The 122077-nt window shown below is 45.9% G+C and overlaps 2 protein-coding genes, 1 long non-coding RNA gene and 1 pseudogene across 5 annotated transcripts; 3 read left to right on the top strand and 1 right to left on the bottom strand.

Moving 5' to 3' along the window:
* The first annotated feature begins 30024 nt into the window (after positions 1-30024).
* LOC309648813 (capZ-interacting protein pseudogene) lies at positions 30025-34793 on the top strand (annotated as a pseudogene). The gene is made up of 2 exons (XR_014268683.1): positions 30025-33176; positions 34715-34793. The product of XR_014268683.1 is annotated as a capZ-interacting protein pseudogene (transcript).
* Positions 34794-35494: 701 nt separating this feature from the next.
* On the top strand, positions 35495-85601 carry GARRE1 (granule associated Rac and RHOG effector 1). The gene is made up of 13 exons (XM_082437866.1): positions 35495-35999; positions 56245-56454; positions 61602-61742; positions 61959-62054; positions 62179-62340; positions 64587-64745; positions 67621-67718; positions 73198-73323; positions 74433-75466; positions 79167-79332; positions 80053-80190; positions 82400-82478; positions 83015-85601. The coding sequence occupies exons 1-13, from the start codon at positions 35505-35507 to the stop codon at positions 83321-83323; spliced, it is 3213 nt and encodes a 1070-aa protein (XP_082293992.1). The 5' UTR covers positions 35495-35504; the 3' UTR covers positions 83324-85601.
* Positions 84192-92409, bottom strand: LOC309648825. 2 transcript variants are annotated; one of them, XR_014256825.1, is made up of 2 exons: positions 88633-92409; positions 84192-87699 (listed from the first exon to the last, which is right to left on the bottom strand). It is a non-coding gene; the product is annotated as an uncharacterized lncRNA (long non-coding RNA). The 2 variants fall into 2 exon arrangements; XR_014256826.1 differs by lacking the exon at positions 88633-92409 and adding an exon at positions 88270-88609.
* Positions 92410-92507: 98 nt separating this feature from the next.
* GPI (glucose-6-phosphate isomerase) lies at positions 92508-119967 on the top strand. The gene is made up of 18 exons (XM_082437881.1): positions 92508-92714; positions 93692-93782; positions 94126-94194; positions 95626-95745; positions 101177-101260; positions 101397-101543; positions 102368-102439; positions 103114-103158; positions 104458-104511; positions 115687-115747; positions 116172-116215; positions 116350-116502; positions 117341-117470; positions 117625-117701; positions 118877-119005; positions 119230-119305; positions 119382-119448; positions 119559-119967. The coding sequence occupies exons 1-18, from the start codon at positions 92593-92595 to the stop codon at positions 119692-119694; spliced, it is 1677 nt and encodes a 558-aa protein (XP_082294007.1). The 5' UTR covers positions 92508-92592; the 3' UTR covers positions 119695-119967.
* Positions 119968-122077: the final 2110 nt, after the last annotated feature.

Genomic DNA, 122077 nt, shown 5'->3' with positions numbered 1-122077 from the left:
GTTTATCAGGTACCTCTAGGCATGGCCACTGGAGGCTTGGAGGGGCCTGTATTAGGAGCTAGGAGAACCTCCGAACAAGAGATAGGCTTGTCCTGGGACTTCCCTGGTGGTCCAGTGGCTAAGACTCAGTGCTTCCACTGCAGGGGGGGGTGGGTTCGATCCCTGGTCAGGGACCCAAGATCCCGCATGCCAAAAAAAAAAAAAGAGATGGGCTTGTCCTGAGACTGCAGGAGCCACAGTTGGCCCACTCAGAAGCCGGGCACCATCATCTCTGATCCCTTTTCCAGCCTACATAGGTACGATGACACCAGTACCCGGGGACACTTCCTCCAAGCCAGCTGTCCTCTTCCATGTCACATCCCTTCTCCTGTAGCTTGGGTTCCACAGCCTGTTATGTCAGTAACACTCACCCCTCTCTCTGTTATTCAACCCTCAGGTGAAGCCTTTCTCCATCTTCTTACTTTTACCTGAAAGCTGCTGGGGCAAGGCACTTAATATGAGAAAAGGCTCTATCAACCTGAAACAGATCCTCAGTACAATTTGGAAATTCTACCACATTTTTCCTTTCCGCATTCAGACCTTTCTCACTCTCCTCACACCTCTGTCCGCAAGCTCCCCTCACTCTTTACTGCAGCCTCAGGTAAACCCATGGCCAAGCATTTTAGACCCCCTCCAGCCTTTTCAGAACCTCACAAGATGAATCACATCATCTTTCTCCTGTATATTCAGTCTCTTTTTGTCAACTGGATCTTCCTCTCTGACATTGAAACATGTTTACGTTTCTTCCACCTTAAAAAACCAACCACAAAAAAGTCTTCCCCCAATCTACACCCACCTTCAGCTCCTACCCACAGCTTCAACAGCCCCCTAAGCCCCAGCGGCATCTCCATCTCTCTCCCAAGCTCCAGACCTCCAGCCCCAACTGCCTACTTGGTGCCTCCTCTTTGATGTCATGTTCACAACGGCACTCATGGCCTTCTTCCTGTCTTCCTCCCTTCCAAATGTGGTTTTCAGGAGCTTCCCAGCACTGAGTGTCACCACTCCAATGGCTCATCCCAGAGACCCAGGAGAGATTTAGGATTCCCTCCTCTTTCCAACCCTCCATGTCTAGTTCAACCACTGACTTTATTCCCCACTGCCACTACCATAGTCTGTGAATGGCTTTCAAAATGAGATTCACACAGCCACTAATGTAAGAAGGCAATCTATTGGGGTAGAGGAAGAAAATATTAGAACTTAAGACTTATCTTTTAAAATTCTTTTTATGTATGTTCCATTATGTAAATAGTATATTAGTAGTGTAGTGCATATAATATAATTTATAAGTAAAATAAATCTGGATGATATTCAAACATTTTTCCTGATAGATGTTCAAGAACAAAAAATGTGGAGGTCCTGGTTTACATCGGGATCATCTTTTGCTTGGACAACTGAAATAGACTACTAACCGATCTCTACATCCATCTATCTATCTATCTATCTATCTATCTATCTATCTATCTATCTATCTATCATGGTAAAATATGCACAAAATTTACCATTTTAACCAATTTCTTTTTTTGGCTGCATTGGGTCCTCGTTGCTGCGCAGGGGCTTTCTCTAGTTGCAGCAAGCAGGGGCTACCCTTCGTTGCGGTGCACGGGCTTCTCATTGCAGTGGCTTCCCTTGTTGCGGAGCACAGGCTCTAGACGCACGGGCTTCAGTAGTTGTGGCGCGCGGGCTCAATAGTTGTGGCTCACGGGCTATAGAGCGCAGTCTCAGTAGTCGTGGCCCACGGGCTTAGTTGCTCCACGGCATGTGGGATCTTCCCAGACCAGGGCTCAAACCCGTGTCCCCTGCATTGGCAGGCGGATTCTTAACCACTGCGCCACCAGGGAAGTCCTCCATTTTAACCATTTTTAAGTGTACAGTTTTGTGGCATTAAGTACATTCACATTGTTGTGCAATCATCACCACATCCATCTCCAGAACTTTTTCATCTTTCCACCCCAAAATTCTGTACCCATTAATTACAAACTCCCCATGCGCCCCTCCTCCCAGTCCCTGGAAACTACCATTCTACTTTCTGTCTCTCTGAACTTGACTACTCTAGGTACTTCATATAAGTGGAATTATAGAATATATCTTTCTGTGACTGGCTTCTTTCACTTAGCGTAATGTCTTCACGGTTCATCCATTTGTAGCATGTGTCAGAATTCCCTTCCTTTTTAAGGCTGAATATATTCCTTTGTATGGATATACCACATTTTGTTTATCCATTCATACATCCATGGACACTTGGGTTGCTTCCACCTTTTTGACTTTTATGTATAATGCTGCTATGAACATGGGCATTTAAGTCTACATCCACTCTTGCCTCTCTAGTCCTTCTCCACAACGTAGCCCAAGTAATCCCTTTAAACCCACAAGTATGGTAAAATCACCCCTTGCTCTCAGGTAAGACTTTCTCACTACCTTCGTTTCTTGAACACAAAGCCACCAAAGACACCTGCTGTTACTTCTGCCATAATGTCCTTTCCTCCCTGTTTCTTCAACTTTTTCTTTTCCCCACTCCTCTCCCTCTTAGGACCTCAACTCCTGCTCTTTTCCTGAGCGAAGAATTCCCTGATAACCCTCCTTCACTAGGTCAAGGGACACTCTCCCTCCCTTTTCCACTTTCCCCTCCTACCGCTTGTCGCAATTGGCACTATATCATCAAGCGCATTTATAACAATGATTGTTTCCACCACTAGAGAATAAACGTATGAGGGAGAGGGCATTATCCAGTTCCTACAGCTCCTGCGAGGACCTGGCATCTAGTAAGTGCTCAGTTCTTCAGTAATTAATTTTCATAATAAGTCTGTGAGGACGCAGCTGACCCCTCCTGCCCGGAGGCCAAGTCACAGTGGAGAACCAGGGTGACCCTGCGGGCTCTGGCCGCCGGTCCTCAACCCCCACCCTGGCTGTCCCATTTGGAGGTCCTCCGTCCCTAGACAAGGGGGTGCAGGGCCGTCCCCGCCCCGCTCGCGCAGGGAATGGCTGGGGTCCGCTCCCAGCCGCTGGGTCTGCAGCCACCCGGCGTCCGCCTGGGGCGGGGGCGGGGCCGGCCCGGAGACGTCACTTCCGGTGTACACAGCCGGTTCGGGCGGTGAGCTGGGGGCCGGGGCGCGTCGCAGGTGAGGAGCGGGCGCGAGCGGGCGCTACCTGGCGCAGGCGGGCGGGCTCAGGGGTTAGTGGGTGGGCGGTGGGCCGCGGCCGGGGCTGGCGACTGGACGGGCTCGCGGGGCGCCGCTCCGCGTGGGGCCGCAGAGCTCAGGGCCGTCGGCTCCCGCCCCTTGCCCGTCCGCTGTGGAGGACGCCGGGCTCTGGGAGCGCTGGCTGACCGGACGGAAGCCTGGAGGGGCCTCCTGGCTCGTGCCTGAGACCCGGGGCGCGGCGGGGACCCCGCGGACGCGGGGCAGGAAGGGCGGGGGGCGCTCCCTTGGGCCGCCGGAGCCGGGGAGGTCGGGCTGGCGCCGGGACCCGCTCCCGGAAGCCCGCGGAGCAGTCATCGGAGGGACGGCGGCCTGTGGGTCCCGGGGTCCACCGGGACTGTCTAGGGACGCGGCCCTCACGCCGCCCCGCGGCTGCCGGTCGGCTGCGCGCACCTTCCCCGCCGGGCCGGGCCCCGAGGAACACGATTTTCCGGCCCCGCTGAGTCCGCTGGCGCAGTCAGACCAGGGGAGGTTCCGCGGGGACCGCCGGAGGGCCGGGGCTGAGGATGAAGGACCCACGGCTGAGGGGCGAGCGTAGGGTCAGGGGTGTGTCTTCCTGCTCCGCGCGGTGCGAGGAAAGAAGCATGCCTGGTTGGCATGATAAGAATTTTGTTTATTCTTCTCACAAATTTTGCCAGATAAATACTCAGCTTGGGGGGGGGGCGGTTAATTTGAAAATAGCTTGTTTCCGCCTTTCACCCCCATTATAAAAGCAATTCGTTCTCCTTCACATTCAAGACAGCACAAAAAGTGTTGTGACAATACTTTTTAAAGTGACAGTCATCCACCAGCCTACCGCTCAGTGACAGCCATTGCTAACATTTTGGTGATATCAATAAATACAGATATTATCACTTTTATGGACTTCATAATGTACCATTGTATATCATAAGTTAACCAAGCCAACATATACCAAGTTAACATGTAGATTGTTTCTAATTCGTCACAAGATAGACAATTCTGCCAAAAGGATTTGTTTGGTTGTTGTTTTGGGTTAAATTTACAAATGAGGTCATAGGTAACATTCATTTAAAAAATACATAGTATTATTTTTCCTTTGTTGACACTTCAAAAATTATTCTCCATCCCAATATTCATAACATCCATCCATATTTGTTTCTCATTTCATGGTTTTATTTTTACTTTTAGCTGTTTTTAATTTACTTAAAATTTGGTTTTGGTTGAAGATATGAAGTTATTTTCCAAATAGGTTAATTTTCCCAACTTTACTGAATAAACTATAATTGCTGTTTTATCATATTTTAGATCTAAAGTTCTGAGTTTGTGTTTGTAAAGGACTACTTACAGATTTGATATTTAGATTTTGTGTATGCTGTTTCATAATTCCATTCACAGTATCTTTTTTAAAAATCATTTTCCTTTGCAAGTCCAGGATGTATTTCATGTTTGAGGCTTTTTTCTTTTGAAGTAAAAAAAAGTTTAGTTATTGCTGTTTCATTTGCTATCTTGCTGACAAGATAACAAACTCCATATGAAGAGTTCAGGTTTGTTGTGGCAACTTTTCAGTCTGGCATTTGAGATTCTAATCTTCCTCTATTTTTGCACACGAATACGTAGGTTAGCATTGGAGACCAAGATAGAAAAGTTCTCAGATTCCCTTGGCAAGCCTAGATTTTTCAATCTAAAATTATCTCTGGATTTTTGGAAGACAACATGTTTTAAGCATCCTCTTTAAAAATTTTTAAACAAGTTGCACATGATTCTGCTGAAAATTTTACTAAGTGTTTATTCTGTTGAAAACCCGAAGCCTAATACACCAGAAGCTTTTTGTCAAGCGGGTCTAACAAGTCTATAGGAAAATGATTGTTTCTGAGAGCTAGTGGACTGGGGCATCACATGAGTTGAGTGTCCAGTCTCTCCTTTTCCCTCCTGTGACTTTCTGCTTAGTGGAAAATGATGACCTTCCAAGGTGGAGAGAGAATGTTGGTTTGAATAAGGAATTGCTTTTTTGGAGTTACAGAAAAAGCAGGATGCCATTTTCTCTTAGTATAAGTTCACCAAGAGCCTGAATGTTTCAGGGGTTGTGCTTCAAATGTCTTTATCCAGAATGAAACTGTCCTCCTGAGGGTCCTGTAATTGATGGATGCAGTGGCTGCTGCTTTCTCATTTCCCTTGACCTAGACCATAAGTATTTGGCATGGTGAGCCACACTTTCTTGCTGTTGTGCATCTCCTCTTGGTTGGCCTTCTTGACTTAAGCTATTGAGATCATTTGCTTAACTTTGTGACTGTGCTTTTTCACTTGTCTTTGTTGCTTCTTTTCTTCCCACATCTGCCTGGAAGCATTTTCTAAGGCCTAGCTTAATATCTCTACCTCTTTCTCCCAGTGCATGCTCCTTCCCACTTGTCCAGCATGTGACTTCTAGGTAGAGACCCATTTCACCCCCTCATCCTGTTTCCAGTCGGTGACCCCAACTCAGACTTTGCTGCAAGTAATTTCTTTCTCTTCCTCTAACTGACCTCTGGACATGTTTCTGAGGCCATACTTTCTCCAGGTGATGAAGCCCTTCATTGCTTCCCAAGGTGGCCTGTCCTTCATGACTCTAAAGTTCTTACCAGCTGACTTACCACAACTCTTCTTCCTTCTTTTTGTTTTTTTTGGCTGTGCCATGCGGCATACAGGATCTTAGTTCCCCAACCAGGGATTGAACCCCCGCCCCCTGCAGTGGAAGCAAGGAGTCTTAACCACTGGACCGCCAGGGAATTCCCTCTTCTTCCTTCTTGATTTGGGTTCTATTGCCATTTGCTTTCTATTCCTACAATTTGATTTAAACTTGTACCTTTGCTCTGAGGGACTTCAGACATAATCTGATCCCACCCTGGATTAGAAAAATGAGACCCAATGAATTTAGTCATGAATTTAGTTATCTCACATTTATGGAGTATTTACAGTATAGGCCAGTTACTGTACTGGAGGATTGGAATACAGAGCTGGAAGGCACAGCCTAGGAAAGAAAACCAAATAAGCAGCTGCCATCAAGTATCGTAAGTGCCTAGAAGCAGGAGACAGGTTTTAGAGATCTTGCCTGTCTTGTTCACTGCTGCTATCTCCAGGGCCTAGAACACAGTGTTTGGGGAACAATTAAGTATTTGTTGAATGAATCAATGATCATCTGAGAATGAAATCAGAATAAATGTTAAATCAGCTATCTGTAGAAAAGATGCAAGCCAAGAGACATTTTGTAAATGTAGTTTTGAGAATTTCAGGGAAAACTTTTAAGTTCAACCAAAATGACCCAGCTATAACCCTAGGAAGGCATGATTGGAATGTGTTTGTGGCCAGATGCTTAAATTTAATTTTATATCCTCAGAAGAAAGATTTTGATTCTGGAAGGAGAGGGTTGGGATGATGTCTATGGAAATTGGGGTGGTGGGTCCAAGAGAAGAATTGGGTGATGTGTCTGTAGTACCGTCTGGGGACCCGGGCCAGAGGAGCTCTGTGCAGTCCTCCACTGGGCCTTTGCTCTTCCAAACAGATGGGTGCATCTCTGTTGATGCCTCTAGTGGAGAGAATCTTTCCTTTGCTTTGCTTCCATGATCCTAATGCCCTTTGATTAGAACATGGCTTCACATGGAGATTTCCTGTTGAGAGTGGTCTGCATCCAGACTCCTGGGTCAGATCCTGGACTTGGGATGCTGGCTAACCTCTCTGGTTCCCCATCCGAGGAATGGGGAAAATAGTAGCACTTTCCTCTTTGCTGCCTGGCCCCCGGTAAGTGCTCAATAGGTGTTAGCTCTCATCATTATTTATAAACTTTGTGACTGGCCTTCTGGTTAATACATCAGTCACCTTTTGAGCTTAGATAGCCTGAATCAGTCCCCCTGAACCTACTTGCTCCTGGGTGCACTGAGAACCAGAAGGTGGGAAGTCATGACAGATAGGCTCTTCCCAAACTGCTTGTTCAGAGAATCCAGCTGCAGTTGTTAGGGAAGACTGCCAGGTGAAGGCTGTGCTTGAGCTGAGTACTGTGGGAAATAGTGAGTCTAGAACCACAGGAAGGGGAGAGGACTTTTAGGCAGGGCCACGATGGCTGTAAAGGTATAGAGCTGAGCAAGTTTGAGGTATGTGAGTTGCAGGAGATTTAGGGTGAAGGGTGGATAGATATGAATAGGGGAGTAGAGGGAAATGAGATTGGAAAGTGGGGCCAGCTTTTGAAGATACAATTAATAACAGTCTCTAACTTATTGGGCATAACAGGGTGTCAGGTGCTATGTTCATCCCTGAGACTCACTGTGCTAGCCAGGTTTGGTGTGAAGTGCTTTGTGTATAATACCTTGTTTGGTCCTCATAGTAACCCTCTGACGTAGGTATTTACTATTATAAGAGAAATGACATGTTGGATGTCCCCTCGATTCAGCCTGCACATTGCTACAGGGCTAACCCTTGATATCTGCTGTATGTTTAAAAGCCTTTTGTGACTTCTGTTTCCTGATGAAGTCCAAGCCCACCAAGATTCTCTGACTTCATGAAATCATCTTTATTTAAAGTGTGAAAATATGTGTCTTACAATTGAATAAAAGCAGCATAGGTGCAGGTATGCATCAAACTCAGAGAAATATCATTTCAGTGAAAAAGGCAAGATGCAAGACAATGTGTGTATGCACCCATTTGTGTAAAAAAAAAAGAGAGGGGGGGATACACATGAAATAGGTTTCTAAGTGCAGAAAAACAATTCTCGAATGATAGAAGAGAAATAGTGATTGCCTTTGGGATGAGTCCCCAGAAATCTAGGCTGTTAGACTGACCTAGGTTTTTCTTGCATAGTCTTTTGTACACTATGAATTTTTTCCACTGTGTATGTGTATTTTCTTTTTTTTTTTATTTTTGAACATCTTTATTGGAGTATAATTGCTTTACAATGGTGTGTTAGAGTCTGCTTTATAACAGAGTGAATCAGTTATACATATACATATGTTCCCATATGTATGTGTATTTTCAATTAAAAAGTAATAGGAATTAAAATCTAAATGTCTGCTATATACATAGCAGTCACTTAGAGAGGGAATGTAGCGTAGAGTTTAAGGGCAAGGACTATATCCAGACTGCTTGGGTTCAAGTCCTGCCTCTACCACTTAACTAGTCACTAACCTCTAAATCATATAGGCTCTCTTTACCTCAATTTACCCTGTCTGAAAATGGGTGAAGTAATAGTACCTACCTCCTGGGGTTATAGTGAGGCTTAAAGGAGTTAATATTTGTGAAGTCCCTAGAACAGTTCCTGACAGGTGTGGGTTTTTGTTGTTGGTGGTAGTGTTATGGCCCTGTGTTTTACACCAAAGTGAATGTGAAGATGTGTCCAGTCTCTCTCTCTGTGTGCTTACAATTCATCTGGAAAGGGAAGACACACAGAACTAATGATGAGCAATGGCAGTGGAGGCTGCAGTAGCTCAGGAAAGGCTCCATAGGAACAAAAGGGACCTAAGATGGTGTCATCGAAACAGTGGATCTTAAATATGGGTAACTTCTAGAAAAAGTGAAAGGAGAGAAAAGATGCAAAGAGGCTTGTTCCAGGTGTGATGTGTGTCCCAGATGGACTGAGGCAGAGAAATGAGACGGGAAAGAGCCTTGAGGGAGCCTGAAACTGGGATATGTCGTGCCATGGCAGGTCAGCGTTAGCTGGCAGAGTTTTTCTTAGCATATATAAAATAATGATGGGATTTATAGCGACGAGAGTTTAGGCTTGATGAAATGTGGTAGCTCTACCTTGAACTTTCAAGTGGTTGTGAGATGTTCCTGTGTAATTTTTTTAATGAACCCCTTCATGCAGGACATGTGGGTTACTTCCAGGTTGGTGCTTATAGTCAGTGCTGCCAGTGGGCATCCTGGATGCAGGCCTCTACATTTACTGAGTCTGTTTCTAGGGTTCATTCCTAGATGGTATCGCTTTTTCTTTTTTTTAAGCCATTTTGACTCTATTCCTTGTGTCTAGGCCACTGTCAGATACGTGCTTTTCCAAATTGGTAGCTGCAAAGAATCATAATGTGAAAGTTTTTGAGTGTGGAATTAGAGCTAGATATTACCTGAAAAAAAAAAATAGAATTTTCTTATTGAAAATGATTTTGGGATTAGGTGCTAGTGAGATGGTCGTATGACTGGGGAACCTGGGAACACCTGAGTCTTCCCTTACCCCACTCCCAGGTCCCAGAGGGGGATGTATGTACCTGAGAACAGGTAGAGGAAGGCTGGCTCCCAGACTTGAGTGCCGTAGGCTGGTAACCTAGGCAGGGAGAGGTGAAAGTGGTTCCTCTCACCAGCTCACAAGGACCTATCTTGTCTCTGGGTCTCCAGGTAGGAAAGGATGTACTGTGCCTGTCCTTGTGCTTAAGCCACTTTGTAATGTGCTTTGTAAAGCGAGGTGATTCATTCCTTAGCACTGTCCGTGTTCTTTTTCTAGTTTGGGGCTGCAAGAGGGAGTGGTAGGCAGGGAAATGGGAGGAGCCATGACCTCCTTCCCGTCTGGAGAACACAGGGCAGCACTCCTTTTAGTTTGTTGCCAGGACTTTGGGAGTTGGGGCCAGAGCTGCAAGAAGGTAAGAAATACTTTTGAAAGTTGTTGTAACTGTGTGGTATTTGGGGTGGGGGTGGGGAGAGGGAGTTTGTATTTTTACTGATAGTAGGCCAGAATGAAGAATTTTAAAAAAAGATAAAATGCCGCCTTCTGACTGGTTCCTGGCCTGTTTCAGAGCAGTAGTTCCATTTATTGAGTGCTGTCCTTTATGGATTTAATCCTCACCGCAGTACTGAAGAAACTGAGGCACAAGAGTTCAGGCTACTTGCCTGAGGTCATAGAGTTAGTAAGTGCCATTCATTCAACTGATGGTTACTGAGAGCAGGATTTCATATCTAGGGTCAATCTGTCTCCCAAACCCATACCCATAACTACTGCATAACCTCTCAACGTTGAGAGATTTCATCTTACCCACAAGGTAGGAACATGAGCCACTGCAGGCCTGCTCTCTAGGGCTGTCTTCCCTGCCTCAGGAAGCGGTGGGGGTGGGGGTGAGATGGGCAGGAGGCTCCTTGAATATCCTCATTGCTAAATATTTGACCTGCTGACATGTTTGTGGAGAAGAATGAGCTCCCTAGCTGTAACTCTGATTTGCTGTTCTTTTTGAGAGATGGAAAGGCTTGCTGGGTGTGCAAAATTGGAGTCAATGTTCCCAGCCTGGAGGAGGGAGCGTCTATAATTAATCCATTGATGAAATTTTTCATGGGTACCTTAAATTTTCAGAAATGGTCCTGAATCTGAAGTGTATTTGTCTAAAGTTTATATAGTTCCTCTCTGTAGTAAGAGAAATAACTTCCATATTACGGTTTGATTTACCTGTTTGTATATAAGCTTCTTGATAAATACTTGTTTTTCCCCATTTGAGGTTTGTTTTGGATAGGTTCCACAGTGCAAGTTGTTAAGAATGAGTAACACTATACAACTTTGGGTTCTTAAATAACTTTCTAATGGATACATTAGTTTTAACTAGTTCAACATGCTTTTTTTTTTTTTTTTTTTTTTTAACCAGTTTGGAAACTTTTTGGATAACTGAGCTAAAACCAGACTTTAACAGAGCTGAGTAGATCAAGGCCTTTTCATGCTGTAACACACTGGAACAAAAATAAACTGCACGTTTTTAATAGGTGTAGATTAAAAAAAATTTTTTTTAACAAATTGGATTTGAAAAATTAATCAATGTTTTGTGATTTTTACTTTAAAGTAATGATTTACTTTAAAGTAAGTTATTCTCACTCCTTGATTTATACTCAGATTTCCTTCAGCAGCACAGTTTGTTGTCACAAACGTTTTCATAGTGCTTGGGTGCATTTTGATATGCAATTTTTTTATTATCATTATTTTTTTTTTGGCTGCGCCACTCGCATGTGGGGTCTTAGTTCCCTGATCAGAAATCCAACTCACGTCCCCTGCATTGGAAGCACGGAGTCTTAACCCCTGGACCGCCAGGGAAGGTGCCGATGTGCAAATTTTTATTGGTCCGAGACCATTTCAATTTACAGATGAAAACTTTGTTTCACCTGAGTAAACTTTTTCAGATGTTTAGGAGCCAACTTTGTTCACCTTTTGGTGGTGTATGGTAGTTGCTTGTAGATAAACCTTTTCTTGGCAAGGCTCTGACCACCACCCTCCCCCCCTTTTTCCTTTTCTTTTGAAGATTTCTGTTTAACAAAGATTTTTTTTGGCTTAGGGTGTTTCTCAAATAAAATTCAGAAGTTCTAATTTTTAATTTGTTGTTGTTTTTTGTTTTGTTTTTGTTGTTGTTCTTTTTTTTTGGCCACACTGCTCAGCTTGCAGGATCTTAGTTCCCTGACCAGGAATCGAACCCGCACCCTTGGCAGTGAAAGCGCAGAGTCCTAACCACTGGACCGCCAGGGAATTCCCTGGCCTATTTTGTTTTTAACCTGTGTTATTTTGAAACTAAATTTCAACTCTGTTGACTTTGTGGTTAGCAAATTTATTTCTTCAGCTTAACTGAAATTATCAGTTATTTGTAGATTACCAAATATAAAAGCTCTTCAAATCTGCTGATGACAACTTGCTTTGTTTTTATAGAGGGGTGTCCTATTTTGTGATGATAAATTGTTTTAGAGCAAGTGTCAGTACAAGGGGCAGTCAGGTGTCACCACGTGGAAGCACTTGGTTCCTCCATTAGACCAGAAGCTCCTTGACATCAGCACTGTTAACCTCTACATCCTGGGTGCCTGGAGCATTCAGGCACGACTTACAGGGTTGAGCCATGCTTGTGGGCACAGGTGTAGAAGCATCTTTATTTTAACTATGATAGATTCTAGCTATGATTAGAATTTTTTAGAATTCTATGAATAGAATTTTTATTTAGTAGGGTTTTTTCTATCTACTTGAGTTTTCATACCTCAGTATAGGAAAGCATGGGCTTCAGATTTTGTCAACCAGTCAGTTATTTAGTAATTTTCCTTTTGTTTTGTTTTATTTGGAGTTTTAGCAGCCACTTCTTGACTAGGAAAAATGTAGTTTAATCTTGACTTCCTTAAAACTTTCTCATTGACATTTTTTTACTCGGATAGAACTTTAATGTTTCAGGAATTGTGCATGATTCTTTAAATTAAAATGCGTTAGTGTTCCTTGAAAACCTTCTATATAAACTAGTGTCCAGTTTTGCACATAGTTTTCTTTGGGAGCAGTCTCCTGGGCACAGAAGTAGTCTGGGCTTGGTGGACCCAGAAGTGTCACTTCCTTTCCTCTGGCCTTGGCTCTCCATGCCTCCCTTCCGTTTTGATGTTTTAATGATACCCTCCCTGCTCAGTGATTTGTGTTCAGGAAGCTAGGCAGTGATTACTTTTGTTTCTGCTTTGTGAATTTCTTCCCCCACTTCCTATTTTTACTGAGCAACTACGGGAAGTGAGGCGGCTCCTGGCTGGCTGCTGCTGAGCTCTGGTGTTAGGCGGCAGAGGACAAGGCCTTAGGGCCGAAGCCATTCAAAGCATTTTACACCTTTGTCTTTGCACTGCCTCCTTCTTCAGGAACCGTAGGAACATGCTCTTATGGTTGGGTGATTGGGTTGAGATGACAACATGTCCTTGTCAGCCTGGGGTTGGGGGGAATTGGGTGCCTCTCAGCTGGAGGGCAGAGCTTTTGTGAAGTAGGTGAGAGGTTGTTCCAGCAGTAACAATAGAACATAGTGGCGCTGTGGAGAAGTAGCTGTTGTGGGTGGACAGTGTGGCAGGAACGAAAGGTGGGTTGAAGGGACCTGTTGCAAGTAAGGCTGGAGAGGTGATTCTGGATTTGGGCGGGCCTTGACTGTCAGGCTTGGCATGTGAAGTGAGCAGCCCATCTGCTCTCTGAGATCTTTGACAAGGACTCAGCCCCTATGGTGCTCTTCTTCCTCCCAACTCACGGCATTTGTTTTTTCAACCAGGTATTTAGCATTTACCTGCCTCTTTTCCAGTGATACCTCAAATGGACCTGTTGTAGCTTAACTTATGGGGAAAGTTTGTATCATCTTCCCAGAAAGAAGTAACTTTTTTATGTATTAGGTACTTGAATATAGAAGGAACTTGTTTAGCAGAGTTGCTCAATAGCGCTACTATCGACCTTTTGGGTGGATAATTCTTTGTCTTTAGGTGGACAGGGGGGTTGTCCTGTGCATTGCAGGATATTTAGCAACATTCCTGGCCTTACCCACTAGCACTCTCCCAGTTGTGACAACCAAAAAATGTTTCCAGACATTGCTAAATGTCCCCTGGGCAGATGTCTGTGTGTGTGTGTGTGTGTGTGTGTGTGTGTGTGTGTGTGTGTGTCTGTGTGTGTGTGTGTGTGGCATCATCTTCACTTGTTGAGAGCCACTGTGTTAAAAGATTGAATGCTGACTTACTAATTTTGTGAAATGGAATAAAATAGAATGGTTCCTTGGGATTGGAGCTATTTGTTTCTATTCCAGTATCTGACATTCTCATACATTTTTAGCATGCTACTTAGATTTTGCTATTGTCTATCTATTGTGCTTTCATTGAAAGATCTGGGACCTGAGCATCTGGAAGCTTGGCTTTTGGTCCTCATAGAAGATATTCTCTCTTGGACTTACATGCTTGCTCCTGAAGCCTAGTTCTTTGGAAGCTGAACAGTGCTGGCATAAAGGAGAGAGCGAGAGGCATTTAGGATGTAACAGTAACAATAGCCAACATTTATGCAGCAGTTGCGATAGACCAGGTGAGACTAGGTGAACAGGATTGAACCATGAACTGTTGTGAACAGGATTGGCAGGACTGAATGTAAGGGATTGTAAGGAAAGGGAACAAGATAGGGACCATCTGGGATAATACATTACGTTTAGGTGCAGGGTTGGTAGTGCCTTTAACCAAGGCAGTAAATGCAGGAGGAAGACTGGGGAATGGAAGGAGGACTAACATTTGAAGTCCCAGGAGAGAGGGGTCTTGACTGGAGAGGTGAATTTGGGTCATTAGCAATGCATATGGCTATGATCTCCTAAAGAGAGACCACTTTCCTTTCTTTTCATTGCTTCAGCTCAACTTCCTGCCAATTCCTGCCAAAAATCCTACAGCTTGAAACCATCTTCTAAGGGTAATAAACAGAATGTCCTGGTCTAGATCATTGACGGAGGTGGAATAATGCAGTGATGGAGACCTCTGCTGCTAGTGGCAGACTCCCAGGCCCCAAACCCAGCTCTGTTGGGGACTGCTACCTTACCCATGTGGCAGGAACTTGAAGAACTCACTCAAGCTCTTTAACTGCCTCACAGGGTCCTTGTGAGCATTAAATTAGGTAACAAATGTAAGGTGCATAGCACAGTGCCTGGCACTCAGTACCCATTCAGTTAATGTCAGTTGTTTTTATTTTACAGTTCTAGTGAGCATTAAATGAGATTATGTATCCAAAGCTCCAGGTATAATGCTTGACACATTGTAGTCACTTAATGAATGGTAGTTTTGTTGAGGAGTACTTGCATGAACATGGCATGTCATCAGCTTTTTTTTTTTTTTCAAAGCAGAACCTTTTATCTGGCACTTAGCTACTGCCTCTGTGGATAGCAAGGCTGACCGTGTGAATGTTGTATAGAAATAACCATTAAATAAATACTGAGGATGAACTAATCATTCAGCAGACATCTGTGCTTGGCACCCTCTAATATCTTGAATGAGCTTGGTGATCTTGGTGGTTGGAGGTGGCAGAGAAACACAGGGGAAACTGGCAGTTGTGATGCAGTACGTTACAATACAGCAAAGACAGTGCTAAGACAGGGCTAAAGACAGGCTGTTATGGTTGCACACAGAGGAGCTTCTACCTCAGTCTTTGTCAAGGTGGCTTCCCAGAGGAGGTGACATCTCAGTTAGACATCCAGGAGGAGTGAGAGTAAGCCGGGAGAGCTTTCCATGCAGAGGGAGCTGAATGTATAGATGGTGAGAGGAAAGATGGCACAAGCAAGAACTAGGCAGAAATGGGGTGAGGGAGGTGGGGGGAAGTTGGGAGAAAGTTGGGAAGGTAATGGAGAACCATAATCGATTTTAAGCAGGAGAGTGGCGTGATGAATCACACAGCAACCAGAGAGGAGCAGTCCAGGCATTTAGAAGATCACTCAGGAGGCTCCTCTGTAATTCAGGCAGGAGGTAAAGAAGGTTTGAACTTTGGATTGGCAGTGAAAATAGAAGGAAAAAGACTTGCAAGATGTTAAGGAGGCAGAAAGGATATGACTAAATGATTAATTGGATATAAAGGAGAGTAAGGAGTAGAGGATAACTCCAGGTTTTTGGCTTGTTCAAGTAGGTTAATGGTGATGCCATTCACCAAGACAGGGAAGGAATATGGAAAGACTGGGGAGAGTTGGTTTTGGACATTTGATTTGGGGGCCTGTCCATTAGGCAGTTGAATATTTGGGATCTGGAGTACAAGAGAAAGATCTGGGCTAGAGAAATGGATTTGGGGATCATCCCAGTGAGAATATGTTGATCTTAGAAACAGGGCACAGCACAGAGCTCTGAGGAGCCACAGCACTTCAGGTCTGTCAGATGGGGAGTGGCTCAAAGAGACAACTAAGAATGGCCAGAGGGACAGGAGGAAAGGAAGGAGAACTAGCATCTTTTCATGTCACTCTTTTTAATGTGGTAACACAAGGGGAGCCAAAAAAGTAGAGCCCTAACGAGAGAGAGAACTAAGAACTGAATCTTACAGGCATTTTCTCTTGTCTGGATAGATACTTTAAATTCGTGAATGTTGAGAATAAAAATCTTCAAAGCATTTTTTTGGAGTGCATTTCTAAATATGGCTGTGTCATTCTGAACTGACCAAAAAAACACCATGGAAGTGGTTGGGCTTTGAACTTCATGGGCAATAACTTCCCTAACCTCCCTAATTTCCTGTAGTGTCCCCAGATTATAAAGGGTGGATATTTAGATTTACATTGTTGTTGTCTAGAGAGGACAGAGAATTTTCTGTATTTTTTTCCTCTGAAGAAGGAGTTGTTTATGGAGTGGTTCACTTTTTTTTTTTAAATAACAGCTTTATTAAAATGTAAGCCACACACCATACAGTTCACCCATTTAAAGTGTATAATTCAATGATTTTTAATGTATTCGTAGAGTTATGTAACTACCACCAGAATTTCAGAACGTTTTCATCACTCCAAAAAGAAACCCTGTACCCATTAGCAGTCATTCCTCATTCTTCCCATTTGCCCCAGCCATAGGCAACCATTAATCTTTCTGTTTCAGTGGATTTGCCTATTCTGGACATTGCATGTTAATGGGATCATACAATATGTGAACTTTGTGTCTGGCTTCTTTCACTTGGCATAATGTTTTCAAGGCTCATCCATGTTGTTGTGTGTATCAGTACTTCATCCGTTGTTTTGGCCCTGCAGCATGGCTTGCAGGATCTTAGTTACACAACCAGGTGTTGAATCCAGGCCCTGGCAGTGAAAGTGCCGAGTTCTAACCACTGGACCGCCAGGGAATTCCTGTACTTCATTCCTTTTATGATTGAAGAATATTATTCCATTGTATGGCTATACCACTAAGTTGTTAGACATTTGGGTTGTTTCCACTTTTTTACTATTATGAATAGTATTGCCCTGGACTTTCATATACAGGTTTTTGTGTAGACATGTCTTTTATTTTTCTTGGATATATACATAGTTGTGGAATTGTTTGGTCATATGGTAATTCTACTTTTAACCTTTTGAGGTACTGCCAGACTGTTTTCCAAAGTATTTGCACCCTTTTACATTCCCACAGATTCTAATTTCTCCACATTCTTGCCAACACTTGTTATTGTTTGTCTTTTTATTATAGTCATCCTAGTAGTTGTGAAGTGGTATCTCATGGCTTTGGTTTGCATTTCCTTGATAGCTAATGATGTTGAGCATCTTTTCATGTGCTTATTGGTCATTTGTGTATCTTCTTCAAAGGGTTCAACTATATTTGATCATCAGTTTGGGCAAGGTAGATTAACTTGTAAAACCTGACACTGTAAAAGAACAGATGAACATATTTGACTAGAGAAATGAGGGAAAAGTGTGTGTGTGTGTGTGTATGTGTGTTGAAAGATGCTGTAAACAGATGGTAAAAGATAAAGGACAGGCTCCCCAGAAAAATAACCAGCACTCTTCACCCATATCAGGCCTGAGCTTGAGAAACAGGGTGCTTGATGATCCTGTTATTCAGCTGTGACTTTGGAAGTAGAGACCATGGTCTCCACCTTCTTCCCCACAGCACCTGTCTTAAGGCCACAGATATTGCAGCCACTGCCAGGTTTCTGCAGATCTATGGCCTGACAAGTAGAGAGGTCACTTGCCACATGGATAAACATGGTTTCATCTATATTGAAGCATATATCAGAATTTCCGTCCTTTTAAGGCTGGATAATACTCCATTATATGGTTATACCACATTTTGTTTATCCATTCATCCGTTGATGGATATTTGGCTTGTTTCGGCCTTCTTGGTATTATGAATAATGCTGCTATGAACATAGGTGTACAAATATCTGTTTGAATCCCTGCTTTCAGTTCTTTTGTGTATATACCCAGGAGTGGAATTGCTGGATCATATGGTAATTAACTACATGTTTAATTTTTTGAGGAACTGCCATGCTGTTTTTCCATAGTGACCGTACCATTTTACATTTCCACCAGCAATGAGCAGGGTTTCAATTTCTCCACATCCTTGCCAACATGTTGTTTTCTGTGTGTTGTTTTTTTCTTTTTATAATAGTCATATATGCATATGAAGTGGTATCTCATTGTGGTTTTGCTTTGCATTTCCCTAATGATTGGTGATGTTGAGCATTCTTTCATGTGTTTTTTGGCCATTTGTCTATTTCTTAGGACAAATGTCTATTCAAGTCCTTTGCCCATTTGATAATTGGATTGTTTGGTTATATGTTTTTGAGTTATATGAGTTCTTTATATATTCTGGATATTAATTCCTTTTCAGATATATGGCTTACAGATATTTACTCCCATTCTTTGGGTTGTCTTTTCACTCTATCGGTTGTGTCCTTTGATGTACAGAAGTTTTAATTTTCATGAAGTAAAATTTGTCTGTTTTTTCTTTTGTTGCCTTTGCTTTTGGTATCATATACAAGAAATCATTGCCAAGTCCAAACTCATTAATTTTTATATACTTAATGAATTTTGCTCCAGAAGAGTTATTCTTTTGATTCTGAAATTCTACCATTATTGGCCATTAATATAAGAGCTTATTCTTCAGGTTGACTCTGGGTCCTATGACATGGGCTGGGTAGTATTAGATGGGTTCCCTGATTTCCGGCCTGATAAGAATTCCTGGGCTTATCTTTTTGTTTCTGACCCCAGATCTAGAATCAGCCATTTCTATAAGGAATTCTCATCCTATTTGGTGGGAGGAAGTAGTATTAAGGGCATTAATTGCAACTGGGATGTGAATTTAGATCTTTTCAGTAAAGTAAATGTGTACTTTTTAGAAAGAAAAAGATAACTCATGATTCAAATTCAATAGAAGGATTACAAGATTTTTATTTCTTTGATTTTATATTTGTGTCTCTTCTCCTTTATTGACAATAACACCAGAGAGGTACAGTCAAGACACTGTTTTAACTTGAAAAATCCTTCTCTTTATGGTTATGCCACCAATTTGATCAATAGTTTAGGTTCACTTGTCTGTTTTTTATTTTTAGGGATTGTTTTATTTTTTATTTACTTTTGTTTTATAATTATATAATATATTTACATGGTTCTAAAGATAAAACTATATAAAGCAAGGTAGACTGAGAGAAGTATGGCTTCCTTCCTTGCCTTTGTTCTTCTCTGTACCTCATAGGTAAACATTTTTATTGGTTTATTCTTCCATTGCTTATTTTAAAAAATATAAGGAAGTGTGGGGTGTGTGTGTGTGTGTGTGTGTATCCCCTACATGTTATTCCACTCCTATTTTATTTATTCCCTTGTTTTTCATCTTGGCAATCATATTTCTTATTTCCAAGAGTTCTTCCTTGATTTCTGGTTCATTTATTATTTGCTTGTTTTTGTTCTAAGGATGCGTTATCTTCTCATATCTCTCTGAGGATACCAGTTAGAATTTCTTTCCAGGTGTTTTTCTGGGACCTAAAATATATGTTTCTTCTGGAGTCTGATCTGCTTTTCATCTTAGTTTTCCTTTATGTCCTCTTGGTTTTCTTTCACTATCTGGTGATGCTTATCAATGAAGAACCAGGTTGATTATATAGGTTATTGACAAGATGTTCCTGTTTTTCCAACAGTCCTCTTGCCTTAATAGGAGTTGGCTGATTCAGTGACCAGAAGTGAGAAGTATGGAGGAGATCAGGTAGATGAACCTATTTCCCACTCCTGACTGTACCTGCTGACTCAAAGCTGGGCATTTATCCAGCTCCTCCAGGAAAAGGGCTCTGCTTCTCTGCCCGCCTTTGGCTTTACATGTTCTGAGAAGTGTCTAGCTCTGCTCTGGTCTATCTTGTCATACAGTTTCCTCCACTTCCTTTCTGTCTTCTAGAAAGTGGCGAGTATTCAAATAGACTATATCCCTCGGCCGTTTTAATTACTGTTATGTTGTGATTCCCTTGTGAATATCTTTATGTTATGTCTTTGGGATTTGAGGAAGGTGGGGAGGTAAGTATATGTGCCTGTTTATTTAGCCTGTCGTCTTGAAATGAAGCTACTTTGTGCCATACCATTTCTGACAACAGGACTGCTTTTCACTCCTTTTTCTCTATTGGCTTAATGACTGAAATGGATTTAAAATTGTTCTCTGTGTTCACAAATAATAACTATCACATCACTGAAACATGTGATGCCACCCACCCTAGAATACATAGATTTCTACTCAGTTTAGGGATTGGGTGACTTTACAAGACGTTTCTTGTTTGTCAGTAACTTTTTTCCAGACAAGCAAGATAATAAGGCCTGGTTACTTTCACTTACTGGAATGATAATAATAATAAGATCATCAAACAATTAGTGCTTAATATGTGCCAGACATTATTCTACATGCCTTGTATGTATAAACTCATTTAACTCAATAACAGTAGTTACTGTTATTATCCCTATTTTACAGACGATGAAACTGAGGCACACAGAGGTTAAAGAACTTGCCCAAGTCACATAGCTGGTAAGTGGCAGAGCCAGGATCTCACCCAGTTAGTCAGCCACCAGGGCCACTCTCTTTTCCACTGAATCTCTAAAGGGAAGCTCTTCAAATTTTCTCAGGATGACCACTTTTTAAAACTTTTATCTGTTATGGGTATAAGAAAACCCTTTTATACTTAACTTTTGTCTAGTTTCAAGCATGTTCTTTGTTATCGTTTGAAATACAAATTCCTGTTGACTTTGATGCAGAAAGGAATGCTTTAAATGATGTAATCAGGTCTGAGTTCAATTTTAATCTATTGAGAATTTTTGCAAATTATTGTAGTGTTGAAAAGATGTGATATCTACTAAAATGTCCTTTTCTGCCATGTGTTTGAGAATGTTAGGCAGGATTAAAACTTATGAATACCGTACTTAAATCTTACAAGTCTTGGCTACAACTAACTTCTGAGATCTTTCACAATGCATACTTATTTCCATGTAGCATGAATAGTGGATTCATAAATGGTGAATATTTTCCCAGTGAAAATTCTTTTTAAGAAAATACACAGCAGAAATGTCCTTAAATGGATTGAACATATTTTAGCCCTTCAGGGAGATAAATATGGGGGAAAAACTTTCAAAAAACAATAAGACAAGTATTGAGAATAATTTTATTAAAAAAAATAAAAGGGATATATCCAGGTGCTTATATACTTGTTTGTGTGCATTTTAAACTTTTCATTACAGAACTGTTTGATCATATACAACAGTAGAGCAGATAATATGATGAATCTCACGTGTACCCATCACCGAGCTTCCATCAGTATTTTGTCAGGGGATATTATGATCACTGCCATGAAGATGACTCCTTAGACGGATGTCACCACCTTCTTTGCATATTGTTTCTTGGCAAAATCCTATTTGAAAATGATAGAACTTGAATGGTATTTCAATTCCATGATATTTCCTTGAATTCAACACTGTCTAGTTTTGATTACAGCAAAGGTCAGCACAGGAACACCAGATCTGTTAAGAATAAGTAAAAACCAATTTTTGTTTTCTTCAGGGGCTTGTTTGTTCTTTCTGCCTGGAGAAGAACCTCAGGCTTGACTGTTGGACCTGAGTGGTCTTGTTAGAAGCAATTATGATACAAACAGAAGTTTTCATTGAATTTTCCAACCAGCCCCTTGGTTCTAAGAAATAGAGTCATTTATCACATGGAGGTGGAAGTCCCTTTCTGGATTCTTGATAAATAGGAATATTGGTGAAATACCTGAGTTGCCTTAAGTGGTGTTTATATAGTCAGCAACTTCAGATGTCCATGCTCAGGTGTCCTCATCCTTGTAGCTTTTAGCAGGTTTTTAGCTGACCAGTTTGATTCTCAAATTATAGCATGCATCTGGAATCACCTGAGGATCTTGTAAAAAATGCATATTCTCTGCTCCTACCTCCAAAGATTGATTCGTTGGATTTGGATTGTATTCCAGGAATCAGCATTTTAATAGTCATTCCATTAAAAGGGATGTTCTGATTCTAATGTCAGGAAAGGAAGTCCTTAAGCTTTGGTTGGCTTCTGTCTTTTCATCCTAGTCTTAACAAAGTTAATGTTAATATGACATCTCATAAAAAATTGCTTAAAAATTTTCCATTCTTAATAACATGTTCAGTGGGCATTATAACCACACCCTGTACACTGATATGGCCTATAGACAGACATCCTAATACAGGTGCACCTTTGGTGTTTAGCAATTCAATTCTGATGCTCACGGCCAGAGGACCGCACCTCGAGGATACAGGTGCACAGGTAATAAGTGATATGGATACAAAGGGTTCAATGTGGGAATTCCCTGGGAGTCCAGTGGTTAGGACTGTGTGCTTCCACTTCAGGGGGCATGGGTTCGATCCCTGGTCGGGGAACTAAGATCCCACAAGTAACGTGGCGCAGCCAAAAAACAAACAAACAAAACACAAATAAACAAAAAATTAAGCTAAAAAATAAAGCAAAAAAGCAAAAAAACCCCACAGAGGGTCCAATATATATTTCTCTTTGGTGCCCCCTGACTGCGTTAGCTTGAGCCTTTGGCCTCCCCTATTTGGTTATTGCTGGACCAACACTAAGTGCAGGAACAGAGGCTCAGTTTTGTGTTTTGTGTCAGCAGTCACCTGCTGCCTCCAGCTCTTGTGTAGCGTTCCTCTGTAGGGAAGGGAAGCACAAGCACGGGGAGTGTGGACGGCAGGTGGTTCTTCACCTGGGGCTCTAAATCCAAAACTGAATGAAAACTTTGGTGTTTTGGATATGTGTTAAGACTATGGAGTATTTTGTCAACAGTTTCTCAAAGGAATCTGTGACCTTTCCCTCCCTACCTCCTTCCACTCCCCCACCCTGCATACATACACACAGCAAAGAACCATGTCCTGGAGCAGCCTATGTAAGCATCACCTGGCCTCTGGAAAGCAACTGTAGGGACTCCACATTGCAAAACAGCCTCTCCTGTGTGGAATCAGAATTGCTTTCACCATCTTGTAAAAACTGCAACCCACAGCTGGGCTGGATGGGCAGCTGTGACCGACTGTATTGCTTACCCAATATTCCATGTGTCCCCCTACATTTCCTAGTTTATCTTGTGGTTACATTAGCACATGTGACTAATTCTGGCAAGGGGCTGTGATGGGAAGTGATGTGCGTCACTTAGAGTGGGAAGCAGTAAAGAGTCGATATGAGTTTCTTTTCTTGTGCTAAGGTGACTGTGGAAAACACAAGTTCCAATGATGTCCCTACAAGTTGAAGGGCTGCCTTGAACTTCATGTGAGCAAAAAATAAATCTTAGGTTAGGCCACTCCTTTCAGGATTTATTCCTGTAGCGTAGCTTAATGTGTCAGTCTGGATAGTGCCGAACAGAATATTTACGTATACATTTAGAGTTCTGAGAGTCAAGATACGGGCGCTATGCGGTCTAGTGCAAGACATTTAGTATCCTGAGATTTTTCTTCCCTCATCTGTAAATTGAAGGGCTTAAATTAGATGATCTTTAAGGGCCTTTTCAGTACTCACATTCCCAGATTTGGGATAGCAGCATTTAAATCCAGATTTCTAATTGAAGTGTGAAAAGGAAACTAAGTCTGGCATTAAAGGTATCTCTGGAAAACTAATTATTTTTAAATTAATTATTTTATTTATTTATTTATTTTTGGCTGCGTTGGGTCTTCATTGCTGCGCATGGGCTTGCTCTAGTTGCGGCGAGTGGGTGCTACTCTTTGTTGCTATGAGCGGGCTTCTCCTTGCGGTGGCTTCTCTTGTTGCGGAGCATGGGCTCCAGGTGCACGGGCTTCAGTAGTTGTGGCTCGCGGGCTCTAGAGTGCAGGCTCAGTAGTTGTGGCACACGGACTTAGTTGCTCCGTGGCATGTGGGATCTTCCCAGACCAGAGCTCAAACCCGTGTCCCCTGCATCGGCAGGCGGATTCTTAACCACTGTGCCACCAGGGAAGTCCCGAAAACTTATTTTTTATTATGTACCTTTTGGTGTTAAATGAGAAGTTACATAAGGAAAATGGCAATGAAGTTACATAGGGAAAATAACAGCTTTATTGAGATATAATTCACATACCATATGTGTTTTAGTATATTTAGAGTTGTGCAACAGTCACCATTATCTAACTTCAGAACCTTGTCATTGCCGCAAAAAGAAACCCTGTACCCATTAGCAGTGATTCTCCATGCCACAAATCTACTTTCTTTTCCTATGGATCTGCCTATTCTGGGTATTACATATCAGTGGGAGCATATAATATGTGGCTTCTTGTGTCTGGCTTCTTTCACACTTAGCACAATGTTTTCAAAGTTCATCCATGTTTTAGCATGTATCAGTACTTCATTCCTTTATATGTACATAATATATATATTTAATGTTCCATTGTATAGCAATACCACATTTTGTTTATTCATTCATCAGTTGATAGACATTTGGGTTGTTTCTATTTTTTGACTGTTTTGAATAATGCTGCTGTGAATGTTGATGTATAGAGTTTTGTGTGGATTTATATTTTTCATTTCTCTTGAATATATACATTGGAGTGGAATTGCTGGGTCATGTGCTAACACTATACTTATTTTAAGGAGCTGCCAAACTGTTTTCCAAAGTGCTGTACTATTTTACAATCCTACTAGCAATGTATGAGGGTTCCAATTTTTCCACATTCTCACCAACACTTGTTATTGTTTGTCTTTTCGATTGAAGGAATCATCTTTGATGAAGCAGCTATATGCAAGCTAGTCAGTGAAGAGATATTAATATATATTTTACCTTGTTAAGTTGTTCTTTAAGCATTTGTAATATCCATTGGCATTTTTATAAAAAAATTTCACCATGAGCTTAGCACTAAAATAAAAAGTTTAATGAATAATAACTCCTCAACTTGTTTAGCTTTTACAAATGTTATTTTTTATTTTTAAAATAATGCGTTCTAGAAGGGGAAAAAAAGGAGTGAATGTGATTCACCAAATGTAATTGTTCTCTTAAAGCATAAATTTGTCTTTATAAATTATATACTTCTAAATTGGCACATAGAGTGTACCTTAAGTATATAGGCTTGAGCCTTTAAAAATCACAATGAAATCCTGAAAGGTTGTACATTATGGAATTGCTGAATTGTTACATTAAATATACCGTGGGTTCAGTACTTAAAGGAACCTCTGTATCTTGTAAGATGGTCAGTAACCCTCTGATTATTTGTTTCATAGATTGATGTTTTTTTATATTATATTTTTAAAAAGAGGAGTATCCCATTATGTTGGGAACACAAGTGTTTCAAGTAGTGTTATATATAGTTGATCCTCACGATTCTCAGATCCTGTATTTGTAGGTTAGCTTACTGGCTAAAATTTATTTGCAACACAAAATCAATACTTGTAGAGCTCTTGTGGTCAGTTGTAGACATGTGCAGAGTGGCAAAAAATTTGAATTGCACAACATGCACACCCCCAGCTGGGGATGAACAGGGTGACGCTCTGCCTTCTCATTTCAGCTCTCAGACTATAAACAAGTATTCTTTTCATAGTCTATTTAGTGCCACATTTTTTGCATTTTTATACTTTTTGTTGGCAGTTTCACTGTTTAAAATGGCCCCTAAGTGTATTGCTGAAGTGCTCTCTAGTGTTCCTAAGCCCAAGAAGGCCGTGAGGTACCTAACAGAGAAAAGACATGTTAGATGAGTGTCATTCAGGCATGAGTTATAGTGCCATTACCTGTGAGTTCACTGTTAATGAATCAACAGTAAATATTAACTAAGGTGTCTTTAAACAGAAACACACATAAAACAAGGTTATATATTGATTGGTGAAAATGTTTTGACTAGAGGCTCACAGGATCTAGGAGTACTGATTCAGTATTTGCTAATTCAGTGTACATGGCAACTTTTTATAACTGCCTGTAAGTAATGAGAATCAACTATACATGATGAATTGCTTTTCTCTTGTTGCTTTCAAGATTCTTGCTTTGGCTTTAGGCAATTTGATAATAATATGCCTAGGTTGATTTTTTTGAGTTTATCCTACTTGGAGTTTGTTGAGCTTCATAGATGTGTAGATTCATGTGCTTTTTATCAAATTTGAGAAATTTGGGGCCTTTATTTCTTCAAATATTTTTTTTCTGTGCCTTCCTCTCTCTCCTCTTCTGAAAATCCCATTATATGTTGCTGGTATGCTTGATGGTGTCCCACGGGTCTCTGAGACTCTTTTGTTTTTTCTTCCTGTTCCCCAGACTGGATAATCTCAATTGGTTAATCTTCAGTGTCACTGATTCCTGTTCAAATCTGCTGTTGAGCCTTTAGTTAATTTTTTTATGTTAGCTGTATTTTTCAACCCCAGAATTTCTATTTGGTTCTGTTTTAAAAATATTTCTCTCTTTTAGTAGTATTCTGGATTTGCTGAGACATCATTCTCATATGTTCCTTTAGTTCTTTTTTTTTTCTTTTTAATGATTTTACTTTTTAAAAAAAATAGAAGTATAGTTGACTTCCTTTAGTTCTTTAGATATGGTTTCCTTTAGTTCTTTGAACATATTGAAAATAGCTGATTTTAGTCTCTGTCTAGTAAGTCCAACATCTGGGCTTCCTCATCAGTTGTTTCTCTTGTTTGTTTGTTTGTTTGCTTTCCTGTGTAAGGGCCATACTTTCTTGTTTCTTTGCATGTCTTGTTAAGTTTTAATTGAAAACTGAACATTTTTTATGATATAATGTGGCAACTGGAAATCAGATTCTCTTCCCTCTCCAAGTGAGTTCCAAGTCAGATCAAATAGAGATCCTGGCAAGTGGGATCTTCCAGGGAACCTGCAGATAAGTCAGATAATGATAATTTTCTAGGAATGAGACTCTGAAGGAGCTCTAACCTAGTTCTGCTCCCTCCAGTTCTGCTGCCTGCCTTCTGGTTTTCACTGCAAATGCAGCTGTGATTTTTCAAGGTTACCATAGAGTTAGAGAGCAGGGAATGGAACTAGATCAAGTTAAAATGCTACAAAGCTGACTATAGTAGTCCCCCCCTTATCCACAGTTTCATTTTCAGCCGTTTCAGTTACTTGCAGTTAAGTGCAGCCTGAAAACATTAAGTGGAAAATTCCAGAAATAAGTTTTAAATTGCACGCCATTCCGAGTTGCATGATAAAATATTATGCTGTCCTGTTCCATCCCGCCTGGAACATGTATCATCCCTTTGTCCAGTGTATCCACGCTGTATATGCTACCCGAGGTTTCAGGCATCCACTGGGGGTCTTGGAACATATCCTGCATGGATGGGGGTACTACTACTGTATTCTTACTGAGATTCAGCCATTTCTCTTGAATAAATGCTCCCCAGTTTGCTTCAATCCTGTTAATTTCTAGAGTCTTTAAAAAGTTGATTCTGAGTCATGTACCACAATGTTCATTGCAGCACTATTTACAATAGCCAGGACATGGAGGCAACCTAAGTGTCCATCGACAGATGAATGGATAAAGAAGATGTGGCACATATATACAATGGAATATTACTCAGCCATAAAAAGAAACGAAATTGAGTTATTTGTAGTGAGGTGGATGGACCTAGAGTCTGTCATACAGAGTGAAGTAAGTCAGAAAGAGAAAAACAAATACCGTATGCTAACACATATATATGGAATCTAAAAAAAAAAAAAAGGTCATGAAGAACCTAGGGGCAGGATGGGAATAAAGACACAGACCTACTAGAGAATGGACTTGAGGACACGGGGAGGGAGAAGGGTAAGCTGGGACAAAGTGAGAGAGTGGCATGGACATATATACACTACCAAATGTAAAATCGATAGCTAGTGGGAAGCAGCCGCATAGCACAGGGAGATCAGCTCAGTGCTTTGTGACCACCTAGAGGGGTCGGATAGGGAGGGTGCGAGGGAGGGAGACGCAAGAGGGAAGAGATATGGGGATGTATGTATATGTATAGCTGATTCACTTTGTTATAAAGCAGAAACTAACACACCATTGTAAAGCAATTATACTCCAATAAAGATGTTAAAAAAAAAAAAGTTGATTCTGACCAATTTGGCCAGTTTTCTCACTGTTTTTATGGAGGAGAGAATTTTTGGAGGTCCTTACTCTGCCATTTTTTATGACATTACTTCCCTCCCCTTTCTTTTTAGGTTTTTATTTTCATGAATCTGCTGCTTTCTTCTTAGTACTGAAATTATAATTTGGATTCAATCTGAATCTTAAAGTTTGCCAAGGCTTTTCATCTAGAACTTTTTATTATACTCCAGTTAGTCATGTAAGCATGTACATTTCAGAGTAGTGCGGTGCACATATTCTTGGCCCCGCTGGCTTATTGTAAAGGAGGAAGGAGATTTGATTGAAACCAGCCATCTGGTAGTCTCTGCAGTACTGCCTTCTGGGTTTCCCCTCCCTCATGCTGTTCCACTTGGAATGAAACTTTCCTTACTCAAGCTTCCCTCCTTTTTGTTCTAGTTAATCCTTTGTTTCTTCCTTAAACTTTCACTGAAGAATAACACATAGGAAAGTACACAAATTATAGTAACTATGCTTGATTTTATTATCTCCAAGTAAACACCCAGATAATCACCACCCTGGTTAGTGGGTAGCCACCCACAGAGCTGACCATCTACCCAGTAAATCATTTTTTAGATGTAGCAGATGTTCATCTATTCTAAATAGACATTTCTGGAGGCCAGTAGTATATATTTTTCCCTATTTCTCTCCTTTTTAATTGATATATAATTCTCATACCATAAAATTCACCATTTTAAAGTGTGAAATTCAGTGAGTCTTAGTACATTAACAAAATTGTGCAACCATCACCACCATCTAATTCTAGAATGTCTTCATCACCTCAGAAAGAAACTCTGTATTAATTAATAGTCACTCCCCATTCCCTTCCTCTCCTCAACTCCTGGCAACCACTGATCTACTTTTATTTGTCTCTACGGATTTGCTTTATCTGGATGTTTCATATCAATGGAATCTCACAGTATATGACCTTCTGTTTCTGGCTTCTTTCTCTTACCATAATGTCTTCAAGGTTCAGCCACACTGTAGCATTTATCAATACTTCATTCTTTTTTTTTTTTAATAAATTTATTTATTTGTTTATTTATTTTTGGCTGCATTGGGTATTTGTTGCTGTGCGCGGGCTTTCTCTAGTTGCGGCGAGCAGGGGCCACTCTTTGTTGCGGTGCATGGGCCTCTCGTTGCGGTGGCCTCTCCCATTGCAGAGCACGGGCTCTAGGTGCACGGGCTTCAGTAGTTGTGGCACACGGCCTTAGTTGCTCTGCGGCATGTGGGATCCTCCTGGACTAGGGCTCGAACCCGTGTCCCCTGCATTGGCAGGCGGATTCTTAACCACTGAGCCACCAGGGAAGTCCCACTTCATTCTTTTTTATGGCTGAATAATATGCCATTGTATGGCTATACCACATTTTGTTTATTCATTCATCAGTTGATAGACTTGGGTTTTTCCACTTTGGGGCTATTATGAATAATGATGCTATGGACATTCATGTGCAAGTTTTTATATAAATATATGTTTTCAGTTTTCTTGGGTATATGCTTAAGAGTGGAATTGCTTGGTCTTAATGGCAACTCTCTGTTTAACATTTTTCGGAACTGCCAAACTGCTTTTCACAGTAGCAGCATCATTTCACATTCTCACCAGCAATTTATGAGAGTTCCAGTTTCTCCACATTCTCACCCACACTTATTTTCTGTTTTGTTTTTTGTTTGTTTTTACTGTAGCCATGCCAGCGTGTATGAAGTGGTATCTTACTGTGGTTTATTTGTGTTTCCCTAGTGACTATCCATGTTGAGCATCCTTTCATTTGCTTATTGGCCAGTTGTATATCTTTCAAGAAATGTCTTTTAGTATCATTTGCCCACCTTTTAATAGGTTATTTGTCATTTTATTGTTGAATTTTAAGAGTTCTTTTTGTATTCTGGATACTAGACCCTTAACAAGATATATGATTTTCCAGTATTTTTGCCCATACTGTGGGTTTTCTTTTCACCTTTATAGTGACCTTTGATGCACAAACGTTTTTAGTTTTGATGAAGTCCAGTTTATCTATTTCTTCTTTTGTTGTTTGTGCTTTAAGATGTCATATCCAGCTCCCCCTCCCCCTCCCTCCCCCTCCCCCTTCCCCCCTCTCCTCCCCTCCCTCCTCCCTCCTCCCTCCTCCCTCCTCCCTCCTCCCCTAGCACAGGGCCCGGGCGGCCGGGGCATTCTGCAGCCAGCAAGCCGGGCATGCAGCCGCCCACTTGCGCTGTGCCTGCTGCAGCCAAACCCAGCCCGATGGGAGCCGAGCAGAGAGCAGGGATCACGAGCCCTGGCCAGAGTGAGCGCGTGCAGCCACTGCTGAGTTGGCACCTGGAGGACATGGAGGAAAGGCCGGCAGAGACCAACGCCAGTGTGGACGACTCGGCGCCCCCCCTCGGTGGCCCAGCTGGCCGAGCGATTCAGGGAGCAGGCAGCCGCTGCAAAGGAGACACCAGCCAGTCAACCAACAAGAAGGAAACTGCCCTGCTCCCTCTCTCTGTTCCTCCCCAGGGTAGAACTGGGCCAGAATGGTGAAGAGAAGTCACCGCCCAATGCAAACCACCCTCCTAAAGTCAAGGTGAAGAGCTCGCCTCTGATCGAGAAGCTCCAGGCCAGTTTAACCTTTGATCCAGCGGCCCTGCTGCCTGGGGCCTCACCCAAGAGTCCCGGACTCAAGGCCATGGTATCACCATTTCACAGCCAGCTTTCTACCCCCAGCAGCCTTGGCGTGTGGTCTCAGGCCAGCGAGCCAGACGAGGTGCCCGTCAGCTTTGACCAGCCTCCTGAAGGCAGTCATCTGCCCTCTTACAGTAAGGTGCAGACGAGGGGCTCCATAAAAAGGTGCCCTCCCTCCAGGCGATTCAGAAGGCCCCAGTCGGACTGTGGGGACCTGGGGGAGCTCAGGGCCGTGGAGTCCTCCCAGGAGGATGGTGCCAAGAAAGAGGATGGGGACGAGGTGTTCCCAGCCAAGAGCAAGACTCCAGGATCCCCTCCTCTGAGGAGGACGCCCAGCAGGACAGAGAAGCAGGAGGAGAAGGGAAGGGCCTCGGGGGTAGCCCAGCAGCACGAAACGGCCATGGGGAACTCCGAGGAGGGGGCCAGCCAGCGTCCAGCCCAAGCCTCCAGCCTAGAGGCAGAGGATGGGTGTGGGAGCCCCACGGAGGAGAAACCGGCTGAAGAGCAGACGGAAGAGCCTACAGAGGTGAAGGAGAGGGTGGCCAGTGAAGAGGAGGAGCCCGGACAGAGGAGCCAAGACACAGAGGGGCTGGAGGAGGGAGCTGTGGGGGAGGAGACCCCCCCACAGCCCATCCTGGAGGAGGGGAGGGCGACCACAGTCCTGAGCAGGGGACCGGCAAGGAAAAGCAAGATGGAGGGAGCCGTCCTCAAGCCAGGCTGTGACCCTGGCACTGGCCATGCCCAGCCAGACACTAGCAGTGAGGTCCCCAAGACAGAGGATAACACCCCTGTCCAGGGCACTAAAAGGTGAAGAAGATCTCATTGTGCCTAGTGATGAAGCTGCTGGAGCCGTGTCCTTGAAGTAGCAGGAGTGATCGTAGTGACAGCAAAGGAAGCCATCGCAGGAGCAGGATGGCGTGAGGGTCTGGAGTCAGCCTGAGGACACAGGGTGCAATTTCCCGACCTCTGCACCATCGGAGACAGAGATTGGATCTGAGGGCAGCAGACTTTTATCAACTTGATCAAAGTTGTGTCACTTGATGAACTTGGTTTAAAAAAAAAAAAAAAGTATTTAAAATAATTTACTATGGTAACAACTCCCCAGGGATACTGGTCAAACTGTGGGGCCCAGATACTGTCCACACCCACCTAACCCTATAGCTGACCTCAGAACTGGACTGGGATTTACCTAATCAGATTGTGTTTATGTAAGGTGATAGCCTTTTTATTGTTCTTAAGTTCTCAAATGTAAGTAAAAACTCATTTCAGGTAGCTAGAAACAAAGTAGTATCACTGGAAATATAAATCCTGTAAGTTACAGAAGACCTTAAATTGTATAGAGACCCTGAGACAACCTTTCAGCTTGGTCCAAATTTGACTGGCCAACCAATTTTGAAAACACTGGACAAGAAGAGATAATTATTGAAACATTAAAAAATATGTGTCTGTTGCAGCAAAAAAAAAAGAGATGTGTCCAAGAAACCATTGCCTAATCTAAGATCACAAAGATTTACACCTATATTTTCTTTCTTTTTTTTTTAAGTTTATTTATTTTATTTATTTACTTTTGGTTGTGTTGGGTCTTTGTTGCTGTGCGCCGGCTTTCTCTAGTTGCGGCGAGCAGGGGCTGCTCTTCGTTGCCGTGTGCATGCTTCTCATTGCAGTGGCTTCTCTTGTTGTGGAGCACAGGTTCTGGTTGCGTGGGCTTTAGTAGTTGTGGCACAAGGTCTCAGTAGTTGTGGCTCACGAGCTCTAGAACACAGGCTCAGTAGTTGTGGCACACGGGCTTAGTTGCTCCATGGCATGTGGGACCTTCCAGGACCAGGGCTTGAACCTGTGTCCCCTGCATTGGCAGGCGGATTCTTAACCACTGCGCCACCAGGGAAGTCCCTGTATTTTCTTATAAAAGCTTTATAGTTTTAGCTCTTACATTGAGGTCTTTGATCCATTTTGAGTTAATTTTTGTTTATGATATAAGATAGGGGTTCATATTCTTTTTTTTTTTTTTTTTTTTTTTTGCATGTGGATATCTAGTTGTCCCATCACCATTTACTGAAAAGACTGTTCTTTCCCAACTGAATGGTTTTGGCACCCTTGTCTAAAATCAGTTGACCATAGAGGTATGGGTTTATTCTAAACTCTCAACTGCGTTCCACTGATACATATATGTCATTTCTTACGCCAGTGCTCTGCTGTCTTTATTACTATAGCTTTACAGTACGTTTTCAAATTAGGAAGTGTGAGTCCTCCAACATATTTTTTTCAATATTCGTTTGGTCGTCTTGGGTCCCTTGCATTTCCATATGCCTTTTAGGATCAGCTTGCCTATTACCGTAAAAAAGGTAGTTCAAGTTTTGATAGAGATTGCATTGAATTTGTAGATGAATTTGGTGAAGTATATTTTTAAGTATTACAAGTTTCATTTACATAAACTTTGGAAGCATGTAAAGCAGAAAAAAGTTTAATGTTTATGGTGACTTTTAAAAAATTAGTAAGTATATGGGTCTTACTTGACCTTCTAGGATCATCTGGCAGAGGAATGAGGGTGAACTCTCAGAGCCAGGGGCACCAGTGTACAACACAGAACAAAGGAAGGTTCTCCTCAAGGTTGCTCAAGACACTCACTATGGCCAGTTCAAGGTGATGGTTTTCCTTCACAGACCACACAGTTTCTGTGTGAGCAGCCTTCCGTCCTTCAGCACTCCTGCTGGGTGCTTCTTTTGTACGTTGGAATTTGTACAGCCACATTGATAACAATGGAGCACTTGGGTAGGAATAGATATGATTGCCTTATTGTAATGAATTTTAAAAATGAACATTTGGGAACAGATTTCTTACATATAGCTGTTTGATATCTTGTTTCTTGAAAAGGTTATGAGAGTTTTTAAGAGTCAAGATTCTCTTGAACACAGAGCTACAAATGGTGGCTGGTTTAGTTGGATTTATATGCTAGCTGGGTTAGGATTGCTATACTTTTAGAGTATGTGTTTGTATCCATAGCACTTTTCTCATCTCTTGCTCTTATAACCTGCCTGCCTTCCTGTGTTCCTAATGCAATTGTAGAACCGTAAAGGAGGCATGGTATTTGGCCATGATGAGTGATAAGGTATGACATATTTATTTTTATCTATCAAAAAAGGAAAATGGAAAGAAAGCCTAGTTATCAATAAGTAGACCAAACTATATACAGACATCATGTATATTGAAGTTTAATATAGACTACATGTATCATTCAATAAAACATATTTGAACTGTTGTTATGTTTGGAAGAATAGATAGTTTAGGCAAGTGTAAACCTAGTTGTAGCTGTGTAGGAAGAATCACATTACTCTACTATTGTAGGTTCAGAAACTGCAACCAGAGGTGTTCAGACCTTGCTGTTTGCACCTATCCAGAGCCAGGGGTTCTATAGAAGCTTCCCCAGGGTGTAAGAACCTGCACACCCTCCGAGGCTTCCTTTCAAACATCTGGAGGGGAAATTGGTACCTGGGTGAGGATGAGAAGCATCCTGTCTACAAACCTGCCAGCCACTTACCTCTCCAGGCTCTGTCTTTCTGTATGCTGCATTTCAGCCCAGATGGGTATCCTGAACAGACTTTAAGCCATCCTGCTTCAGGGCCTTTGCTGTGGTGGTCCTTTCATCTGGTGAGCCCCAGCCATCCCTTTTGCACTTATCAAAACCTATCCTACAATCAAGGCCTAGCTCCGAGTAACATTTTCTTCATAACAACCTTCCTGATTTCTCTCAATCTTTGTTCATTGCTCCATTTCCAAATCCCCCTTAAGGTTTTGTGAGTGCTCTACTTGTCAACAGCCCTCACCTAATCTGTGTACTCTTCTAATCCTCTTGTGGATGTGTGAGCTCTTTGAGGAGGAAACACAAACATGAGTCCAGGCCCTGCTTGATGTGTCACTTGTCAGCCTGAGTTTTGGAGTGGTTAGTGGGGAATCAAACTTTTTGTTGCATTATTTTTGTACTACAACTTGAGGAATTTTCTAACAGTCGTCATATCATAGTTCCACTCTCACTATTGTACCTGCTTTTATAAGGTTTTTATATAGTTTCTTATTCATTTGGAGCCCACCTTTGTGGATAATAGCATTTCAGGAGTTAATGTTCCAGAATTACTCACTGTCTTGTAACTTTCCTAACTCTGTCTTATTTTTCCCCCTTACAGGAAATGACTTAGAAGCCTTACAAATACATCTGTGCATTCTTGCTTCAGACTTTACAATTGAGGGCCAACCCAGTCTGGAAGCACCTCTTATTAATGTTATAAGGAAACTGCTACCTCAGCAAACAAAAGAAAAGAAGGAGAGGACTTACAATAAATGCCATTTTTTTTAAAAAAAAACCCTTGTTTTCAGAAAATATTAAAGGAAATTTTTCGCATTGAGAAGACACTTTACAGGTAAATGGATTTGGCAGGCAGGCTCTGTCAAAATTCTGCAGAGATTTGATCTTCCTTACTGAGGACTTAGTGTGAAGTAATTCTGTACTGCTTTTTAAATTGCTGTTGATCAGCTTGTGGGTTTTGGGGTTCTAACTTTTCTGGTATATTGAAGATACATTATATTACATTTTTTAAAGTTAAGTTATTTTTCTGCCATTGTAAATACAAGTATCAAAATATTCTTGCAAAGCAATTCTAGGTAAACATTTTTCTCAGCAAGCATATCTTTTTATTAAGAGAGTGGAATGCTAACATTTCTTGTATAGCATTTTGGACACACTTTTATTTTTTGTCAGAGGTCCTGCCTACACTGAAAATATTAATTATATAAACCTGTTGTCTTTTTCACAACTACATTGGATCACATGGTCACCTGCCTCATGGAAATGCCTTTTTTAAAACTTAGATTTGCAGAACTCCACTATTTTTATACCTAGCTACAGTTTTAGGGGGGAAAAAAAAGGAATCAGGACCCTGACCCTCTCGCAGTCACTGGGACAGTTGCCCTTCCCGCATGTATTGCTGCAGTGCCCAGGACAGTAAAATGGACTACAAGCGGCGCTTCCTGCTTGGCGGGTCCAAGCAGAAGGTGCAGCAGCACCAGCAGTACCCAATGCCTGAGCTCGGCCGAGCACTGAGTGCTCCCCTGGCATCTACGGCCACCACTGCCCCCCTGGGCAGTCTGACTGCTGCAGGCAGCTGCCACCATGCCATGCCCCACTCCACTCCCATTGCTGACATCCAGCAGGGCATCTCCAAATACCTGGACGCCCTCAACGTCTTCTGCCGTGCCAGTACTTTCCTCACAGATCTCTTCAGCACTGTGTTCAGGAACTCTCACTATTCCAAGGCAGCCATGCAACTCAAAGATGTGCAGGAGCACGTCATGGAAGCAGCCAGTCGGCTGACTTCAGCCATAAAGCCTGAGATCGCCAAGATGCTGATGGAACTTAGTGCCGGGGCTGCAAACTTTACAGATCAGAAGGAATTCAGTCTCCAGGACATTGAGGTAGAGTATCTTCTGTGTCATACTTGGGTAGGAAAATGTATTCCAGAGGTAAGTGAGAATGTTTGTCTTAGTTTTTTCTCAAATCACTGAAATGATGGTCTTCGTCCTCTTTCCATTGATACCCTGTCCTTGTAAAAAATTTTTGCATGCCATGTTCTGAATTGCTTTCATTTCAAATTAAGTAAAATAGAAGATTATTAAACAAACAAATCAGCCTATGTTTTATATTCTGTACATTTTCAAGTTGGAACTTAATTTCCAAATAACATTACTGTTAAAGTACATAGTAGGGACTGAGAATTCTAAATATGATTATGAAGATTTCTTTGTGAATTGTCATTATATAGAACCATTGGTTTAATGTAGAAAGTTCTACACATGTTTACAGGATAAGTTATTTTTTCAGTTCTAAATTTACATCTGTTTATATTTGGATGCATTTGATTCTTATTCAGTACATTTCTTAGGGTCTTTGGTAATCAAAAGGAAATATTCTCCCTTTTTCAGGACTCTACGTTAGAGTGTAAGATTGGAATACAAATTTCATTCAGAATAAAGATGATGTTTTTCCTTCCTTCGTTTAGGAAATAATTTATTAAACTGTCATCTGTTAAATTAACTTCACTGCTAGATTTTTAAAATTATTTTTACCTGCTCAGAGAGTTCTTCTGAGTTTGATTTTTCCATGTGCCCTTGTACGTTTTAGCAGCACATTAGAGGTTAGGTTTCTGGATGCTAGGAGGGAGAATGTTCCTTTCCCCATCCTGGGGTTGTGTTTGATTTTAGGAAATCACTAGTCTTCTGAACTAAATCTGATGATTGTGGTAGCTGAATAAGCTAACTTACACTGTTGTGGGTTTAGGGGAAAAAAAAGTTAGGCTATTAAGTATTATGACTCATTTTTTATTGTGTTTAAAAGGCATATTGTGATTTTGAAGGCATTTATAAGAGGAATTTAAAACTATTTTTGTTTTTATTTATTTATTTTTGGCTGCTTGGGTCTTTGTTGCTGCGCGCAGGCTTTCTCTAGTTGCGGTGAACGGGGGCTACTTTTCATTGCGGTGCGCAGGCTTTTCATTGTGGTGGCTTCTCTTGTTGTGGAGCACAGGCTCTAGGCGCGCGGGCTTCAGTAGTTGTAGCACGCAGGCTCAGTAGTTGTGGCTTGTGGGCTCTAGAGTGCAGGCTCGGTAGTTGTGGCGCATGGGCTTAGTTGCTCCACAGCATGTGGGATCTTCCTCGACCAGGGCTCGAACCCGTGTCGCCTGAATTGACAGGCGGATTCTTAACCACTGAGCCACCAGAGAAGCCCAGAAACTATTTTTGAAAAGACACAATAGTCTTGGTGTATATCAGGCATTAGGCATCATCAAACTTTTTCTGTAGAGGGCAAATTGTAAGTAATTTTAAGCTTCGTGGACCACATGTGTCTCTTTCACATTCTTCTTTGTTTTTTTTAAATAACCCTTTAAGAATGCAGAAACCAGTTTTACCTTGTAGACCTGTCTGTTGGACTGTATTTGGCCCATGAGTTATAGTTTGCTGAATCTGCTGGTATAAATGTATAATATCCTCCTTGGCTCATTCTATTTTGAACCTATCCAAGTTTATTTTTATTTTCTGATTTTTTCTATGATCACATCATATATTCAGAGAAATTATGATTTTGAAGTATTTTTAAAATGGCTTGTCATAGTTTAAAGTAGTTTTTAAATTACACATGTAAATCACATATAAAGCGTATTTTTAAAAAACGTACTTCTCAAAAGAAATTCAAGCAGTGAAACTTAAAACTACTGTTCTACTCTCCCATCCCATTCCTTTTCCCAGAGGAGACCACTGTTAACTGGTTGGTTTGTGCCATTCCAGACTACTGTGTGTATAGGCACAGATGTACAGCTTTGACTTTTGTTTGTTTTATGTGAAGAACCATGTTCAGCCCGCAGGATGCTTGGTCACTGCTGTGCAGAGATGTGGCAGCAGAGCAGTTAGGGCCTCTGCCCTCTCAAAATGTGCTGAACAATATTAGACCCAAGCTGTTTCAGCTCCCATCCTGCAATGACACAAGCACCTTTAGCTTTATTTAGAATGTCAGGCAAGAATGGTTTGAAAATAAGGCCAAAGCCTGTTATTTTAACCTGAATGTTACTGGGCTCTTCTTCAGTCCATGCCTCCAGGTGCTGGAGGAGACAGAGCTAGGCCTGTTTGCCCTCCAACCCTGTAGGGCAAGTGCCCTTGTTCCCCAGGTCAGAACAGCTAGAGAAGGATGAACCAACCCTGAGGAGTTGGGTTTAGTAAAGCCACTGGGCACAGTAGCACCTACCTTGTCCTTTCTGCTTTCCTGGGACCAGCATGGACCATTTGAGCTGAGAAGGGGAAATATTTCTTATTGTTGTGTTTTGGAATTTTGGCTTGACTTTCCCCATTGAAATGCGATTAGGATAGCTGGAATACTACCATGTTTTTGTATATAATGGGCTAAACAGGCTTTCAGAGGCTAAACTGGAAACTAAGTGCTGTTGATGGGTTTTAGAATATAGTGTATTCTAGGTTTCAAACTGCTGACTTATAAGTAAATCCTAAAATGTGATTGTGAAATGTAGGCCTGCAGACTTAACATTTTGCTCTTTCCACAGAACAGTATTTGTTGTTTCTGGAATTTATGTACTGACGTGGTCTCTCTCTCAGGATATTCACCAACTCAGATAGAATAGCTGGGCATTTGGGTTTTTTTTTTTCCTGTTGGTTTTTTAAAGATTTTATCAGCAAGGCCCAGAGAAGCTCTTTAGCATTCATCCTTGGGGAAAGAAGTCTGTGGCCTAACACTGATGAACTTGACTGGCTAGACAAGGACCTCTGCTCAAGAGCTTAGCCCAGGACTGCGGTTGAGAAAAGCCCTGAATTCAGTATTCAAACGCTTGACCATTTGAAACCTAAGACAAAGTACCAGTTCCACTGTCCCACCCCTGAAGGTAGCCAAAGCGTGCTTCTAATGCTCCCTTACTTGCAGCCAGGTTTCGGATATGCTCATTGATTGACAGATCCTGGTGCCTGTGTCTAGGAACTGCAGTTGCCAACTGTGTGCTCTGGGGCAGGCAGGGTGTACATGAGTCCTGTCCTGTCTATACTCAGCAGTGACTTTGCCCCTTACCCCGGGTGGTTCAACCTCATAATCTCTCTGTTAGAGAAATAAGTTGTGAGTAGAAAGTGACTCTGCTTTTTTTTTTAAAAAAGGTGTTGTATTTATTTTTTAATTATCTACATTTTTAAATTTTTATTTTATTTATTTTTTTGGCTGTGACGGGTCTTAGCTGCAGCATGTGGGATCTTTCTTTGCGGCACATGAGCTTCTCTCTAGTTGTGGCGTGCAGGTTGTCTCTCTCCAGGGCACGTGGGCTCTAGTTTGCAGCATGTGGGCTCTCTTGTTGAGGCACGCGAACTCAGTAGTTGTGGCACACAGGCTTAGTTTCCCCGCAGCATGTGGGATCTTAGTTCCCCGACCAGGGATCGAACCCGTGTCCCCTGCATTGGAAGGCAGCTTCTTTACCACTGGACCACCAGCAGAGCCCCGACTCTGCTTCTTATTGTCTGTATGGCCTTGAGCAAATCTTCTAACATCTGTAAGCCTCAGTCTGCCCATCTACAAAATGGAATTACCACCCACCTTCCAGAGTTCTGGTGAAGATCAGAAGCGATTAGTGTGTGTGAAACACTGGACCCAGTTAGTTGTCATCATCATCACTTATTATTATTGCTTCCAACATGGCTTGAAAAGTGTTATTAGTCCTTCTCTGCAGTACAGAGCACAATTATGTACAGAGCCAACAAAAGAGAGAAATATACAGCAGATTAGTCTCACTGGAACCCTTTTAGGTGGAAAAAGTTGCCACTCCTAGAACATTTGCTCTGCTCATTTCTTTCCTGGTTCTTGAGGTGAGCACCTCCCTTTCCCTTCTGTGTTATTTTCTCTTTTCGTGTTGTAAGGTGGCAGCAGTATTACCTTGCCTGATGTAGAAACTGCCAGGACGTTTCCAGCATAAAAGCCCTAGGGGACCTCTTGTACTAATAGTCACTGCTCTATTTCCCTTGCACCTAGAATGGGGGTACATAGGGAAGGAAGTGGAGTGGGGGATGTCTTGGAGTCCACTTGCTGTAGCTAGGAATCTTTGAGCAAGCCAGTTGATAGTTTAGGTGGGATTTTCCCCCCTTTGGATTTATAGAAAATGTATAGTTTACATTCTTGTAAATGTTGTCTAAAATGTTGTCTAAAATGAGAAATATGATCTTAATCAAGTGCTTCATGGGGATTCCTTTGTGTAAGTCTCGAACTGCCAGTCCAGCCAAAATGTGAACTCAGGAAAAATATGGTTTCCCATATTGAATTTGTTCATTATACAAAGCTTTGACACCCCACAACATTTTTTAGAGGTAGACCATACGGGACCTGATGTTTCTATCTTTTCTTTTCAAGTCTAGGGGCATCTCCATTGGTGTGTTAATTCTAATGTTCCTGTAACATGCCAGGCTACATGAATTGAGTGGCTGTGAGTTCTCTTTGATTTTATCTACTTCAATTTTATTTGTCCTAGAAATCTGGTATCCTAACTAAGGATCATTTGCAAGTAAAACATGTAGTTCATATTAAAGAAGTATAGACAACCCCATAATTAGGTTTTCTATTTATTAGAAAATCAAAGATGTTAACTTCTTTTTATAAACATCTATCACGTGTCTTAAATAAAATTACTTTTTCAGTGCAAATGTAAATAAAAGAATCAAATTGACTTGTGGTTCATGCATTCATTCCACAGATATTTATTGCACACTTTGTGCCAGGGACTGTTCCAGGCACAGAGGATACAGCGGTGAGCAAGACAGAAATTCCTCCCTTCACATAGATAGATGAAGGCTGTGATCTTAGATAAGATAGTTAGAAAAGGCATCACTGAGAACATGATATGTGAGTAAAGAACTGAAGGAGATGAAGGAGTAGGCCCCAGTAATAACCAGGAAAAGAGGATTCCAGGCAGAGGGGACAGCTAGTGCAAAGTTCCTGAGGCAGGAGCAAACTTGAGTGTTTGAAGAGCAGTGAGGGCCTATTGTGGCTGAAACAGTGAGCAAAACAGAGACACTAGGTGTGAGGTCAGACAGGTAAAGAGGTCATCCTCTGAAGGGAAGGTGAAGGGAGGGCAGCAAGATGAAGTGATGACACTTCTCCCCTTGCTTTCTTCACCCCGTGGCAGCTCTGAGGCTCCAGTTTCACCTCGGGGCCTCAGTGTTGGTACAGGGTTCCCAAGAGTTGTATAGCTGATTCACTTTGCTATATAGTAGAAACTAACATAACATTGTAAAGCAACTATACTCCAATAAAAATTAATTTAAAAAAAAAAAGATAAGTTGGGAACTTTGAACATGTACTGTGTCCTGGTCAATTGGGATTTGCTTCAAAACATTCCAGCAGAAAAAGGTGGAGTTGGGGAGAAGGATGAAAAAAACATGGCAAAATGTTGATAGTTACTGAAGCTTTTTGATGGGTTCATGGGGGTTTGTTATATTCTGTTTTTGTGTATATTGGGACATTTTCCAAGTTTAAAAAAAGGGAGAAACTTTCGACCACATGATAGAAGTAATGTATCAGGAACACCCAATAAATGATTCCATTTCATAAGTGATTTGTGCATGTGAAGTGGTCTTCTAACAGAAAGGGAAGTATTTAGGAAGACTCCTCTGTTTTCTGTCTGCTCACAGAATACTGCATCTCTGGCATTCTGGTCATAAGTTTGTTGGCGGGGTTTTTTCCCATACCAAGCAATTCTGGATCAGTTCTGACGTTTTTTACCTGGAGTTAGCATCAGATCCCACAGGTAAGGGCTCAGTCCCACTAGACTGCGCCCCCACCCTGCCCCCTTAGACAGCAGTTACAAGTCCAGGGTGTTACCTATGTTTCTTACCAACTGGCTACAAATCAGAAGTCCCCATGACCACCCCACAGGTTTGATTACTTTATTAGAGCAGCTCACAGAACTCAGAAAAACATTTTACTTACTAGATTATAAAAGGATGTAACTCAGCAACAGCCAGATGAAAGATATGCATAAAGCAAGGTATGTGGTAAGTGGTGTGGGCTTCCATGCCCTCTCCAGGCGTGCTGCCCTCCCAGCACCTCCACCTGTTCTTTAACCCAGAAGCTCTCTGAACCCCGTCCTTTGGGTTTTTTCGAGCCTTCATTAAACAGGTGTGGTTGATTAAATCTTTGGCCATTGGTGATTGATTCTGTCTCCAGCCTCTTCCCCTCTTCAGAGGGGTTGGTCTGAAAGTTTCAAACTTGGTTCCCCTGGCAACCAGCCCGCATCCTTAGGAGCTTTCCAAAAGTCACCTCGTTGACATAAACTCAGGTATGGTTGAAAGAGGCTTGTTATGAATAACAAAAGATACTTTTCTCTCTCTTATCACTTAGAAAATTCCAAGGGTTTTTAGGAGCTGTGTGCCAGAAACCTTGGAAGAATACCAAAATATATATTTATTATAAATCACAATATCACAGAGAGTGTCACTGAGTAAGGTATAGTGATGAGAAGAAAGGCAGGTGCTTTTCAGAAAAATGAAGAAAATAAAAGTGAATCAAGGAAGAAAATGAGAATAGAGAAAAGAAACCTTTGAAGGCAGGACCCCAGCAGCAGGTAGGAGTCAGGGAAAGAATGCTGTGCTCGTAATTTTGGTGACTAAAATGGCAATGTTGCTTTCTTTTAGGAGAATGTGATTTAACATTTCATAGTTACTAAAAAGTCTTGAGTGAATGTAAGGAAAAATGAGGTTTGATGGGCAAATTAGAATGAAACAGAAATAAAACAGTTCATGGAATGTAATTTAACATAGGACTACCTTTCCTGAATTACTTCCTATTCTAAATTTTTTTTTTTAAAGGTAAAGCTATTTTAATTATTTATTTATTTATTTATTTATTTATTTATGGCTGTGTTGGTCTTAGTTTCTGTGCGAGGGCTTTCTCTAGTTGCGGCAAGCGGGGGCCACTCTTCATCGCGGTGCGCGGGCCTCTCACTATCGTGGCCTCTCTTGTTGCGGAGCACAGGCTCCAGAGGCGCAGGCTCAGTAGTTGTGGCTCACAGGCCTAGTTGCTCCGCGGCATGTGGGATCTTCCCAGACCAGGGCTCGAACCCATGTCCCCTGCATTGGCAGGCAGATTCTCAATCACTGCGCCACCAGGGAAGCCCCCTATTCTAAATTTTTATGGTTACTGGTCAGCTTCTGAGATTTCACAGAATTGGATAATAGCCTGTTTTGGCAGCGTCCTCATCTTTACAGATCAGGAATCTGAGTGTCTGTAAAGACGACATTTGCCTGAAATCTTTCTGGGCCCAACATACACAGGGATTGTGTCCTTTACCTCTCCACTGTTCCAGGCCAGTGCAGTCTTTGTGCCAAGGGATTTGTTTGCAGTGTCCATCCCTCCAAGAGACTGGCCTTTCTGACCTAGCTAATGCCGAAGTGCCCAGACATGGGAAAGTAAAGGAACCGCTGTGAGTCCTTGCTCACTCCCAATCCTTTCTGAGGCCCCACTAGCTCCTGGAGGAGGCTCCAGTCACCTGGCCTGCTTTCTTCTTCACGTAGCTGCTAGCACCCACCCTCCAAGGTAAAATACAGATGAGCTGGCTGCAAGCTGGCAAAGATGAATGAGGACTATCAAAAGCATCTGCAGAGACGTGGATGGACCTAGAGTCTGTCATACAGAGTGAAGTAAGTCAGGAAGAGAAAAACAAATATCGTATATTAACGCATATATGTGGAATCTAGAAAAACGGTACAGATGAACCGGTTTGCAAGGCAGAAATAGAGACAGATGTAGAAAACAAATGTACGGACACCACAGAGGGAAAGCAGGGGGTGGGGGGATGGTGGGAGGATGAACTGGGAGATTGGGATTGACATATATACACTAATATGTATAAAATAGATAACTAATAAGAACCTGCTGTATAAAAAATAAATTAATTAGAAAGAAAAAGAGGGCTTCCCTGGTGGCACAGTGGTTAAGAATCTGCCTGCCAATGCAGGGGACACGGGTTCGAGCCCTGGTCCGGGAAGATCCCACATGCCACGGAGCAACTAAGCCCGTGTGCCCCAACTACTGAGCCTGTGCTCTAGAGCCCACGAGCCACGACTACTGAGCCCACATGCCACAACTACTGAATCCCACATGCCTAGAGCCCGTGCTCCATGACAAGAGAAGCCACTGCAATGAGAAGCCCACGCACCACAACCAAGAGTAGCACCCGCTCGCTGCAACTAGAGAAAGCCCGCGCACAGCAATGAAGACCCAACACAGCCAAAAATAATAAAACAAATTAAAAAAAAATAAAAAGAACCTTCTGTATAGTGCAGGGAACTCTATCTACTCAATACTCTGTAATAACCTATATGGGAATAGAATCTGAGAAAGAGCGGATATATGTATATGTATAACTGATTCACTTTGCTATACAGCAGAAACTAACACAACATTGTAAATCAACTATACTCCAATAAAAATTAATGTAAAAAAAAAAGAAAAAGCACTCTAGGCCTGGTGGGCAAGACAGATAAATAAGTAGACTGTGACCATAGGTGTGAGCAGTGCTGTGATGCAGATGGAAAATAGCCTCAGGCCTGCCTGTGGGCTCAGTGTCCCCCCACCCAGCTCACTGTGAGGGGACCCAGCCCCCACACCGGAACCGCCTACCTAACCTGTGAGAGAACCTGGTAGGCCCTGATAAGAGTTTAGATTTTATACAGAATGAGATGGGATTTTTTTCAGGGGGATTTTTTTTTAAATTTATTTTTGTCTGCGTTGGGTCTTTGTTGCTGCACGTGGGCTTTCTCTACTTACGGCGAGTGGGGGCTACTCTTGGTTGTGGTGCGCGGGCTTCTTATTACAGTGGCTTCTGTTGTTGCGGAGCACGGGCTCTAGACGCACGGGCTTCAGTAGTTGCGGTGTGTGGGCTTAGTAGTTGTGCTGCGCGGGCTCTGGAGCACAGGCTCAGTAGTTGTGGCACATGGGCTTAGTTGCTCCACGGCATGTGGGATCTTCGTGGACCAGGGCTCGAACCCGTGTCCCCTGCACTGGCAGGCAGAGTTAACCACTGCGCCACCAGGGAAGTCCTAAAGGGGGATTTTGACTGATATGAATTGATTTGTTTTTTTTTTTTTAAAAATACTGTGGCTACAAGTGACAGAAACCAAACTCAGAACAGCTTAAACAACAATAAAAGCAAAAAGAAGCTGGTAGTTACATAGTACTTATGCTATACGCTGTTCTGAGACTGTACACATTAACTCACTGAATTCTGTTAATAACCTTGTAAGTTAGGTACTATTCATATTCCCATTTTATTGACGAAGAGACAGGTGTGGAGAGGTTAAACAGCTTATCAAAAGCTTCATGGCAGATCCAGACTTTAGACCCAGGCAGTCTGACTCTATAATAGAGTACCAATTCTTGACCGTAGCACTGTACTGCCTCTCAACAAAACAATGTATTGACTCCATGAAACCGAAGAAAGTTAGCTCTTTGGGCATGGCTGGATCCAGGGGCTCACACAGTGCTGAACAGACTCAGACTGTCTCCATGCCAGAGTTGCCAACAACTCAGCAGAAAGAGCACCTCTGCTCTCCCCCAGATTCTGACAAAATTCTAGAACTCAGTCTGGTTGGCTTGGCTTGGGTCACTTGCCTGTCCTTGGACCTTGTGGCCAGAAAGGTTAAACTAACGCACCGACTGGTCAGGGCTGACTTGTGCGCCCACTCCTGGGGCTGGGGTACCACCAGACTGAGAGTGCAGGGGGAGTGGTTCCCTGAGGGCTGCTTCCAAAGGCACGGGGCTAGATGTTGGGGAGGCCACACTGCAAATACCAGCTGGTGCGTGTCAAAGGATGTGATGGGGAACATATTTATGATCCTGGATACACCTGCTAAATTGTTTTGTTTTCAGGATCTTAGCAGTTTATTATGTCTTCTATGAGGCCTTTTGTTATGTCTCTTAGTAAAGTTCCATAATTTCCTTTCTAGTGGCTGTGTATATTCTTAACATTCTTACGTAATCTTTATTTTAGTTGCTGTCATGAATGAAATTATATTTAAAAGTTTTTTCTATAACATAGAAGCACCACTGATTTTTATATTTTTGTCTTGTCTCCTGCCATGTGACTGGACTCAATAATTCTAATGTTTCAATTGGTTTATTTTTGTATATGTGGTCATGTCATCTACATGTATCTCCTCCCTTCCAGTAGTTATATATCTTGTTGCGTTGACCATAGGTTTTATTTTTAATTTTTATTTATTTATTTATTTATTTATTTTGGCTGCACCTTGTGGGACCTTCCCCAAACAGGGATTGAACCTGGGCCATGGCAGTGAAAGCCCAGAATCCTAACCACTAGGCCACCAGGGAACTCCCTGATCATAGGTTTTAATGTATAAAACAATCAGTGTTAAGAATGAGCATCTTTGTTTTGGTCCTCATTTTAATGGGAATACTTTGGATATATTACTATTGATTATTAATTTTAACAAATTAGTTTTTCTTATATATGATGCATGCTTAGGTAAAAAATTCTAACACTTCTGAATGGCATAAGTCCCTTCTCCGAAGGTAATGCTTCTCTCTTCCAACTCCATCCCAGTTCCAGACAGAACCACTATTAATTGTTTTATGTAGCTGTGCAGATAGCAGCAGACATGCATATGCAAACATATCCGGAAAATACATCTTTTTACTCCATTATATATACCCTTTATTCCCTCAACAGCATACCCGTTAATTATTACATTGGTTCTCGGTTTGAAAGAATAAGCATACAGTTCCAAGGCGTAACAAATGTTATACTTGATTCTTCATTCAAGGGATGAGTGTGTCACTTGCAGGAAAGCCTTGCGTGGTTTATGGACTTTCTCTCTCCAGAAGAGTCGTGATCTCCCCCATGCCTGTTGGTGATATCACCCTCAAAGTAAGCTCAAGGTTGCAGCTGGTGTCTGTGGGCAGGCTGCAGAAGAGCTGTCCAGGGAAAGAAAGCAGGAAGAGTTTGGGGGGAAGAATGAGTTGTCATTTGCACATAGATGCAGACATCATGATGTCCTGCCCTCAGCTCTGCAGTCACCATGCTGCTCTTGGCCTAGTTTGGTGCTTTTATGTGGAGAGTAGCAACTGCTTTCTTTTCTTCTTTCAACAAATATGTATAGGAGGATTGTCTACTGTGTGCCAGGCAATGAGAATGCAACAGAGAGCAAAACAAAGACCCTGTCCACATCCAACTCAACTCCTAGGTAGGGAAACAGAGAAAAAATAAATGGCACATACAAACATAATGTCAGGTAGTGAGAGGTGCTATGAAGAGAAATAAAGAATGATGAAGAATGAGAGTTAGAAGAAGGCCTCTCTGAGGATGGGACATTTGAGCAATGCCTGTCAAGCGATAGCTGTACAATTCCAGGGGAAAGGATGCTCCAGGTAAGGTAGTGGTTCATTTGCAAATGGGGTCAGGGTGGGCTGTCCCTCAGGGGACACTTGGCAATGTCTGGAAGTTTCTTTGATTGTCAGAAAAATGGCATTTTTTTTTTCATGCTAGGGCTAGAGTGAGAGGAATCTTACTCATTTAGAAGAACTCGAGTGTTACACCAGAGGACCTGCAGTGATTTGAAGGAGGAGGCACGATAGAGTAAAAGATGCTGGACTTGCATGTTAGGGAATCAGAAATTCAGTGACTCACTATGTATTTAGGGGACAATTTTTATCATCTTTTAGGATCTCAGTTTCTCTTTCTGCCTCTGACCAATATCCCATCCCCCCTACCCCGCACATAAACACCCATGGCCAGATGGTGTTTCTGCATGAAGTCTAGAACATTAGGTGACAAGACTCAGACCCCAGATCATGAAAAGCAAAAGTTTGCAGGAGCACAAAGCTCTTAGATTTCTGATTTTTAATTCAAATTGATTTGGAGAAGGTAGAGTCTTGATATATCTCTTCCTTGTAGTCCTTCAGGTTATGTTTTAGTCCTGCAGCAAAACAGATGCCTGGATACTCAAAAGCTCCTGTCGACTGCCACATTTGAGCGCTATTGCAGCTCTTTTGCAGCTCAAAAGTCACCCTAGGAGGAAGAGATTTCTCTACTGTTTTTTTTTTTGGTTTTGTTGTTGTTATTGTTGTTGTTTTTTATAATGAAACTCTCTAGGAGTTAAGCCAGCATTTTATTTATTTATTTATTTTTGGCTGTGCTGGGTCCTTGCTTCTGTGCGAGGGCTTTCTCTAGTTGCGGCAAGCGGGGCCACTCTTCATCGCGGTGCGTGGGCCTTTCACCGTCGCGGCCTCTCTTGTTGCGGGGCACAGGCTCCAGACGCGCAGGCTCAGTAGTTGTGGCTCACGGGCCCAGTTGCTCCGCAGCATATGGGATCCTCCCAGACCAGGGCGCGAACCCGCGTGCCCTGCATTGGCAGGCAGACCCTCAACCACTGCGCCACCACGGAAGCTCCGCTACTGTTTTTTAATTTTAATTTTTGTTTTTTGTTTGTCTGTTTACCAGTAAGGATATGACATTTTATTCAAAACAGTATGATCTGAGGGGTTGTGGTGGCTGCATCTCCCAACCAGTGCTGCTGGAATCTGGTGAGCAGAGAGCAGGGATGCTGCTGACAACATCCTGCGCTGCATAGGACCGCCCTCCACGACAGAGAAGCCTCTGGCCCCCAGTGTCAGTAGTCGTGCTGTTGAGAAACCCTGAGGTAGTGGGAACTGGCTGGTGCAAAAACTTGAGACCGGAGCTGTGCTCACAGTTTTTGAGGAATAGCAAGAAGGTCGGTGTGGCAAGAGTAGAGAGAGGTGGGATAGGAAATAATAAGTTCAGAGCCTAGTCAGGGGCCAGATCATGTAAGGTATTGTAGGACACATGAGGAGTTTGGATTTTCTTCTGATTGTAATGGAAAGCCATTGGAAGACTTTGAGCAGGGGAGTGAAATAATCTGACTTTTGTTTTATAAGACTTCCTGTGTGGAAAGTAGCCTCTAGGGGAGAGAGGAGACTCTGCTAGTTGCCTCCCAATATCTAGTGTCACCTTCTTCCTTAATAACAAAACTCTGGGGAATTCCCTGGCGGTCCAGTGGTTAGGACTTGGTGCTTTCACTGCCGGGGCCCTGGGTTCAGTCCCTGGTCGGGGAACTGAGATCGCACAAGCTGCCATGGCGCAGCCAGAAAACAACAACAACAAAAACTCTGGAGGGTTTTTTGTTTGTTTGTTTTTGTTTTTTCAGGAATATTATGCATGGAGAAGAGACTATACTTCCCAGCTTCCCTTACAGCTAGGAGTGGTCACTTGAATTAAGTTTTGGTTCATGAAGATGTAACTAGAGGTTTTGGATGAGACTGCTGGGAAGTTTCTTTAGAGGGAAAAAGGGTGCTACCTTCTTCCCCACTCCCCCCCCAGTTTTTTACTATCTAGAATGCAGGCAGAATGGCTAAAGGTCATTTAAACATTTAGAACTATGAGGTAGTTCCAGTATGTAAGCCTTGTGTGAGGATGAAGACCAGAAAGATGGGAACTGGGCTCCTTGTGATACCCGGGAGCCTCCATGCCAACTCTGGACTGCCTAACCCTAGATTTATTTTTACCTTAGAAAGAAGTAAACGTTGCTCTTATTTAAACCACTGCATTTGTTGTTGTTGTTGTTGTCGTTGTTGTAATGTGTAGATAAAACTAATCCTAATTGAAAGGAAGCAGGAAGGTCCGTTAAGAGGCTGTTATAGTAATCCAAGCAAGAGATGATTGTAGCTTGGAATAGAATGGTAGCAGAGGGGGTGACTAGAAGCACTTGTACTTTTTTGTGTGTGTGGTAAATTATACATAACATAAATTTTGCCATCTTAACTATATGTAAGTGTACAGTTCAGTGGCATTAAGTATGTTCATATTTTTTGCAACCATCAGCCACTAGCCATCTGCAGAACTTTTTCATCTTCCCAAACTGAAACTCTGTACCTATTGAACAATAACAACCATTCCTCCTTTGTCTACCATAGACTTAGTTCCCCTCACTGGCCTTTCACTTTTTCATGTCCTGGATGATAGTTTATAGTTATCCTGTTAGTTACTACCATTGATAGCAATGTAGCTGAAATATACAACTTCCTGGGAATTCCCTGGCAGTCCAGTTGTTAGGACTCTGTGCTTCCACTGAAGGGGCACAGGTTTAGATCCCTGTATGGAGAACTAAGATCTTGCAAGCCGAGCAGTGCAGTGATAAATAAATAAATAAATAAATAACTTCCTATGTGTGTTGCATGTAATAAATTTTTGATATATTTTATTTTGGAAAGCAGGCTATAAAATAGCATACAACATGATCTAGTTTTACAAAAAGATATCTACGGGTACAAATGTAGGCTGTATCAGAAACATGTAATCAGTGGTTATAGCTATTTAGTAATATTTGATACTGTTTATTTCTTTATTTAGCTGATCTTTTCCCCGTAATTTATTTGCAATGAATATGTATTACTGGTATAAAAGGTTTTATGCACCACAGTGTTTGGGCCATGAAGTAGGAGTTCAGAAACTGTGTCTGTTGATATTTTTACCAGCAGTAAAGCAGCATGTCTAGGGGCAGAATGTAATCTTGTCCGAATGATTAACATTTGGTGTTGGCTCATCTACCCTTGGGGATGTGTTAGCTTTCTCTCCTCACTAGTTCTTTCTTCTGTACATAGCATGGCAGCTTCTTTGTGCTCTAGGTTAATACTGACTGCAAAGAGATTATTGTTTTGTTAGTTGCTTTTTTTATTGCTGTTAGTTGCTTTTTTTTTTTAATATTTAAGCACTCACTGTTAATCAGTTTTTAGGTCAGACTATACATGTTAGTTTCAGTAAGCTTGTTTTTTACATTTTTATGCCATAATTTAATCTCCATAAGGTACTTTCCATAGTCCAGGCATGGTCTACTGCATTCTGTATTTCTCTGGAGACACATTTAGGTCTTTGTATCACATTCTGGTCTGTTGGTTAGGTCATTATGTAATAACTCTGGAATTATCATAAGAATAAAAGATTGGGAACACGTGGAACCAACTGTAATGTTTAAGGTACAAGTAAGTTTTGAAGAGAGAGAAATGACTGAATGAGTTTGGAATTTCTAATAAAAGCAGCCAATCCGGATCAACTTCATTTCATTCATTCTCGACTTTTAAACTGATCAGAAGTAAATGCTAGAACCCCTGGAAATGTTTGACAGTATGGTATATGTGACACTTTTACTTGTTCTTCACTCTGCAGGGATGTGAGAAAGACGAATTGTTCAGTGAGGGTGAGCAAAAAATGAACTTAGACATTGTGTATATTGATGTGAAAATCACAAGGTGTGTGGCAGATGGGGTGCAGTTGGGCACTTCGTGATTTCAGCACGTGCGGATATAGTAAGGGCTGAGTCAGGCCCTGGCCCTAGAAGAGGAGTAACTAAAATTGTGAAAATATTCTAGGAAGGTAGAGTTGACTATGGTGGTGTAGAAAGAGTGTTCTTTTAGGGTTCAAAATAGGATGACCTTAAACTAAAATTGGCTTTAATTAATAAAATATAAAAATCACCAAAAAGAAAAGGTTTCCTGGTTATATCCATGAACATAACCCCCTTAGCAGCACATGTGGTACGTTTATAGGGGAATGGGAAAGTGAACGTGTACCCTTTTCCTCTGCCATCAGGGATTCCCAGAAAACAAGGTTTCATTTCAGTAGATCCTCAATGGCTGTTTATAGTAATCCAGAATGCTCCATGGATATTTGGAGGCAGAAGTGGCAAGGTCGCTTATTGTCTGTGTTCAGGAATTGGGCCTTTATGAGGAATTGAAGTCACACCAAAATGTTTCTCTTAATGCAAGTCTGATAACAGCCTCTTATTGCCCCAGATTCCATCAACTTGGGATGCCTTTGGATGAATGGATTTTTTTTTTACTAATACAAACACCAAGGGTAAGATTAAATCTGATTGCTTTCTTCATAACTGTTGAATGGGACTGATGTGCTGAAGGCCTGAACAGATGTTTTGGGGTTTGGAATTCCTCTAGAGGTAAGAGAAGCTGCTTCTTTTCCCAAGCCCTGTGTGTCCTCTCCCAGTTTATCATTGCTGTTTGCAGCCAGTCTTAGCAGTCTGCTGTGCAGATCATGAACTTTGAGACTCACGCCACCCTGAAGTGCCACAGGCTACCCCACTTTTTACTCTTGTCGCAGCCCCTTTCCCACAGTTAGAGAAGACTGAGCCATGCCTCTCAGTCTCCGTTTCCAGCCCAGGGAACTGGGCTGACACTGGGGCCTGACACTGTATGGGAGACATCAGGGTTCCTGCACAGGGTTCCTCTCCCCTTCTTGGTATCCTTAGTCACTGTCGTGACTACATCCTGGATCTTGTCATATGAAGATAGCATAGCCTGATGGTTAGAACACAGTTTTTGGAGTCAGACAGACTTGGCATCAGATCTGTACTGCACCACTTATTACCTGCTTGACACTGGAGCAAGGTTCTTTCTTTCTCTAAGCTTCGGTGTTGTCATCTATAAAATGGATGAATTGCTATCACCCCCCTGAGTCACTTCACTGCACGTCAAGTGCTTGGTATGGGTTAAGCACTCAGTAAATGATAGCTGGAACTCTGGAAGTTCCAGGTTGATAGACGTGGAACTCTATAGCTCCACTGACAGTTTAAACTCATTGACATTTAAAATGTCTCTCTCTTTGACCACTCCACTCATTTGTCCACCAGCTTGCCACATCTGTTCTGCAGCTTCACTGGATCCTGCAGTCCAGGAAACGTTCTCCCTGTGAAAGAGAAAGTAGCTGTCCTCAGCCCTTGGGTCACATGCTTCCAAATTCATAACTTTAGAGTCTCTATTTCTTTCCAGGTTTCTCAGGAAGACCCCAAGGACTGGCTCATCCCTGTGATGGAGAGGATAGAGTCTGTTACAGGAGGGAAGCTGGGCTAAGACAGGAGATATTGTAGAGAAAAGGGGGGCAGAGGCAGGCTGGAGATTGAGCTTTGTCCTCTATCTGGAAAAGGTGGTGTTTATACGTCTGTTAGTTTAGGTAAACTTGTAGAATAGATATTTTTTAAATAGCTTTTCCAGGGACTTCCTTGTTGGTCCAGTGGTTAAGACTCCATGCATCCACTGCAGGGGGCACGGGTTCGATCCCTAGTTGGGGAACTAAGATCCTGTATGCCACGTGGCACAGTCAAAAAATAAATAAATAAAAAAGCTTTTCCAAGCTCCAGGGTGTAACCATTGGTTTGATTGGCTTTTAATGAATTGTTTACAACACAAATATTTTGTCACAACCCATATTTGTGCTACATACCTCATGGGTGGGGGAGGGAAATGCTGAGCTCTTGTTCGCATCATTTCTTCTGTACACGGAAGAAATTTATATTAAATGACTCATCCAAGGTCAAGCATGTAATAAGTGGTGGAGACAATATTCCGAATGTCTGCCTTTTAAAACTGTCCACCATCTCTCCCCCCATTTACCCCTGCAACAGAAGCATCCTCCTTCCACCATTCTGCCCTTGACAACAAGAGGACCCTCCCCAACCCCCAGCCTAGCATCGACCAGCATTATCAGAGAATGTCCTGTTCTGGGCCCAGGACCCTGCATCAGGCCTTCAGAGGCCTTTCTCAGAATTTTCCTTTAGAAGGGAGAGGGGTTACTCCATCTGTTCCCTTGGTCTTTTCCTCAGAGAGCCTTTTCCTTCCCACCTCACTCCTTAGTGTTCATTCTCCAGTAGCCCCTGACTTTGCATATCTACTTAACTGTTCCCCACCATTAGAAGGTAACCCTAACAAGGACAGTGACTTGTTCGCTGTCTTTCTTATAGTATCTTCTGGCTTTTTTGTGCTTTGTACATATCAGGCATTCACAAATTACACATCTGTTGAAAGATTGAATGACTCAGTTGTATCTGTCAAAAGCTGAAAGAATGTGAGCCTAGAGCAAATGGCACATGGCATCTCCACTTCTCCCTCCTCCTCCCTCAGCCACAGCCTGCCAAGAGGCTAAGGAAGGAGGAGGAGGAAGAGTTTGTGTGCCTGAGGACCCAGCTTCACTTCTCCTCCTGGGTTTGCTCTCTGTGGAGCGTCAGGACACCATATCATTCTGGCCAAAGCCAGTTAAGGTTGAGCTGCTGTCCTGTGTCTGGTCTCAGTGCTGCCAGCCCACAGCTGTCTTCACGTGTGTAGAGCCTGTTGAAGGCAGGGGGGCACAATGGCTAAGGGCATAGACACTTGAGTCAAGTGACCCCTCTGCCACATCTAGTTGTGTCCCCTTGACAAAGTTTCATAACCTTTCTGTGCCTTAGTCTTATTGTTTGTGAAATGGAAATGACCTCATATGGTTGTTCCTAGGATTAAATGAGATAATCAATGTGAAATCTTTAGCACAGGTGAAGTACATGCTGAGTGTTTCGTTCAGGCTGGCTGATATTATGTACAATGCTAATTAAATACTCTTTTTTCTGTTTGTGGCACAAGTTCCTAGGTTGCTAGGTCTGCTTATTCTGTGTGGCTCACTCTGCCCCATCTTTGATGGGGTGGAGCTTTGAGGGAGATGTGAGTGGAGACCCAGAAGGTTTGTTTGAGTGGGAATTCAGCCTGTATTTCTGATGGTTCCCTATAGAAGGAGGATGCTTTGGTGTGAGTTTTGTGTGTTTGCTTTAGTTTTGTCCTGGTGATTTCCACAGGGGAAAATAATTCAGAGGGAGTAAGTGTCACCACTGGGAGCTTGCCTGACTCTCTTTCTCCAGGAAGAAGAGCTCTGCCCAGTGGGGGTGGAAAAGGGCAGCATCTGAAATGTGTGCTGGGAGGTGATAGGTCCAAGGTTGAGTCTTATTTTTGGCTTCTCCAAGGAACAGGACTGGGCCAAAGTGTGGGCAGTGGGGTTGGATTTTAGTTCCTTGTAAAAGGCAATGGAAACCTTCACCACCTCCCCAAGGCAGCGCCCTGAGAGCTGGCAGCTAGTGGGCCCTCTCAGCTATGCTCCAGTTGGATTACAAACTCAATAAAATAAGTAATTTTTTGTTAGTAAGTAATCCACTGTATAGGCCAATGAAATACCTTCCATTAAAAATGTTTTGAATGTTATGGAACATGATAAAGGAGTTACAAAAAGGTTTTGTTGTTACTGTTGTTGAATTTTGTATGACTAAAACAACTGTAAAAGATTAGGGGGACATGTCAATAATCTGGAAAGTGTCTGCTCAAGTTGCTTTGCAAGCAGCAAATTCTTGCTGTCTTTTAAAGAAAAAAGAAGTAGGAAATCATAGAGAACACCTTGTAGCTGGAGTTAACACAAGAAAGCAAATGGGGAACGACAAGTAATGTCAGAGAACAGCTTTAGCCAATGCCAGAGGTTGGCAGATAAAGGCACATTTGTATCTTAAAATGTTTATGGTATGTAGTATATTTTTAGTACATATATTATAATTACATGTTAATAGTATATATTAACATAGCATGTATATGGTAGTTTTTTTAATGAATTTTCTACTTTAACGGACTACTGCATCAACCAACCAACTAATACGTATCAGGTGAGTGGGTTTCTACTGTTCTGACAAATGGACTTAACAGTATGTTTTGTTGACTCCTAGAAGACAGGTCTGTGAGCTTTGTTTTGTAAGACTGGAAATATGACATACAGCTATGTTAATAACTATGTAATAACTATGTTAATACACTGTTACCAAAATAACCTGTATCTTTGGATTCCATTTCCAATGGAATGTCTTCTTATAGTCAAACTGACCTTTTGGATTTTTAATCACCTGGCTTTTACTCTGCCCTCTGAATACTGTGTGGACAGAATTGGAATTGTGGGTTGCTGTGGTTCAGCAGGAGCTCAAAGACAACCAGGGTTGGTGTGAGCCAGAGTCCAGATGAGGCGAGTGGAGAACAGGAGTGGAGGGAGGCTAGATGGGAAGTGGGAAGGCCCATTCGAACCTTGGGGCTTGCTATTTGGTTGAAACATCTTGATTTCTAGGTATCAGGCCACCCAGGTCCAAACGTGAGAACAAAGGCAGATCCTTCTAAAGCATGGTGACTTTTTAACTTCATATGATTTCAGATTTCCAGTTAATTGTTACCTCTACTCAAATTGATAGTTGAGAATTGATTGCGGTCATGCAGTAGCAACCCACAGCCTTAAAATCCCTGGCTCTCTTGTTTTCACAGGTGTTGGGGCGATGCTTCTTGACAGTGGTGCAGGTCCATTTCCAGTTTCTGACCCAGGCGTTACAGAAGGTCCAGCCAGTGGCTCACTCTTGCTTTGCCGAGGTGGTTGTGCCAGAAAAAAAGAACAGCAGCAGTGGCGGTGGCTTATCTGGCATGGGCCACACACCAGAACTGGAGGAAGCTGTGCGGTCCTGGCGGGGGGCTGCTGAGGTAACCCTGACTTTGGGGAGATTGGTGCCCTTTGTTCAGATAGGAGAGGCTCCAGAGGGCCTTTACCTGTTGGTTCTTAAAAAAGCCATTTTATGTAGAAGTGTGAGTTTTCAACTGCTGTCATTAGCTTGTTCATTCATTTAACAGTGAATGTCTTTGTAAATGCCCACTTCATGCCAGGCATGTGCAGGCCCTGAGGTAGTAGCCTCTACTCACAGCCTCCTAGGAGAAAAGTCTTACAAAAACAGGTTTGAGGGGCCGTGATGGAGGTGTGCAGGAGCCCAGGGGAAGGGCCTGGCATCCGACAAGAAGTGCAGCAGAGCTTCTAGGAAGAGGGACTAGGGAGAAGAGGCTGGAGGGTATATGGAGGGTAAGGGGTCAGCCAGGTAGCTAGGTGGGGATGTAGTAGGCAATGACACATTTCTTGTTGGCATTTTATTTTTTAATAAATTTATTTATTTTATTTATTTATTATTTTTGGCTGCGTTGGGTTTTGGTTGCTGCGCGTGGGCTTTCTCTAGTTGCAGCGAGCTGGGGCTACTCTTCCTTGTGGTGCGGGGGCTTCTCTTGTTACAGAGCACGGGCTCTAGGTGCGCGGGCTTCAGTAGTTGTGGCTTGTGGGCTTCGGTAGTTGTGGCTCGCGAGCTCTAGAGCACAGGCTCAGTAGTTGTGGCGCATGGGCTTAGTTGCTCTGCGGCATGTGGGATCTTCCCGGACCAGGGCTCGAACCTGTGTCCCCTGCATTGGCAGGCGGATTCTTAACCACTGCGCCACCAGGGAAACCCCTTGTTGGCATTTTAATACTCCTTTGTTTCCAAGGGCAGAATAAAAGCCTTCCAAGACGGGACTTTAACTAGGACTTACTGTTCCATTTCACAGAGTAAAAGAGACTTTATATTATATAACATTTCGTTTGAATTTAGTTTGAATCATTCGTCAATTAAATTGGCAAACTATTTCATTTTGTTTTAGAGATCTCCTTTAATCAAATTTTTAAACATGATTTTTCAACATTTTAACATTGTATGTTCTCTCATTTTCTTACTTCAGTTTTATGCTGTTCAACTGCATTGTTATTTCTTTTCAATTTCTTTTTCCTGTTTGCTTGTTTGTTTTGGTCTCTTTCATGTTAAAAACTCTCCTTTGCTTTCTTGGTGTTTATCAGAGCAGCCCTGAAATGCTAATTGGGGGTTGAAGGTGGGAGTGGGACCTCTTGACTTCATTGCATGTGGCCGGGCAGTGGGGTCCACACCTTTATCTTCTCATCTTACAACGCTATGGGCCCTCCTGGCTGCAACCTCCTGATCATGCAGCTCACATTCACACCCTTCATACCTGACTCAAGGTCTTCTCTACTCCACCTGTTGGCATCATTCGTGCTGAGAATCCAGCCCAAGTGAGGCCTCCTGGTGCTCCTTTGACTACCTCGCCTTGACCTTTCCCTTCACCCACTTCTGTGTGCCCAGGCCTTTCTGCCTTCCTTACTTTGCTTCCAACCAGTGACCCTACTCCACACACACTGAGAAAATAGAATCTACCTGGCAGCAGCCCCTGTTTTTCATGTCCGCCCAAATGACACCCCTCCCCCCATTCAGACCCTCTTCTCTTCCTTCCTCTTCATTCCAGCAGAGGAGGTACCCTCTCCTTCTGTCCAGGGTCTGCCTATCCTCACCCTGCCCCCAACCTCAGGGCTTCTTTGGTGGGACCCTGTGTTTTCTCTCCTCCTCGGCATGCTCCCACCTGTACACAAATATGCTTACAAATAAAAATCCTCCCTGCCCTGCCCTGTTTCTCTGCTCTTTTTATAGCCAACTTCTTGAAAGAATTGTTCACTTCACCTTTAATTCACTCTAAAAAAGATTATTATTATTATGAAATATTTTAAGCATATAGAAAATGTCATACATACCCATCTATATTCCTTTTAGCTTTGTCAAGCGAATCTTCACTTTTTGCCCATTTGCTTCATACCTTTTATCTTTTTATAATTTTATTTATTTGTTTGTATTTATTTATTTATTTATTTATTTATTTATTTATTTATTTATTTATTTATGGCTGCGTTGGGTCTTTGTTGCTACACGTGTGCTTTCTCTAGTTGCGGCAAGCGGGGGCTTCTCATTGTGGTGGCTTCTCTTGTGGAGCACAGGCTCTAGGTGCGCAGGCTCAGTAATTGTGACGCATGGGGTTAGTTGCTCCGCGGCATGTGAGATCTTCCTCGAACAGAGCTCAAACCCGTGTCCCCTCCATTGGCCAGGTGGATTCTTGACCACTGCATCACCAGGGAAGTCCTCATACCTTTTATTTGTTTATTTATTTTTAACTTTTTTTTTAAAATTCATTTATTTTATTATTTATTTGGCTGCATTGGGTCTTCATTGCTGCGTGCGGGCTTTCTCTAGTTGCAGCGAGCGGGAGCTACTCTTCGTTGCGGTGCACGGGCCTCTCATTGCGGTGGCTTCTCTTGTTGCGGAGCACAGGCTCTAGGCACGCAGGCTTCAGTAGTTGTGGCTCGCAGGCTCAGTAGTTGTGGCTCGCAGGCTCTAGGGCGCAGGCTCAGTAGTTGTGGTGCACGGGTTTGGTTGCTCCGTGGCATGTGGGATCTTCCCGGACCAGGGCTCGAACCCGTGTCCCCTGCATTGGCAGGCAGATTCTTAACCACTGCGCCACCAGGGAAGCCCTCATACCTTTTATTTTTAACAGGAAAATATTATTACAAATGCACTTGAGTTCCCTTTGTACTTCTCCACTATCTTATTCATATTCCTTTCTCTCTAGAGATAACCTCTTTTGATTTTGGAGTTTGTGATTCCTATGCATATTTTTATATTTTTATTCTATATGTATGTATCCATAAATATATTGTTTTGCACAATATGAAACTTTATATAAACGGTATCATTCAGTTCACTAAAATCTGGCTTCCACTCCTACACAAGAACGTGCCTTGTCTTGTCAAGGTCACTGGTGCCTTCCATGTTGCCAAAAATAATTGGCAGAAACGCAAGGATCCCGATGACTCCATTCAGCAGCTCACAGCGACATGAGCCCTGGAAATCCTCTCTCCTTGGGGAGAACCAGGTGTTCTTAGGTACCCTCTTAGCTCTTGGGCTAGCCTCTCCATCCACTTTGTTAGCTTCTCTTCAACATAACTTATGAATATGAGTTTCTCAAGGCTGAGTTCTACGTGCCCTCTCCCCTAGAGGGTCTTCATCTAGTCTTGGAACTTTAAAAACTGCTTGTGGGCTGGGGCCACAAGCACACAAATGTGTGTGCCCGGTTCGCTTCCCCCGTGGGCTCAGGCCCCTATATTCAGCTGCTGCCCTCCTCAGGTCTTCAGATGGCTCAGCCCTTAGCCTTTCTGCACACACTGTTCCTCCTCAAATCTTCCCTGTGCTAGCATGTAGTGCCATCCCACACTGGGTCCTTTGTGCAAGGAACCTGAGATTTATCCTCCAGTTTTTCTGTCACATCTACATCCAATCCATAAGAAAGCCCTGCAGATCCTACCTCCAAAATATGACTGCAAATCTGTCCCTTTCTTTCTGTGTCCACTATCACTAACCTAGTTCAGGGAATCATTACTCTCCCCTGACAGCTTCAGTGGCTGGACTTGCTTCTCCCCTTTCTGTCTTGCCGTCCTTCATGTCTCTCCATTTCCTTAGGGTAAAGTGTGGACCCATCCCCATGACCTGCCTAGTCCCACATAGTCTGGCCCCTGCCTCCTCACCAGCCTCATCTGTGGCCACTCTCCCCTGCTCACTGGGTTCTAGTTCCTTTGCTGACATCTCTGCCTGTCCTACCCCCACCCCACACTTCTGTTGACTGCCTCCTCTGCCTTAAACTCAGCCTAAATGATGATTTCTCAGTTTCTCGGGCGCTCCCTGTTACAGTTCTCTGTTTCCCTTGGGATGTTTTTCTCCATTTTATATTTTTTAAATGTTTTATTTGTTTGCCTTTTCGACCCATGAAGCTGTCAGCTCCAAGATGGTAGGGACCAGGTTTTGTGCTCCACTGTCTATCCAGAGACATCTAACATAAGACCTTGTGGGCTACGTATTTGACTAAATGGAAGAGTTCTAGAAAGAGAGTCAAATGGTTTTAAACTGTGAGACTGTTAGGGTTCAGGGAATGGTTGGTATTCATACAGAATTTGTGGAGCTTTGGAAATGTATGGCATTATAGCTGCTAGTTAATTTCCTTTAGTCCTGCAATTTTGGTAAATATTACAACTCCTGCCTTGGCCTAGAAGAACAAAAATTAACTGTTAAAAAATGTTATTTGTTGCACAAATGTTATTGCAATAAAAATAGACATTGAAAAATTGAAAGACAGTTCATCCTGAATCCTTCCTTCCATCTAGTAAATCAAGTATATATTTTTCTGTATTCTCTAGTCCTGACCCATATGTATAGATAACATTTCATCACAAGACACAGATAAATTTCTTCTTGTTTTTCTTATGTACTCTTCATAAACATATTTAGTGACTAAACAATAAGTATTTCATTTTTCTGTGCAGATTTCAAAAGTTCTGTTTTTCCTTTAATGTTACAGTGTATGTTTTTTCCTATTCTTTTCCTATTGGTGAGGTTTTTTACTTTGGTGTATAGGACCACCCAACCATATATATATTGTTTAATTCTGGAAACTCCAAAGGCCAATATACTAGGGTATCTGTCTTTTTAAAGCAGGGAAATTTAAAATGTGAATATTTTTAATGTGTATGTAATTTATATGTAATATAGATATAAAATAAATAACAGATAGGTAAGTCTTTTTTCCAGGGTTTCTTTTTTTTGGTCATACCGCGTGGTTTGTAGGATCTTAGTTCCCTGACCAGGGATTGAATCCAGGCCCTCAGGAGTGAGAGTGCAGAGTCCTAACCACTGGACCGCCAGGGAATTCCCAGGGGTTTCTTAAATAAGGTAGTTCTATTGTCAGGTTTGCTTTCTCTTCAATGCTTGATTCAGTCTTTCAGAACTTCTGGCTGCTTGCTCACTTCGTAATACAGACGATCCGGAATGTCTGGTTTATATCTAATTCTTAGATAGTTTCTTGCTTTACTATTGTTGTTTTCTGGTTTTTTAATTTTGCTAGTATCTGTAACATCCTCTTTTACCTACCAGTCACCATTTCTGTTGCAGGCAACATCTAGACTAAGAGAAAGAGGCTGTGATGGCCGCCTGGCAGGAATTGAAGTTCAACAGCTCTTCTGTTCTCAAAGTGCAGCAATTCCTGAGCACCAGCTAAAAGAACTGAACATAAAGATTGACAGTGCTCTGCAAGTACGTTTTTCAGAACTGGCACATTAATATCTAAGGGATGAAAACAAGGGAGGGAGTTAAAGTCGTGATGCTGAACCAATTGGAAAGAGTAATAAGATGGTAGTTTGCTTCATGTCTTTTAATAACTATAGAAATTTTAAATTTCTGTTTTCATTGAACCTAATCAGTTTATAATCTGCTATGTAATCTTGATTCTTGAAAACAATTTCTTTGCAGGCATATAAAATAGCTCTGGAAAGCTTAGGTCACTGTGAATATGCAATGAAAGCCGGTTTCCACCTGAATCCAAAGGTGATTGAAGCCAGTTTGCAGGTACGCTTTTCTTTCTGGTAGCTCCTGGGAGCTGTGGTATGGCATTCATGCCATCCACATGAGGCAGATGTCTTGAGAGGTGAGCTGTGGGTCACCTCTCCTCTCCTATCCAACCCTTTTCCAGGGCTGCTGCAGCGAGGCAGAAGCACAGCAGACAGGGCGGAGGCAGACCCCGCCACAACCCATGCAGTGTGAGCTTCCCACCGTCCCTGTGCAGATAGGATCGAACTTCCTGAAGGGTGTCTCCTTCAACGAGTCGGCCGCCGACAATCTGAAACTTAAGACGGTAGCTTTCCTTGGGGTTCCAGCAACCTGGGTGTGAACTTGAAAATAGAGTTCTTAAGGAAACCTGAGGGCTTGTAAAGAATCTAGACTAAAAAGCAAAACTTAAGTGAAGACAGGAGGCATTGACCTTCCTCAGTAAACTGGTGTGTAAAAGCAGACTAGGGTGACTTTTTTTTTTTTTTTTTCTCCATTTGGTAGGTCTTTATTGAGCATCCATTAGTGCCAGGCTAGGAGATTTGACAGCCCACTAGGTTGTGATAGGAACACAGAATGAGGGGGCCTCACCTGGAGGATTAAGAGATGTGACTCTTGAGAAGAGGACTTTAAGCAGAGAAAGACCTGAATAATAAGTATGGGGGTGGGGCTGAGGCTGTGAGATGGCCAGGAAGTGAGAGCCCACCCCAAGAGCTGAAGATCTTCCTCAGAGCTGTAGCTGGGGGCCCCTTGGCCGTCCAGGACAGTCACTAATGAGATTCGGACTTAATTGTCCTGAAGTAAGGCTTGGGCTCTGGTATTTTGTAAAAGTTGTCCAGGGGATTCTAATATGTAGTCAGACCTGAGGGCCACCGTCTAGAACAAGGGGAGACATGGTAGGAGCCAAGGCTGGAAAAGCAGCCCGGAGAGTCCAGAAAGCCCCCAGTGTGAGGGCTGGACTCCATCCCCAGGTGGCTGGCATCCCACCAAGACAGGTCGTGTAATGAGGTTTGCATTTCGGAAAGATCCCCCTGACTTCAGGATGGCCTGTGGCTGGGAGGGGAGCAGCAGTGAAGGGTTTTGGCCGTAGCCCCATCCAGTGATAATGGGAGGCGAGTGGACGCATCCAAGAGCGATCTAGAAGTTATAATAAGCAGGACTCAGCGATTAATTGGCTGTGAGAGGGAGGGGAAAGGAGATGAGGCCCACGTTTCTGGCTTGGACAGCTGCTTTGGTGCTGTTTATTGAGGCTCGGGGATAGTCGTCATAAAATATATTTTTGGACGTGATTTTAAGGTTGCTTTTGAAATGTCCAAGTGGAGCTGTTCAGCAGGCAGTTGGATGTATGGGTCTGGAGCCCCGAAGTGGGATCAGGGCCAGGGTCCTCAGAGGCAGATGGTCGCTGGAGCCAGAAGAGAGGCTGGGGGATCCAGGAAGTGTGTGGAGAGGGTCCAAGGAAACTTTGGCATTTAAGGCAGTGACTGTGACCATTTTATAGTTATACGGCCATAAATGAACTTCTTCAGTAATGTGCTACGTCTGCCACAGCATACTCTCCTTACAGTATCTTGATCTGAGTACATTGATGCTGTGAACCCCAACTTGTTGGGAGAGTTCCGGATCACCAGTTTATTATGAGAGGACGTAACTCAGGAACAGCCAGATGGAAGAGATGCCTAGGGCAAGGCATGGGGAAGGGGCTTGGAGGTTCCATGTTCTCTCCAGGCACCGCTGTCCCAGCACCTCCATGTGTTCACCAAATCAGAAGCTCCTAGGGTGACTTTTTTAATGAGACATTTGCCAAGTTAGTTTTATTCATAATTTTGTTTAAAATGTGTAAAATACAGGGTTTTGAAAGTACACTATAAAATGCTGTTTATGATTAATGTTTCAGTGGACTTTCATAAGTTAAATAAGAGGAGAAATCTTGTCATAATACTGAAGTAATTAGGACCATTTGCAGAGCATCATGTGTGCCAGGCATTGTGTCAAATGCTTCCCATGCATTGTCTCAGTTAATGCTCACCCACGAAGTGGGTACTGCCCTTTTCCCCATTTGACAGATAGAGGAACTAAGGTCCAAGGCCACACAGCTACAAAGTTGTAGACTGGAATTGGAGCTTATACAGTCTGTTTCCAGAGTCTGCATACCTGACCACTTGTTCATCCAAAATAAAGATGAGGTTTTCATTGGTATTTACTTTTACCAGATGATTTTGTTTCCTTATTCAGAGGGATTCAGAATTTCAAAATTCCTCAACCAGTTTGCATTAGCACATTGCTAAATGATGCTATATTTTGTGCTAGAATAGAAATCACATATGTATATTAACGCACATGTATTCATATCTAGCCGGTCACGCTACAGGGTTGAGAAAATCTTTGAAGGTAATTAACGATAATTACTTAAGAAATTAAAATGACATGATATGGGAGTATGTAAAATGGTCTTCTCTTGAGGACTATTGTGTACCTGTAAATGCATTTCTACAAGTCTTAGAACCTGGTATGGCTTTATTTTGAGGTGCGAACTCTCTTTTTATCAATCTGTAGCATACAATGTTACAGCTGATCAAGGAGGCAGGCTGCTATAATGGAATCACACCCAGGGACGATTTTCCTGTGACTGAAGTCCTGAACCAGGTGTGCCCATCCACATGGCGGGGTGCCTGCAAGACCGCCGTGCAGCTGCTGTTTGGCCAAGCTGGACTGGTGAGTGAGCACGTGTGATGGATGGGGGAGAGAATAGAGAAGGACGTTTCAGGCATGTGAGGATGTGGTGTGGGCACATGTGCGAAAACATTGGAGAATTTAAAAAGTGCTTTGCTTGCTGCAGGTTTTAGACCAGATAGAAAAGGTAAAGGAAGAACAGCATTAAAAAGTCTTTTTTTTTCTTTAATAGATTGATAATATGTATTAGCAGGGGACCTAGTTGCAAAATGATGTCTCAGGCTTTCCTGATTTTAAGGAAACCATTACATTAGTAACGATTTGATAGGACCCTTCACCTGGCCTGACTACTCTGGAGCCACAGTGGATGTCTTTCTGTTGCTCAAACACACGAAGCTTCTTCCTGTCTCAGGCCTTTGCCCCTGATGCTCCTTTTTCCTGAGAATACTCCTCTCAGATCTTCATGTGACTCACTCGTTCTCATTTTCCTGATGTCAGCTCAAATATCACCTCTTGCAATGGTATAAGTAGTGCCCCCATCCAGTCACTTTGTATACCAGTTCTCTGTTTATGCAATAAAATAACAACATCAACTCAGGTAAGTTTGGTCTTTTCACCTCTTGTGAGAAGAATAACTTTTGCCAAAGTTGGGTGGAGTCAGGAAATCAACATCTAGGTTTTTGTTAGGTACCTTTGACCCGTATACCTTATGTTCTTATCCCACTTTCTAGAATTAAGTGACTGCTTTTTGAAGAGTTATAGCATTTCAGAGATTAAAGGAAGCTAATTAGAGATTTAGAAAATTAAAGAACTGTTTCTTACTCTAATTCCTACTTTATTCATAAAAGGAGCTGTTGGGAGGATGCAGTCCTTTTGTTTGGTGTGAGTGCGTGCTCAGGTGGCCCAGCTCAGGGTGGTACTGCCTTGTAGAGGGCCAGGTGGGGGCCTGTCCACAGTGGTGAGTTACGTTTCCCTTAAGATCTGTTCCTTAGTATAGGAACCCCTAAGAAAAAGAGTAAACTGGAGACCCCCTGCTGAAGTGTGGAGGAGCCCCACTGCCTTTTTAGTAGATTGATCCATATTCCCAAAGACCATTTTAGCTGAAACTAGGAGAACCATGGCAATAAGCTCTCCAGAAAGGAGTGTGTAAAATAAGGCAGGAGGACCCAAAGGTTTTTTTTTTTAATTATTCAAACCCTGTTTTCTTTGTAGCTAAGACTCTCTTTCTTTTTTTTCTTTTTTTTTAATTTATTTATTTATTTTTAGCTGTGTTGGGTTTTCGTTTCTGTGCCAGGGCTTTCTCTAGTTGCGGTGAGCGGGGGCCACTCCTCATCGCGGTGTGCAGGCCTCTCATTATCGCGGCCTCTCTTGTTGCGGAGCACAGGCTCCAGACACGCAGGCCCAGTAATTGTGGCTCACAGGCCTAGTTGCTCCACGGCATGTGGGATCTTCCCAGACCAGGGCTCGAACCCGTGTCCCCTGCATTGGCAGGCAGATTCTCAACCACTGCGCCACCAGGGAAGCCCCGGCTTTTTTTTTTTTTTTTTAAAGATTTTAGCTTAGTTTTTAAAATATTTATTTATTTATTTATTTGGCTGTGCCAGATCTTAGTTGCCACATGCGGGATCCTTAGTTGTGACATGCAGACTCTTAGTTGCAGCATGCATGTGGGATCTAGTTCCCTGACCAGAGATTGAACCCAGGCCCCCTGCATTGGAAGCACAGAGTCTTAACCACTGGACCACCAGGGAAGTCCCCCAAAGGTTACTTGGAGAAAACATCGTTTAAAAAAAAGTCCCATGTTATTCAGAGAGCAAAAACTTCTTCCTAATTCCCTCTGCCTTGATCCCAGGGCACCTTTGTTTGTGACTGATAAAGAACCTTTAGATTATTGTTCTGGGGATGGGAGGAGAGAGGAAACACCTGCCTGTTCCAACAATGGCTATTACTTGGACAGGAAGTCTTTTCCAAAGGACATTGCAGACCAGCTGTGAGAACTCTCTTTGCAGCCATGGAAATCAACTCCATTAGAGGCTGAATTTGGAATCCTAATAAGCAACTCTGCATGACTTTGCCTTTTCTGAAATGTTACAGATTTGGTTTTAAAGTGTTTTATGATTATTTTCTTAAAATTCTTTTAGTTATTTGAAAATATATTCATCACTTTGTCAGACTCTTTAAATTACAAAGCATACTGTATCATCTGTGTAGTAGTAAAGACTCCTCCAGGGAGTTCCCTGGTTGTCTAGTGGTTAGGACTCCGTGCTTTCACTGCTGTGGCCTGGATTCAGTCCCTAGTCAGGGAACTGAGGCCCCGAAAGCTGCACGGCGTGACCAAAAAATATGGAAAATAAAAAATAAAGACTCTTCTCCAAATAAGAGGAAATCATTGAGAAAAGGGTTGGTTCTTCATTTTTCCTGAAGTAATTTTGTTTTTATTGATGGTTGAGGATAAAATGGTCTTTACAAAAAGCTTCGTCCACTTCTGGCTTGGATTCAGTCATTACAGATAGGCTTTTCTAAAGCATTGGTTTGATTTTTAATGACATTTTTACTTCTTTCACATTTTTACTTCTTTCAAGTGCATAAAGTGAAAAAATACTTAGGAATGAAACAAAAGAAACAAAGGAATTCCTAATTAACATATTTACAATTTGGAAGAAGTACTGAAAATGATTGTAGAGTTCGCTACCTCCTGCACCTCGAATGTGTTTCTGTTTATTGAAGTATTACTGTTTTCAGTCATCTTTATTACTTGCTTTTGTCTCCATGGGGCTCCTGACTGGCCTCTGCATATCTGTCTTGCTGGGGAATAGTTCTTACCAGAGTCACTAGCATTGATAGGCTCATGCATTTGATTTGTTTATGATCCGTTTTCCTCTCTGAAAGCTGATTTTTGTTTTTGTTTCTCTGTTAGGTGGTAGTTGATACGGCGCAGATTGAAAATAAAGAAGCCTATGCCCCGCAAATCAGTTTAGAAGGCTCCAGAATTGTGGTTCAAGTCCCATCCACATGGTAACGTGACTCTTACATTAACACAAGCCTAAGCTCTGATTGATGTTTGCACATCTTTGGAAAGATTGCATTGTTTTGGACAAACCTACGCTGGCTCACACAACAGGTCTTACTACTTGTGCGGGTTTGTGGTCAGTGGAGGTATGTTAATGCCTGTGTCATGATTATCGGTACACGATAAGGAAGCCAAGATGTCTGAAAAATAGTCTCATTGACCAGTAATGCATCTAAAATGTTATATACTCATGGGTCATAATGAGCAATATTATCTTTTTGTGTTACTGAGTCCACAGCTTTTGAACAGAGTATATATCATTTTCTCTAAGTCACCCAGCATTTCTTGAAAGCTGAGTACAGAACATAGAATTTCTTCTCTTCTTCCATTTCTTCTCCTTCCAACAACAACCCTGCTGATCTGGAGCTCATGTCAGTACACACCCAGTGTCACTGCAAATCTGGAGGCAGACTGAGCTGTTCTTATTTTTAATTATTTGATTATATTTGTAAACTTATAATAAAGTGTTCTTCTTAATCTATTCAAACAAAAACTCCTACAGATCACTAAGAAATGGGCAAGGCACATGGACAGGTAAATCAGAAGAGACATGGTCAACAAAGAGATGAAGAACATGTGTAACCTCACCTACCAAAGAAAGGAAGGCAAAGTAGAAAAACAATACAGTGTCATTTTGCCCATCATATTGTTGAATTGTTTTAGAATAACAGTACTAGATTTGGGCCAAGCTGTACAAAAACAGGCACAGATGTTGTTGAATAAATCACACAGCCTTTCTGGAGGGCAGTTTCATTTGTCAGATGCCTAAAATAAGGGCAATGACCTCAGCAGTTCCACCTCTAGGGATTTATCCATGTGATGTGCACACAGATGCAGCTGAAGGATCGGCATCACAGCTTTACTAGTAAACAAGAAAAATTAAGCCTATATTGGAAGACTTTTGCTATTAAAATTATGATCAGAATGAATATTTAACTATATAGAAAATGTGTAAAGCATTTAGGTAGGAAGAGATAGAGTTAGTAAGGAACAGTGGCACTATTGGTGCCCATGTGGACTAAAGTGGTAGCTGGGTAATACATTCGAATTGTATTTAAATCATTTCTTCTTGAAATGTGAGGAGGGGTCCAGTGGAGATTCTGCCGAAAGTTTTAGAATTTGTTGATATATATCAAGTAAGGGTTGGCAGTTTACTTCATGTCCCCAAATCTCCCTTTTATGAGTTTCTTCCCCAAATTTCTAAATTTGATTATTAATATGGCATAATGCATAATGTTAATTTATATACATATCTTCATTCCTGTCAAACAGTAATTGTGTGGGGGTTTTTTTGTTTTTTTGTTTTTTTTGGCTGCACCATGCGCCTTGTGAGATCTTAGTTCCCAGGCCAGGCCCTTGGTTGTGAGAGCGTGGAGTTCTAACCACTGACTGCCAGGGAATTCCCCAAGCAGTAGGTTAAAAGCTCACTTTTTTGTAAGATTTTTGTGTTCCTGAATTCTTAATTTGTTTTCTAATTCAGGTTCTTATTGAAAAATATTAAACTTAACCAGGATTCTCATGTTAAAGAAAACATTTTCAACTCTTGGATAACTGGGTGAATATAAACAGCTAGTACTAAAATGGTTAACCCTGCAGTTTACTTCCACAACTCTCCCTGTATGATTGATTTCCTTTGTAATTCATTGCACCTCCTTGAAAGACCTCATAGACTGCAATTACTTGGAGAGGCTCCCTCTGCTGGCTACTTTTGGTAAAAATGCAAAGTTTTATGTTTTTGTTTCAAGTTACAGAATATGTGCTTGTTGAGAAGAACTCAAAAAGAAGTGATTGCTTTATTCCACCTTTGGAAAAAATGAAATTATTAGCAAAACTAGTCAAGAATTTATTATATGCTTTGCTTTTAATAAAATGAAGTGTCTAGCTGCCAGATACATTTTTTTTCCCCAAAGAAAGTAAAACCTTACTTAGATTTTTTTAACTTGTCATATTTAAGTTATTCACCCATTCTTTCTTTCAACAAATATTTACTGAGTACCTAATATGTGACAGACACTGTTCTAGGCTCTGGGAATTTAATCATGAGCAAGACAGACAGGGTCCCTGCCCCTAATAGAGCTGGCTTTGTTATGGCATGGGGTTGGGGAGGGGACAGCTGATAAGCATGGGAGTTAGCTGCAAGCACTGGCAAGCGTATGAATAAGGAATAAGAGTAGAGTGACATCATCTCATAGCGATTAACAGGTAAAGATGGCAGGAGGAGGCTATTTTGGATGAGGAGGTCAGTCATGAAGGGTCTCTTTAAGGATGTGATTTGAGAGGAGCCTGCCATGCAGAGAGCAGATGGGGAAAGCATCCCAGGCAGAAGGAACAGCAAATGCAAAGGCCTGAGGAGTGAGCTGGCATGGCTGGAATTATGCTAGGTGGTGTTGAAGACGGGGATTCATAGAAGCCAGGACTTGCAGGGTCCCTGAGGGACTTGGATTTTATCTAAGAACAGGTGGAAGGTTTTAAGCCAGTCTGGGTGATTTGTCAAAAGAATGGATTTAGTCTCTTCAGGGGGTTTTATTGATCAACTCTCAAGACTGATGAATAAAATAAAAATGCCAATTTGTTGATTTTTAGAAAGAGAAATTATTGTTACCACCAGGAACTCCTTTCTGCATGACCAAAAAATGCTCATCTAGTGGGCAAACATGTGACCAGCCAGATCACAAGTAGGAGTTGGCTTGGGAACATAGAACAAGTGTGTCCTGGTAATCAGCGATTCCAGGCTGAGAGAATCAGGTGCATGAACCTCGGCCAGGTCCGCTGGCCAAGATTCTCTCCCAGGAGCCCAGGGTCTGACTGGGCACTGGCAGAGCTTGCCTTATTTTTTTTTTTTAATAAATTCATTTATTTATTTATTTTTGGCCGCGTTGGGTCTTCGTTGCTGCGCGCGGGCTTTCTCTAGTTGCGGCGAGCAGGGGCTACTCTTCCTTGTGGTGCGCCCAGGCTTCTCATTGTGGTGACTTCTCTTGTTGCGGAGCACGGGCTCTAGAGCGCAGGCTCGGTAGTTGTGGCACGTGGGCTTAGTTGCTCTGGGGCATGTGGGATCTTCCCGGACCAGGGCTCGAACCCATGTCCCCTGCATTGGCAGGCGGACTCTTAACCACTGCGCCACCAGGGAAGTCCAGAGCTTGGCTTATTGCTCGCTTTTTCCAATGTTTCTGAGGCTGGCCAGCTTACATCCTCACAGATATATTTCTTCTCAAGCCAAAGTCACGTTGGGGAGTGCTGCTGCCTCCTTAGGATGGCTTTGCAAGTGTTGATTTCACCATTTAACTCCTAGAGAGCCTAGGAACAGACAGATAGCATCTTCCTGGTTCTCCCTCTCAGAAAAGGCCTTTTGGTGGAGGTGCCCTGGGTGGGCAGTGGGGACCTGAATGGTGGGAAGCAGCTCTCAGTGGGGAACAGTCCAGGCAAAGTCAACAAGAGCAAAGGTCCTGAGATGTGGGCAAACCCAACTTATTCAGGGCGTGTGAGAAGGCCTCATAGCTGAGACAAGGTGAGGAGAGGTGACAGCAAAGAGAGGTATGGCCAGAGAGTCAGGAGGGCCAGGTCACAGAGAGCTGTGGTGAGGGGTTTGGATTTTATTTCAGCCATGATAGGTTGCCACTGGAGGGTTTTGCACAGGGGATTGGTGCGTTCTGATTTGTGCTACAGGAGGCTCTGTTGCTATGTGGAGGGTGGGCCTTGGAGGGACAGGACTGGAGAAAAGGAGACCAGATGGGAGGCTGGTCCTGAGACGCAGGTGCTGGTGGTGTCTTGGAGTAGAGCAGTAACGAGAGAGGTGGTGGAAGTGCCTGGATTCGGATTGTGTCATGGAAGAGCCAGCAGGATTTGCTGATAGACTGGATGTAAGAAGTGGGGAAAACTAGCAATGACTCGTAGGTAGACAGCTGTGCTGCGTACTTACTGAGGAAGTCATAGGATTCAGAGTGGTTTTGGCGGGAGGAGAGGGATCAAGAGTTGTACTGACCAGGCTCCCTTTGAGCTGCCTGGTAGGTGTTCAGGGAGAGCCGTCAAAGGTGCATTTAGATATGTGAGGGTGGCGATCAGGAGAAAGGTCTAGACTGGCGAAGACAACTTGAGAGTCTTTATTGTAGGGATGGTCTATAAAACCACAGGACCACGTGCAGTCCTCTAAGAAGAAGGGACGAAGCCTGGAACGTGCCACGATGCAGAGGGAGGGGAAGGAGGAGCAGGACGAGACCAAGAAGGAACTGCCAGCCAGGTAGGAGGAAAATTGAGCAAGGTTGGGGTCACCAAGGCTGCAGAAGACAGTGATCCAGGAGGAAGGAGACATTGCATGATGTTGCTGAGAGATTGAGTAAAGTGGAGACAGGTAACTGACCCTTGACTTTGGCAAGATCTGAGTTGTCTGATAAAAGCTATTTTAGTGGAGTTATAGGGATGAACACCTGGTCAGAGTGTGATGAAAGGAGAATAAGAGGTAAGGAAGAGGAGGAGACTGTGATTTTGTTAAAATGGGGAGCAGAGAAGTGGGGCAGTATCTGGAGTGGATGTGGGGCTAAGAGAAGGTGGTTGGCGATACTGGTTTGTTTGCCAAAGGGAATATCACAGGAAAGGAATGGGGTGATTACTTGAGTGAGGTCCTTGGGAAAAAAGCAAGGCTGTACGGTGCATGTGGTGCTCAGGTGGAGGGTCAGCCCGTGGCAAGAGCAGGTCTTGTGCTCTGACGGCAGGGCAAGGCGGGGTGTGTGGGCACAGACACTGGTGAACTGGTGGGATTAGTGGTGAGGGTGGTTGAAATAGATCTCATCTGCTTATGTGTGTTTTCTCAATTAAGTGAGAGTTGAGATAGCAAAGAATGGGAGATGGTAGGGATAGCAGAGCTTTGAGGAGGGGGAAGGTAAAACAGTCATCTTGGAAAGGGAAAAAATTAATTTACGGGAAAACCATGTTTATTGTTTATCTGAAGTTTGCCAGGCTGGCAGACAGATTTTTTCCCTCCACTGACCCTTGGTTTCTTAGGTACAGGTGTGAAGTGCTGTAGTGGGAGGGAGGGGTGGGACGTTATGGAAAAAGTTTGTAAAGGAGTACATACTGTGCCAGAGCACAGAATCTCAGCAGGGTAGAGAGGAAAATAAGGGCCGAAGCCGATGTTGGACAGTGAGAGGGTATTAGGGCCCTTGGAAGGCAAACCCTCCACCGAACTCTTCTCTTCCTACTAAACAGACTCTAGACAGTTAGAAATCTGTGGAGACCCCAAGCCCTATTGCTTCCTCCTCCTTTTGTGGAGCAACAAGTACAAGTGTTAGTCCTGTCATCCTCTCAATGTTCTTACAATTACCAAATTTTTATTTGGTGCCAAAAGCTGTGGCCTTTTGTGTAAGGCCTGCTTGTTGAAACACCTTTGCGGACAAGTGCAGCCCAGACTCACGCAACCCGATTCATGCCTAGGTGCCTGAAAGAAGACCCCGCTACCATGTCCCTGCTGCAGAGAAGCCTCGATCCCGAGAAGACCCTGGGTCTGGTGGATGTGCTCTACACGGCTGTGCTGGACCTCACCCGCTGGAGGGCAGGGAGGTTGGTGTCCCCACCCAGCACTTGAATTGGTTCATGTTCAGGTCCACACCTAGGGACAGTGTGACCACTTACAGGGTCATGTGAGAGTATGTCACTGATAGTATGTTAGTAAATAAGGCAAGAAAGGAAACTATTCGGCAACTTTTTTTGGGAATAATTTCAAACTTACAGAAAAGTTGCAAGAATAGTACAAAGAATTGCCCTTTACCCAGATTCCCCAGTGTTAACATTTTTGCCTTCATTTGTTTTATCATTTCAGAGTTAAGGACATCAAGAGGATTTTAACCCAACTCACATTCTCCTTATGAACTAAGAGCAGAAAAATATTTAGAAAATTTACTTATATCTTGCATGACATTTATTTATATGTGAAAGTAGCTGACAGTTGCAAGATTATCTCTTTGTGAATTAACTTTAGAACCAGTGGAGACCTTAAACATCTAGCCGTGGGCCCTCCCCATGTCTTCATTCATGAGCCCAGATCAGTGAGGTGACTTATCCAGGGGCACACCAGCCATAACCTGCCCAGCTCCTACCCATGCCCTTTCTATCTCTAGGGCTTTCTTTCAGTACTGGAAAAAAGTACTTGGAAGACTTAGGAAGTAACAACCATCTGTTCTTGGCACTGTCTATGAATACTTCCAAGGACAACAGTGCTGCATAGTGTCCCTGGGTCCTGCCCGCTCGCCCCTCTCTGCTGTGTGGATTTGTCCGTTGACCCTCTGCTGGATCTGCCAGGCTCCCAGTCCCCATCATCCCGGCACAGAGCTGGCCTCTGCCATTTGCGTATCCCACTCTAGCCGTGTTTTTTGCTCTCCTGTGTTGCGGTCAGAGGTTTCACTTAAAATCCTCAGGCCAGAAATCTAATGTAGTTTTCACAGCCCTGCATTAGACATGGTAGATTTTTTATAATAAATATAGATAGTAAGTGCTTAAATTATGTACTCTTAAAACTCTTGGGTGTTTATTTATCTATAAAATAAATGAACCTGATACCAAACAAAGAGGTCTTTTTATTCTTAAAGTCTTTCTTAAATACCAAAGAGATCCATTTCATTGTCCAATTTGTATATTTGTCCTTTTTTTTTAATGCATTTCTCTTTAAATAGGGAACAAGCTTTACCCTGCATACAAATCCAGCTTCAAAGGGAGATCTGTGATTTTGGAAATCAGGCTGACTTGCCTTCTGGGAATGGAAACAAATCTTCAGGTGGCCTGCAGAAGACCTTCTCCAAACTGACATCCCGGTTCACCAAGAAAGCTTCATGTACCAGCTCTAGCAGCAGCACAAATTATTCCATTCCAAATACCCCTTCCAAAAATATCTTCATAGCTGGGTGTTCAGAAGAGAAGGCCAAAATGCCCAGTAATATTGATTCAAGATTACAAAGCATTTTGAACATTGGTAATTTCCCTAGGACTGCAGACCCTTCACAGTCAGCTCAGAATTCCAGTAATCAGATGGCCAATGGTTTTCTCATGGAGAGGCATGACAACTTCCTGCAAGGGGATGATGGCAAGGACGAGAAGGGTATGAACTTACCAACCGATCAGGAAATGCAGGAGGTGATAGATTTTCTCTCGGGTTTTAACATGGGCCAGTCACATCAGGGCTCCCCACTGGTGACAAGGCGTAATTCTGCTGCCACAGCCATGGTGACTGAGCAGAAGGCAGGAGCTATGCAGCCACAGCAGCCGTCACTGCCAGTGCCCCCTCCACCGCGGCCTCCCCAGGCTAGGGCACACACACCTCTGACACCCCAGCCGGGCCTGGCACCTCAGCAGCAGTCCCCAAAGCAACAGCAACCCCAGGTCCAGTACTACCAACACCTGCTCCAACCAGTTGGACCGCAGCAGCCCCTGCCCCAGCATCGGGCTCCTGGGAAATGGGTACACAGCTCATCCCAGCAGCCAACACAGCCCATTGGAGCTGGTCTGTCTCCCCTTGGCCAGTGGCCTGGCATAACTGATCTCAGTTCTGACTTGTACAGCTTGGGTCTGGTGAGCAGTTATATGGATAATATGATGTCGGAGGTTTTGGGACAGAAGCCACAGGGACCTAGAAATAACACCTGGCCAAACCGTGACCAAAGCGATGGAGTCTTTGGGATGTTGGGAGAGATTCTGCCTTTTGATCCTGCAGGTATGTGAGCCCCCACCTCCCCACCTTGGGGTTTTAACTTAAAATATTATCACCAAAGACTTCATAGGGCCCATCTACCACATCCTTACTTATATGAGGCAGTGACTTAATCCCCGTCTAAAGACCCTTTCTCACTGTCTGATGGCAAGTACTGGGCAGTTCCAGCAAAGGCAGGAAGCAGTGGTTAGAATGAGTCTGATAAGGTAAGTGGAACTAATTTTCTCACTTTATAGAGGGCAGAATTGAGGCTAAGAGAACTTGAATGGCTCAAAGTCCCATAGTTCAAGAGGGCTCCAATCTGGGCCCTCCCATTCATGGGAGCTAAAATGGCTGGCCCTTCGTGGGCTGCTTTTTTCCTGATTACATAACCTGTTCTGTGATTCTTTTTTGCCTAAACTCTAGAACCAGTGAAAGGTAGTAATGCACCCTCCTGCTTTCATAGAATATGGCTTTTCCTGGCCTAGACAGTGTGAAGATTCACCAGAGTTATCTTAGGAAATTAGAAAAAGAATTTAGAAACAAAACAAAAATAAACTAGGAAGAGGAATTAAGGATAAAAGTTGTTGTACACCTGAAACTAACATAATATTGTAAATCAACTATACTTCAATTTAAAAAAAAGGATAAAAGCCAAAGCTAATTAAATTTAAAAGAAAAATATAATAGACATTGTAAATAAATCTAAAAGAAGGGTCTTTAGAAGACCAATAAAATAGAGAAACCAATTTATCATAATGCTGATTAAGAGAGAGCAAAGAGAAACAAGATTAGGAAAGAGAAAGGAGACATAACTACAGGTATAGGAGAGATTAAAAGAACTTTAAGACATTACCACATATGACGTGATGACAACATATATGAAAACTGAATGGAAAATGGATTTTTTCCTAATAAAACATACATTACCAAAATTGCACCAGGAAGTGGAAAACCTGCCCAGTTCTATTCCAGGAGAAGAGATTGGAAAGGGAGTTATGAAGCCAACATGATTTTACCATAAAAACTTTTTATGAGTGTAGATAGATGCAAGAAAATCTAGCAGTGTATCAAAGGAGTTATATCTGGTTTACTTCAGCAGTGTAAGGTAGGTCAGTATAAGGAACTCTGCTCCTGTACAGTAATCTGTCATTTCAACCAATATGAGAAAAACTCATACAGCAATAGATGCTATAAAGACATTTGGTAAAAGACACCAGCAATTCTTAAGTAAACCCCTCGAAGTAAAACATAAATAGAAGGAAATGTCTTGAATATGAAAGACTTTTCTACCAAAAACCAGTAGCAAGTAGTACTTTGTATAGTGAAACAAAAGCATTCCAGTTCAAATCAAGACCCAGACAGGAAAAAAAAAAAAAAAAGACCCAGACAGGGTGGCAATTGCTACTACCAATAGCATGTAACTTTGTCTTGAACTTTCTGGCAAATGTAGCAAGACAAAAACAAAGGAGATAAGTGGTATAAACTTTAGAAAAGAATAGATTAAAAAGCCCATCTCTGGGCTTCCCTGGTGGTGCAGTGGTTGAGAATCTGCCTGCTAATGCAGGGGACACGGGTTCGAGCCCTGGTCTGGGAAAATTACACATGCCGTGGAGCAACTAGGCCCGTGAGCCACAACTACTGAGCCTGCGTGTCTGGAGCCTGTGCTCTGCAACAAGAGAGGCCGTGATAGTGAGAGGCCCGTGCACTTCGATGAAGAGTGGTCCCCGCTTGCTGCAACTAGAGAAAGCCCTAGCACAGAAACGAAGACCCAACATAGCAATCAATCAATCAGTCAATCAATTAATCAATAAATAAATCTTAAAAAAAAAAAAGGCACATCTCTTTGCTGGAAATAGAATTTAAAAAAACAAGACTCCTCAATAAAAAATTTCCAGAATTAGTAAGTGAATCTGGTAAGGTGGGTAGATGCAAGGTAAATATATAGAAATCGATTACTTTTTTTCTCTAATTTAGCAAATGGTAAATGGAAGTGGAAAATATATTTCATTCACAAGGGCTGTGAAATACTGTAAGTAAATGTAGCACATATTTATATAAATAACCACCAGAAGAGGAGATTCCCTACTAAATGAACCCAGCATTAACTACTAAAGGAAAGAAGTGTTTTCGTATGTCTTCTCAGAATTCCTCATGCTGCTGCTCACACTCTCTTCTTCTTGCTCTCCTTGGGTGGGTGGATGTGGGGAACCCCTGGGGATGTGGGGAAGGGCAAACAGTTCCACCCTGCTATGGAAGAGCAAGCCCACCTGCCTACCACCAGCTGGGTGGGTATGGCACATTTTCTCAATTGCTGATGAACAGTGTGTACATTTTTTGACAGTCCTATAATTAAATCCAGAGTATAAATGGTGTTTGGCAGAATTTTATCATCTTTGATCTCTATTGAGGCCTGAACAGCCTTTATGTCTTTAGCCTAGGAATCCTACTGGCTTTTCCTTCTGGATGTTCCTTTCTGGTCTTCAAGTCCTTAATGTAGCTTCCTGCAGATGCCACCCCAAGGGCATAAGGTCTACATAGCCCTTTTTGCAAATTAAGAAAGGGCATTCTGGATGGATGAATTACAGAAGGCACCCTCTCAGGCAGGGGCAGCTAGAACAGAGTGCCCCTTTTGGACAGGCACACACAGCCCCTGCTCTACCCGGTGTGGGCATCTTTGTGCAGTGCACACATGGCAGCTCCCTGAGAGAAAAAGCTAAGAGTGGGATTGAGCCCTAGTGTCTTTCCCAACTTGAAACTAAAAAGTATACACTGCTGAGTCATATTCAGTTTGTGACCTATAGATGTTTTCCTACCGTATCTTTTTGTTTGACTTTCTCTGAATTTCTCCTATGCTGTTTTTCCTCCTACTTGTACTGCCCTGCACATCCTTACTCAGTTCTGTCCAATACGTTTCCATCTACCTCTTAATGCATTTTTAAATTTTATCTTATTCGTTACCGCTCTTATTATCTTCAAACTGAATTAGCAGGTCTGCCTTCAATATTTCAATATCCAGGAAAATATTGGATCAGAGTTGAGCCCAAGGGGGAAGGGCAGATATTCTCCATCTGACCCTGATGCTTTTATAGCTTTCAGGTTATTTCTTGGCTGAAGTCATCATCTGATTTTCTTAGTTGTTAAGTATGTAGCGCCACACACTGGAAAGTTTTTTGTTTTTTGTTTTTTATTGATGTGGACCATTTTTAAACTCTTGATTGAATTTGTTACAATATTGCTTCTGTTTTATGTTTTGGTTTTTTGGCCCCAAGGCATGTGTGGGATCTTAGCTCCCTGACCAGGGATTGAACCCGCACCCCCTGCATTGGAAGGCGAAGTCTTAACCACTGGACTGCCAGGGAAGTCCCTGGGAGGTTTTAAAGTAACTAACATTTGTCTTTAAAATTTAGTCATGGCTAAAGCAAACCTTTTTGTTCTCTCTGTTTTGTCTTTGTGCACATTCAGCCTGCCCCAGTCCTAGGCATACCCCTTCCTGACAGTCCCTATGCACACACCTTACCCCATCTTCAGACCCATGTACTGAAATCCCCATCTCACCGCAGCAGGCTGCAGGGCAAATCCTGCAGCCCTCTCTGGGCCACAAGCCTGGTAGCCCCTCACCACTTTTCACTGTGTGTGTCACCAAGACATCCTCAGAAGGTAGGGAAGAAAACAAGAGACCAATTTGGCCCCAAATCTTGTTTATCCCTTTGTCTTAACACAGTGGGTTCAGACCCCGAGTTTGCACGCTATGTGGCAGGAGTGAGCCAAGCAATGCAGCAGAAGCGGCAAGTCCAACACGGTCGCCGCCCCGGCAACCCCCGGGGCCATTGGCCACCCATGGATGATGCCCATCGGACCTGGCCTTTCCCAGAGTTCTTTGCAGAAGGGTGAGTGCTGGATGTGGGAGGGAAGCTGAGTTTGGGACCTGGCTGTTCCCCATGGGGCCTTTGTGCACCCTTATCAGGCAGTTCATTTCTAGGCCCCCACGTGAGAGAGTGGCACATGGTCAAACCCTCAGGGGGTCAGAGTTTTGTGACTGACTGTAGGATGCCAAGTGGCATGTTGTGTCCCTGTGAACACACCATTGGTATAAATTGGTGATTTTTGAGACAGGCTGTTCTGCTCTAGACAAGGATCTTATTTGGTGGTGTCTGTGAAGTAATTGCATGTTTAACACGGTCTTTAGCTGAAATGAGCATGGCTATGAAACCTGTATCATTTATGGAATGTGATCCTTGTAGCCTACAAAAAGCAAAGGTTTTCAGTTCAGTGTATTGAGAGAACTGTGGATTTTCATGATAAAGACATCTGAGGACTGATTTTTTTTACATCTCTTATTGCTACCTGGTTAATAACTCTGCACAGCTGAAGACCATCTCAGCTTTTTGTTTGGTCTAAAATGAATTTCATCTATAAACCACAGGCTTCTGAGGAGTTTTTAGAGGAAGGAGAGAGACAAGAGACCACTCTTGGGTTGTGAGATGAGTGCAGGGAAAAGACTGTTGTTTTAGGGCTGGGGCGGGGGTGGGGGCTGGCCTCGGGCTGTCCAGCCGGTGTCCAGGCTGGCTTCAGGAAGCCCAGGACCAGCTTCTCTCTTTGGCTTTCAGGGATGGCCTGCACAGCGGCTGGTCGGGTGCTCAGGGAGACTCGGCCAGCTCGAGTGACGAGACATCCTCCGCCAATGGGGACAGCTTGTTCTCCATGTTTTCAGGGCCTGACCTCGTTGCTGCTGTCAAGCAGAGAAGGTATGAAGAAAATTTTAAACCAAAGGACAGAAGGGTCTGTAAATGTGAACCACAGCTATTCCTCTACAAAGTTCAGTAGCCCCATCGCTCCCAGTCAGCCGTGTGTGAAAGAGGCAGCGGGCCTCTTCCAGTACTGTCTTGCTGAAGCTTGTGTGGTGACTTAAAGTTGGGTTGAGTTTTTGCTGGTAGAACAGCCTCATGCAAGTGGTAGCCCAAAATACCAGTATGACAGGCAAGGGAGTATTGTGGAGAACAAGGTCTGCTGATGCTGGTCTGTGCCTTACAGGAGGCAGCGCTTTCCGTGGGAGGAGCAGGACCAGGACAACCAAGTTCTAACCTAGGGCTCTCCAACAGGCTTTGCAACTCCAAACATGGGCCTGGCCCTCTCTGACCCTCTATTTCTTTGTCAAAGGTGGAACTGGATAAAATGACCCCCGAATGGTATTTCAAAGTTGAAAAAAATAGATACATAGTATATTCAGATCTGAAGTTTTCAAAAGTAGTCACAAAAATTAAAATGGGCCCTGAAATAAGAGAAGAATTTGTTTAGAAAGAAATGCAGAGACTGTTGTGGGTGTGAGGAAGCAGAGGCCCAGAGGTGGTGGTCTAAAGGACATGGGAAGGAATAGAGAGCATGCACGGTCACCAGGGCATCAGAAGTCATGCTGTGGAGGGGACAGGGAGGCCACGTAGCATGGCCCTCGTGTCACAGGGTCAGGCTTCATTGGATAAGCAATGGGGAGCAGGTAGATAAAGACGGAAGGGTACCTGAGTCACACAGAGTAGGATGCACAGAGCAGTTATGGTGGTGATGACAGTGATTGCTGATACAAGCTAGGGTGCATTCTTTGTGCCAGGCCCTGGGCTAAGCGTTCATGTACATTTTCTCACTTAATTCTCACAAACACTGTATTTGTTTGCCAGGGCAACCATATCAAAGAACCGCAGACTGGGGACTTAACGACAAGAATTTATTTTCTCGTAGTTCTGGAGGCTAGAATTCTTGAGATCAAGGTGTCAGCAGCGTTGATTTCTTCTGAGGCCACTCTGCTTTGCTTGCAGATGGCCGTCTTTTCCCTGTATCTTCACATGGTCTTCCCTCTGTGCCGTCTGTGTCCTAATCATATTGGGTTGGAGCTCACCCTAATGACTTCATTTTAACTTAATTAGTTGTTTAAACAACTTATCTCTAAATACAGTCAAATTCTGAGGTACTGGAAGTTAGGGCTTTAGCATTTGAATTTGGGCGGGGGAGGGACACCTTCATTTACTCAGTAGCACCCATCATGTACCAGGCACTGGTGATACAGCAGCAAACAAAGTCCCCTTCCTCATGAAATTGATATTCTATTGAAGGAAGGCCGATAAAAAAATCCCAAATATGTCAGTTTGGATTAGGTGCTATGAAGAAAAATAAAGTAGGGCATGAGGGCAGAGAATGAGGGGAAAGGTGGATTTTCTGTGTTCTGAATGGCAGTCAGGGAGGCCTCTGATGAGCAGAAAGCTGAACAAAATGATAGAGCAACTGGTGAGAAATTGGCAGTCGGGTATGTGAGAGAAGAATCAAGGGTGAGACGCAAGTTTTTGGCCTGAGCATCTGTGTGAAAGGGGGTGCCATGGACTGAGACACGGAGGACTGTAGGAAGAGCAGGACTGAGCCTTGGAAAGATCTGACGACTTCTGTTTTAGGCACAGGAAATCAGAGAGACTGACTAGACGTCTAGAAAGGCACTTGTAGCACCACCTCTGCAGAGGCTGCTGTCTGCACGTAGGAGCGCTGATAGACTGATTTACTTGGCTCTCTGCCTGCTATGCCTGCCTTTTTCATTCAACATAATAACAGAAATGTTTTCATGTTAGTAGTAAAATTAACAGCCTTTTGTTTTTGTCACCTATCCCCAGTGCACGGTAAACAGTCTGTATGTGTTGAATAAATTAACAAAAGGCTGGAGCTGGTGGACTCAGCAGCTGAAACAGCCAGTGCCAGTCTTCATGCCCGCCACCTCTGCCCTAGCCCAGCCCTGTGACGGGCTGCTGGGTGCACCACTCCATGGTGACCCACCTTAGTCCCCTGCACGCAGTGGCCCCAAGGCCTCCCCACCTAGAACCAGTGCCTGAAGACACCCGAGCCAAGTGGCTAGGGTGTCCCCTGGAGAGAAGCTGGACGGGAAGCCAGGTGACCACTGCACTGAGCTCTTGGTTCTTTCAGGAAGCACAGCAGTGGAGAGCAGGAGACCAGCACGCTGCCCTCACCGCCTCTTCTTACCACAGTGGAGGACGTGAACCAGGTATTGTGGGCCCCGCTCTCTCCACAGAGGGCTGGCTTTATGGGTACAGACCATGAGTAAGGTTCCAAAGCTTAAGTTTTAAGAGGGCCTCAAAGCAATGAGGGGTTCTTTGTGGTTCAGTGAGAGGTTCTTTGTGGTGAACAACTTTCTTCCTGTGATTTTTGTCTAAATGATTGACCATCTCAGCTGACTCAGAGCCACGTGTAGAGGAAGCTCCGGGACTGTGCTGTCTAACATGATAGCCATTAGCTACATGTGGCTACTTAAATTTAAATTACTTAAATATAAAGAAAGATGGAGTTCTTCAGTTGCACTGGCCATGTGCGGTGAGCAGCTACTGTACTGGATGGCGCAGACAGAGAACATTTCTGTCTGAAATGTTGCGAGTTCTGTTAGACGTGCTGCTCCAGAACTGTGGGGAGGGCTGGGGCTCTCACCCTGTTTCCTCAGTGGGAATAAGGACCAGAGATCTGGGGAGGTGGGAAAAGATGATCAGTTGCCAGAAATGCCACTAAGAACCCTCTTCTGTCTCTCAGGATAACAAAACCAAAACGTGGCCACCCAAAGCCCCCTGGCAACACCCTTCCCCACTACCCAGCACCCTGCCTGGCCCAAGTGCACCACTCTATGCAGTCGCCAGCCCTGGCAGCCAGTGGAATGACACCATGCAGATGCTGCAGTCCCCAGTGTGGGCCGCCACCAGCGACTGCAGCGCCGCCTCCTTCACCTACGTGCAGACCCCGCCGCAGCCCGCACCCCCACCAGCACACAAGGCAGCGCCCAAGGGCTTCAAGGCCTTCCCCGGGAAGGCTGAGCGCAGGCCGGCCTACTTGCCCCAGTACTGACCCAGGACCAGCCTACCTGCCTGCTCAGAGCTGTTGGGGCCAGTGTCCCCACCCCAGGGCTGACTAGCTGGCACCAGCCCCCCAGAGGACCAGTGCACCCCTGTCCCAGGCAGGGATCCTTGGGGATGGGGATGGTTGGCAACTCCAAGCCTTTAAGGCCTGGCTTCTCAAAAGTTTGGAGGCATCAGATGCCCGGAGGGCCAGCTGAAGATGGAGTTTTCTGACCCTCTTCAGGGAGATGCTGGGGGATCTTCGAGTTTAATAATCACCTCTGGTGATTCTGATGCAGGTGGGCCACAGGCCACACTTTGAGAAACACAGCTCTCTTAAGTTTGTAGTCCCACTGTGTATGTTGGGAAGGCATCAGGCCTGAAGGCTGAGAGCAAAACTGACCATTCTTCTGAAACCCTCCCCTTTCCCCTCCTTAACACATTGAGTGATGACCACACACCAATCACTGTATTTTATAGCTATTTTTCATATAGGTTTTTAGTTAAAACATCTCCTGCCTAAAATGCATTGAATATTTTAAGATAACAAATAGAGTGGCTGGAGGTTTGTTCAACACTATCTTTATTTAAGCTTATACGAACTGGGCAAAGTATAGAATATTTGTGATCAGAAGCAATCACCTGGGTTTTCTGTAGGTGGACAGCCCCTTGCCACCCCACAGCAGCACCCAGGGGGTGCAGCCTCTACCGGATTTACAAAAGCAGGATCATAAAACATGTTGGAGGCACAGCCCTGATGGTGCGTGGAGATGAGCCAGCTGGTTGCTGTCCGGTGCGGGATGAAGCTACACCTTCGGCCCTCAGGCCCTTCCACACGTGGCCAGAGCTTCGACACAGTCTCAGAACGTGGAGGTGTGGTCAGGGGCTGCAGAGAGACACTTGAAATTGCAGTAACATTGTGAGCTGGCTCAAGACAAACAAATTAGGATGTAGATAGGAATTAATTTAAAAGTTTTTTCTTTTAAAAAAAAACCTCATTTTCAGTTAACGTGCTATTAAATAGATACCATCCTGTGGATTTAGGGATATTTTTCCAGCCAGAATGGATCCAGAAGAATTGAATGGTGCTTAAATTGAGAAATAATAAATATATCTATATAGACTAGGCATACCCCACTGTATATTAATTGAGGTTACAGAAGTTCTTTATATAAAACTTATTTAAATTTTTCATATTTCATCTTTGAAAAAGTCTAATTGAGAAAAATCCATAATATTTTCTGGTATGAAAGTTTGACAGTATTAATATTTTTTTTATATTTTCTTAAATCATTAAACCATTTTAATATATGTTAACTACTAATAAATGGTTTATTCTTTCTAACTCCATATAAGCTTTTCCAGCTAAGATTGTAATAACACAGTTATGTTCTCATTTTTCTATGGATATAAGTAAATTTATATTTAAAAATACCAAAAAGAATATATATATGTACGTATACACACTAATTATAGAGGACCCTTAGGGTGTCTGAGCCCAGCCATCTGAATTTTTAGTACTGTGTTGCCAGGCTGTTTCCAGGCCTTGGGTGTTGTCTTTTGTGCTGCGTGCGGATCCCACTGCTACCTGTACTCATGATCCTTTCACTGTGGGTTCTGAACAGTCACCTCACCATGTTTACAGAGAACTATTTTGTACATAGACTTTTCAGGCACGTGCTTTGCGCCAACCCTGCGTGGCTCTTGTCTGTGTTAGCTGTCACAGTGTGTGCACTAATCTCTGTTGAAGTTGTCCGTGGCTGTTTTACTTGTAAGGTATTCTATTTCCTTCAGTAATGTGTCTACAGTACCCTGTGTTTCAAGTTCTGTTATACTGAAGTACTCTTGTTTTAATAGTGCCTCCCCAAAGACCTCATCCTGGACAGAGGTCAGTCCTTGATGCTCCAGCGCAGGTGACGTCAACATTGCTAATTGTCACTTTCCAATCTGTTTTTCTCAAGTAAGGAAGACATTTTGTGATTGCATCTCCATGGGCTATGAGACTGTGTGAAGCTGTTTGTGTGGTCTCCTTGTAGGTGCTGTGTTCTCAGCACCGCCTTGCTCTGAACACTGGTAATTCCAGGTGCTGCGCTCGGCAGAGGGGTCTCGCCAAAGCGCATGTGTGTGCATGTGTGAGTGTGTGTGTCCTTTGTGTGGCCGGGCGTGGCTGCGTTGCTCGTGTGACTAGTTACAACGCTTCCAAACTGGAATTCTACATTTTGTATCTTACTTTTAAAGCTCCTATAAGTAAAATAACTATCGGCTTTATTAAAATATACATTTAATAATTTTTGTATCTCTGTTGAAAATGAACTGCAGCAGATACCATGTCAGCAGCCCTGTCTGGTTCATTACTTTGAAAAGCTGCACCCGAGTAGGTTTAGGTCGGCCTCTCCTCTGATTCTGAGCCCTTGCAAGGGTAATACCACTAGGGGTATTAGGATGAGCTGGGGTGGGTGGGCAGAAAGCAGGACAACCTACCACACCTCTCCTGTTAGCTTCCCGAAGGCCAAAGCTGGAAGAGGCCTCTGTGTGGGCAGAGCCAATGTCGTGGTGAAGGAGGTCACCTGGAAGGATGCAGGCTCTCTCCTTCGGTTGTGATCTGCCAACACACACATTCCACCAAACATGGGCGCTTGTGAGCTGCCCAGCCAGCCTTTCCAAGGAGCAGATGCAGGGATGAGGTCTCCCCCAGTTCTGCCAGGGACCCACTGTGTGGCAGACAGACCCTACCTCACAGGGGCAAGAAGGACTAGTCTCACTGAATGATGCCATCCTGCTAATGGAGAAGGAAAGATGGCAAAATGGGAACCACAAAAGGCGGGTGGGTTACAGGGGAATTTCAGTTCATTTTCATTTACAGCAAGACAGCATTTGATTGAAACTTTTCTCATGAACTTAGGATAATGGAGTAAGTGAGCGTTAATATATAACCTACCCGTACAAGTACCACTCAGGCTTCTTTCTGCTGAGATGCCTAAAAGCTGAGCATGAGGACTTAGTCCTAGAGCCTTCTAAGTGCACCTCAGGACAAGGCTGCTTAGGAACAGCCATGTGGCATGGGTATGCTAAGGAAGACACTGGAAGTTCATATTAAAATGCTAGACAGAAAAACACATTTTATTCAAACGTGTTCCTATTGAACACTAGTACCTGCTGCTGCTCGCTGACTTCTGATTCACAACAGTGGTGGAGACAGGAGTCCCGTAGCCTCAGCTCCATGCCAGGTAGGTGGGGATGGAAGCAGGACAGATGTTCACTGGAGCCCCAAGAAGGTCCTTGGAGGCTTTGGCTCAGCCGAGAAATGGAGGATGACACACAGGTAGGTGAGGTCCTTATGAGGACGGTGCCCCTCCTTTTCCACCTGGGGGATGCTGGGAGAGTGGGGCATCCAGCTCTAGGAGCGTAGCTGAAACACTGCATTCCAACCATGGTGCTGTGAAAGGACGTTCCTCTGTGCTCTGTGTGACCCCTCTTGTGATCTGCTTCCTGATCTGGTGACAGCTCCTCAATTACCAAAAAGCCATGTATGTGGACAACATGAGTGTCAGGCTCCCAACCATATGTGCGTGGGAGTCTGAGGAACCTCCAGGGACTGGCTCCTGGAAGTAACACAAACAGCTGGCCTTATGATTCCACAGGGGTCTGCTGGCTGGGCACAGGCCTCTGCTTGTCTGTGAGGGGGACTGGATGTGGCTTATATTGGGACTGAGTTGGGGATGTGGACCTAGGTGAGGAGGAAGGATTGCTTCAGGAGTGTCATTCATTTCAACATTTACTATTGTCACCTAGGGGCGAGGCCCTTGCTAGGATGGGAGCCAGGGCTGCATAGAAGATGCAGTCTGTGACCGTAAAACTCAGTGTTTTAGGGAAGACAACCCCCTCTTTCCCAATCTTGGTAAGAGGTGCCACTATTCATCCACCCAGCGCTCAGGCAGAAATCCTAGAAGACATTCTTGATCATCTTTACTCTCCTCACTCACTTAAGCAGCAAGTCCTACAAGTGCATCTGCAAGCACATTTAAATTCCACCACGTTCTTATATCTCCATTGCCATCAACCTGGTCCTCCCCTAGCTCCTGCCTTTCCTTCTCAGGCCCCAGGGTGTCCCATACACCCCTGCTACCTCACGGAAGCCTCACACCCTCACACCCCCACCCACCTGCCTGGGCCTCTCCAGTTCTGTTGGGCCAGAGCCCAGCCTCCACCCAGCTTTGTTTTTCACTATAGGACTTAGCACTCCGCTGGAATGTGTGTTGGTATGTGTCTCTCTCACCTGAACCAAGCCCTCAGTAGAGCAAGGAGCGAGTCTCGTTCATGGCGACATGTGCAGGGTGCAGAACAGCTCGAAGCAACTCAAGACAAGCCAGACGAAACGAGGTGTTGCTAAGGCCAGAGGCAAATTATAATACAGCGCAAAAAACAGAACTAGACTTAAATCGGTTCTCACGTCGGGCTGAAAGAATACACTATGACCAGTGTTTGTACTAGAGCTGCAAGAAGGGACTGACGCTAGGAGCTGCGGGTAGGGCTCTGTAGCTCAACTAAGTACAGAGTTTTCTCTTTTGCTGGAAACCCATGCCCACGTGCGGTGGGGAAATTCTTTTTAAAAACCTAACAGTGGATTCAAAGGGAAAAGTCTGTGGCGACATCCCGAAGCGACAGTACTCGGCCGAATAGGCGAACAGCACGAAGCACGCAGCACGAGCTCCGAGCCTCCTGGGGGCGCTGACTCCTGCGTCCTCGGGTCTCCTAGTCTGCGCACGCGCAGTCCGCCCCAACCCGGAGTATGCGCACTTGTGTGCACACGTCCATCCCAGACGTGCGGGCAGAGGCGTCTGCTACTTCCGCGGACTGCCCTCCGCTCCCGTCCCGGCGCGGGGACATGCGCACACTTGCACCCCCGGACGTGCGAGCCCACACGCAGACGCGTGCGCACCCCCGCCCCCGCACTACCTGAGCTGATCTCGCTTTCCCTGCGCATAGACGCATGCGCGCCGCACCTCCGGAGAGTGGAGCCAGTGCCAGGAGATCCCCGTATCTCCGGCGAACCGCAATTTCTTGCCCTTTCCTGGTCAGCGTGACTCAGCACCCTCGGTGGGTGCGCTTCCCCGGAGCGGCTCGCGAAAATCCATCGGCGTGTATCGCCCCACACCCGACCTCCTTCAGACTCCGGCCGTCGCCCTGTCCCCGAACCTCCCTTTGCCCTTGTCCTGGTGATCCCCTGGTCTCCAGGTCCTGCCTGACCCCTGTCCAGCGGCCCTGAATTGAGGCCTGACTTAAGTCTACCCTTCAACCCACTCCTCTCCCGGGTCATACCATTTTGCTGAGGGCACTTGAAGGTGCCTGACTGACTGGAGCAGTCTGTTGAACTTTCTGAGCCAGGTTTTCTTTCGGTTGTGATTGTCAGCCCTTGGCCTGGGCGCAGATAACCCTCCGAGAGCTTCACTTTCCCTGGATTCTGAACCCTTTACTGTGCGGTTTGCAGACAGGGCTTAGCACAGCATGTGGTGCCCATTGTGGTGACGGTGGTAGAAAACACGTTCAACGTTTGTCAACATAAAATTACCTTAAGTTACTATTTTTCCAAATTACAGACCCCACTCCACTCCCCAAATGTGGTTAGAGAGGCCACCCAACAGTCCAATGTCTGATCCCTTCCACATACTGCACCTTTCCTGGTGGGTTTCTCCCTACTGCCCTACACAGATCCTTAGATCCACTCCAAGGGGACCAGTGTTAATCCAGTGGTTGTATTCTCCTACCTCTGTCTTTGCCCATGCTGCTGTCCTTTCCGTTGGAGATGTCATTCTTGGCCATTTCCACTTGTAAAATTCTACCCTGTCAATCAGATTTAATATCACAAAGGCCTACTTGATGTTAAAACAGAACTGGGATAATGGGGAGGGCAGGGATTGCCTGCTCCTCCACTTTCCCTGTACCTTCTTCCCAAGGCTGAAGAGTCAGGAAGTGGCAGGCAGGACAGGGTTGTGATTAAGGACAGGGCTCAGGAATGGGGCAACCTTGAGTTAATTCTCTACTTAGTAGCAGAATGGCTATTTTCAGATTTCTTAACCTGTCTTAAATGGGGAGGACAACAGGATATCCCTCATGGGGCTGCTATGAAGGTTATGTGGGAGAGAATTTAGCACAGAGCTCTGCACACAGTAAACTGGTGGGAGTAGTAAAGTATCCATGTTAGTAGTTGGATGATGAATGGCTTGCCTTTGAGCTACTCCTTTTTTGCATTTTCTCTCCTTAGCTACTGTGAGTTATGGTCCTCCAGATAGGAACCTAGTTTTCTGCTAACATAGAAAATCCACATAACTGGAATTTATTTTTTAATTGAAAAACTCTATAGTTTTTAATTAATTAATTTATTTACTTATTTTTGGCTGCGTTGGATCTTTGTTGCTGCAGGCGGGCCTTCTCTAGTTGTGGCGAGCGGGGGCTACTCTTTGTTGTGGTGCACGGGCTTCTCATTGCGGTGGCTTCTCTTGTTGCGGAGCACAGGCTCTAGGAGCGCGGGCTTCAGTAGTTGTGGCTCGCGGGCTTTAGAGCGCAGGCTCAGTAGTTGTGGCGCACAGGCTTAGTTGCTCTGCAGCATGTAGGATCTTCCCAGACCAGGGCTCGAACCCGTGTCCCCTGCATTGGCAGGCGGATTCTTAACCACTGCACCACCAGGGAAGACCAAGTCCCTGGAATTTCAAAGTACAATGTTAAAATATTATGGGGAAATCTGAGAATATCTGGGAAATCTGGAATAGTTGAAGCTACTGGGAATCAGAGAGGCCAAACTGCTGGAGGTGTACATTATAGAGTGTTAAAAAGAAGATGAAACCTTCAAAAAGGTAATCATCGGAGGCCTCACCTCCTGCCTCTTCAGTACCCAAGCTGCTCCTATGGGTTTTGGCTGGATGAGAGAGGACACTGGGGAGGATGGTGTGGCAGTGGGCAGGTGAACACCCATAACATTTTTGGAAACACTTGGAGTTGTAAATGACAGCTCAGCTCAGAACAACATCAACACTAAGGGAAATCACTGATTCGATTCGTGTTCCAGCTGCAGACAGAGGTGACCTGGCCCCAGGAACTTGGGCCCTATGAGGTTCACCCTGACATCTCTCTGGAGGTCACACTCTCCATTGTTTTCCTTGAGACCAGGGACTGAACCTCGGGTCTGTCCTTTTTGAAAGGCAGCTTAACACTACAGAAAACTGAGTTTCTCCTGCTGGCTTTGGGTCCCAGGAAAGAACCCTGTTTGGCGGGCTTAGGTCATGTGTTCATCTCTGATGCAATCAGGGAGGCAGAGGAAGAAACCTAAGGGTGAGAGGTAGTGGTTTCAGACAAAGACAACAGATGAACAGATGTCCACTGTGATCACCAAAAAGAGCCTACTAGAAAAAGGGAGTCAGTGGCTACTGCTGGGCTAGAGTCAGCTGAGGAATCATAGGGCAAGTGGATGATGGGGTAATGGCTACTGAGACTGGCCTTCCTATTGGATGAAGTTCTGTTCTGAAACACAGGATCGAGGGGTGGGAGTGCTGTTCTGTGCAGTCAGCTGCTTGGGTGGGAAACTCTGGAATGTTTCTCAGAAACTCTAGTAGACCAGATGCTGTTCAGCAACTGTCAGGGTTGTGCTGGGTATGGGAAGCTGAGTTAAATCTCAGAGTTGACAGTTGACCCAAAACTCTGGCTAAATAAGGGCCTTGTGGACAGGGCTGTTCCCTGCAAAGTCCTGTGACCATTCATTTCTTCAGTCTTTGGCCGCTCTCTTTTTTCCTTCTTTATCTTTAGGAACTCAAATAATTCTGGGCTGAGAGAGAAAAGCCATCTGCAAGGCCAGAGGTGGCAGCGACTGCATGGAACTGGGAGGTGGGCCAGAGGAAGACCTAGGCCTGGGTCTGCAGCAGGACAGGGCACACTCCTAGATGGATGGCATTTCTTGGGGAACTGGGTGACGGAGAAGCTCAATTTGAGTGCCCAGTTCTTGGACCTCTTCTCTCTGACTATATTTACTCCGTCTCACCCAGACTCTCATCTAGGCTCATGACTTCAAGTGCTACCTATTCACTCATGACTCCCAAGTTTTTCCTCTTGCTTGAACCGTCTCTCTTCATACTCCAGAGACGTGAACACCGAACTTAACACTTCCACTTAGATGTCTAATAGGTTTGGAAAACTTAATATGTCAAAATACAAGATCATGATCTTCCCCCTAAAACTTGTATTTCTCCAAGATGCAATGGCAATTCCATTTTTCCAGGAACTCGGGTAAAAAACTGGATGTCATCATTGACTGTTATTTTTCTTTCTCTTAATTCTTCACTCAATATATCTAGATCACCACAGCCAACTCCAGCTACCTTGACACCTTCATTCCTGGCCTGCATTATTGCTGTAGCGTCCTATCTGTTGTCCTTACTTTCATGCCTACTGAACTGTTGGTCTGATCCTTTGTAAAATACGTCCGATGATGTCCCTCCTTTGCTTAAACCTTTCAATGGCTTCCCATCTCTCTCGGAATAAAAAACAAAGTCCTCACGATGACTTACTGCCTTCCTTCCCTCTGTAACCTCATCTTCTGTCACTCTCCCCTCATTGACTCCCCTCCAGCCACACTTGCCTCTTGCTGTTGCTGAAACATCTAAGCATGCTCTCCTCGGGAATTTTGCAGTTGCTCTTCCCTTTGCCTGAACAATTCTCCCCCAGATAGCCAATTGGCTTGCTTCCTCACCTTCTTCAGGCTTTTGCTCAAATGTCACCTCATGAGTGAGTTTTGCCTTGACCATTCTATTCAGAATTGCAACCCCTATTCCCAGCACCCTTTCCAGCTCTCCTTATCTCCGTAGCACTTACCAGCATCTGATATGCCATATATTTTACTTGTCACCTACACAGCCGCAGCACCTGTAACATTGAAGTGTTGGAAGGAGTTGGGTTAAGTGGGTGAATGAACGAACTAATGAAGCAGGCCGGGGCTCTGCCTCTGTTCCTCAGTCACTTCCAGGCAGAGGTCGGCAGAGCAGCAGCCCAAGAGGCCGCCGGTGGCAAGGTGAGACGAGCTGAGGCCCCCGAGCCTCGGCTGCGGACCAGGTTGCCCCTTGGGCGCGGACCGCAGAGAGGAGGGCGGGGGCGGGGGCGGGGACGGGGCGGAGCGGAGCTGGGGGCCTGCGCCATAAAGCTCGTTGCGCTCTCCTATCCTTCGCCTGCCGCGCGCCACCCGCCCAGCTTCCTCCTCCGTGCTTGTCCCAGTCCGTGTTCTCTGCCGCTCTCGCCATGGCCGCGCTCACCCAGAACCCGCAGTTCAAGAAGCTGCAGGCATGGTACCACGAGCACGGCTCTAAACTCAACTTGCGCCGCCTTTTCGAAGGAGACAAGGACCGCTTTAACCACTTCAGGTGCGCGCGCGGGGCCAGGGGCGGCGCGCGGACGTGCCGGACCCGGATGCGGCGCGGGGTCCGGCTGTGCAGGGCCTGGGTCGGGAGGGCTGGGCGGCGGTCCCTGGGGGCCCCCGGCTACGGATCTGGGCGTAGGCCAAGGCCGCGCTTCGTCCTTGACGCCTCCTTGAAGCAGGTTTCCGGGTGCTGGCTGGAGGTCTCGGGGCCCCGGCAGCTTCGTCATGAGGATTGGGCCTCTCTGCCGCTTCCCCTCCACGGGGACATTTCTCTCTCCTCCCCCTCCACCAGTCCCTGCCGTTTGAAGCAGCCCATCCTTCTGCGGTTGTGAGCAAGGGCCCTCGCCGACGCATCAGGCCCAGAAGGGCTGCCCCCTTCCACTCGGTCCTGGCCGAGAGTGTGCTCGGGACCTTCTGTGGGGTGCGGTCAGGGTGGGACCGGCCCGGGGGATTTGCGGGGAGCCGCGATGGAAGGGTGGAGAGGTGGGGCCGTGATTCCTGCCCAGGAGGCTAGGTCCGGAGACCCATGAACGACCAGAAAAGGAGAAAATCTTGGGGGTCGGGAATGGTCACTGGCGTAGGGGTTCGGGAGGGGAGGTCTGTGGCTCCAGACTGGAAGTCCCTGATGGCCAGCCCTGTCATCTGGGTCCTTCCCTGAGTAAGTTGAGTCGCAGAGTGGAAGCTCTGGGAGGGAATGGTCACTCCCTGGCCTAGGCAGGGGCAGCGCACCCAGCTGTGTCTTCCCATCCCCCAGGTCAGTTTTAGCAGAGGAAAGGCTCCTCACCAGGGGTCTGCATCTTGCCCTGTGCTGCTGCTGCAGGTCAGCTTGGGGGGCGGACAGGTGACAGACGACACCACTGTGCCAGCTGGCCACCTGAGGCTTGTTTGGATTTGGCACAGGGAGGATTTTTTTTTTTGGAAGCATCTCTGGTCAGGGAGCAGGCTGGGGTGTGGTCAGCCGCTTCTGCCATCTTTCTGCAGCTTGAACCTCGACACCAACCATGGGCATATTCTGTTGGATTACTCCAAGAACCTTGTGACGGAGGCTGTGATGCAGTTGCTGGTGGACCTGGTAATGTTCTGCTTGGGGAGGCTTGACCCGTGACCCACGGTGTTGTGGACGAGCTGGGCTACTGGCGTCCTCAGGTCCTTGAGCATCTTTACTTCCTCCTCTTAGTGGATCTCAGTAGTTGCCCCTGTGCCCGTGCCCCTGCCCCTGGCTCAGGTTCTGACAGGCATCCCAGGGGACTCAGTGCCTGATGTCTGAGCAGACCCTTCCCAGGCAGTGGGGGAGGGCACCAGTCTGCAGCCATTTGTCAGCCCCACCGGGGGCTGCACCAAGCCTTGTGCTTGGGGCCTTGGACTCTTGGTGGCCAGTGTGGGTGGCACCAGGCCTCAGTGTATTCTCTTCTCAGGCCAAGTCCAGGGGTGTGGAGGCTGCCCGGGAACGCATGTTCAGTGGTGAGAAGATCAACTTCACCGAGGTGAGCAGGCAGACTCCGTATACCCTCCACAGCCTCTTCCTTCCCTTTGGGGTTTGTCTGACTGTTAGCAACATCACCCTGTGTCCGTACCCCTCCTCTTAGGCAATGCTTTTGCTTAACCAGGGGCCTGAAGGCCTATTTCCTCAAGCAAGTTGCACAGCCTTGGGGTGTGTCTTCCCCAAGGCTGCAGTCTAGGTCTGGTGAGCGTGGAATGGCTCCCGGTGTCTGCCTGCGGACAGCACCTCTCAAGGCTGCAGGGAGAGGGCTTCTCAAGGCATGCTCAGAGAAGTAGCTCTGATCCTTGCTACAAGATTTGTTAGTGAAAAGAAGACTCATGTCAAAATCAACCTCCTCAGTGGGAGGAGTCAACAGGAAGCTGTGGCAAGGCCAGGCCTCGGCCACCCTGTGCCTGAGTCGCTGTGGGACCCTGTAGGCATAAGAACCACTGAGCACTCAGGGTGTCATCCTCATGGTGTTATTATCCTCGTTTTACACATGAGGAACCTGTAACTCAGAGGTCAAGTCACTTATCCAGTGTCATTCTGTAAGTGGCAGAGCCACTATTCAAACACCCCTGTCTTTCACTCCTGGGCTAGGTTGAGAGACTGCAATCAAGGAGGGCTTCCTGGAATAGTGCATTTGTCTACAGAATGTGGCACAGGAGTGAGGTTGGGCGGGGTGAAGGCAGTGTGGCATGAAGCCCTCCACCTTAGTGAGCCTCTCCCTGCGTTGGAGTCCTGAGATCATCCCTTTCTGTCCCCCTGGAGTCTCAGACCTGTTTCTTTCAAGGACTCCTCTGCTGCCTCCAGCTTGATGGGACTGTTGCTCTCACTTGATAAGGCCAGCTGCCTGGAGCCTATCAGACTTAGGGTCTGGTTTGGTTTCCAGTAGTGGGTGTGATGGGATGCTTGGTGAGGGAAGCTTGAGTTGCCTGTTTTGCTCCACTTCCAAAGGGCCAGGGACACTTTTCAAAAGGCGCCAACAAACACCATGTACTTTCACCAGGAAGATGAGACTGGGCTTCATGAGCCATGGTCCTCTGTAGCCATTCATTGCTTGTCTCTGACCTGTGTTGTCACCAGTCTGCCTTTGCTCACTCTGTTCAGCGTTCCTTGACTTTTCACGCCCTGAACATCGGTGGGTCGGTGGGGCCTGTCCCAGGCCTGTTCCGGTCTCCCTCGCCTTGCGACTGTCTGCAGCACATAAGGGAGTGGCACATGCCTTGCCTTGCCTCTAGGACCTGGAGTGGCGCCTATTTCCATGAGCACACAGTGGGTTTTGAGTATGAGACCATGGTACTAGCAGACCTTAGGGCCTGCGTGTCCAGTGGATAAGGGGCTGAGCTGACTCTTGGGGCACACTGCATCATGCCCAGCTGGGAGTGTGGCTGCCCTGGGGTGGAGGCCCTCACACGCTGACTCTCACCCCCAGGATCGGGCAGTGCTGCACGTGGCCCTTCGGAACCGGTCAAACACACCCATTTTGGTGGATGGCAAGGATGTGATGCCAGAGGTCAACAGGGTCCTGGAGAAGATGAAGTCTTTCTGCCAGGTATGCAGCTGCTGGGCTGGACTTCCCCTTGGCCGTGTGTGTGCTTGTATTTGGGAATCTGGGGATCCTGATGGGCCGCCACGCTCCTTGGAGAGGACCCCAGCCCTCAATGCAGCCTGAGGTGGCGGTGGTCTCTGTGACAGCTAGCCGTGGAGGCTCTGCTAAGGCAGGAATTTCCCTGACCCTGTTCTCAGGGAACCCACCACTGGCAGCAGTAGAGCAACCTCCTTCCTGAGCTCTAACACCTGTGGGCTCACGGTGACAATCTGGCCAGGACAGAGTTCTGAAAAGAAAAGTGAGGCCCCTGAGGGACGGGATAGTCGGGGAGAGACTTGCTTTTTCTAACCTCTTTAGTCATGTGCCCTTATTGCCTAGTCTAGAACTAGATGAAATTTAAAACAGAAAATTTTCTTGACCACACCCCAGCCAACTCTCCAGAGGCAGCTTTTATAATGTTTGCTGTTAAATCTTCCAAAAGTTTTCTGTGCATGTACTAGCATGTCTGTCGTCTCTTCTTTGAAACACATACAGGCACATGTGTACACACACATGCAGCTTGTCCCTGTGTCAGCGTTAATGCACACAACTGTGCTTCCTTTTCCTGTGTGGGGGTGTAGGGGTTGCCTCAGAGACCAGCTAGAGATTTCCCCACATCACCTGCCATTGCCTCAGTGTCTACCCCATGGTGATTCTGCAAGAGTTGGTGGATGTCCTCAAGCCTGGAGTACAAGGGTGATGTCTGTGGTCTGGACGGTTTGTGTGGCCGTGTGCATGTCTGTACGTGTGGGTTACGCATGTCTGTACGCGTGCTCTGGGAGTGATAATCTAGGCTCTAGTCATCTGGTCCCTGAGAGCAGTGTCCCCCACGTGTGGCTGGTCATCTTCAGACCTGAAACGGCAGGAGGTGATCTGGGCATCCATCCTAGAGGCTAGGCAGGCAAGTGAGTGGGACTTCGCAGGGTGAGGAAGGCTTGGGATCCTGATGAGAATCGGGATTCCAGAATGTCCCTTAAGAGTGGTTGGTGCTTGTGATGGGCTTTGGATGGGATGTAAGGTTGGGCATTTCCAGACATCTGCTGTGAGTGGCAGAACTGATGTGTCTCGGAAGCATGGTGCTCTGTTTGGTCAGCCCTTGTGTGCTCGGGCATGCCATGTGGAGAGTGTGTGGCACTGGTCGTCTGGGAAGCTGTTTCCAGGAAAGCCCTCCCTTATAGCTGGCTGCTGGATACCTGACTCAGACTGATGGGGTATTTATAGTTCAAAAAAGCTGCTGAATAGCAGCAATTCCATGGTAAGGAGCACTCCCCATGGCTGTGCTCTCAGAAGGTTGCCAAGATTGGGTGAGGATGTTCACCATGACCTTGATTGTCATGGCAAAAACCAAAAACAGCCTGACCTCATTTATCAGAGGACTGACCAGTAAAGTTAGTATATGTTCATAAACCGTAGTCCTGGGCACCATTAGGAATTAGGGAGCTACAGTTGCATTGACCTGCTGTGCTATTCAGGATATACTGTGAAGTTGAAAAAGGAAGTTGCAGAACTGGTGTGTTTTCGTAAGATCCCCCATCTGGTTAAATAAAGAGTATATGTAGTAATAGTAAAGATACACAGAGTTTCCCTTCTAGGATGCTTTATTATAACAAAACTCATGGTGAGATTTTTTTTTTTTAATAAATTAATTAATTTATTTATTTATTTTTGGCTGCATTGGGTCTTTGTTGCTGCGTGCAGGCTTTCTCTAGTTGCGGCGAGTGGGGGCTACTCTTCGTTGCGGTGCGTGGGCTTCTCATTGGGGTGGCTTCTCTTGTTGCGGAGCACGGGCTCTAGGCGCGCGGGCTTCAGTAGTTGTGGCTCGCAGGGTCTAGAGCGCAGGCTCAGTAGTTGTGGCGCACGGGCTTGGTTGCTCTGCGGCATGTGGGATCTTCCCGGACCAGGGCTCGAACCCGGGTCCCCTGCACTGGCAGGCGGATTCTTAACCACTGCGCCACCAGGGAAGCCCCTCATGGTGAGATTGATTGTTGAAAAACTGAGCAATTTATTTTCTTTCTGTATTGATGGAAAATTGCTCATGGCAGGTGATTATTATCTAAAAGAAGTAAAATTACTGGGTCTTACTGGTTTTGGGAAAGCCATGTATACTAGTTTCCTATCGATGCGTAACAAATAACTCCAAAATTGAGCAGCTGAAAACAGCAGTCAACATTTCTGTTGACTGGTTCGGGCTCAGATCTCATAAGGTTGTAGTCAAGATGTTGGCCCAAGGTTACATTCATCTGAAGGCTTGATGGGGGATGAAGGATCTGCTCTCAAGATGGCTCACTAGCAATTAGTGCTGACATTTGGGAGGCTTTAGTTCCTCATCTTGTGGACCTCTCTACAGGTTGAATGTCCTCATGACAAGGTAGCTGATTTTTCCCAGAGTGACTGATCCAAGAGAGAGCAAGGCAGAGTGCCTCAATATCTTTGAATACCTTGAGGTAGCATCAGAAGTTACTCTTTCATTTCTGTAATACCCTGTTGGTTGTACAGGTCAACTCTGATCAAAGTGGGAAGGGACTACACAAGGACATGAATGCAGTGCCAGGAGGTGAGGATAGCTGGGAACCATCTTAGAATTTGGTTATCATAGTCTGCCTTCTGGCTCCCAGTGATTCATCATGTTCCTTCCACATGCAAAATACCCTGTTCTCTTTCTCTTAAGGCCATATGCCATTACCATATCAGCTAGAAGTGAAGAACCTCATAATCTAAATTAGGTACAGATATATCTGTATTTTCTTTAATACAACTTAAATACAGTTCCTTTTGATCTGGAGATATGTGAATTAAGCAGACAAGTTATTTATCCCTTACACACCCAACATACAATGGTGAGATAGGCATAGGATAACTGTTACAGGATAATTCCTTTTCAAAAAGGGAGGAAAGTGGAAGGCACACAGGAAACATTGGTCCAAAGCAGTTCTGAAATTGAGCAGGACATGCGTTAGCAATTGCTTGGTTAGGACTCAAGGCCTAGGAATTGTTCCTCAAGGCTTTTGGCTTTGCCCTTAGTCATCCTTTTTACATGAAAGGTAGTCTGTGTTTGCAATTGCCTAGTTTTTTCAGCCTGCTTACTGCCTATAGAAATGTGGGTTTTTAAAGATCTCTTTTCTGGGACTTCCCTGGCGGTTCAGTGGTTAAGGCTCTGCACTTCCAATGCAGGAGCGCGCAGGTTCGATCCCTGGTTGGGGAACTAAGACCACACATATACACGCCACAGCCTAAAACATAAAAATTATTAAAGATCTCTTTTCCTTTTTTATTTTTATTATTATTATTTTTTTGGCCATGCCGCATGGCATGTGGGATCTTAGTTCCCAGACCAGAGATCAAACCTGCGCCCTCCTGCATTGGAAGTGCGAGTCTTAACCACTGGACCACCGGGGAAGTCCCAAAGATCTCTTTTCCTTTTGTAATACCTCTGTCACTTTCAGTCCAAGCTGATAGTGTTTCTGACAATTCAGTTATCTTAAAAACTTTGTGGGTCTCCTGTGGAGCTTACTGGGGGGTGGGGGGGGTCCACTCCATTAGACAAAAGCTATACCCACAAATTTTTTCAAGATAAGTCCTTTCCTACAATTGCTTCTAAGACCACAGAGACAGTACTTGTAAGCTTTTTGGAAGCCTTACCTTCAGCCAAAATGTTCTCTGTGTTACCACCTTAGTTCTTTCTGAGGTCTTAACAAAGGATTTTACAGCTACATTCTCTGCTTTACCTTTTGAAGCTTTTCTTACAGTGCCCTAGATTTGAACTTTGCCGAAGAGCCATCTCCTAATTTTAGCGTCAGTTATTTTCTGGAGAGGCTGGGAATTTTCAAATCCAATGATTCCTGGCTTCTTTTTGTTTAAAAGTTCTTCATTAAGCTTATTTCTCTCCTCTTGTATTTTATTATAAGCAGTAAGAAGCCAGGTAGTTCCTATAACACAGCCTGAAAATCTCTGTAGCTAGATCATCCAGATCATAATAGATACATCTTTTACTTTCCCCATTAATGCAGGCAACAGTGTTATTAAATTTTCTTTCACTACATAACAAGGATTCTTTTTCCTACAATTTTCAGTAGTGTTTTCTTCCCATTTCTTTAAATCTATACCAGCAGCCCCCTCGAGGACTATTAAACCTCTGCTAACAGTCTCTTCCAATGTTTTTTAGGCTTTCACTAACTCTCCTCAAGGTTCTTTTAGCTTTTACCTATATTTTAATTTTTTTATTTTTAAAAAATATTTATTTATTTATTTTGGCTCTGCCGGGTCTTAGTTGCGGCACGTGGGATCTTTTTAGTTGCGGCATGTGGGATCTTACTTGTGGCATGTGGACTTCTTAGTTGTGGCATGCGGACTCTTAGTTGTGGCATGCGGACTCTTAGTTGCAGCATGCACGTGGGATCTAGTTCACCAACCAGGGATTGAACCCGGGCCCCCTGCATTGGGAGCACGGAGTCTTATCCATTGGACCAGGGAAGTCCCTACCCATATTTTTAGATTTTTGTTATGGTAATACTCTACTTGTGGTACCAAAGTCTGCATTAGTTATTTATCATTATATAACAAATTCCACCAAAACTTGGCTTAAAATAGCAGTAAACATTTACTATCTCACACAGTTTCTATGGATCAGAAATTCAGGCTTAACCGGTTGGTCTTGATTTGGGGGTCTCTCTTGTGGTTGTACTCAAGATGTCGGCCAGGGCTGTAGTTATCTGAAGGTTTGCTGGGTTCTCAAGGATTCTCTTCCAAGGCAGTTCCTATTCATGGATGGTGAGTTAGCATTGGCTGTTGAAAGAAGGCCTCTGTTCCTCACCACACTGGCTTCTTCGTACAACTGAGTCTTCTCATAACATAGTAGATGGCTTCCCCAAGAGTGAGCTATCCAGGAGAGCGAGGCAGAAGCTGCATGGTCTTTCATGACCCAGCTTCTGAAGTCACACTCCATCATTTTTGCAGTATCCTAGTGGGTGCATAGTGAGCCCTGTACAGCATGGGGGACCCTATGGGGATGTGAATACTGGGAGGCAAGAATCCCTGGGGTCCATGTGGAGCTTGGCTGCATGTCTGTCATTTCTGTCCCTGGCACAGACCAGTCACAATAGTTGGCATTTCACATCTCTTGGCCTCTGTCATGTTAGGTTCTGCTGAAAGTTCGCTCTTGTTTTGCAGATTCTGACAATGTTGCTGTGAGGTGGGGATGTCACCCCGCTTACTAATGATGAGAAAAAGGGTCTAGTTGGGGCTGAGTGTGGCAAGGATGTGACACTGGGTCTCAGTAGGCCTCTGATAGGGCCTGGAAGTCGGGACTGAGGTGTAAGGATACAGAAGTAACGATGCATTTGAGCAGCAGTTTATACTCAGGGGTCTGGGCTGATTACATCTCCCCGCTCTGTGCCAGCGTGTCCGGAGTGGTGAATGGAAGGGGTACTCAGGCAAGTCCATCACGGATGTCATCAACATCGGCATCGGCGGCTCTGACCTGGTAAGGAAGGGGCTGCCTTGGGATGGGGGAGGAGGGGTCCCATCCAGGGCCTTGGTTTCTCCTGAGATGGGACCTGGCTGTTCTCACCTCTCGTGGGCCCTGGAATCTTGTTTTCTGATGCTGCGTCTTCCCACAGGGACCCCTCATGGTGACTGAAGCCCTCAAGCCGTACTCTTCAGAAGGTCCCCGGGTCTGGTTTGTCTCCAACATCGATGGGACCCACGTTGCCAAAACACTGGCCGCCCTGAACCCTGAGTCCTCCCTGTTCATCATCGCCTCCAAGGTACGGCCCTCATACCCGGCCTGACTCCCAGCCCTGTGTGTGCTGGGGTGCGGGGGGGGTGGATGCTTTGCCACTGCCCTGGACGCTGGACCCTCCCAACTGCTCTGAATGAGCCGTGCTTTGTGGATCGGGTGGGCACAGCTGCTCTCAGACTGTTCCTTATCTGGTGGCAAAAACAGTTCACCTGATGAAAGCCTGAACTGGTCCGTATGAGCCTTCATCTTAGGCCCACCCACTCACTTCGCTGAAGGTGTGCTCAGCCTGGGACCGTTCCCATCTTTCTCAGAGATCTGTCTCTAATGTCTGCTCCTTTCTGATCCCAGAGCCATGCCCAGAGAGATAATGTAAGCGTTTTGTTTTTTTGTCATTTATGCCCTGTTTACTCATATCCATGCACATTAAATATTAAGAATTCCATCTGAGATCTGAGATACAGCTTAGTCTGGACTGAAGGGAGCCCCAGGTGTGTCCACAGCTGCTCTCCTGGAGGATGCTCTGGCCTTTGACCTGTGGTGGGGTGGCGGGGGCGGAGGCTGGGCTCTGGGCAGGTGGGGGTGTAGCTCTTACTAGCGTTTCCCCTTTCTCTGTCTGTGAAGTCCTGGAATCACAGGATGACGTTGCAACTTCCAGGCCCCTGCCCCAGACACAGCCACTGATTGTGGCTTTGTGGACACGTGGGTGGAGGTGATGGGGAGTAACTCACTGACCTGCATGCACTGCTCCGTGTGGTAACTGGGCACCCACACGGCCTCCGCTGCTGAGCTCTGGCTCTGGGCCATACCGACCTTGGCTGTTGGACCAACTCCTGTACTCTCTGCCTGCAGACTTTCACCACCCAGGAGACCATCACCAATGCAGAGACAGCAAAGGAGTGGTTTCTCCTGTCAGCCAAGGATGTGAGTGCTGGGTGGGCAGTGGGCAGTGTGCGGGCTGGGCAGGACAGGGTGGGCCTGCCCGTCAGCCTGCGTGGCCACGCTTAGCCCTGTAGCCCTACTTCCCCTGAAGTTGGCAGCAGGAGGCAGCCTTTCTGGTTAAGATATTTGGCTTTGGGACTCCCCTGATGGTCCAGTGGGTAAGGCTCCGCGCTCCCAATGCAGGGGGCCCCGGTTCGATCCCTGGTCAGGGAACTAGATCCCGCATGCGTGCCGCAACGAAGATCCTGCGTGTTGCAACTAAGACCCCGTATAGCCAAAATAAATAAATATTGAAAAAAAAAAAAGATATTTGGCTTTGCCAGCCCAGACAAGCCAAATGTGGCAGGCCCTGCTCTAACTGCTGAGGGCCCTTTCCTTAACGCCACTGGCCCTATGGAATCCTCTCTACCCCTGGCCCCTCCAGCTTTACAGGGGAGGCACCCTGGGCCTTGTGTGCCTGTGAGGTAGGTTGGGCTGCCTGGCCTCTGACCCCTCTGTCCTCTCCATCTTGACATGGGGCTCCTCCGACAGCCTCAGAACTGAGGACTGGGAGCAGTGGGTCCCCCCCGGGGCCTTGGTTTCTCCAGAGACGGGAGGGTCACTGCCCCTGGGAGGCCCCCGGATGGGTGTGGTGTAACTTGCCTCATCTCTTGCAGCCTTCCGCAGTCTCGAAGCACTTTGTCGCCCTATCTACCAACACTGTAAGTGCCCATGAGGGTTCCTGTACTACCTCCCTGGGAGGGCCCGGGCCAGGTCAGGGTCATGGCCTTTCCGAATACATGAGCTGAGGTGTGTTTCACAGGTTCAGGGATCTTGGCTCAGCTGCTGGGGTAGAAGGGTTGGTTGCCTTTGAGGGATGTGAGTTGCAAACCATCCTTACCTTTTCTGCAAGGCAGACAAACCTCTGCTGCTCCAGCAAGGGGCTCACAGTCAGTGGGATCACATTAACCCCACCCATCTCCCGGGCCTGGCTGATGCCCACGACATTCCACACATGTGACCTCCCCTGGCTTCTGCCACTGGCCTCTCCCCAGATGGGATATGCTGGGTACGGGTGGGGGACGCATCCCATTTCTCACATAAGGACGTTAAGCCCCAGTGAAGGGATGTGACTTGTCACCCAGTGATTGCATGAGTCGGTGATGCCGGGATTAGAACACGGGACTAGAACATGGTTACCCACCTGCCAGCTCCTCCTGGCCCCAGGTTGTGCAAGGTAGGGTCGGGGGCGTGTCAGCGGGCAGGGCGGGGCTGTGCTGCAGGGGTCGCGAGGAAGGCAGACCCGGCTGAGCACTTGCTGTGTGGTGGGCTTTGTGCTGGAACCACACCCGGGTCCTCCTGACTCCGCTCCTTCCGTGTCCCCCCTACCCCCACCCCCACCCGTGCCTGCAGTGCTGACTTGCCTGTGGGGGGAGACAGGAGGACATCCTAAGGCTGGCCAACCACAGTGCCACTGTCCACCTCCTGCGGGTAGAGCTCAGACTGGTCAGTGGGGCGTCGCCTGTGGGGTCTAGGCAAGGGTTGCTGACCCTGTCTGCCCAGGGGATAGAATAGGATCGCTCATTCCCTGAAGGCTTCCTGGGGTGCGGTCACCATCCCACTATTGGAAGGGCTGGGCAGGTGTCCGGGCTGTATGTTTCCTGGCCTGGGAGGTTGCCCCTGCCCGTGCTCAGTTTCCAGCTCTAGGCTCAGTTTCCCCGATGTCCCAGGGGGTCTGGTCCAGGCGGTGGCTCTTGCAGAACAGTGTGTGGGCCAGGTCCTCAGAGCGGGTGTGCAGCCCCTCTCAGCAGGAGGGCTTTGTAAGCACTGGGCCACTGGTGTGCTGGACGTGAGCTGGCCTGGCATCTGGCTCTGGGGGTGGGTGGCTCCTGGTCCCGCCTGGACTCGCAGGTGGCTCCAGCGCAGCCCCGGTGGTGGCACGACTCTTCATGCCCTGGAGCTCCTGTTCCTGTGCAGCTAACCCACGCTTCCTTCCTTCTCTTTCCCTTTGCCCTTTTTAGGCCAAAGTGAAGGAGTTTGGAATTGACCCTCAAAACATGTTCGAGTTCTGGGATGTAAGTAAAGGCACTTCCCCGTGGTGGGTGAATCATGTGTCCTTTGCCAAGTCAAGCTTCAGATGAGGGGCCCGTAAGGTCAGGTCAACATTTATTGAGCACCTGCTGCATGCCTGGCTTTGGGAAAGGCCAGGAGGCCCTCAGAGAGGCTTGTGGGGCAGGAACAGCTCTGCTCAGTCAGGATGAGGGCTCCACTCCCACCAAGGGCAGGCTTGCAAGGCCAGGGTGACATTTCCCTGGGTGCCTGCCGGCAGCACCCACTGTGGGGTAACCGGAGCCACCCCTGTCCCCCTCGCTAAGCTGAGGTTGTGAGTTATTCTCAGTGATGACCTTTCTCTGAACTACAGCCGCAATCTGTAAAGGCCAAAGGGCAGGGTGACGCAGGAGGTGTGACTGGGCAGGCCTGGAAAGGAGCTGCAGGGGCAGCTGGAGGGTGGCAGAGAGGAGGTGCCAGGCTGGGGCCTGGGTGGGGCCCCGCTGGGCAGCTCGCAAAGCCAACATTGCTGAGTGGCAGAGCTGTGGGCCACTCTAGTGACAGGCGGTCACATAGACTCATCTCTGCTAGAGCCACAGCTGGTGCCAAGCAGTGAGCAGCTTTCCTTGCAGCTTGCCTGAGTGCAGCCGTGGTGTGAGAAGGGCTCGGGTTGCAGAATGCAGGGAAGGCTTGGGGGGCAGAGATGCAGTGCAGGGTGTGGCGTGGGTGCCTTGAATGCAGTGGGTGTGGCTCTAACACGTGACTTCGGCAGGTGTCCTAAGAGAGCATCGTCCAGTTGGGGATTTTCCCAGTGGGGCTGTTTCCAGGCCTTTATACTGGAAGCTCTCTGCTTGGTGGCAGCATCTGAAGATGTAACTTCCTTTGAAAGCTCTAAAGGCCTGGAGTCTGGGAGAGAATTAAGCCCTCACGCTCTAAGGCATCTTTTGTGTGTAATGAGTTAACTTCTTTCTAGAATGGGACTAGTTATGTGCCATCCTTGGAAGAATTGAGAAGAGTCACTCAAATCCTTTTCTGCGTCCTGTGGCTCAGATGAGGAACCCCGGTCGAGAGAGACTGTGCAGCTTCTAACAAATGTTGCATGCCTGATAAACGAGGGGAGGCACCATCCTCCTCCCCCCCGGGATCTGGAGCCTGAGCAGGTGGTGGTCAGGGACACGTGGGGGCTCCTGCTAGCCAAGGAGCCCAGCACAGCGGGGCTGTGTCGCAGCCTGGCTCGTCATTGCCTGTAACCTCCCAGCCTGCAGAGATGAGTTGGGGTGTGGCTTAGAGACAGACCTGGGTCTCCCAGGTAAGGCCTAGGAATGACAGTTGGGCACAAGAACATGGGGCTGGGGCTGGCTAGTGAGGCCCGAGTGGCCAGGGTGGGCACAGTGGAGGCCTCTAGGGCCAGTCCAGACATGCCTGGAAGGACCTGCCTGGCTCACTAAGGATGTATATTGCTGAATTGAGAAGGTGACATCTGAGGAGCCAGGGACAGGAACAGGTGAAATTTCTGGACCCAGGGTCTCTCAGGTGAGAGAGAGGAGTCAGAATAGATACAAGGATATTGCTCTGGCTCTGAGGTAAGATCTGAAGAGTCCAATCTGGCGTAGGTATGTGTAAGTGGTAAGGCCTGGTCAGCTGTGGTCAGTCATGGGGCAGCCTTGTGTGTCGGGATCAGGCAGAGTCAGCACACATTATTGGAGAGCTAATTTTGGCCGGTGATGTATGAAGAGGAGCCAGGACAGGTACAGGTGATATCTGAAGAGGAGGCACCAGGACAGGTAAAGGTACAGGTGAGGTCTGTGAATTCTGGAAGAATTCAGATATTTATTCTATCAAGTGGAGTCTGAGGAGCCAAAATTAGGTACATGTTCTTTTATTTATTTATTTGTTTGTTTGTTTATTTTTGGCTGCATTGGGTCTTCGTTGCTGCACACGGGCTTTCTGTAGTTGTGGCGAGCGGAGGCCACTCTTTGTTGTGGTGCTTGGGCTTCTCATTTTGGTGGCTTCTCTTGTTGCAGAGCACGGGCTCTAGGTGCGTGGGCTTCAGTAGTTGTGGCTCGTGGGCTCTAGAGCACAGACTCAGTAGTTGTGGCACACGGGCTTAGTTGCTCCGCGGCATGTGGGGTCTTCCCGGACCAGGGCTCGAACCCGTGTCCGCCTGCATTGGCAGGCGGATTCTTAACCACTGCGCCACCAGGAAAGCCCAGGTACATGTTCTTAAACCTGGATCTGTGAGTTCAGGATAGGTGTAACATTGGGATCTCTGACTGGCTCTGAATTAAGCATCAGGTAGTGGGTGGCTGATCACTCAAGTGAGGCGTTTAGAACTCAGGATTAGGCAAACAGAGGTAAGTCCCCTACCTAGGTCTCAGCATCCTGACCAGGTGTGACGGGCAGAGCTCAGGGTGTTGTAGAGGCCCCTGAGGTTCCATAACCAGCCCAAGACGTGATCAGTGGCATTGGGGTCTGAATGGGTTGGGGTATGAGGTGCCCAGATGAGGAAGAGTTAGGAATGTACCTGGTTATAAAAGGTAAGGACTGGGGAGTTAGGACAGGTGAAGAACAGACAGGTAAACCAACCTCGGAGCCACGTCGCTAAGGTGCAGTGTGAGAGGCTTATGGTAGACAAAGGTCTCTAGAAGTGTCAGAGGCCCAAGTCACTCAGACACTGTTTGGCACCAGTGGGCTCTCGCCAGGCTTCCCTCAGGCCAAGATGAGCAGCCAGGGATCTGTCAGGTCTCTGGGAAGAGTCGGTTCAGGTTAGGTTTGTATAGTGGGGTCTCCGGGATGGTCTGTAAAGCCACGTCTGTTTGAGGTCTCAGAAGCTGGAATCAGACAAGGTGTGTATAACTAGGTGTCTTAGGGGAGGCCTGAGGAGCCAAGATTAGGCACATCTGGACAGAAGAGTGTTGGTCAGGTAAGGACACTGAAGCCAAAGGTAGGCAGAGACAGAGCTGAGTCTGACAGGTGGGACTGGAAATCCACGATCGGGTCCAGGTCAGAACTGTGTCCTCAGGTGTTGTCCAGGCAGCTCTGGTGATGCTCAGGGCAGTGGTCCTGGAGATGGTCCTGGGTCCCCTGGGAAAAGACTGAAAAGCTGGAGTCAGGCAGAGAGATGGAGCGTTGCATCCATCCATCTGGAAGGTTCATGAATTCTGGGTCTGTCTGAGGTACACAGAGCAGGTCTGTCAGGTAAGGTTTGAGGAGTTGAGGTGAGATACAGGTTTGTACTTTCAGTTCTTGAACAGGTAAGGTCTGAGCTGCTGAGGTCAGTCCCTGGTTTGTATTCCAGATTTGAGGAGCTGAGGTTCAGCACGGGTAGATAGAACTGAGTTTTTCAGGTAAAATCTGTAAAGCCAAAGGTAAGCCAGAAGTAGGTTGAAAAGTCATGTTTAGGTTCATTAAACTCTGTCCCACAGTTGAGGTCAGGCACAGGTAGGTAGAACAGATCTGTCAGGTAAGCCCTGAGGAGTCAGGTTTGGGTTCATCTAGAAAGACCTGGATCTCTTAGATGATCTCTGAGAATATGAAGTGAAGGCAGGTGGGTAGAGGTAGGTGTCTCAGGTGAGATCTTGAGAGCTGGGACTGGGCACAGGTGAGTAGATCTGCATCTCCCAGGTAAGGTCAGGATAGGTAGGTAGAACTGCATCTCTGCCTATCTTGTAGAGATGTCTTACGAAGTTGAGGAGTTGTGGCCAGGCACAGGTATGTGGAATTGAGTTTCTCAGGTAAGGTCTGTGGAGTCTGCATCTGGTACAGGTTTTATCCTTGGGTCTGTCAGGGTGAGTTAAGCACAGGTGGGTAGAGCAGGGTCTGTCAGGTAAAGTCTGTGGAGCAAGTTCAGGAACCTGGGTCTGTCCAGTGAAATCTCAAAAGTCACAGCCAAGTCCAGGTAAGAAGAAGCAAATGTCTTAGATGACCTTTGGCGAGCTGAGATGAAGTACATGTAAGCAGAGCTAGCCTGCCGGGGCGGTCTCAGGAGCCAGGAACAAGCATAGGTAGGCAGAGGTTGCTCACCATGTGCAGTTTGAGGACCCAAGGTCATGCACAGGTAGGCAGAGCTGGCCGTCCAGCTGCAATCTCAGAAGCCAGGGCCAATCACAAGTAGGTAGAACTGACTTGCCACATGTGGTCTGAGGTAAGCAGAGCTGGTCCACTAGGTACAGTGTAAGGTGCCAGGTTGGTAGAATTGGTCTACTGGGTATTGTCTGAGGAGCCAGGGTCAAGCACAGGTAAGCAGAGCTGGTCTGCTAGATATGGTCTGAGGAGCCAGGGTGATGCACATGTAAGCAGATCTGGTCCGCTAGGTATGGTCTGAGGACCCAGGGTCAAGTACAGGTAGGTAGAGCTGGCCCACTAGGTGCAGTCTCAGGACCCAGGGTCATGTACAGGTAGGCAGAGCTGGTCTGCTAGGTATGGTCTGAGGATCCGGTGTCAAGCACAGGTAGGCAGAGCTGGTCTGTCAGGTATGGTCTGAAGGTCCAGAGTTGTGTACAGGTAGGCAGAGCTGTCTGGTTAGGTATGGTCCGAGGATCCAGGGGCAAGCACAGGTAGGTAGAGTTGGTCCACTAGGTTTAATCCGAGGATCCAGGGTCATGTACAGGTAGGCAGAGCTGGTCCACTAAGTACGGTCTGAGGACCCAGGGTCAAGCACAGGTAGGCAGAGCTCGTCCACTAGTTATGGTCAGAGGAGACAGAGTCACACACAGGTAAGCAGAGCTGGTCCGCTAGGTGCAGTCTAAGGACCCAGGGTCATGCCAGGTGGGCAGAGCTGGTCCACCAGGTTCAGTCTCAGGATCCAGGGTCAAGTACAGGTAGGCTGAACTGGTCAGCTAGATACAGCATAAGAAGCAGGGTCATGTACGTGTATACAGAGCTGGTCCACTAGGTATGGTCTGAGGATCCAAGGTCAAGCACAGGTAGGCAGAGCTAGTCTGCCAGGTATGGACCAAGGGTCCAGGGTCATGTACAGGTAGGCAGAACTGTTCCTTTGGATATGGTCTGAGGATCCAGGGTCAAGCACAGGTAGGCAGAGCTGGTCCACTAGGTACAGCACAAGGAGCCAGGTCATGTACAGGTAGGCACAGCTGCCCCCTCAGTGCAGTCTAAGGACCCAAGGTCAAGTACAGGTGGGCAGAACTGGTTTGTTGGGTATGGTCTCAGGACCCAGGGTCAAGCACAGGTAGGCAGAGCTGGCCCACTAGGTATAGTCTGAGGATCCAGGGTCATGTACAGGTAGGCATAACTGGCCTTTCAGTTATGGTCTGAAGGTCCAGAGTTGTGTACAGGTAAGAAGAGCTGGTCCACTAGCTATGGTCCGAGGATCCAGGGTCAAGCACAGGTAGGCAGAGTGGGTCTACTAAGTATGTTTTAAGGATCCAGAGTCATGTACAGGTAGGCAGAGCTGTTTGGCTAGGTATGGTCCGAGGATCCAGGGTCAAGCACAGGTAGGCAGAGCTGGTCCACTAGGTATGATCCAAGGATCCAGGGTCATGTACAGGTAGGCAGAGCTGGTCCACTGGTATGGACTGAGGACCCAGGGTCAAGCACAGGTAGGCAGAGCTATTCTGCTAGTTAGGTTCTAAGGATTCAGGGTCATGTACAGCTAAGCAGAGCTGGCTGGGTAGGTATGGTCTGAGGACACAGGGTCATATACCGGTAGATAGAGCTGGTCTGTTAGGTACAGCATAAGAAGCCAGGGTCATGTACAGGTAGGCAGAGCTGGTCTGCTAGGTATGGTCTGAGAATCCAGGGTCATGTACAGCTAGGCAGAACTGTTCCATTGAGTATGGTCTGAGGACCCAGAGTCAAGCACAGGGAGGCAGAGCTCGTCCACTAGTTATGGTCAGAGGAGACAGAGTCATGCACAGGTAAGCAGAGCTGGTCCACTGGGTACAGTCTCAGGACCCAGGGTCAAGTACAGGTAGGCAGAGCTGGTCCATAAGGTATGGTCTGGGATCTAGGGTCAAATACAGGTAGGCAGAGCTGTCTGACTAGGTATGGTCCAAGGATCCAGGTTCAAGCACAGGTAGGCAGAGCTGGTCCACTAGGTGTAGTCTGATGACCCAGGGTCAAGCACAGGTAGGCAGAGCTGGTCCACCAGGTATGGTCTGAGGATCCAAGGTCAAGCACAGGTAGGCAGAGCTGGTCCACTAGGTATGGTCCAAGGACCCAGGGTCAAGTACAGGTAGGCAGAGCTGGTCCATAAGGTATGGTCTGGGATCTAGGGTCAAATACAGGTAGGCAGAGCTGTCTGACTAGGTATGGTCCAAGGATCCAGGTTCAAGCACAGGTAGGCAGAGCTGGTCCACTAGGTGTAGTCCGAGGACCCAGGGTCAAGCACAGGTAGGCAGAGCTGGTCCACCAGGTATGGTCTGAGGATCCAAGGTCAAGCACAGGTAGGCAGAGCTGGTCCACTAGGTATGGTCCAAGGACCCAGGGTCAAGTACAGGTAGGCAGAGCTGGTCCATAAGGTATGGTCTGGGATCTAGGGTCAAATACAGGTAGGCAGAGCTGTCTGACTAGGTATGGTCCAAGGATCCAGGTTCAAGCACAGGTAGGCAGAGCTGGTCCACCAGGTATGGTCTGAGGATCCAAGGTCAAGCACAGGTAGGCAGAGCTGGTCCACTAGGTATGGTCCAAGGATCCAGGGTCATGTACAGGTAGGCAGAGTTGTCTGATGAGGTATGGTCCGAGGATCCAGGGTCAAGCACAGGTAGGCAGAGTTGGTCCACTAGGTAAGGTCTGAGGATCCAGGGTCATGTACAGGTAGGCAGAGCTGTCTGACTAGGTATGGTCTGAGGATCCAGGGTCAAGTACCGGTAGGCAGAGCTGTCTGACTAGGTATGGTCCGAGGATCCAGGGTCAAGTACAGGTAGGCAGAGCTGGTCTGCCAGGTATGGACTGAGGGTCCAGGGTCACGTACAGGTAGGCAGAGTTGGTCCACTAGGTAGGGTCTGAGGATCCAGGGTCAAGTACCGGTAGGCAGAGCTGTCTGACTAGGTATGGTCCAAGGATCCAGGGTCAAGTACAAGTAGGCAGAGCTGTCTGACTAGGTATGGTCCAAGGATCCAGGCTCAAGCACTGGTAGGCAGAGCTGGTCCACTAGGTATGGTCCGAGGATCCAGGGTCATGTACAGGTAGGCAGAGCTGGTCCACTAGGTATGGTCCAAGGATCCAGGGTCATGTACAGGTAGGCAGAGCTGTCTGACTAGGTATGGTCCGAGGATCCAGGGTCAAGTACAGGTAGGCAGAGCTGGTCCACTAGGTATGGTCCAAGGATCCAGGGTCATGTACAGGTAGGCAGAGCTGTCTGACTAGGTATGGTCTGAGGATCCAGGGTCAAGTACCGGTAGGCAGAGCTGTCTGACTAGGTATGGTCTGAGGATCCAGGGTCAAGTATAGGTAGGCAGAGGTGGTCCACTAAGTATGGTCCGAGGATCCAGGGTCAAGTACAGGTAGGCAGAGCTGGTCTGCCAGGTATGGACTGAGGGTCCGTCCAGGGTCATGTACAGGTAGGCAGAGCTGGTCTGCCAGGTATGGACTGAGGGTCCAGGGTCACGTACAGGTAGGCAGAGTTGGTCCACTAAGTATGGTCTGAGGATCCAGGGTCATGTACAGGTAGGCAGAACTGGTCTGCCAGGTATGGTCTGAGGGTCCAGGGTCATGTACGGGTAGGCAGAGCTGTCCCCTAGGTATGGTCGGAGGAACCAGGGTCATGTACAAGTAGACAGAGCTGGCCCAGCAAATGTGGTCTGAGCAGCCTGGGTCAGAGGCAGGTAGGCAAAGCCTGGCTGCCAAGTATAGTCTTGAGGAGACCTAAGGAGTTACGGTTGAACACAGGTAGGTAGACTTAGCTCTTTCAGGTGTTGGATTCAGGCAAAGGTATGTACCCTTGGTCTTTTGGTGATGCCTGAAAGACAAGGGTTAAGCCTGGGTTGGTAGAGTGGCCTCAATTCAGGCCCACGGCACTGGGGTCTTCTGCAGATAGGCGGGACTCTGCGGGGCTCATAGCAGATACGCAGCCTCTAAGTTAGACATGAGTAGGTGGATGTGGCTCTCTCAAGCAAGGACTTTGGGGCCAGATGTATGTATGCTTGGGTCTTGCAGGTGAAATCCTTGGAGCGTGATTCCGGCTCAGGTACATTGACCCAGGTCCTAGAAGTTAGGCCTGGGGTTAGTCACAAGTAGATAGAACCACATCTCTTGGTGGGGTCTGCTGAGCACAGGTACGCAGAGATGTTTGCATCTGATGAGGTCTGAGGCTCCTTACTGAGGTGTTGGTGCCCAGGTTAAGCAGGGGTTGATAGTGTTGGATCTGTTTGTGAGATGTGAAAAGCCGAGTCAGACACAGACGGTAGACCTGGCTCTCTCATGGTAGGCCTGGGAGCCGAGATCAGGCCCATGGAGATAGAGCTGGATCCCTTGGGAAGGTGTGAGGAGTCTGCGTGTTGGGCTCAGGGAGGTGGGCCTGGGTCTGTCAGTTGAGATGTGAGGGGTCAAGGTTAGGCACAGACAGGTATGTGAAGCCCGGTTCGTTAGCTGAGCTGTCTGGAGCCTGCCTCTGACAGGTGTATAACCCTGTGGTCTGAGGTACTGGAGTTGAACACAAGTAGGTGAGTTAACCTCCCAGGTGAAGCCATTGCATCCATACCCAGGGCTGCTATGTGGACCTGGCTTCGTCACTGAGTCCATGGATCAGGGTCACATGGCAGAGGTATAAACATGATCTTAGGTGGGTTTTTGCCCCCTGGTTCAGGTACAAATTGGCATCCCCGGGCTTGTTAGATGAAATGAATGGGGCAGGATCTAGCCTAGAAATACGTAATTGGTACGACTGGTAAGGCCTGAGAAGGTGGGTCAGACACAGGTGGGACCCTCAGTGGTAGGCTCAGGCACGGTCAGGTGGGTAGAGTGGACTGTCATCGAGGGAAAGGCAGAGTCATCGTAGGTATGTGTACCTGGGTCTGCCTGGGGAGGTGTGCGGAGCGCTTGGGTTCAGGTAGGAGAGGTAGAATGAGCTGAGCCATGTCAGCCACCTGTTCTTAGCACCCTGGTCAGGTGTGAGGGGTGGAGCTCAGGGTGTTGCAGAGGCTTGAGGATCTGTAACCAGTCCAAGGTGTGGTCTGTCACATTGGGGTCTGGCTGGCAGGGTCTGAATTAATCAAGTGGGGAAAGAGATTGGATTTTACCTGGTTGGAGAAGGTGAGGTCTGAGGCTCTGGGGCAGGTGAGGCACAGAACGTGGAACTGACTGCAGAGCTACATCTCTAAGGTGTGGTGTGAGAGACCCACTGCAGGTGAAGGTGAGGTCTAAGGACCTCAGGTCCTTAAGGTCTCAGAGGCTCAAATCAGACACTAGCTTCGCTGGGCTCTCCCAGAACAAAAGTGAAGTCTGAGAACCTGACCTCAGTCAAGGTCAGCAGCCTGGAATCTGTTGGTCCGAGTGCTGGCTGTCTGCTCAGGCCAGTTTCTGGATTTGAGTCTATTGGGTGAGATCTGAGAGCCAGTGTCAGGCATGGTGTGGTCTGTGGGACTGTGACAGTCAGGTAAGGTTCCCCCAAACCCAGACCCTTTCTAGGTAAAGAGCCCCATCATTCGTCTTATTATCCAAGCCAGAAACATCTGGGCCACATTTGATTCTCTCATTCTTCCAATTCATCCTTTTTAATTGAACCTCCTGAATCAGTGCTCTGCATCCCTGCCGCCCCCATTCAGGGTAGCATCATTCTTTGGACAACCACTGGGGCTCCTAGGTGGTTTCCTGCTTCCATTCTCCCCTCACCCACAGACTTCTTGGTTCTCCAGCCTTGCCTCTCAGCTTCTACCCTCCAGTTCTCACGCCTTCCTTCATCTTCTAGATTGTGCTACACTTCTTCCTGCCCAGCCTGTCTCATCAGGCTTTCAGGATAGAATTAAGCCTTAATGCCCCAAGGCATCCATTGGATGTAATGAATTAGCATCTCTCTTTTGCCTCTAGAAGGGTGCTAGCCTTGGACCAACCTTGGGAGTATTGAGAAATTAAGTCACTCAAAGCATTTTCTGTGGGGCTTAATTCTCTCACTGTTGAGAAAGGCTGCTCTTGCTGCAGGACCTTTGCATATGCTGTTCTGGCTGCTGGAATCCTTCTCCTCCCTCTGTGCTTCCCTGGGTAACACTTACTCATCCTTCACATCCAGGCTCAAGCACCCTCAGAGTCCTTTTATTCTTGGTTTCCTTTCTCCCAAGCACGTCATCTCATTTTCACATTTATTGGCATGATTGTTTCATTTATATCTTTCTCCCCTGTGGATTGTTTGTATTGCCTATGCTAGGAACATGGTAGGTGTTCCAGAAATAGTTGTTAGGAAGACGTGACTGGAGATCTGAGGATTCTGAAGGTAAAGTGGAGTCTGCAGTGTGGCATGAGAAGGCACAGTGTGAATGGTAGGCCTCAGTGTGTCTTGGGCTGAGGCTGAAGATCAGTCAAGCCTAGGTGTGAGCCACTGGGCCTGTCAGTGTCCCAGGAAGCAGGGCTAGGCACAGGTAGGAGGTGCTGGGTCTGTCAGTACAGCCTGAGGAGTCGGGAATGGGCACAGGTATGAGGCACTGGATCTCTCATTGTCAGAAGTGGCAAGGCCAGGCCCAGGTATGAGACTTCGGGTTTATCAGTATCTGAGGAGCAGGGGCCAAGGCCGGGTAGGAGGTGCTGGGTCTTTCATTGTTCAAGGAAGTATGCGTGGGCACAGGTGTGAGGCGCTGGGTCTGTTAGCGTCTAAAGAGGCTGGACACAGGTATGAGTCGTTGGGTCTGTCGGTGTCCTTGGAGGCACAACCAGACACAGGTATGGGATTCTGACTTGTCGGTGTCCAAGGAGGTGGGCTAGGCGCCAGGTCTGTTGGTGCCTGGGGAGGCCGGACCTGGCACAGGTATGAGGCGCCGGGTCTGTCGGTGTCTGAGGAGGTGGGGCCAGCCACGGTAAGGTCTTTTGTTGAGTCTCGTGGCTCTGGTCGGTCCCTCGTATAGTCTGCCCTGTTGGTCGGCCCAACAGTTGCTGGCGCCTGGCCTGCTGTCTTGCTTCCCAGAGGTGGGTTGGCCCCAGGGCCGCGGAGCTTCACCTGTAGCAGAGCATGGTTCTCAGGGGGCAAGTTCCATGGCAGGAGGGAGGGGGGCGGGGTGTGCCAGCCCTCCCTCAGCGCCTTTTCCTGTCTCTCCTAGTGGGTGGGAGGCCGCTACTCGCTGTGGTCAGCCATCGGACTCTCCATTGCCCTGCACGTGGGTGAGTGTGCCTGTTTGTGTTTCTGTCTCGGGAGACCGTGTTGAAGTCTGAAGTCGGGCTGGGGGCCTGTGTCCCTGAATACCTTCCCGTTCCCACAGGCCGCTGGCCTCTCTGCCCTTGGCTGGAACAGTTCTTTCAGGTCAGGTGGGAAGGGCCGAGTTTCCTTGCGGCTTTGCGGGTTGGCCTTTCTCCCCGCCCCTCACCACTGCGGTCCTGCTCGCTCCTCCACGCCAGGTGGCCTTAGAGCTGCCTCAGTGCTCAGGGCTGACTCTGATTAGAGGGGCTTTCTACAGGCCCAAGTCCTCCCAGATCCTGTTTCTTCTGGCTCCCCCTCCAGCCTTTCCCCGGTTCCAGAAGAAGCTGTGTCCATGTCCAGGAGGCATAGGGCATGACCATTTCTGTTGACGCTGCTTTTGTGTCGCAGGATTTGACAACTTCGAGCAGCTGCTCTCAGGGGCTCACTGGATGGTAAGTGCTGAGGCTTGTGTTCTCTGCCAGGCGCTGGCTGGAAGCTTGTGGTTGGCCCAGCTCCCTCCCCCTCGCCCTCACTCCTTGCCTCCTGGGAAGCTGCTCAGCCCCCACCCACCCTGTTCTCATTTCAGGACCAGCACTTCCACACGACGCCCCTGGAGAAGAATGCCCCCGTCCTGCTGGCTCTGCTGGGCGTCTGGTACATCAACTGCTTTGGGTGTGAGACGCATGCCATGCTGCCCTATGACCAGTACCTGCACCGCTTTGCTGCCTACTTCCAGCAGGTACCAGCTGTCAGGCCAGGCCTTGGGCTGGGGGGCCCATGAGCCTGGGGGCCCAGGTTCCTGCTCCTCCAGGGGCCTTTTCCTCCATTACCCTTGGGCATGTCCAAGGCCCACCTGTGCTCCCCATCTCATGGAGAATCTTTGTAACCAGGATCGGTGTCAGTTGAGTTTGGCTACCGTGGGAGGGGCATGACTGGCTATCATGGTGCCCTGGCCAGTCAGGCTCTGGCTTGGCTCAGGGCATGTGCCTCAGCCAGGTCACTTCTTTCTTGGACATCACCCGACAGGGTGGGCCATAGCCTGGGACCCCCATGGTTTGCACTGCCTTTGTCCCTCCAGAAAAGCAAGTTTACACCCAGTCTGTGGTGCCTCTTTGGGCTACTCACAGCCCTCTGCCCCTGGAATCTCCACAGCCCCCCTAGAGCAGCCCCTCTCCCAGTGGATCCTGTGACTGGAGGAGGGGCTGAGGCTCCCCAAGGCCCAGAGTCTAGTTGGGGTGACGGCCCTCAAAAGCTATACAGTCTGGATTCCAGCCTGCCTCTCCATTAAGAAATCAGTTGAAGATTTTGTGACCCGTTTCTGCTCTTAGGGAGGTCCTCCCTGGACCTCCATATACACCTTCTGCTGGTCATGGGTGCTTCAGCGCGGTCGAAGCCAAAAAGCTTGTGAGCTGTGCCCTCCCAGGTGAGGGGACATAAAAGAATCATGCCTGCCCATATCTCACAGGGCCAGGGCAGGGCAGGGCAGGCGTGCCTGGTGCATCCCAGGCTGGTTTTGGGCATGTGCATGAAGGAGCAAGACTTGCAGATCGATGACTGGGTTTCTGGCCCCGTTCCAGGGTGACATGGAGTCCAACGGGAAGTACATCACCAAGTCCGGCACCCGTGTGGACCACCAGACGGGCCCCATTGTGTGGGGGGAGCCAGGGACCAATGGCCAGCATGCCTTCTACCAGCTCATCCACCAAGGTAGGGCCCATCTGGCCTGGGCAGGAGTGCTGCTGGGGACGGGGAGGGCACGCCAGCAAAGACTCCTCCATGAGGTCAGCGTTCTCCTGTAGGCCACATGGATGGTTTCCATGGGTGGGGATAGGCACCTGGGTGACCACAGTGCCCTTCGCAGGTACCAAGATGATACCCTGTGACTTCCTCATCCCTGCTCAGACGCAGCACCCGATAAGGAAGGGTTTGCATCACAAGGTAAAAGCCCTCATCCCGACCCTCTTCATGCTGTCTTAGGCTCACATTACACCCAGACCTCTTAAGACTGATACATTAGTCAGCAGTACTAGTTTTCTGTTCCTGCCACCACAAACTTAGTGGCTTAAAGACAACACCCATTTATTATCGTGGTTTCTGTGGGTCCCAAGCCCATCACGCTCTCCTGGGTCTCTGCTCAGGTTCTCACAGGCTGAAGTCAAGGTGTCGGCAGGACCGTGTTCCCTTCTGGAGACTCTGGGGGGAAATCCTTTTCCTCATTCATTCAGATTGTTGGCAGAATCCATTTCTATATGGTTGTAGCACCAAGACCTGGTTTCTTTGCTGGCAGCTGGGGGTCGTTCTCAGCTTCTAGAAACCCCCTGGACTCTTGGTCTCAGAACCAGCCAGCCTGGGTTGAGTCCACCTGAAGCTTCGACTCTCTCCTGCCTCTTCTTCTGTGGCATCTCTCTGGCTGACTCGCTTGCTGTCCTCTTCTGTTATTTTTAAGGGCTATGTGATTACATTGGGCCCACCTGGATAATCTCCCTATCTTAAGGTCTGTAACCTTAGCTCCGTCTGCAAAATCCCTTTTTGCCATGCGATATAATATACACAGGCGTTAACAGCAGGGGGCAAAGATCAGGGAGCCAGGATCTTGCCTGCCACAGCAACAAAGGGGAAACCCACCCAACTCCTGACCTGACAAAGTCCTTGAAGAGGACCGATCCTGCCTTATCTTGGGTGTGCAGAGTAGCATGGGTTACTGTGGGCACAAGCTTTGGACTCTGGAGTCCTGGGTTTGAATTCTAATTCTTCCCCTCTGTCCTTCTGGGATTCAGTGCTGTTGACTTGAGGAAACTGAGGCTCAACTAGAAAAGAGATGACGCCTCTCCCCCTCAGGATCTTAAAAAATAGATGTTGGTAAAGTTCTTAACAGGGCCCTCGGCAAGTAGTACGTAGTCCTTGAAGGGTAGGTATCATCGTTACCTACTTTCCAGTGTCAACAGATGTGCTCTGTTGTCCCCCCCTTGCTCCAAGTAAGCTCCAGAGTGGGGGCAAGCAGCCTGACCCCGACTGCTGAGACTAACCCCGACTGGGCAGTGCCAGGCAGTCTTGTCCACCTGCCTGAAGCTCAGACAGCGCTTCAAAATGGTACTCGATGTCTCTCTCGTCAGATCCTCCTGGCCAACTTCTTGGCCCAGACTGAGGCCCTGATGCGGGGGAAGTCGACAGAGGAGGCCCGGAAGGAGCTACAGGCTGCAGGGAAGAGTCCAGAGAACGTTGAGAAGCTGTTGCCCCACAAGGTCAGCACTTCTCCTGAAGTGGGCTTTGGGTGGCATCCTGGAATTGGAAGGATAAAGTTGTGTGGCCAGAGCAGGGGCTCGTGGAGTGCCTTGCCTGTCTTGCACAGTAGGAGGGGCTGTCCTCACAGAGCTGCCCATCCCAGCCTCTGGGGCGGCATGTGCTTCCCTTATGAGGAGTTAGGGATCACGACTAACTGGGGGACATTTCTGGGTGTTTTCTGAAGGTCTTTGAAGGAAATCGCCCAACCAACTCTATTGTGTTCACTAAACTCACGCCATTCATTCTTGGAGCCTTGATTGGTAAGTGAGCGGGGAAGGTCCCGGCTTCGGGTAGGTCGGACTGGGCTGGTAGAGCCCTAACGTGCTCCCTCCACAGCCATGTACGAGCACAAGATCTTCGTTCAGGGCATCATCTGGGACATCAACAGCTTTGACCAGTGGGGGTGAGTTGCTGGCTAAAGGGGAGGGTGGGGAATGCCTGTGAGTTGGCTGGTGGATTTCACTAGCAATGTTGGAAGCTTCCTCATACCATTCTTTCTCCTCGCCCTGGCAGAGTGGAGCTGGGAAAGCAGCTGGCTAAGAAAATTGAACCTGAGCTTGATGGCAGCAGCCCAGTGACTTCTCACGATTCTTCCACCAATGGGCTGATCAACTTCATCAAGCAGGAGCGTGAGGCCAGAAGCCAATAAACTCGTGCCCGGCAGAAGTCCCTGTTGTGACCGGTCCGTCTTTTCCGTCCTGCCCAGAGTCTGCACTGCATGGTCCTGCCCAGAGCACCCTCTGGTTTCGGGCTTGGACCACAAGCCCTTTGGGGGAAGCTGGTCTGGAATTGCCAGCCTCACCCTCTCCATGTCCAGGCCCCCTCTGTCTTACAGTTGGCTGAAGTGTTTCAGTGCAGCTGATTTTTCCGACCTATGTTCATTGTTCATATACCAGGTAGAAAATAAAGATGCCACAAAGGAGCTTGTGGGCTTAGCCTCTTCTTTGTCCTGAGATGGGGCTCTCTGCAGGAGTTAGGGTGCCCAGCAGGAGGAGTATTTGCCTTGACTGAGGCTTGACTGTAATTGGTGAGCAAATCCAGAATGGAGGACGGTCCCTGAGAAGAGAATGGGTGGAGTGGGGCATAATCCAAGTCGCGAGGGCAACTTGGCCTCTGTAGTCGAATCTTTTCTACATCTTCTTACACTTCTCACCCCTGTGGCTTTGGAGGGATTGTATACTTCTCTTCACTGGATAGTTTTTAAAACCACATTGAGATTTTGTCTGTTTGGGGTGAATTCCTGGCCCAGGTCAAGGGTGACCACTAACTCCTGGCCAGATGCTCGGGTAATTCTTTCCTTTTATAAGATAGACAATTGAAAAAATGATTTTTGAAGAAACTATCCTTTTATCTTCTATTTAATGTACTTCTATTCAAGATACTAAATAATATTTCTGGCCAATTTAGCAGAAAATGAATTTTATTTAAAGTTGATGGGCAGAATCAATGGGCAGACTAGAGGCTGAGCTTTCCAGACCTACACCCTAGACCATGACACAGAATGATCTGGACTGTGAAACTGCTGCCCCTTTCACAAAGCCCTGCTGCCCCCAACCCTGTCATCAGGGCGGCCTTCACCCCATCTTCTCCTGGGCTGCCTGCATTTGAGTTGTCCTCTAGCTTGGTCACATGCTTTCCTCAAAACAGGGAAAAGTCAGGACTTGTATTTTTTCTTCCTATAAAGAGAAGACAAACTGCGCCCATGAATGCTCAAAGAAAGGAATACCCTGACTGTAGAAAGTGACCGTACAGGTGTAAATGTCCACTTAAAATAAATAATAGAAATTGTCAGCACTTCTCATCTTCCTATTGGTGAAGTGGAAATTGTTTTTTTTAATTCCAAAAGTGAATGCCCACTTCTCTCCCACTTTTGCAGAGGTGATAGAAAGACGCTCTTCAACAGTCAAGCTCTGTTGAAGCCCCTGCTGACCCACCTCCTTTCTTATTTTTTTTGGGGGGGGTGCGCCTCACGGCATATGGGATCTCAGTTCCCCGGCCAGGAATCAAACCTGTGCCCCCTGCAGTGGAAGCGTGGAGTCCTAACCACTGGACTGCCAGGGAATTCCCCCACCTCCTTTCTTAATATAGCTGATGAAAAGTGAGCTATATTCCCATCAGAGGCACTTCCTCTATTATAAAAGAGCAAGCACGTAAGTCTGTAGAGAGGAAAATTCTAGGTGGCAGACCCTCTCAGGCTAGCTTGTCTTCACATGAATGATCTTTTAGCAGTGGGCCCACTGAGTTCCTCTAGGCCAGCTGCCAAGTCTCATGTCTTCCCTTAGGCGGGAGCACCTGTCATACGTCAGTTGGCCATGTGTCCCTTGGCCCTGCCTTGTTCTGGTCATCACTGCCACTGTCATCACTTACAGCTTCCACTTATCCTGTGGCTGCCAGTTGTTGCAAGTCTTGAGCGGTATATTAGAGTTCTCCAGAGGAACAGAACCAATAGGATATGTCTATGTATCTCTATACAGATATATGAGATTTATTATGGGAGCTGGCTCACATGATTATGGAGTCTGAGAAATCCCACGATATGCTGTCTGCAAGCTGGAGACTCAGGAAAGCCAGGGCTATAATTCAGTTTGAGTCTGAAGGCCTGAAAACTAAGAGGCCACTGGTGGGAGGCCCAGAGTCTAAAGGCTTGAGAGCCAGGAGCTCTGATGTCCAAGGGCAGGAGAAGATGGATGTCCCAGCTCAAGAAGAGAGAGAATTCACCCTTTCTCCACCTTTTTGTTCTCTTCAAGCTCTCATCAGATTGGATGATGCCCACCCACATTGTTGAGGGCAGATCTTCACTCAGTCTACTGATTCAAATGCTATTCTCTTCTGAAGCGCCCTCACAGATAATCCTAGAAAAAATGTTTTACCAGCTATCTGGGCATCCCTTAGCCCGGTTAAGTCGACACGTAAAACTAACCATCACAAGCAGCCCTTCAGGTGAGACTGAAGCAGCTTTCAACATCTTCATTCTGTACTTCCTCAAATACAAACTGTATCACAATTTGATGATTTGTGTGAGTTTGTCAGGA

Source organism: Balaenoptera physalus (genome assembly GCF_965194825.1).
Source record: "Balaenoptera physalus genome assembly, chromosome: 19".
In the NCBI taxonomy this organism is placed as follows: Eukaryota; Metazoa; Chordata; class Mammalia; order Artiodactyla; family Balaenopteridae; genus Balaenoptera; species Balaenoptera physalus.
The sequence above is the reverse complement of the archived record's forward strand: the minus strand, read 5'-3'. Positions and strand labels throughout refer to the sequence as shown.

Excerpts from the sequence above, each read along its gene's own strand:
- GARRE1 (XM_082437866.1), top strand. The coding sequence starts at position 35,505 with ATGTATTGCTGCAGTGCCCAGGACAGTAAAATGGACTACAAGCGGCGC. Across the intron at positions 61,743-61,958 it reads AGATTGACAGTGCTCTGCAA|GCATATAAAATAGCTCTGGA; the intron begins GTACGTTTTTCA and ends ATTTCTTTGCAG. Across the intron at positions 73,324-74,432 it reads ACCCGCTGGAGGGCAGGGAG|GGAACAAGCTTTACCCTGCA; the intron begins GTTGGTGTCCCC and ends CTCTTTAAATAG.
- GPI (XM_082437881.1), top strand. The coding sequence starts at position 92,593 with ATGGCCGCGCTCACCCAGAACCCGCAGTTCAAGAAGCTGCAGGCATGG. Across the intron at positions 104,512-115,686 it reads ACATGTTCGAGTTCTGGGAT|TGGGTGGGAGGCCGCTACTC; the intron begins GTAAGTAAAGGC and ends TGTCTCTCCTAG. Across the intron at positions 117,702-118,876 it reads GGAAGGGTTTGCATCACAAG|ATCCTCCTGGCCAACTTCTT; the intron begins GTAAAAGCCCTC and ends CTCTCTCGTCAG.